The 124,369-nt window shown below is 42.9% G+C and overlaps 3 protein-coding genes and 1 non-coding gene across 10 annotated transcripts; 2 read left to right on the top strand and 2 right to left on the bottom strand.

The window, feature by feature from the left end:
• The first annotated feature begins 9,076 nt into the window (after window positions 1-9,076).
• On the top strand, window positions 9,077-71,855 carry PCM1 (pericentriolar material 1). 7 transcript variants are annotated; one of them, XM_066632961.1, is made up of 39 exons: window positions 9,077-9,227; window positions 14,239-14,363; window positions 14,777-15,022; window positions 16,339-16,611; window positions 18,122-18,292; window positions 18,453-18,572; window positions 23,284-23,461; window positions 23,908-24,017; window positions 25,778-25,991; window positions 27,257-27,458; window positions 28,566-28,739; window positions 29,610-29,764; window positions 30,472-30,689; window positions 31,464-31,612; window positions 32,211-32,340; window positions 32,796-32,912; window positions 33,930-34,120; window positions 35,184-35,378; window positions 40,134-40,356; window positions 41,868-42,013; window positions 42,501-42,691; window positions 44,208-44,385; window positions 45,525-45,886; window positions 48,482-48,649; window positions 51,660-51,832; window positions 51,912-52,040; window positions 52,857-52,977; window positions 53,718-53,852; window positions 54,159-54,292; window positions 55,194-55,328; window positions 58,010-58,207; window positions 60,237-60,296; window positions 61,391-61,526; window positions 65,923-66,080; window positions 67,342-67,417; window positions 69,373-69,635; window positions 70,642-70,734; window positions 70,862-70,985; window positions 71,559-71,855. In XM_066632961.1, exons 2-39 carry the CDS (start codon window positions 14,268-14,270, stop codon window positions 71,582-71,584), a joined length of 6,168 nt encoding a protein of 2,055 aa, XP_066489058.1. In that variant the 5' UTR covers window positions 9,077-9,227; window positions 14,239-14,267; the 3' UTR covers window positions 71,585-71,855. The 7 variants fall into 7 exon arrangements, with proteins under 7 accessions (XP_066489058.1, XP_066489054.1, XP_066489059.1 ...); XM_066632957.1 differs by having other exon boundaries at window positions 70,642-70,755; XM_066632962.1 differs by lacking the exon at window positions 32,211-32,340 and adding an exon at window positions 32,064-32,151 and having other exon boundaries at window positions 70,642-70,755.
• A 3,563-nt stretch (window positions 71,856-75,418) lies between these two features.
• LOC136655910 (general transcription factor IIE subunit 1-like) lies at window positions 75,419-79,262 on the bottom strand. Its single transcript, XM_066632641.1, has 4 exons — window positions 78,815-79,262; window positions 78,165-78,366; window positions 76,218-76,444; window positions 75,419-75,768 (listed from the first exon to the last, which is right to left on the bottom strand). Exons 1-4 carry the CDS (start codon window positions 79,260-79,262, stop codon window positions 75,419-75,421), a joined length of 1,227 nt encoding a protein of 408 aa, XP_066488738.1.
• A 10,285-nt stretch (window positions 79,263-89,547) lies between these two features.
• Window positions 89,548-113,527, bottom strand: ASAH1 (N-acylsphingosine amidohydrolase 1). The gene is made up of 14 exons (XM_066631952.1): window positions 113,383-113,527; window positions 106,214-106,260; window positions 105,960-106,050; window positions 104,289-104,375; window positions 101,623-101,701; window positions 100,736-100,810; window positions 100,221-100,266; window positions 99,610-99,754; window positions 96,900-96,954; window positions 96,508-96,589; window positions 95,489-95,620; window positions 94,218-94,341; window positions 92,988-93,044; window positions 89,548-90,765 (listed from the first exon to the last, which is right to left on the bottom strand). Exons 1-14 carry the CDS (start codon window positions 113,455-113,457, stop codon window positions 90,676-90,678), a joined length of 1,185 nt encoding a protein of 394 aa, XP_066488049.1. The 5' UTR covers window positions 113,458-113,527; the 3' UTR covers window positions 89,548-90,675.
• Window positions 94,735-94,806, top strand: TRNAA-UGC (transfer RNA alanine (anticodon UGC)). Its single transcript has one exon. It is a non-coding gene; the product is annotated as a tRNA-Ala (tRNA).
• Window positions 113,528-124,369: the final 10,842 nt, after the last annotated feature.

Below are 124,369 nucleotides of genomic sequence, written 5' to 3'. Positions count from 1 at the left end.
AACCAACCCTAGAAGAACTTCACGTGGCCCTGGACTCCCTTGCCTTTGGCAAGGCACCTGGAAAAGACAGCATCCCTGCTGAAGTCCTAAAGTGCTGCAAAGAGATCATCGCTACTGAGCTGCATGAAATCCTCTGTTTCTGCTGGAGAGAAGGTGAAGTACCTCAAGACATGAGGGATGCAAACATCATCATGCTGTACAAGAACAAAGGTGACAGGGGTGACTGCAACAACTACCGCGGCATCTCTCTCCTTAGCGTTGTAGGAAAGTTGTTTGCCCGAGTTGCACTGAAGAGGCTCCAGGTACTTGCAGAGAGCGTTTATCCAGAATCACAGTGCGGATTCCGAGCCAGCAGGTCCACCATTGATATGGTATTCTCCCTTAGACAACTGCAGGAGAAATGCAGGGAACAACGACAGCCACTCTTTATAGCCTTCATAGATCTCACGAAGGCTTTCGACCTGGTCAGCAGGGACGGCCTCTTCAAGATTCTCCCCAAGATCGGATGTCCACCCAGGCTCCTCAGCATCATCAGATCTTTCCACAAGGACATGAAGGGCACTGTTGTCTTCGATGGCTCCACATCAGACCCTTTTGACATCCGAAGCGGCGTGAAGCAGGGCTGTGTTCTTGCACCAACCTTGTTTGGGATTTTCTTTGCTGTCCTGCTGAAGCAGGCCTTTGGAATTGCAACAGAAGGCATCTATCTCCGGACCAGATCAGATGGAAAGCTCTTCAACCTCTCCAGACTGAGAGCAAGTCCAATGCCTACCATCCACTTCCAAAGAGTTGACTGAGTTAGGCTGCAATCCTACGCATGTCTACTCAGAAGTAAGTTCCACTGTGTTCAGTGGGGCTTACTTCCAGGAGGAAAGTGTAATTGGAGCCCAAATCAGCTGCAGCAAAAACCACCAAGGCAGCAATCCTAACCAACTTTCCAACACAGAGGTAAGGGCAATGCAACTCTGAGGTAAGGGAACAAACATTGCTTTACCTTGAGGGGACCTCTGTGACTGCCCCCAACTGCAGGATGCAGCACAGCTCTGCCAATGCTGGAAAGTTGGTTAAGATTGCACCCCAAGGGTCAAAGTGGCGTCTTAACAGCTAACATTCATTTCAGCTTAAGCTTTTGTGGTGCATAGTCCACTTCACCAGATATATAAAACAGCATCTAAGTGGATTGCTTGCATCTCAAAGTCAATGGCACTGCCATGGTCACCTGCACGGCATTACTCTATGCCAAGTTATTCATAGCTGACTTAGAAAAATGCTTCTTCAACTCATAGATGCCTCTTCTCTACTTCTTCTCTACTGAAGATATAAGTGATGACTCCCCCAGGAAGGAAACTCTTCAGAAATTTCACCAGGATTTCATTAACTCACTACATCATCACCCTGAGCCTGGATCATAACAGGTTCACTTTGTGGACACTACTGTGCAGCAACATGCTGGAGCCACTGGCTACTACATGTGCATGTGTCTAACTTCCATTTACAAGCCCTATAATACAATTACATTTTTTCCAGCTCAGTAGACAGGAACTCAGGCCTTAAGGATGTACATCAAACATTTCTAAAACTACTGTGACTATCCAATTAAGTGAAAATGCTGGTTGCGAAGACCAGAGTGATGGCCACAAATAATCACCTACAGCAGAGATTCTCAAACTTTGAGGGAGTTTTACTCCTTCAGTAAGTTCTTGCGGGGAAGGGGCTAAGGGGGGCGAAAGGGGTGCTTTGCACTCATGTCATGTAGGCTGGGCTGCAGCAGGCTGCAGGAGGTGCGGGGAGCCCTGCGCAGCACTCCCCAAGGCTTGGAACGTTTGCTAAAAGCGGGCACAAAGCACCTCCTGCAAAATGGAAGTGCTTTGTGCCCGCTTTTCGAAGGCTTTTCCAAGCCTCAGGGAGTGCTGTGCAGGGCTCCCCTCACCTCCTGCAGCCTGCTGCAGCCCTGCCTTCTTGAAGTAAGTGCAAAGCACTCCCCCTCACCCCCTTAGTGACGCAATCCTGGGGATTGCATCACTGCCTTCCCCTGCCCCTTAAAGGGATGGAGAAGCGTTACACGGACTGGTGGGTCGGGACCAACCAGTTTGAGAACCACTGACCTACAGGACAGACCAGAAGAAAAAGTGTCAGAACGGTAACTACAGCTGCCAGCTAAAATAGTTCCAATGAATCATCAATGATGACTTATGGATCTTGCATTGTAGGACTGCTCTTGCTTACAGACAGTCCCTATCAGAAATAGCTAGTCACCAGCCACATAAGACATATTAACATATAGGCAGATCCTGCTACAAATCCCAATGCCATTTCTATCCCCTTAGTCACTCAAGCAGCACTATTACAGTTGCCAATAGCATCAGGCAGACCATCATTCATTAACCTATGTATCTCCTAACATCATAAAATCACCTGTCCAACAATGCCCTTCCACTGTCTACATATTTTTGCCAACATTAAGGATACCAGTCACAGTTAGAGTACTGTATTGAAGTGGCATTAAGATCCTTAATTGGCATTGTATTGAAGTGGTATTAAGATCCAAACCAGTATCTTCCACACTGTTCTTGTACTACATACAACCTTGCAGTGCAGCCAATGACTTCTGTGGCCACTGCAAGAAATCTTGGTAGACAAAAAGGGAAGGGGATAGTGGAGATCTGAAACAAAAGTGTTAGCAGCTTAAAATAAGACTTTGTCGTGATTTGGGTTATTTATTTTGAGTTCCAATTTTGTTTTAAAAGCTCAGGGAATCAATGTCCCTCAAAGCATTTGCAGTTGAAAAAAAAAGACCACATAAATAGATAAAAGAAATTAATAGATCACTCTCCCCTCCAACCCTTCTTTGCTGGAAAAATGATCTGTTTCTCTGAACAAGGTGCAGGAGAGATGAGTCTGTCTCTCCTTCATAGGAGTTTAATTTCCTGTACCCATTAGCTCAATACAACAACAAGTGGAAGATAACTGTAGTTACATGTTTCAGAGAAACTTTTATGATGCATAAAGGAGTCAAACTGTAGACCTTAATAACCCTATTTTCCTGACACTGCTGTTTCAAAACTAATGATTTCTCTCAAAAGAATAAATTGTTGAATAAAGAATAAGTTGATTTCAAGAAGTAAAGAAGACTCCATTTCCAATAAAGGATAAGTACAAAAATAAGCAAAAACAAGTAAGATTCTAAAATAGAATTTTGAAAATGAATAGGAACTGGAGCTGGCTAGGAGATTAGGATATTGTATAGAAAAGAGAATTTTGGCAGGTGCAGCTCAAAATGGGAGGGTTTAAAAAGCTGTAGCTGCCAAAATTTCCTCTTCTATACAATGGTTAAAGGTAAAGGCACCCTGGCCCACTTTGTATCTGGTACACCTACTGTCTGCCATAGTTTACTAGGGTCCTAGTCAATTTACAGTACAATCTTATGCATGTTTATTCAGAAGTAAGCCCCAGTGCATTCAATGGAACTTACTCCCTAGTAAGTGTGACTAATAAGTGTGGCTCTCTGCAGGAGCTCGTAGCCTCTGGGACCCCAAGTGCCTCTGGGAGCTAAGTGCCAGGTAAGGTACCGTGAGTTTAGCATCTGGGAGAGTTCAGCAGCAGGGCAAGGAAGCCAGGGCCCCTGATACTGCCCTTCCCCTTCCTTGAGAAGAGGGCAGCAAACCAGTGTAGGGTTTTTAAAAGTACCCCTAAATAAAAACAAAAAAAGAGCTATGCAGTCAGACAGCCAGCAGCAGGGCGGGGGCTATCCAGTGTTCTGCATCGAGTGCCACATGTATGACTATATGCCTCTGGGGCATAAGTCATGGGTGTGTCCTCAGTGCAAGGAGCTCCAAGGTCTCAGGGAATGCGTCTGCTCCCTTGAAGCCTTGGTGGCCGACCTGGAGAAGCAGAGGCAGGCAGAGAAGGACTGTGGGGAGACTTCCGGGGACGATCGGGCTTCGTTCCAGCCTCAGGCGTGCAGCTCCTCAGCTGCCTGGGTGCGAAGTCTCGGGGCTGGAGGACGTCATCCTGGAGAGGAGGGAAACAATCCCCTATGGGGGACCCCTTCTCCAGGGGACGGGCCCGTAACCGAACGCACTCAGGATACTCCTCGGCGGGAGGGGGGTCGGGGGCTTCTTGTAGTGGGGGATTCGATTTTTAGAAACATAGAGAGGGGGGTTTGCGACGGATGTGAGGACCGCATGGCGACTTGCCTTCCTGGTGCGAAGGTTGCAGACATCACTTCTTGTCTAGACAGGTTGGTAGACAGTGCTGGGGAGGAGGTAGCGGTTGTGGTGCATGTCAGCACCAACAACGTGGGCAAGTGTAGCCGGGAGGTCCTGGAGGCCAAATTTAGACTTTTAGGTAGGAAGCTGAAAGCCAGGACCTCAAAGGTAGCGTTCTCTGAAGTGCTATCTGTTCCACGCGCAGGGCCAGCTAGGCAGGTGGCGATCAGGGGTCTCAATGCGTGGATGAGACGGTGGTGTAGGGAGGAGGGGTTTAGATTCGTTAGGCACTGGGGAACGTTTTGGGACAAGCGGGGCCTGTACAAGAGGGACGGGCTTCACTTGAACCAGAATGGAACCAGACGGCTGGCACATAACATTAAAAAGGTGGCAGAGCAGCTTTTAAACTGATCCCTGGGGGAAGGCCAACAGGAGCTGAGGGGCATCTGGTTCGGGAGTCCTCATCCCTATGGGACGAGGATGGGGAGATTAGAGAACAACAAGACAAAGGCAGAGTAGGAGAAGAAATTGGGAATGGTAGCGTGATGGGATGTGATAGATGGTCTGGCACAGTGAGAGGATGCGGGGACAAAGGAGCGAATAAGCAGCTCGTCCTGGGGCATTCCATGTACAAATGCTTTTATGCAAATGCCCGAAGTCTCTGAGCAAAGATGGGAGAACTGGAATGTCTGGTGTCTAGGGAAAACATTGATATAGTGGGCATAACAGAAACCTGGAGGAATGCAGAGAATCACTGGGATACTGCAATCCCGGGCTATAAACTCTACAGGAGGGACAGGCAGGAGCGTGTTGGAGGTGGGGTGGCCATTTATGTTAAGGAAGGGATAGAATCCAGCAAAGTAGAGATTGAAGGCGGGTCCGACTCCACCATAGAATCTCTGTGGGTTAAATTACCAGGCCCGTGGAGCGATGTAATACTGGGGGCGTACTATCGTCCTCCAGACCAGAAACCGGAAGGGGACCTTGAAATGAGGAAACAGATCAGGGAGGTGACAAGGAGGGACAGGGTTGTAATAATGGGGGACTTCAATTATCCTCATATTGACTGAGTCAATTTGTGTTCTGGTCATGAAAAGGAGACCAGATTTCTTGACGTGCTAAATGACTGTGCCTTAGAGCAGCTAGCCATGGAGCCCACCAGAGGACAGGTGACTCTGGATTTAATATTGTGCGGTACACAGGACCTGGTTAGAGATGTCAATGTTACGGAGCCGTTGGGGAACAGTGATCATGCTGCGATCCGTTTCGACATGCACGTCGGGGGAAGAATACTGGGCAAATCTCTCACAAAAACCCTTGACTTCCGACGAGCAGACTTCCCTCAAATGAGGAGGCTGGTTAGAAGGAGGTTGAAAGGGAAGGTAAAAAGAGTTCAATCTCTCCAGAGTGCATGGAGTCTGCTTAAAACAACAGTAATAGAGGCCCAGCAGAGGTGTATACCGCAAAGAAAGAAGGGTTCCACTAAATCCAGGAGGGTGCCCGCATGGCTAACCAGCCAAGTTAGAGAGGCTGTGAAGGGCAAGGAAGCTTCCTTCTGTAAATGGAAGTCTTGCCCTAATGAGGAGAATAAAAAGGAACATAAACTGAGGCAAAAGAAATGTAAGAAGGTGATACGGGAGGCCAAGCGAGACTATGAGGAATGCATGGCCAGCAACATTAAGGGGAATAATAAAAGCGTCTTCAAATATGTTAGAAGCAGGAAACCTGCCAGAGAAGCGGTTGGCCCTCTGGATGGTGAGGGGGGAAAGGGGAGATAAAAGGAGACTTAGAAATGGCAGAGAAATTAAATGAGTTCTTTGCATCTGTCTTCACGGCAGAAGACCTTGGGCAGATACCGCTGCCCGAATGGCCCCTCCTGACCAAGGAATTAAGTCAGATAGAGGTTAAAAGAGAAGATGTTTCAGACCTCATTGATAAATTAAAGATCAATAAGTCACCGGGCCCTGATGGCATCCACCCAAGAGTTATTAAGGAATTGAAGAATGAAGTTGCAGATCTCTTGACTAAGGTATGCAACTTGTCTCTCAAAACGGCCACGGTGCCAGAAGATTGGAGGATAGCAAATGTCACGCCTATTTTTAAAAAGGGAAAGAGGGGGGACCTGGGAAACTATAGGCCGGTCAGCCTAACATCCATACCGGGTAAGATGGTGGAATGCCTCATCAAAGATAGGATCTCAAAACACATAGACAAACAGGCCTTGCTGAGGGAGAGTCAGCATGGCTTCTGTAAGGGTAAGTCTTGCCTCACGAATCTTATAGAATTCTTTGAAAAGGCCAACAGGCATGTGGATGTGGGAGATCCCGTAGACATTATATATCTGGACTTTCAGAAGGCGTTCGACACAGTCCCTCACCAAAGGCTACTGAAAAAACTCCACAGTCAGGGAATTAGAGGACAGGTCCTCTCCTGGATTGAGAACTGGTTGAAGGCCAGGAAACAGAGAGTGGGTGTCAATGGGCAATTTTCACAATGGAGAGAAGTGAAAAGCAGTGTGCCCAAGGATCTGTCCTGGGACCGGTGCTTTTCAACCTCTTCATAAATGACCTGGAGACAAGGTTGAGCAGTGAGGTGGCTAAGTTTGCAGACGACACCAAACTTTTCCGAGTGGTAAAGACCAGAAGTGATTGTGAGGAGCTCCAGAAGGATCTCTCCAGACTGGCAGAATGGGCAGCAAAATGGCAGGTGCATTTCAATGCCAGTAAGTGTAAGATCATACACATTGGGGCAAAAAATCAAAACTTCACATATAGGCTGTTGGGTTCTGACCTGTCTGTGACAGATCAGGAGAGAGCTCTTGGGGTGGTGGTGGACAGGTCGATGAAAGTGTCGACTCAATGTGCGGAGGCAGTAAAGAAAGCCAATTCTATGCTTGGGATCATTAGAAAAGGTATTGAGAACAAAACGGCTAATATTATAATGCCGTTGTACAAATCTATGGTAAGGCCACACCTGGAGTATTGTGTTCAGTTCTGTGTCGCCGCATCTCAAAAAAGACATAGTGGAAATGGAAAAGGTGCAAAAGAGAGCGACTAAGATGATTACTGGGCTGGGGCACCTTCCTTATGAGGAAAGGCTACGGCATTTGGGCCTCTTCAGCCTAGAAAAGAGGTGCTTGAGGGGGACATGATTGAGACATACAAAATTATGCAGGGGATGGACAGAGTGGATAGAGAGATGCTCTTTACACTCTCACATAACAGCAGAACCAGGGGACATCCACTAAAATTGAGTGTTGGGAGAGTTAGGACAGACAAAAGAAAATATTTCTTTACTCAGTGTGTGGTTGGTCTGTGGAACTCCTTGCCACAGGATGTGGTGATGGCGTCTGGCCTGGACACCTTTAAAAGGGGATTGGACAAGTTTCTGGAGGAAAAATCAATTACAGGTTACAAGCCGTGATATGCATGTACAACCTCCTGATTTTAGAAATGGGCTATGTCAGAATGCCAGATGCAAGGGAGGGCACCAGAATGAGGTCTCTTGTTATCTGGTGTGCTCCCTGGGGCATTTGGTGGGCCGCTGTGAGATACAGGAAGCTGGACTAGATGGGCCTATGGCCTGATCCAGTGGGGCTGTTCTTATGTTCTAACTATTCCTCACATTCTCCCTTATGGTTGAGAATAGTCCTATAGCCCACATGGTTATTGGGGATACAAACTTCAATGATGGCACAATGATGGCACACAGACTGTAAATAAATTACACAGGCCAACACACATTTTGCTTCCCTAAACACCAATTCCTGGGTATATTTGGAGTGCTGATTCCAAAAATGGCATGCGTTTCACCCTAACACGTCTAGTTTTGGAGACACGGCATAGCCTCATGAGGAAGCTGCTTGAACCATTCACTAAATAGGCTATGCCGTGTCTCCAAAACTAGACGTGAGGGCAAAATGGATGCCATTTTTGGAATCAGCACCCCAAATTCATATCAAACCACCATAAATTTTGGGAGAAACTTTTCTGACCCTCAATTTTGTAGGCCTGTGTTATTAGAAATATAATAGTGAACACAAAATAAAAATCACATTTTGAGGAAGAACATGAGTTAATATTAGGGTTACCAGATGTGGGACAGAGTGCCTATCCCTTCAACCACTGTATAGAATAGAGAATTTTGGCAGGTGCAGCTTCCATGTTGAACTGCACCTGCCAAAATTCCTTCTTCGCACGATGGTTAAGTGATAGGCCAAGGGTGTCAAAAATAAGACCCATGAGCCAAATGCGGCCCTTGGAAGCAATTTATCCAGCCCCCCCCCCCCCCGATTATAATTGGGCTCTCACAGCATGTTAATTGGGCTCCATTGTATTTTGGAAAGATGAACAAGATTTGCAGATTTTCTCTTTAGACATTTGGAGCTAGTAGTTTCTACACCAGAACAAAGTGCTCATTTCTGGCCATTGTCTCTTGAATGATGTCACATTCTGCTTGATGATGTCACTTCCTTCTTAATGATGCAGCATTCTGCTTGATGATGTCATATTCTGCTTGATGATGTCACCCGGCTCTGAGTCGGATGCTAACTTTGGCACTCTGTATGAAATGAGTTTGAAATCCCTCCTTTAACTTCATCCAAGGGAAAATGACAGCCCAATGCTATGCATGTTTACTCAGAAGTCAGTCCCATTTGAGTCAAGGGGCTTACTCCCAGGAAAGTGTGGATAGGATTAGGCTGTAAATCTCCCAGAATGCATCGTTGCTGTGAAGGGAAACACAGTCACACTACAAATCCCAGAACCCTCTCAGAGAAAAGCGTCGCTGTTTCGCAACACAACACGCGCGCTTTGCATTCTGGGAAATGTAGTTTTCCTTTCATATGCCAAGGGCGACCCCTCAGAAGCTTCCCGGGTGTCTCTCCGCCTGTAGAAAACAGAGTAGCGCGGGGAGGGGAGCGGGAAGCGAAGCCTAGCAGGTCACGTGACTAACGGGGGGAGCCGGAACGCTGGACGCGGAGGAGCACCGTCGTTGGACGAAGACGGTTCCTAGGCAACGGTGTGTATCCCTCCGCCTCCCCTTCCCCTTCTTTCCACAGAAAGAAGACCAAGATGGCGGTGGAAGCGGCCGTTGGAAGGGGTATGTGAGGGGACTCCATCAAGTGGCTCCCTCCCTCCCGGCGCGAGCCCGCGACGCTCAGGGAAACAGTTGAAGGACCGAGACTCCCTTCGCTCCGTGGCCGAAGGAGGGGCGGGACGGATTCCTGAGGGGGAGGCGGCGGGGGGCGAGCAGTGACCGGAGTGGGGGTGTTTGCGGCCCTGCCTCTATGAGGTAGCGCGCCCCTCCCTGCCTCCCTCCCTGAGGGAGCGTGGCCATTGGCCTCGCGACCTCTTCTGCCTCTCGCTCCGAGAAGCCCCTAGCGCGCGCGCGCGCGCCTTCCCTGAGGGGGCGTGGCCGTTGGCCGCCGCGCGACCTCTTGACAGAGTCCGCCCCTCCCCTTCCCTTGCAGGGTGACCGGAAGGAGGGCCAGTGATACCTTGTTGCTAGGGAGACTACGCGGTCTCTCCCCGCCCCCTCCTCGGCCTCGAGCCAGGCGGCCTCCTCCCCCAGGTCTGCCTTTTGGCGCCCATCAGGAGGAAGGCGCGGGCTCTTCACCTGCGACTCTAGCCGCTTACCTTCCCCCTCCCCGCAGAGGCAAGTGAGACGGCGGCGGCGGCGGCGGCTCGGGTGCTGCTGGAGAGCAGTTCCGCTGACCTCTGCTCTCCGGCCTGGGTGGCGATCGTCTCCCCGGTAGGGCTGCAGTGTTCTCCACACTTTCCTCAGAGTAAGCTCCGTTCATTATAATGGGGCTTACTTTTGAGTAGCCATGCATAGGATTAGCCTCTAGGTAAGTGCTTCTCAAACTGTGGGTCGTGAGCCAATTTCAGGTGGGTCCCTATTCATTTCAGTATTTTATTTTTAATGTATTAGACTTGATGCTGCCATGGTATGTTGACTGCATTAAGTGTTACAGACCTGTACTTTTAATAAGCAACTATGTATATTCTTTTAACAATGATACTAAATGGGACTTACTCCTGGGTAAGTGTGGGTAGGATTGCAGCCTAGGATTGTGAAAAATTTTCCTACTTGATGGTGTCACACTTCCGGTGGGTCCTGACAGATTCTCATTCTAAAAAGTGGGTCTGGGTGCTAAATGTGTGAGAACCAGTGCTCTAAGTCATTTGGTCTTAAGATGCTCCTTAAGAGGTTCTTTGTTTTTGCCTCAACAGAGTTAATGCCTCTGAAAAATTTTCTGCTCTTGGTAATTGGGGGTGGGGGTTAATCAGTGGTAGTCCTTGCAGAAATGGTTGTTTGTTTTCTGAGTGGGTTAACAGGGTGGCTGATGGTCTGATTAAGGCCACAATCCTATCCACACTTACTTGGGAGTAAGCCTTGTTGACTATAATGGGGCTTACTTCTGAGTAGACATGCATAGATTGGGCTCCAAGTCTATTTGCTCTTTGTAAATTCCTCAACCTGTGCTATGCTAATCCTGTATGGCAGTGGTTCCCAATCAGGGTGACCAGATGTCCTCTTCTTCCAGGATACATTCCCTTTAGCCTTGTGTCCTGGAAAATAACTTAAATGTCCTCCTTTTCCCTGTGAGCAGGCAGCACATATTATTTTTGTAATGAATAAATTATATGTAATGAATTATACGTAATATAGTTTTCAATTTAATAAGCAGTAATATAGTGTTTAAATTAACCACATGAAATCCATATAGGAGTGTTTCCAGCCTTTATTTTGCCATGTCCTACTTTTTTCTTGGATGTCCTACATTTTTGGGTGCTTTGTCCTCTTTTGCGATTATGACTTCTAGTCACCCGATGTTCCCAATGTTTTTTACTTGTGTAACAGTCCACTTCCATAAATTGTATCCCCAATATTAGCAAAATGTTTGTAATTACTATAGTTAATGGTGTTTCAAATTTATATGTTTTCAAGTACCAATCCATATCTGATAATCCATGAATTGATGACCAGAAACTTGCAGTTGGTAGGGCTTTCACAGCCAAGTAACTGCCTTCCTTCCTCCCTTGCCAGCCCCACAAGGCATTCTAATACAGACCTTCCTTTTCCTGCCATTATTCAGTTCTTTTTCAAGTACCCGTAAAGGTCCTGGCATGTTCCCCTGGGGATACACATACCCCAGGTTGGGAATCACTGCTGTATGGTCAGGAGTCAGCATGTGACAGGCCAAGGAAATCATAAAGTCAATGCAGGTATCCCACAACCCATAATGGAAGGCCTCTTCTTGGGTATTCACTCCTTCCCAAAAATAACAGTCCGTTCTGTTTTCTTCCATGTTTCCTTTTGTTAGAAGTATCAGATGTGGACCATAGGAAGCTTCCCACGCAATGTACCCTGATGTTAGATACAATTAAAAATCACACAAAGAGCTTTCTTTATATGAATATAGGAGCTGTCATGTAGGTACATCAGTTTGTTTCCCAGCAGCAGCATTATATTTCTAAGATCTAGTCCACAAGTTGTGGATATTTCTATATTTCTGAGATCTAGTCCACTAGTAAGCTGTTAGCTTTTGTCTGTTTTCAGTGAGAAATGTAAGGGGATGTCTTAAGACTGCATATCTTTTGTTATTTTCATTGCTCTTTCACAGAGGATAAGCTCACTGAAGAATTGGAGCTTAGTTGCAGACTTTTTGTTCTGAGGTGTTTACAGAATGCTTGGCAACTCTCTGTATATAACTAACCTCAATTGATCTTGTTGCTTGGATCTAAAGCGCCATTGCAGTACTAAACTGTAACAGTAAAAGTTGTAAAGATGGGCATTGAGTTCTGAATAAAACCAAGACTGGGCGACAGTGATAATCTTTGTACATACTTCCTGAAACATAAGCCCAGTTAATTGGGCTTCCTAGTAAATACACATAGAAACGCTACTAGTAGAAAAAAATAATTTTTCCTGCTAACATTGCTTTGTCTATTGGCATGCCAGTAATGTGCCAGGACTGGAATGGATAAAATAGTTCTTGACTTGACCTTAGTATTGCCAGCAGTCTGCTGAAATTTATTGCACAATTTGATTTCATTTCTGTGCATATTTGTTGGTGATACTAATTTGGGGTATTGAATTATGCTATATCTGTTTTATAACTTTCTATGTAAATCAGTGGAGTTTATAAGGACATGGTGACCCCCTTTTTTGGTACTTTCAAAACAAACACTTTCTAATGGAATAGCTTGCAGAACCTTTCTGGGTCTTGGCACTGAGAACAGTTATGTGCATGCATTTGATCCGCCAACATTAGGATCTAAAGTGTTTCAGGATCTGGACTCTGAGATGTTTGAACGAGCTTTCTTACAGCACTTCAATTCTGGGAACTTCAGGAAATAGGCTTTTTTATGGCTTTATGTACATTTCTATCTATATAGATTTTGTTTAAAACAGTGGTGAGGGGCAACACATTTGTGCATAGCCCTAGATGGCAATCTATGTTCATCTCTTAGATTCTTGGAAATTAAAAGAGCGTGGCAGGGCAGCAAAGCTTTTATAAGAGGATTCTTCTGGAAATAGCCACTAGGAAAATGAGAAAGAAAGGACTAGTTGCAAAATTAAACAGAAGACATATGTACACATGGATGTCTTGTTAATTCAAAGTATAGTCTATGCTAGTAATTTCAGTAGGGATTTAGATCTGTTAGACTTTTAAGGAAAGAAGTGAATGTATAGTAAAACCGTCGGTATCTGTGCTGCTCTTCAGTAAGGCAGTGTTGACAAGATTTTAGTATGTTTAGCCGTGGAGCAAAGCCATAAAACTCAAATATCACTTCAGTCCCAATCCTAGCTAACTTCCCAGTGCTCATGCAACTATACCAATGGGGAATGTGCTGCATCTTGCAGTGGAGGGTTTGTCACAGAGGCCTCCGCAAGGTAAGGAAATGTTTGTTCCTTTGCCTCTGGGCTGCATTGTGGCTGCATAGGCACTGGAAAGTTGGATAGGATTAGGCCCTTCCACTATACTGAGGCTGGAATTCTATACATATATAACAGGAGGAGCAGCCCAATCCTATCCTTCCTGGCGACCAGAGGAACAGTGGTGCCAAAATGGTGATAGCTGTATTCCATGGGTGCTGGAAGCTGTCAGAGATCTCCTCAGGAGAAGCGGACTTTTGTTCCCTTCCCCTGAGGAAAACCCCAGGCCCCGCTATTTTGTTGGTGCAGACTTGAGAACCTCTATGTTTGGCTTTTCAACCCAACACAGAGGATAGGATCTGGCAGAGAAGACCTCCAGTGGTACCACCTTCCTCCGGGTTGGTTACTCCCTCTGCCTCACAAGCCTGCACTGCCGCCCGGCACTCTTACCTTGCTCTGGTGGTCACACAGTCGCGTCCATCCAGCGCTGGGCCCAGTGCTGATGGGTGGTGGCCTAGCGCCAACACTCCTTTCTCCCAAGGTGTCATAAACTTGCTTTTTGGCATGTTTAAAATGCCTAGTGCTAGTGCTGAAGCTCAGCGCCAGTGCTAAGGGAGGATAGGATTTGGCCCTAAATCCCATTAAACTTGCTGGGACTTACTTCTGAGTAGTCATGCATAGCTTTGGTTTGACCTCTGAAAGACACTCAGGAGAGTTAAATATTACTAGAAAATATAGGAGTTTTAGGAGTATGATTAAAAAATAAGGAAAGCATACCATTCAAATTTTATCTGGTTCGCTATCTCACCCTATGCATTTTTATTCAGAAGTTAACTTCCCTGAATTCAGTGAGGCTCACTCACAATTAAGTGTGCTCTTGGCTTCAGTATTCATCTCATAAGTATTCATCCTCAGTGATATTACAAGCACATAATTTAAATCAGAGTCCATGTTAGCTTTTTTTGCTTTTGTTTTTGCTAAGGCAGCATTTCTGAATCTTTTTGAAAGTGTTTGAGTACTGTGTTTTCTTGATCTTCTCTTTAATATGTTAAGGGGATCAAAATTTGCATTGAAGTCTCTTCTCACTATAAGTACAAGTCAGAGGTGTTCTGTGCTAAAGTGTTCTGTGCTAAATGTTTTCTTGCAGGTGTTTCTTATAGTCGTTGATTAAATAACATGGCAGCAGGAGGCAGTCCTTTTGAAGAAGGAATGGATGATCATGACTTACCCAACTGGGGCAATGAGAGCCTTGATGATCGATTGAACAATACGGTACAGCCAGCATTTCTGATATTCATATTTTAGCATATGGTATTATATTAAAATGTTTTAGATGTCAATGAGAAATGGGTTGTATGTGAATTTGGATTAGTTATGAATTCTCTATAAAAATAAGGAATGCTTTAACCCATTTTTGCACCAAAGCAGATATAAAAACCAATATGCATTTTAAAGTACAACTATGAAATAAAATTAGATAGCATTCTTGCAAGTGGTAACAGAAACTTGTCACAATAATATCTTGAAGTATAATGTGCTTGTACTTGCCTTAAAGTAAAATTTAAATTGTTAATGTCAAAGTAATTTTAATTTCAGTATTTGCTTGCCTAGACGTTTTTATCTGAAGTCATCCCGTTTTTCAGTAATGATAATCTTTTGTTCCTGTTTTATTTGTGTTTCTAAAGGGCTGGGGTGGTCAGCCAAAGAGACCAAACAGATCTTCAGAGAAAAACAGGAAAAAAGGTGTTGGTGGAAGTGAAACAAGACTTACTAATGACATTTCTCCAGAATCCACACCAGGAATTGGACGACGGAAGTCAAAAACTCCACATAGCTTTCCTCATACAAGATACATGTCCCAGATGTCTGTCCCAGAGCAGGCAGAACTTGAAAAACTTAAGCAAAGAATAAATTTCAGTGACTTGGATCAGGTTTGTATTTACCAAACTGAGTGAAACAGGAATTTTTAAAACCCTTTTGGACAGGAGACAGATGTGGTGAATAAGGCAGCTCTGGAGTGCAGAATCAGGAACTTGGATAGTTGCTATTCTCCCAGCAATGGTGGCTGTATTGCCTGATTCTCCCCTTGCATTTAAGTTGAATATAAAGTACAGTTTCCCTGCCTTGGAACTATTTACCCACAAGTATGGAAAGAGTCAGGCAGAACCACCATTGAGAGGCTAGCAGTTGCTCAAGTACCTTGATGTGTGTGCATTCCATCTTTTCCCCTCTGCAGACAGGGAAAAGTGAGGTGCAGAGCTGAAGGTAAGGTGCTGAGGTCACTGTTACCCTGGGGAGGCCTGGCCTTTTGTAGGATTTTTAAGGCCTTTAAACATCACTTCCACTTTTCAGGAAAAACCAGATGTGACCTTCCAAGGCCTTCTGAAGGCCTCGGAACACCCTCCAGAGGTGACAGGATCACAGCTCTGGACACCTCTGGAGTGCAGTAAATATAGAATGCACAAGCGCTAGGTTTTGAATGCCTTGGCAAATGTGGCAATAGCAGAACACATTCTGCACCTGCGCAGCAAGAGCAAACTCTTGGCCTTGGTGATGACTCTGAACCCAGTGCTGTGAACAACAGAATCATATCTCAGGAATGTGTATTGTGGTCAAGCCAGAACTAGCTAGTAGGCAGCCAGTATAATCTTATTAACCTTTAATAACCCTTAATGTTGTAATAGTATTGTGTCATGTTTTTAAGATTCAATAAAGGCTGAGCGGGCTAGCCGGGAGGAGCGCATTCTCTCTCAATCTCCCAGCGTTCTGCTTCCAGCTCTTCTGCCACCATTATACCCTTTGAATCTATGACTGCCATCTCATCCTTGCTCTGATTCCTTGCTATTTCAGTTCCTACTAACCCTTCAGTGCATCTACTTTCTGTACTCCCAGCAAGCCACCAGGCCCTAGGCCTTGTGGGCTTCCCAAGCAGCATCCAAACTGCGACATCTTTCAGTGCTCTACACTCCCAACAAGCAACAAGGCCATAACAAGCCTTAGGTGCTTCCCAAAGCAGCATCTTGCGCTGCTACACTGGAGGGTTTGTGTGGGACCGACCCCATAGGTTTGGGAGCTGTATGTAGTGAAATTTGCCTGTCTCAAATTCGCAAATACAGTGGGCCCACTCTACTCATTTGCTTCTTCAAATTATTATCTAATAGTTCATGACAAAGTTGCTAAACAGTAAAACTAGAACAGTATTTGAAATGAGCGTGTTAGTAATTCTGTGGTATTTTGCTTTTTGTAGAGAAGTATTGGAAGTGATTCTCAAGGCAGAGCAACAGCTGCTAACAACAAACGCCAGCTTAATGAAAACAGAAAGCCATTCAATTTCCTGTCACTGCAGATTAATACTAACAAAGGCAAAGATGCTGCGGCAAGTTCTCAAGCACAAGATACTGGGGGAACATCACAATATAAAGACTTAGTTACAACTGCCTTGAGTAAAGATTTGTTGCAGAATTGTCCTGTTTCAATTGAAGAAGATGGAAGAGGTGAACCTGCAGTGGACAGTAGCCAGGTGCTGCTTGTGGTTAATTTTTAATCAGATTTAATTTGAAATAGATCTTAAATGTAGTACCTAATTGTTATGGTCCCCCCGCCCAACATTCATTTTATGAGCATAGAGCAACTATTATTGTGTTAGAAGTATTACAAGGGCTTTTTTAAAAACAGCTTTTTTTGACTGGATCATTTTTTTTTCCTGATGTCTTAGACATAGTCAGCTAAGCAAATCCTGGTAATAGAAATGTGAATTACAGCTGGACAAGCTGAATTTCTTCCTGTGACATGTTGGAGGTTTTTATAGCACAATCCTATGCATACCTGCTCAGAAGTTCCACTGTATTTAGTGGGCTTTATTCTGAGAAAAGTGTGTATAGGTTTACAGATTTACAACCCAATCCTATCTTTGTGGAATGCAGCCACAGCAGCCTCTCCCAGAAGGCCTCGCATAACCAGCAACACAGGGCAGGCTGGCCACCAATGCAGTTTTGCTGCTGGTGGGGGTAGATTGGGACGAGGGTGGATCTCAGCTGTACTGGTGGCTTTCAAATCATGTACCCCTGTCCCAGGCCTGACGTGTTTCCTGCGACATCTACACAAATCTACACAAGCAAAAGCGTTGGCATAGATATGAGGAATCCCATAGAGGACCAGGTAGCAGCTGGAGAGATAAGTAAAAATTTTCTTTACTTACCTTTCTCAACCAGCCTGGTCTGCCGGCGTGCAGGATGCAGTGGCTCCGTGCGTCAGTGGAAGATAGGATTGAGCCATTAGACTAGTTGTGCTAGTGCACCTTATTGGGATGAATATTTTATGTTTTTATTCGCGTATATGAACAGCTGTTGCTTTATATCTTGGGTTCTAAATTTGCAATGGTTTCCGTTTGGGTATACAAGTCATGGCTCATTATCCACTTATCTGATTCGCGACTGATACCGGAGTCCACCTTTAAATGTTGTGTAACAAGGAAAAAACGTGTCAAAATACCACTTCCTACCTTCGTACTGTTAAGCCACATTGGTTGCAAGCTTCTCAGGGTTAAAGATAGCTATAAAGACCTACTTCTGGGAATTTTGCTCCTTCATTGTCACCCCAGAATGCATTAGTATAAATGCTATCCTGTATTCAGCCATAATTTCATTCCATTAGATTCCATTATTCATCTAGTGGCTGAATGTGGAATAGTGTCTATACCAATGCATTCTGGAGCAACAGTGGAGGAGCAAAAAACCTGGAAGTGGGTCTTTAAAATTATTTTCCCATTGACTTAGTATCCACTGATTTTTGTATCCACTGACAGTTGCAGAACGGAACCTTAGTGGATAACTAGAAATGACCTGTATCTATTCTTATGATTGGTATAACTTTTTTTTTGCTATAGTCTGAAATCTTGCTATAGTCTGAATCTATAATCTGTAAATCTGAAATCACCTATTTTGTTTTATTAAAATCGTTTATATTCAGTGATAACTGGTATTTGTATATCAGATATAGTTGACTTATTATTGTTCTTTGTGACTTTTCAGATTGTGAGCAGATTAGTTCAAATTCGTGACTATATTGCAAAAGCTAGTTCCATGCGAGATGATCTTGTTGAGAAAAATGAGAGGTCTGCTAATGTTGAACGCTTATCACATCTCATAGATCACCTGAAAGAACAGGAGAAATCTTACCTGAAATTTTTGCAGAAGATGCTTGTAAGTTGGAGAGCATAAGCATGTTTTTCAAAAATTGTGAGAGTATCCTTGACTTTGGATGTTGCTATGGGGGATGAGTTTAAAGTGTAGCTCTTTCCCTTAAAGTTCCCCTTACTACTCCATTTATATAGTTTTTGTTTATGCTACTAAAATATTCCAGGCTAGAGAAAATGAGGAGGAGGAGGATGTTCGGACTATAGATTCAGCTGTGGGATCTGGTTCTGTAGCTGAGAGCACATCGCTAAACATAGATGTGCAGTCTGAAGTTTCAGATACAACGGTAAGCTGTTTTTTAGTAATTAAGGTGTTGGAGCTTATCTGTTTTCTCTGCAGCTGATTGATAATGTGAATCTGAATTTTGTTTCAACTGAACTGAACTACAAACTCCCAAAACACAATGTTTAAAAAGTAATAATTTTGAATTGCAATGGCTCAAATCCAAACTGCTGTGACCAGAGCTGCTCACAGAATATGACTCCTTCACTTCTCTAGTCATACTTCAGCATGAAGTGCTGCCTCTTCCCCCAAATATTTTGGTAACCTCTGCTTTGAACCCTAGGAGGTAATGGGTATGAGGGGTCAGAGACCAACAATTGTAGTTTGAAGAGTTATCTGTTAACATTTCTCTAAACCAGGTGGACAGAATTTAAGAACCAGATTGTAACTTTCCACTGTACAGTGATCAGATTTATTTAGGAGGAATAGGACAGGTAGTCATTCTTTATCTTTTTGTCCTCTTCTTTGTCCACTTTTCTTCTGCCTACTCTGTTTCATCTCTTAGTTATATAAGAATGGCCACTTCCTAGGTTTTAAGCATCCTTTCTCCCCACCCATACAAGATTTCTTCCCTTTTTTGGATGGATAAGGTGAGTAGTAGTCCATCCCTAACTTTTCCCTCCCTTTTCCCTAACTTTTCTCTTCTGCCGTTCTGGTTTTAACCTGCTCGTGTTTGTCCTGCTGTCACACAAACTTATTGTTCAGAGAGTGGCTTAGGGACAGGGGGCCATGAGGATGTGCTTGACAGTTGGTTGTGAAGAAGGGTAGGCAAAAGCAAGTCCTGGTACTGAAAGGTGTTCAGCTGAGCAGGAATGTATAAAATTTAACCTGAAACATTCAGTGGGAGTAGATTGGATGTGAGAGATTTGCCACCCATTCAGAAGAAATTGTTACTCGTAAGTGAAAGGTGAGTAGTAATTGAATGTGTGAGATTCAAACTGCTAAACTGCTTTTAGAATGTTAGATGTCGCTTCTGTTTGCTTTGATTTGTGAAGTGGCAGAATAATTAACTATTCAATGTTCTATAAAGGAATGTGAAAAAGTGACCATTACTGAGTTTTGACACAATTTGGTCACAGTACCAAGACCTTTGTGTACTATGGTGTCCCATTCTTGCCTATGAAGAGTGGTCCTGTACACACATGGAGATTCTCTTGCATGTGAAGCAGTCCTCTCCTCTTAATAAAATAGAACAGGCATGTTTCTGTGTATGAGGTCCATGTGGACTTCACAGTCTTCCTATGTGCACTGTGGATGCCAGATCATAGGTATTAATTGGAGGTAATCTTATTGCTGTCCCCTTGGTCTATTCCATTTCTATCAAAGGTTACAGGGAACAAAGAGGGGAGGGGGAGAGCCACATCACAGGCACTCTCATGCCACAGATGGTAATGTATGAACTAGACCTTCATGTATTCTGTTTTGGAAGAAATGGCCCCCTTTTTAGCAGTCTTTATTCCAAACCCACTTCCTTTCTAAGTTTCTGGGAGTTTAAAAGGCAACTACAAGTCTCGGTGGAAGGAGCCACCTACAGCAAGAATCTTGCATGTGCCTCTGGATCACAGGATTAATATTTTTTATTTCTGCCATAATTGAAATATATTGGATTGAGGATATAATTTAAAAAGAATATGTATTGACAAATCAGAGTAGGACAGTAGTTATATGAACTGAAAAATTATTTTAGTAGGAGTGTGTGTTCAGAGTCTAACTTATTGAACTATTTGATAAAGGAGGTATCTTTTAGTCTGAAAACTCGACCCCGCATTGAGGACAAACTAGGGAATTCAGCTTCTCAAGGACAGGTTTCAGACATGGCCGTTACAGCAAGTTCAAAAGTGAACAGTGACAGAACTGCTTTGAATGGCAGGGAAATCTGGCCTAATAGGATTAATAGCCAAGAACCTGGATTACTTTCAAAGGTATTTGAATACTTTGATAAATATTGCCTTGGAAATCTTACAATATAGTGCCTCAATATGCAGATTTCCTTTTTCTCTTCCATGAATGATCTTTACAGCAGTTTAAAGTGTTTCTTAATTGCATTTGTTCTTTCAAAGGCTTTATTTTCTTAATATTGGCAAAATTCCACTTAGCTCTACATTATTCCATGCAAAATTACATTTTTGAAAAATGCCTGCTTAGGTGGAGTCATTAAAAATGAATGCCTTACATGCTGTTTCTTAATTGATTCTTGGTCCTAGTCACAAATATCTTCCTGTGGGAGGCAGTGTCAGGTTGTTGATCTAGCTATATGATCCCAAACAACTGATCCCAAGTTGTTTTTTTAAAATATATTTAGAACATAAGAATAGCCCCACTGGATCAGGCCATAGGCCCATCTAGTCCAGCTTCCTGTATCTCACAGCGGCCCACCAAATGCCCCAGGGAGCACACCTGATAACAAGAGACCTGCATCCTGGTGCCCTCCCTTGCAGTGGCATTCTGACCTAGCCAATTTCTAAAATCAGGAGGTCGCACATACACATCATGGCTTGTAACCCATAATGGATTTTTCCTCCATTGGACAGAAACTTGTCCAATCCCCTTTTAAAGGCATCCAGGCCAGATGCGGTCACCACATCCTGTGGCAAGGAGTTCCACAGACCGACCACACACTGAGTAAAGAAATATTTTCTTTTGTCTGTCCTATCCCTCCCAACACTCAATTTTAGTGAATGTCCCCTGGTTCTGGTGTTATGTGAGACTGTAAAGAGCATCTCTCTATCCATTTTATCTTTCCCATGCATAATTTTGTATGTGTCAATCATGTCCCCCCCTCAGACGTTTCTTTTCTAGGCTGAAGAGGCCCAAATGCTGTAGCCTTTCCTCATAAGGAAGGTGCCCCAGCCCAGCAATCATCTTAGTTGCCCTCTTTTGCACCTTTTCCATTTCCACTATATCCTTCTTGAGATGCGGCAACCAGAACTGGACACAATACTCCAGGTGTGGCCTTTTCATAGATTTGTACAGTGGCATTATAATATTAGCTGTTTTGTTCTGAATACCTTTTCTAATGATCCCAAGCATAGAATTGGCCTTCTTTACTGCCGCCGCACATTGGGTCGACACTTTCATCGACTTGTCCACCACAACCCCAAGCCTCCTGATCTGTCACAGACAGCTCAGAACCCATTAGCCTATATGTGAAGTTTTGATTTTTTGCTCCAAAGTGCATGACTTTACACTTACTTACATTGAAACGCATCTGCCGTTTTGCTGCCTTTTAGCAGTAATCAACACAGTCTTTGTGTACGTCCACAGTATCTTATCCAGTCATTGTGCTGGTGGAATAAAATACTTCATTGCCTTTTGGTAGAACTTGAGTTTAGAGGCTGAACATATGATGCTATCTTATATTGACCATTGATCCATCTAACTCAGTTTTGTCTACACTGCCAGGCGATGTAGGATTTTTGGACAGCTATCTTTCCTAGGCCAAGGATTGAAGTCCCTAGCCCTGGGACTTTCTGTAGGAAACATGTATGCATTACCATTGAATTACGACCCCAAGAGCTGGGGCCATTTTGGTGTTTCCAATTAAGCACTTATTTAATTAGTGTTTAATAAGCACAATTAAACTGCTTATTCCATCTTCTATATTTTGGTAGTGGTGTGTTTGCAGGTTAGTTTCAGTTTCTTAAGACTTCCTTTTCCATTCCCATATTCCCATCTGGTAGTTACTATAAGCATTCAGATTAGTCATTATAACGAACAGTTGTCTGTTGTGCTAGTCTTGAATGTTTTTGGGAAGATGTTTGTACTAGGTGATGGGAATGGTGATTTGATATTTACTTCTGTTAGTAACTCTTTCTCTCGCTCTTCGTTTTTACTGTAAAATGGAGAGTTATATAACATTGCAATAAATAGCTTCACTGTCCTCATTGGAATCAGTAGGCTTGATTGTCCTTTGGCTGGTGTGTCCTCTTTTTTGATGGTTGTGTGAAAGGTGTTACAAAAGGAAAAGTGGGTCTTACTGACTTAATTGTTCCTGATCCCTCAGAAAAGGCAGAATAATATCGCAATAGGTTAAATGCAGAGTAATTGAACTAACAGACCAACTCTCAGTGTTGCTTTAAAAAACCAAAAATAACTGATGTCCCTCTGATAAAATATTGTCAAAAAAATAAGCAGATACTTGGAATTCCAAGACATTATAAGATAAGCACCTTGTAGTGTGGTAATTCAGGTACAAGTGAGCGTCACTTAACAATGGGTATGTGTTCCCTGAACCCCGTCTTTAACCCCATTATTGTTAAATGATGTCACCTGTTTAAAGCCTCCATAACCTAGGGGAGCTATGCTCCCTTTGCCTTTGGAGGCTTTTCTGAGCCCTGCAGAGGCCATGCATGTTCACTTGTGACCCCTGCGGGGCTCAGAATGGCTGGTTTGGCCCCTCCAAAAAGCCACTTCCCTCTGTAACCATAGGGGAACTGTAGAGACGTCTGACAGACTGTCATATATGCCGCCCATCGCTGATCGGAATGTCGCTAAGTGACATTCACCTGCAGTAGTTTCCTTTTTTAAAAAGGGGTTCAGAGGTTCAAGTTTAATCGGTTTGCTACTGAAATAAGACTACAGATAGTAACCTTACCTTTTTTTTTTTGCAATATAATAAGCATAATTATTTTTTGTACTAAACTTCATGTTAATCACCAACTGTCATACTAATACCATACCTTTGTTGTTCATTACTATCTGTCTTTGTTTTCCAGGCTAGAGATCCCCAGCAGGAAGCTACAGAAGAGCTTGCAAATTTAAAGAAGCAGCACGATTTACTGAAGAGGATGTTACAACAGCAGGAACAACTGAAAGCTCTTCAAGGGAGACAAGCAGCTCTACTAGCTCTGCAGCATAAAGCAGAACAAGCTATTGCTGTCATGGATGATTCTGGTATGCTGAAGTTCTATGTACTTAACATAAGTTTTTTCTTCCTCACAATCAAATGGTGGGTTGATTGTATCAGATTTTGTTCTACTTTTGCCATAGTGGCCAGAGGTCTGAGTTGTCCAACAGTCAAACTGTTCACATTTCCTTGGGAGGAATGTTCTCATTTAAGACATCTACCCCAGTGCATGTTAAATGAAATATGGTGTACAGTTGAACAGAAAGCATAACAGCGCTATGTGTTATATGAACAACCTAGCTAAGTAACAGTGACGTGAGAAGCATTTGGATAGCCATAGATGATGAGTATGACGTAGCCTACATTTAAGCTTGTAGTAATCATCAGAAATTTTAAAGATATCTTTAACAAATGTGCAATTTTACTCCTATTGGAAAAGCTGATGTTCTCTAGATCTAGAATAAGAGTGTCTTTTTTTTCTCCCCGCCTTTAGTTGTAACAGAAACCACAGGCAGCATTTCTGGAGTGAGTCTAACATCTGAACTGAATGAAGAATTAAATGACTTAATTCAACGATTTCACAATCAACTTCATGATTCTCAGGTGATCTTTTATACTGTGTACATGATTTTATCAGCAGTTTGCCAATTAGTTTGTAGCAAATGGTTTGATATACTTAAGAAGTATTTTACTTCCTTTCTGAGCATGATAACATTGATCTTTTCCCGTTGCAACCATGTCAGTTTCTTCATTGACATGTGTCATGGAAAAGGGTATAGTTTTATAGTACTCAGTTCCAGCTTATAGGGAGCTCAAGAAGTTCAGTCCTTGTGTTTGAGCAACCTGATCTAAACCTCTCTCAGATGGTTCCTACCATTCAGCATGTCCTTACATTGTAGTCATATGAATGTGGAACCTTAGTTTGCTTCATGTATGTTAGTTTGTGGAAATATAGTATATTCAAAAAAATGGTAAGTGGCAAGGTTTTTTTTCAGGTCCTCTATTAGGTACCTGAAAAAATTCCTTTGAATTACTGTTGTAAACTTAGGGGGGGTTTGGGGTGCTCAGAGTTCTTGGTTCTTGAACCCTAAAGCCCTCAAGGCCCCCCTGTCCAGTAGTACTGCCACCACCCTGTATGTGCCAGTGCCTTAGTTCAGGGACACTGAGACCCTCTAGGCTTAACTCTATCCCTTGCAGGCACTGAGCTCTTTCTCCAGTTAAAACTTCAGTCCTCAAGTTACTAGACCTCAATGAGTGCTTGGTAGCTTGCTGAACGGCTAGGCAGGATTCTGAACCTTTGTCCCCAACAGACAATGAAACAACTTAGTAAAAGAGATTTTAGTTTATTAAGTTCATAAGGTTACATAAGGCAGCAAATGCTAGAGGCATAAACATCTAGGAAACATATCAGCAATAAAATAATAAAGCTAGCTGGCTATCTCTATTAATCCCTATCTCTCACCTGGGTCAGCTTCTCTTGTAGATCTTTTAGCTCCAGGCTACCTGTGAGGCCAGGTGCCCATGGTGGACAATTGGAGCTCACAAGTGTGCAGGATGTTGCACCCAAAAATGCTATTCAAGAAGGAACATGCACAGCCCTTGGGGCACTCATTATTATACTTCTTATGCTAATAGTGCTGAGGTGACTTCGTACCTATTTAGACTGTCGAATCAGAAACTTTTGAGGATAGAACCTTCTTAAAGTTGGCCTGGTTGTTAGCCCCTCATAGTTCTTTACCCCACCCAACTAGAGATCCATAGCTGCATTCCATCACGCTTGATCAGGAGCCTCTCAGTCTACTGAGGTGTTAAACATTCCAATGGGTTGTAATTCTTGTTCTCTGTCCTTTCTGGCCAGCAAAGGAGAGACAACAATCTTTTCGTTTGTTTACTTGATTTTTCTCTGTAAACCGTTGTGAACTTTCAGTTGAAAAGCAGTATATAAATACTGTTGTTAATAATAATAATAATAATAATACTCACATTCTTGCAGCTAGGAACTGCTCACCACTTCTCTGTTACTAACTTCGTTTGGTACAGGCTTCACATGCTAACCTAGGCCTAACATGTACATATTCATGACAATTACTAAGGTGGTTTTCTTAAAATTTAATGTTCAGATGGAAAATGTTGCAGATTAGAAATTGTGATTTCAGATTTTTGTTTGGTTTTCACCACTGCAACTTTAATTTTAAAAGTAAATATGGTTTATTTGCTTCTTTGGAGGAGAAATGAAGTATGGAATGATCCAAGCATATAAAAGCCTTAAGACTCAGCCTATAATTAGCCATTTTTAAACATGAACAAGATTACATTTATTTAACCATAAGTACGGGGAGTAAAACCTATGCGTTTCTTTTCAGGTTCAACCTGTCCCAGATAACAGAAGACAAGCAGAGAGTCTCTCTCTTACCAGAGAGGTTTCTCAAAGCAGAAATTCTTCCATGTCTGAACATTTGTCTGAAGAGAAGGCACAGCTCTTTAGTAAGATGATAGCATTACAGGGTAAAAAGCAAAAAATGGACAAATTGTTAGGGGAACTACATACGCTTCGTGACCAGCATCTTAACAACTCATGTAAGTAGCTTACTACAGATTGGGCATCCCTTATCCAAAGTACTTGGGACCAGAAGTGTTTTGGATTTCAGATCTTTCCATATTTCGGAATACCTGCATATGCATAATGAGAGATCTTGGGGATGGGGCTCAGATCTAAACCAAAATTCATTTGTTTCATATACCCCTTACACAAATAGCCTGAAGGTAATTTTATACAATATTTTAGGTTTTTGTATGAAACAAGGTTTTTGCATGAAACACAGTTTGTGATTTTATTTTTGTGGGCAAAAAGAAAAAAAAATCATGTTGGTGCTCAAAATTCTGTTTTGGAATTCCAGATAAGGGGTACTCAACCCGTATTGGGTGTTGTGAATTGAACTTTTGTCAAATTATTTTTGAGTTATTATGAGTAGCTGATAAAGAACCTCTGTTCTACTGTGCATTCTTGAGAGGAGCTTAGGTAACAAATTGAAGTGTATTAAATTGTATGTGAAAGATGTGTGTGTAAATCAGTTTCTCCTTGGCAGATAAAGGCAAATGAAGAGACTGGGAAGGAATTCAGTTCATTCTGTGTACTGTACTAGCATAAGAAACCCCTGTTCACAGCATCTAAAAATTTGACAAAAAGAGCTATATCAGAGAGGAAATGGTGCAGGGGAGTACAGTTCCAATGTTCGTTCCCCCCTGCCCAATAGTGCTTTCTGACCATACTTTGGAATAAATTTCCTCTGATATGGTTTGGCCTGACTCCTCCATGAGTACAGTGAGGCTTGCCAGGGAGATGAGGGACTAAGGGCAAAGAAAGACAGCAATCTCAGGTTCTTCTCCAGATAGGAGCGAGGAAAAACAAGGTGGACCTTGGACATGTGATACTCCTTGCTTTCTCTGAGGTAAAGAGAACCTTCTCTGAGGCTTGTGGCTTAAAGTTGTCTGGTAATATAACTCTGGGTGTCTTTGTAACTTGCAAATGCTTTTGTTCCTAGATGGATTATTTCATACCTGAGTTTCACAAGGTTTCTGTTAGAGAACTTTATAGTAAATTCACATTGTTCAGATACTTTTATCCAGTGTTTCCAGTCTTCTGTCTTATTTCAGTTTTCCAGTAACCCAAATGACTTAAGATGCTAAGAAGGTGGATGTGGCTAAATTTGTCTCTTGTTTTTCTTTTATACAGTGACATGTTTGGCTCAAAGTGATTATGTAATGATAAAAACAATCCTTCTGTAGTTTAACCTTTGCATCCTTTTTGTAAAACAATATAAAATCTGATCTTCTATTTGCAGTGTTGCCTGTTTCAGGGTCTCCTCAGAGAAGTGTTGGTCAAAGAAGCGCAGCTTCAGTAGCTTCTGCACCTGCAGGGGTAGTAGCAGCTGGCAATGAAGAATCTAACAGCTTAGCATCATCTGTTGTCCATCATCTAGATTCTGTAACCTCTCAGAATGAAAGTGAAGAGGATGACAATCTAAACCCAACAGAAAAGCTTCAGTAATATGTTTTTACATTTTAATTTTGTGTCATTAATTTGTTAAGTGACTTTTTTCAATGGTTGGCATTGGTACTTATCAGAAGCAGCTTTGCCAGTTTAAGACTTGAACACTTCTTATTTTAAAAGTATTCTGTCAAAACATATCACTTTGCATTGAATTATATTCAACTTAATTGCATATTCAAACTGTGATTGCATATAAAAGTAATACGTTATGGTTTATATAACTAGAAGTGAGGCTACCACTTGACAACACAGTGTAAGCCCTTTCAGAGCCCATTTTTAGTATATGATTGAACTCTTGAAGTCAGCTGACTACAAAGTTGAGAGGTGGTATGGTGGTTAAGAGACTGAATTACAAATTGGGAAGCGTCTGGTTCAAATCTTGCCTTTGCCATGAACTCACTTGGAGGCCTTAGGTAAACCACTGTAACTTTTAGTCTCTTTATCTGCAGCATACTGACCAACATTATAGTTATAAGAGTTGCAACAAGATAGGTATTTGAAGCACCATAAACATTCAGACCTGCTTATAAATGCTAAATATTAATGGATTGCTTTCAGAGGAACTATTCAAGTGTTGGGTACAGTATGGTTAGCCTCTATGATGCTATTAAAACCTCTGATTCTGTCTACTTCCCTAGTAATTTATTTAAAATATTTATATTCCACCTATCTCCTCGCTGTTAGAATGTGCCCGCAAACACAGGCACAGAATCCTGTTCCCAGAAGACTCAAAATTTCTTCTTTTTTTTAAAAGAATACTTCGTTATCAAGTCCAATTATATGGTGATAATAATTAGAAGTTCTGGTCTATGCTGGGATATTTTTTGGGGGAGGAAAGGGGTAGTGGTGCAGTTGCACAATGTTTTCTCATGTGGTCTTCAAAACTTCTCAAATTGAAAAATATATTTCATTGAGTTCTAACTAGATACTCAGTGTCTTTTTTCCTGTTCTCTCAGTATCCATTTGGGGAAATGTTGTAATTATCAGTACCTTGTCCCAAACTAATGTTTCCCCAAATAAACTGCCCATCCTGATCATCCCAAAGTTCTTTCCACTGTGTTGGAATCAAGCTGTCAAATCAGTTTTTTTATTTTTTGCAGGAAATTAAATGAAGTTCGGAAGAGACTGAACGAGTTGCGTGAATTAGTACACTACTATGAACAAACATCTGATATGATGACCGATGCTGTGAATGAAAACACTAAAGAAGAAGAAACGGAAGATTCAGAGTGTGATTCAGAGCATGAGAATCCACAGCCTCTTACCAGTATTAGGTTGGTTTGGGCTGCTGTGTGTTAAAAAGCTGCTGGTATAAGTTCTAGGTTATCTAAACACATGCTATTTTGTAGTAAAACTCCACTGTATAACTTTTGACCTTGTCTGGAATTCATAAAGCCTGGTTGGATAGGAGACATGGGGAATGAGTTAATGTGCCTGCTCTTTTCTGTTTTGCAGTTGTGAGTAGGTGGGGGTTACTATGCCTCATAATTCTTTCCTTGGGACCATTATGACTTTCTTTCCTGACTTCCTTAATCAAACTAAATTGAGTTGCCCAATCTCAATGACAAGTGGTTCATGGTTATCTTCCTCCAACTGGGAGAGAAACTCAAATCATTTCTCCTGCTGAATGCCATGTTGGATATGTCTTTTTCTTCTGCTAGTCTTTTTTTCCTTGCATTTCTCTACTATGTTTGGGAATTAGGGTAGGTTTGGGAATGGGGTTTGTAAATGCAGTGTGTTCATTTAAAAAATTCTTTAAAAACGAATCACATGTTTAAGTAATGGGGAAAGTCTGAGATGCTCCTTTTACTTCAATTGTTGTTTGGTACAAATTATATGTGATGATAGTGTAATATAAGCTCTTGTTTGAAGAATTGATTCATTTTGTGTGTTGTGATGTATTTCAAAAAGGAACTTTTGAGCATCATCTCTTGCTTGCTTTCATAAGATTGACTGCATGGGAGAAAGATTTCTTGGTTGTCAAAATAAAGGTGAAGGACAAATAAAGTCTCTTAAAGCATATTGTTTGCTACTCCAACTGTCATGGGTTTAAAAACGCATTTGTTTCGGGAGTTAGCAAAAAGTATAGCTTATAGAGAACTAATGAATTATCATTAAGTAACAATGCTTTGTTTTCCCCTTAGAAATCCACAGGGCATCAGTAGCTGGGTTGAAACAAACTGCAATAGCAACTTGCAATGTGGGACAAATAACAGAAATGGAAGGCACCTTAATACAGCTTGTGAAATAAACAACCGTTCTGCTAATGTAAGGATGCTAAACATGCCCTCAACTTTAGGTACGTCTTAAAATAATCTTAGTGATTTTGCAGAGGTAGAAAAAAAATACCCTGATACGTTAATTACATAGGCCTACAAAATTGAGGGTCAGAAAAGTTTTTCCCGAACTTTGTGGTGGTTTGATATGAATTTGGGGTGCTGATTCCAAAAATGGCATCCGTTTTTCCCTATAACATCTAGTTTAGGAGATACAGTATAGCCTCACTAGTGAATGGTTCAAGCAGCTTCCTCTTGAGGAAGGCATGGTGTAGGCTTCCTCATGAGGAAGCTGCTTGAACCATTCACTAAAGAGGCTATGCCGTGTCTCCAAAACTAGATGTGATAGGGCAAAATGGATGCCATTTTTGGAATCAGTACCCCAAATATACCCAGGAATTGGTGTAGCATTTAAGGAAGCAAAATGTGTGTTGGCCTGTGTTATTTAGGAGTATTTATATGCTGGAGCCTTCTCTGATGGTCTAATTTTCAAGCTTAGCTAAAATGTATGAGTTATGTGTTCAGGGAGAATCTTGGTACAGTCTCAATAACATGAGGTTGATATTTTCAGCATATTTTTTTTAAATTAAATCCCACCTTTACATGGGGTTCAAACTAATTTTATATTTTTCAAACGTGAAATGAATGTGATATAATTCTAAATAAAAGTATCTAGGCGTTTGGAATAGCTTCATGTTAACAGTCGTTTACGTCACTTGTTTTCTTTCAGAATGTCATTATAATAGAGAAGGTGATGGTGTAGACATACTGCATGGTGAAGATGATGATGTTGAAGCAGAAAGAGCTAGTGAGGCTTCCTTATCCAGTCACAGAAGCAGTGTAGCTGATGATGCTCCTGTAGATGTGGAATTTGAGCAGAAGGTTAACAGACTTATAGCAGCAAAGCAGAAACTTAGACAGCTACAAAATCTTGTTGCTATGGTACAGGTATGCTTTTGTTCCTGAAGAACTGTGTTCCATGCCAATGTATTCATGAAAATAGATTATTGAATAGTGTGGTTTGTGCAAATGTGGTTAATGAGTTTCTCATTCCTTGGTTGTTCTAAAAATACAGTTAGAAATTTGTCTCTTATTGCCTGCTGCTTTTACTCGTATTAGTCAAAAATACAATTCCTACAGTCATTTTTAACGTCCCCCCTTTCTATGTCGCACAAATATTTCCCTCTGTTCTGGGGCAGTTTGTGTGATATGACTTTTGGGATGCATTCTATTAGAAGTGTATTAAAAGTAACAAAAAAAATCCGACTAGGCAAGTGCAAGCTTTGGGGCTCTGCCTAAAGTGGTCTTGGTTCTCTGCCATAATCATTTCATTGAAGCTGTAGGAATTTAGTCAGAGTACAGTGGACCCTCCGTATCTGTGGGGAATTGGTTCCATGACTCCCCCCCCCCCAAGTATGCAGAAATCCATGGAGGGCCATGGTCTCAGTGCTGCAATAATTTATCTGGAGTTTGCACAGGCTTCTCAGCCTTCTCTGAAGTCCTCATGAATGCAACTAGAAGCCACTTTTCGTTTGTGTTAGTAGCCTCCTCTATACTTTTTTCATTAAATTTCTCATGTGTGCCTACTAAGCAATGTGTGATGAAGCCTGTTCTAAGTGTGTGACTCTCAGTGTAGCAAGGACAAGCTACTTTGTGGCATTATAATATTTTGTAGATGTTGGGGAGGGGGGACCATTGCTGAAGGAACTCTTGCTGTTTTAGGATGATGATGTAGAGCCAGAAACTGCAGGAAGGGATAATATGGATCAGTTCTTTCTGACTGAAGAAGACAAAGAGCAGCAGCAACCTAACAACATTCGAACCACTACAAATAAGTCACAGAAAGATGTGGGACTGAATGAAAAAGCAAGGTACCATCTTTGTTGGCTTAAAATTAGTGATATAGTAGATTTGTCGTTGGATTTAAGGTGGAATATCTTTTTTCCCCCTTTTGTTTCGCTCATCTTGGAGTCTGTGTGAAAGCTGGGGGCAGAAATAGTCTCCCTACACCCACTGCTCTTCTGGCATGGGTGGTGTTCTTGCTGTCCCTTGTCTTTCTCCATCCCCACGTTACAACTTTACTGTCCTTGCCATGGTGTTCTCCTACTAATGCATGGCACTGTCCGCAGTTTTCTTGCTTGTAAAATCTTCCCAGCATTGGTAGGACCTTCATGGTTGCATGGTCCTGCTTCTGATAAGTAAAATGTTCATGCCAGAAGGGCCACTGGGTGCTGACAGGCCTCTTAGTCATGTCACAAACCTGTTGACCTTAAGGTCTCTCCAGTTTCAAATGCATTTGTTCTAAAAATGAATATATTTCAGATACCCAGTGGACATCCATCCTTCAATGAACGTTCACTTTTATGCATCCATTCCAAATCAGATGGGGAGTCTGTCCAGTACTACTTTGGTATGCTTCCTTGTTAAAAAGTGTTGTTCAAGATGACTGTAATGTGGGATCTATTGTAGGGAGAAATTCTATGAAGCCAAACTTCAGCAGCAACAGAGAGAACTTAAACATCTCCAAGAAGAAAGAAAGAAACTCATAAAGATTCAAGAAAAAATTCAGGTGTTGCAGAAAGCTTGTCCAGACTTTCAAGTAGGTAGAATACGCTTGCAGGGCTCACATGGGAGAGGGAAAGATAAAGCCCATAAAACTGCTTTTGTGTGACCCCATACAGTTGGAAACCTGATAATTCCAGGATTCATTTATAAAGAAAAAGTGTTTAGTCCTTATGATTGCAAAATTAAGTTTTGAACATGCAGCACCCAATGTATTCAAGTCCAGAAATAAGAAAAAGTTGCATTTGACACAGACATTGATTGTTTAAATTTCAAAGAGCTATTCAGGTTTAGTTTTTTGTAAGACCTACAGTAACCACTGGAGAGATTATACGTTAGACTTGGCTTAAAAACCTTTTTTCCTGGCATGCACAGGCTTGCTGAATTGTAAAATTGTTTGTTTAATGCAAAACAAATGTTATTACTTATGCAACTTTGAGTTCTCATTACTTCTCCGTCTCATTGTGATGCCAACATTTAATTTACTCTTAGTTGTCATCGAGCATGGATAATTGTCCAGGAAATACTTCAACACCAGCTGTCAATGAAATCCATACATCAAGCAAGACTGTAGTTCCACCAGAAGAAACAACCACTGTGGATACTGAGGTACTGTGCTAAGAGACTTTCCTCTTAAATTTTAAATAGTCTTCAGTCAACAATGTCAGGAGCCCACATGATTAGACTGATCTCAGAATGAATGGCAGTAACTGTGTTCCGTGTGCCATCTGGTGGGCAGAGGGTGATGGGGGCTTAGTGCATGACTTTGTCTCAGAGCCACCAGCAGCCTCGTGCTGGCACTGCAGAAGTGGCTGTCAGCAAGTTAGTAGATACAGTAAGGAGGAATTCAGAGTTATGAGGAAGAAGGGCCTATTGAGTAAGATGATGTAGTGCAGGGCTTTTCAAACTGGGGTGTCGTAACGCCCCAGCCTTTGAGCCCTGACCTCTGCCCCGTTAAGGGGCGGGGCCAGTGGCGCGATCCCCAAGATCATGCTGCTCAGGGGGCTGCAGGGGCTTGGGTGCACTTACCAGAGCCTCCTACAGCCTCCCAGGGGTGTGGGGAGCCCTGCATGAGCATCTGCAGGCCTCCCCAATGCTTTAGAAGTGAAAGTGAAAGCTTGATCGCTCCACTTTCACTTTTGCAGCTTCGGGGAGCCCTGCCGACAGTCACGTAGGGTTCCCCACACCCCCGGGAGGCTTTAGGTGGCTCTGGTAAGTGCACCCAAGCCCCTGCAGCCCCCTGAGCAGCATGATCCTGGGGATTGCAACACTGTCTTCCCCCCGCCCCCGCTGCCTCCCCCCGCCCCCGCAAGGACTCCCTGAGAGTTTGAAAATCACTGATGTAGTCCCTAAAACGGGTCTACTTTGTAACAGAGTGTAGGAATATAAGCAAGTACAGATGTGTGGTTTTGCCTGTTTTCTAGTCCTGACTCTTTTTACCTCCCTTACTAACATGCTACCTTTCTAATGCCTTTAGTACAGGAAAGGTCTACCTATCTCCCCATGATATAGTTTGTCTCAAAACATTCATAACTTGGATAGTCCTCAGTATGCTTGAAAGGGCATTAATTTGCAGTAAGGTCGTTTGAAAAATACTTTATTTTCTCAATATTTTATTTCAAACAGCTTTGGTCTGAAATGCGTAGGCATGAGATTTTAAGAGAAGAATTACGGCAGAGAAGAAAGCAACTTGAAGCTCTAATGGCTGAGCATCAGAGGAGAAAAGATCTGGTAGACACCACATCTGCTGGGCCGGGATCTGTTAAAAGTGATAGATCAGAGACTGAATGTACTCCTCAACAAAGCAGAACAGAAAAGTAAGAGGATATGAATGGAGTGCCTTTTTCTTCTTGTGGGTCTGGGCAGGGCCTAGGAGGGGGGTAAAGGGGGTAATTTGTGCCCAGGCCCAGGGTCAAAAAGGGGCCCAGGAGCCAAAGGAAGGGGCCCAGAAATTTCCTGGGATCTTACATTTTCCTATCAGACTTGTTACCCACATGGGATGCTGGGGACACTACCACAAGCATGCTACTACAGCTACTGACAAGTCATATATGCTGGGCCAAGCAATGCATACATGACACTTCTTAACACAGTGTCAAATCTGGGAGGAAACTGGCCTGCTACAGTAGATCTTTGGCTTGTGGATCTGCTTAGCATGAAGGAGTGTATAGGAACTCAGGGACACAACTGCAAGACTACAGCTGCAGCAGAAGCAAGTTTTGGTACAAGACAGGACACTTTGCATTCTAGTGTGAGCCTAAATATGATAGATAGAAAATTAAATATGATTTTCTCTATTTAAAAGATTTTAGAGATTTACGAGTGTGTTTGCTTTTTACAGTGAGATATTACTGTATCTCACTGCTGATGCCACAAGGGTGGATAGATCCGGGCTCCAAAGGCTTTTCCAGCTGTCTCCACCCTCCCCCCCGTTCTGCCCTTCCCTGCCCCCATTCTGCTCGCTGTCACTACCCTCTCCCACTCTGTTTCATCCTTCCCCCTTTGCGAAAGGGCTCAAAAGAAACTTTGTACTCCCTGATAAAATTCCTTTCAGAGGCCCTGTGTCTGGGTTTAGTACAATAAATTTTTTACTGCAAATACAGATGTGTCTGCAAAATGGTAATTGATCATTTACAGATGCATCTATAATAAACGAGTTGTTAAAATTGTCTGTGTTATCTCTGGCCATTGCTTTCCTCCTAATAGAGGAAGAAAAGAAAAGGTGCTCACAGAAGCTACCTGCATGGTTTTCAGGAATTTCTCTTGCAATACATGTTTGTAATTGATTCACGTGTGGTACAAAGTTGTAAATTCTGTATGGTTTATTACTTCACTGTTTTGCTACCAGAATTAGTTACTGTTTTTAATATTTCATGCTAGAACAATGGCAACTTGGGGAGGTTCTACTCAGTGTGCACTTGATGAAGATGAGGGTGGTGAAGATGCGTATCTTTCTGATGATCTTGCTCAAGCAGAGGAGGAAGAGGAGGAACAAGAATCTAGTTCCAATGAGTTCTCTACATGTCCCAATAGTGTTGAGCAAAGTGCATATTGCATGAGAGAAGACAAGATGAGGTTAGTTGCATTCATATCCAACCATATTTAAGTTGGGATAAATAGTTCTCTTTTAAAAAAAACAACAATTTTCCATTTGCTGCTCATTTTAACTGTTCATAATGATGTAATCTTTGCATTGTAGTGTTTTCTCTGAGAGATGAATTAAGATTTCTTGGAACAATAAAGTTTATAAACTATAAAGTTATAAAGTTCTGCTGTCGTCTCTAGCAAAAGCCAAAGACAAATTCTATGATGACCTGGCCACCACTATCAAGAAGATCCCTGTAAAAGAGCCATTGTTCATCCTAGGCGATTTCATTGCTAGAGTTGGTGCTGATAATAGTTCATGGCCCACTTGCTTAGGTCAGGTTGGCACTGGGAGGATGAACGAAAATGGCCAACGCCTGCTAGAGTTTTGCTGTCATCACGGTCTCTGTGTCAGCAACACGTTCTTCAACACAAAGCCCCAACATAGTGTCTCTTGGAGACACCCAAGATCAAAGCACTGGCACCAGCTCGACCTGATCCTCATCAGATGCTCCAGCCTTCCCAGCATCAAGATCACATGCAGTTATCAGGGTGCTGCCTGCGACACTGACCACTCCCTGGTGTGCAGCAGAGTGAAACTGCAAACAAAGCGACTGTATCACAAGAAAAAGGAAGGAAGACCTCACATTGATACCAGCAAGACCCGGGATCAGAGAAAAGTGGAGGAATTTGCACGAGTGCTTGAGGAATCTCTTCCAGGCCCGGCCGACGCAAATGCATCCAACAGATGGGAACATTTCAAGAATGCCGTTTACAACACCGCCTTGTCCATATTTGGCAAGAAGACCAACAAGACGGCAGACTGGTTTGAAGCCCACTCTGAGGAGTTGACACCAGTCACTGAGGAAAAGAGGAGAGCTCAAGCAGCACACAAGGCCTGTCCCAGTGAGCGCAACCTGCAGGTCCTCCGAGCTGCTCGCAGCAAAGTCCAGCAGACTGCCAGGAGATGTGCTAACGACTACTGGCTCCAGCTCTGTTCCCAGATACAGATAGCAGCTGACATGGGCAACATCAAGGGGATGTATGACTGTATCAAGCAGGCCCTAGGTCCAACACAGAAGAAAATTGCCCCTCTGAAGTCTGCCACAGGCGAGGTCATCCAGGATCAGGCGCAGCAGGTGGAACGCTGGGTGCAGCACTACTCTGAGCTATATTCCAGAGAAAATGTAGTCACCGAAGAAGCACTGAACAACATTGAGTGTCTTCCTGTGCTGGAGGGGCTTGACAGTGAACCAACCCTAGAAGAACTTCACATGGCCCTGGACTCCCTTGCCTTTGGCAAGGCACCTGGAAAAGACAGCATCCCTGCTGAAGTCCTAAAATGCTGCGAAGAGATCATCGTCACTGAACTGCATGAAATCCTCTGTCTTTGCTGGAGAGAAGGTGAAGTACCTCAAGACATGAGGGATGCAAACATCATCATGCTGTACAAGAACAAAGGCGACAGGGGTGACTGCAACAACTACTGTGGCATCTCTCTCCTTAGCGTTGTAGGAAAGCTGTTTGCCCGAGTTGCACTAAAGAACATAAGAACATAAGAACAGCCCCACTGGATCAGGCCATAGGCCCATCTAGTCCAGCTTCCTGTATCTCACAGCGGCCCACCAAATGCCCCAGGGAGCACCAGATAACAAGAGACCTCATCCTGGTGCTCTCCCCTACATCTGGCATTCTGACTTAACCCATTCCTAAAATCAGGAGGTTGCGCATACACATCATGGCTTGTACCCCATAATGGATTTTTCCTCCAGAAACTCGTCCAATCCCCTTTTAAAGGCGTCTAGGCTAGACGCCAGCACCACATCCTGTGGCAAGGAGTTCCACAGACCGACCACGCGCTGAGTAAAGAAATATTTTCTTTTGTCGGTCCTAACCCGCCCAACACTCAATTTTAGTGGATGTCCCCTGGTTCTGGTATTATGTGAGAGTGTAAAGAGCATCTCCCTATCCACTCTGTCCACCCCCTGCATAATTTTGTATGTCTCAATCATGTCCCCCCTCAAGCGTCTCTTTTCTAGGCTGAAGAGGCCCAAACGCCGTAGCCTTTCCTCATAAGGAAGGTGCCCCAGCCCCGTAATCATCTTAGTCGCTCTCTTTTGCACCTTTTCCATTTCCACTATGTCTTTTTTGAGATGCGGCGACCAGAACTGGACACAATACTCCAGGTGTGGCCTTACCATCGATTTGTACAACGGCATTATAATACTAACCGTTTTGTTCTCAATACCCTTCCTAATGATCCCAAGCATAGAATTGGCCTTCTTCACTGCCGCCGCACATTGGGTCGACACTTTCATCGACCTGTCCACCACCACCCCAAGATCTCTCTCCTGATCTGTCACAGACAGCTCAGACCCCATCAGCCTATATCTAAAGTTTTGATTTTTTGCCCCAATGTGCATGACTTTACACTTACTGACATTGAAGCGCATCTGCCATTTTGCTGCCCATTCTGCCAGTCTGGAGAGATCCTTCTGGAGCTCCTCACAATCACTTCTGGTCTTTACCACTCGGAAAAGTTTGGTGTCGTCTGCAAACTTTGCCACTTCACTGCTCAACCCTGTCTCCAGGTCATTTATGAAGAGGTTGAAAAGCACCTCCAGGTGAAAAGGGGCTCCAGGTACTTGCTGAGAGCGTTTATCCAGAATCGCAGCGTGGATTCCAAGCCAACAAGTCCACCACTGATATAGTATTCTCCCTTAGACAACTGCAGGAGAAATGCAGGGAACAATGACAGCCACTCTTTATAGCCTTCATAGATCTCACGAAGGCTTTCGACCTGGTCAGCAGGGACGGCCTCTTCAAGATTCTCCCCAAGATCGGATGTCCACCCAGGCTCCTCAGCATCATCAGATCTTTCCACAAGGACATGAAGGGCACTGTTGTCTTCGATGGCTCCACATCAGACCCCTTTGACATCCGAAGCGGCGTGAAGCAGGGCTGTGTTCTTGCAACAACCTTGTTTGGGATTTTCTTCACTGTCCTGTTGAAGCAGGCCTTTGGAACTGCAACAGAAGGCATCTATCTCCGGACCAGATCAGATGGAAAGCTCTTCAACCTCTCCAGACTGAGAGCAAAGTCCAAAGTCCAGCTGAAATGTCTGCGTGACTTCCTCTTTGCTGATGATGCAGCTGTCACTACCCACTCTGCCAAAGATCTCCAGCAGCTCATGGATCGTTTTAGCAAGGCCTGCCTAGATTTTGGACTGACGATCAGCCTTAAGAAAACACAGGTCATGGTTCAGGATGTGGACTCACCTCCCTGCATTACAATCTCTGCGCACGAACTGGAGGTTGTCCATGACTTTGTGTACCTTGGCTCAACGATCTCCGACACTCTTTCTCTCGATACCGAGCTAAGCAAGCGCGTCGGTAAAGCAGCTACCATGTTTTCCAGACTCACAAAGAAAGTCTGGTCCAACAAGAAGCTGACATAACATACCAAGATCCAGGTCTACAGAGCTTGCGTCCTGTGTACACTTCTGTACTGCAGCGAGTCATGGACTCTTCACTCACAACAGGAGAGGAAACTGAATGCTTTCCACATGCGCTGCCTCCGACGCATCCTCGGCATCACCTGGCAGGACAAAGTTCCAAACAGCACAGTCCTGGAACGAGCTGGAATCCCTAGCATGTATGCACTGCTGAAACAGAGACGCCTGCGTTGGCTCGATCATGTTGTGAGAATGGACGATGGCCGGATCCCAAAGGATCTCCTCTATGGAGAACTCGTGCAAGGAAAGCGCCCTACAGGTAGACCACAGCTGCGATACAAGGACATCTGCAAGAGGGATCTGAAGGCCTTAGGAGTGGACCTCAACAAGTGGGAAACCCTGGCCTCTGAGCGGCCAGCTTGGAGGCAGGCTGTGCAGCATGGCCTTTCCCAGTTTGAAGAGACGCTTGGCCAACAGTCTGAGGCAAAGAGGCAAAGAAGGAAGGCCCATAGCCAGGGAGACAGACCAGGGACAGACTGCACTTACTCCCAGTGTGGAAGGGATTGTCACTCCCGAATTGGCCTTTTCAGTCACACTAGACACTGTTCCAGAACCATCATTCAGAGCGCGATACCATATTCTTTCGAGACTGAAGGTTGCCAACATCAACAAAGTTTATGTATGTGGTTCTAGCTTATTCTCCCCAGTCATCCATTGGTTTACAATTCTTCTATGCAGTTTTGCTGCAGCTTCATTTCTAAGCTCAGTTGAACAACATTTAATTGACTGTTCATCATGTAATAGAATGCTCTATGTGTGATAGTGGTACAGACATGCCTTCTTCCCTCCACAATGCAGATACGTGCTTGATACAGGTGCTCTACCACAATGCCTGTTGTTTATGTATTCAGTCATTCATTTTAACTTTTATGCTATCTTTAACCCCTGCAATGGGACGCCCAAGGTGGCTTACAAAATATTACACTATAAATAAAACAGTATTAGCAGCGTGATAAAAATTAAGATAATAAAAGAGCACAATAATATGCAATCCAGGATATAGATTAAGCCAGTTATGGAAACAGTTGTCAAAGGCAGTAGCGTAAGAACCTGCCAATAAAAATGGTAATCAAGAAACTGGTTCTGGCTAGTTTTGTATATCTCTGAACTATATTCTTCTAGACTAGTTTCCTTAGCATTATAATCAGATCGTTGCTTTGTGCAGTGCTTGATATTGTGAGCAAAGTTTTTGAAGTGTATAATCCTTTTTGTACAACATTCACTCTTCCCAGCCGGAAGAATCCTCGTCCTCTTTCAACAGATGGAAATTACCGTCCTCTGGCTAAATCAAGGCAACAACAGAATATCAGCATGCGTAGACAAGAGAACCATTGCTGGATGTCTGATCTTTCTTATGTAGAAGAGAAAGAACAATGGCAGGAGCAAATCAAGCAACTGAAGAAACAGCTTGAATTCAGTGTCAATATTTGTCAGACTCTAATGCAGGATCAACAGGTAATTTGTAAAAGATTTTTTAAAATTTATCTGTTCTGTATTTATTCCATTCTTAGTGCACAAATTTGGTTTGACTTGAATGCTGAGTGAAGGGCAGAGTGAAGATTAGAGCAGTGTTTCTCAAACTGTGGGTTGGGACCCACTAGGTGGGTCATGAACCAATTTCAGGTGACTCCCCATTCATTTCAATATTTTATTTTTAATATATTAGACTTGATGCTCCCATGGTATGTGACTGCATTTGGGGAAATATTACAGCTCTGTACTTTTAACAGGATATGCTTTTAACAATGATAGTAAATGGAACTTGCTCCTGGGTAAGTGTGGGTAGGATTGCAGCCTTGGGTTGCTTGATGATGTCACTTCTGGTGGTTCCTGACAGATTCTCATTCTTAAAAGTGGGTCTTGGTGCTGAAAGTTTGAAAATTAGAGGTTAGAGGTTTTGGATTAGAGGTTTTGGAGGCTGTCGTTATTTGAGCTTGCTTCTCTTGAGGATATCAACTGGCTATTTGGCCTTGTGAAGTTCACCACATGTAATTTTTCTGGCTTCTTTCTCTGCCAGGTGTCTATAACCTGGGATGATGGCAGCGGATACAATCTACCAAGGTGTTTACCCATTCAGCTGCTTGTCTAGTAAAGGGAAATTAGGAAGCAGGAAGAGTATGAGTATGTTCTCGAAAAAGAGAACCTCTGTGATTGAAAAAATCCCCTTTGAGAGATTTATATATATATATAATATAACAAGTATTTATATACCGCCTTTCTTGGTCTTTATTCAAGACTTTATTCAAGGCGGTTTACATAGGCAGGCTTAATTAAATCCCTTATTAAATAGGGATTTTTACAATTTCAAAGAAGGTTCTTTCTTTCAAGAACGACTACATTCAAGGTGTTTCATTCTGATCTGGCTTCACGTTCTGGCCTCCATCCTCCCACGCTCAGAGCAGATGGAATTGCTCGGCTTCAGCTTGTCAGCTGCTCCAAGGTCGCACGGTGCCGGTGGCCTCGAACTGGCGACCTTGTGGATGTTATCTTCCTTGAATACAGTCAGAGGAGTAATCCCATGACCAGAAAGGCGGTATATAAATACCAGTTGTTGTTGTTGATGTGCTCACCACTAGGTGCTACACCCCGTGTCAGCCTGCCTTCTCTTGGGATTTTCCTTCCCTGAAGCCTCCTTTCTTGGAAGTTTAACCTCCAGTGTAATTTTGAGCTAATATTGCTGTAGTAACTCTATTGAATGTTCTTTGACTGAAGGAACTCCTTAGATCTTTCAGATGTCTTTGACTCAGAGGATCATAGGATATTGTTGCAGTGTTGTAAATCTCAGTTGGAGGTACAACTGTCCTCATTCTTGGCCCCATGATCTTGCTAGGATTGTCCATATTGCTAAGATTGATTTAGAGTGCTCTTCTTAGGGCTTCTTTTGAAGATTGTTGGCAAGCTTTAGTTTAATTTTGCTTTATACTTTTCAAGCATATGGATAAGTAAATAACTTTTTCCTCCTGCAGACCCTCTCTTGTCTATTGCAAACTTTGCTAACAGGCCCTTACAGCATGATGCCCAGCAATGTTGCTTCGCCACAGGTGCATCTCATAATGCATCAGTTAAACCAGTGCTATACGCAGTTGACCTGGCAACAAAATAATGTTCAAAGGTATTTATTTTCGTTTTATTTCCTGCCTTTTATTTAAAAAAATACTGATCAGATTATGACAATAATAACATGGAAGTGTTCTTATATTAAAAGTATAGAAAAGAATCCTTGTCCCCATAGACTACTTTGTGTGCATCCTGAGGAAGTACCTTGGAAGCACAGTGCAAGCTAAGAAACACACCAGGTGTGTTTTCTAATACTAAAAAAGGCCAATGTTTGTATATCTGTTGTAGGAATATTAAAGGTCTGACTTGTTTTTTTCCTGCTTCTCTTTTGGAACTTAGACTTATTTAGAACTCCGTTTATAGTTTATCCCTTCCTAAGATAGACTTGAGAATTGAGATTTGAAAAAAAAAAAATTACAGCCTGTTAGCAAAACGTATTTTTAAAATTATGGCATACTTGTGACTTTCTTCATTAGTTAAAACATATTTGAAGGAATATTTGCTTGAAGCAACATTTATACTTCTCCATTGTACTTTCACAGGTTAAAGCAAATGTTAAATGATATGTTGCAACAGCAGGAACAGCAGAAGGCAAGAACACCCAAAAAGGAAAAGTGTAGCAGGGCACCACCACCTCCATCCCCAACTATGTTCTGTCCCTTCAGCTTTCCCTCTCAGACAATGAACCTGTTCAACATGCCTGGGTTCACAAATCTCCCTTCTTTCCCACCTGGTAGGAATTTTGAGACAAAATTACTAACTTCTGATCCTCATGGAATTTTGCTTCTCTGGCACCAATAACTTGTAGAAAGCAGCGTTTCTCATTATCATGCATGTTCCTTGGAAGAAAATCTACCACCAGTTCTTTTAATCTGTTCACTTGATTATAGCTCTTGGACCCTCCTTGACTTTGTGCTCTGCAGCAGACCATCCTCTATCATGTTTGTTTGGCTAAACTTTTACATCCTCATTGTCCTAATTTAACACTTTTTTACAAAGCTGTTAGGAGCAATATGGAAAATGGTGCTGATTTGAATAAGTTTCAGTGTATACAGTAGATTGGGTATAGTCTGTGTCTGTGGCTTATATCCAAAAAGTGCCAAATGGGAGACAGTTTTTGTAAGTGAATTTCCCTGCCACTTGCTCAACACAGCAGCTTTCTGTGTATCCCAAAAATCTCCAGAGATTTGAGGGCTTGAGGAACCCCTAGGAGGGCACAGAGCACTGCAGAATTAGGGGATATTATGTTTTCTGCTCATAGAAACTGCGTGTCACGACGCTGGGATGTTGTGAGGCACTCCCCAGGGTGCCAGCAGCGAGCTGGCAGCAAGGGCACTGAAAAGGTCTTTAAGAGGGCTCCAACCGGCCTTCTGAAGCAGGGGAATGTTGCACGTGATTTCCCCATGCTTCAGAAGGGTGGTCAGATCCTTCTCAATTACATTTTTAGCATTCCGCCAGTCCCTGGAAGTGATTGGTGATGTCATCACCAGTCACTTCTAGGAGTCATGCACATAGAGTTGCTGTCAGCTATGGCAGAGCTTCCGAAACTGGGATATCACAGTGCCCCAACCAGGGAAGCCCAGTTGCTGCCACCTTAAGGGGTGGGGTGATGTTGACAGTGGCTTCTGGGATTGTGCTGGCACTTGGGGGGAGTGGGAGAGAAGAGCTTTTCTTTTTGTTTTTGGCCAAAAACCAGAAGTGGGTTGAAATTGCAATCTGTAGTGCTTCTGAAGCGCAGGGAGGCATGCAGAGGGGTCTGTGGGCTCCCCAAATCCTCTAGTCTAGAGGGCAAGAGCACCCCTGGTAAATGTAAAAAAAGTCCTTTTTTCTCCAGCACCAGCACAGTTGCAGAAATGCTGGTGCCTTTCCCCTCCCCTGCAAATACATATGAGGTCCCAAACTCTTCCAGAGACTTTGGGAACTCTGTGAACCTCTGGGCTGTGGGATAGAAGAGATGCAGTCAGTAACCATCATTATGTTAAATACAGTTACAAGTACAGTGGATAGAGCCCTTTATCTTACTGTCCTGAGTTAATTAAATTCAGGAGCAGCTTTCCCTCTAAGGGGTTGTGCCGGTGCATGGACCCATTCAGCAAACTTCCAAGGACCCATCTGCAAACTTCCAGATTGCCAGGCTCCACACTGGGAGGTGCACGGGTACGTACCTTAGAGGGAACGCAGCTCAGGAGTAGTTTTCAGTTAAAAATTTAATGCGTCTGTCTCTGTTCTGACATTATTTCTTTTCTTAGGTTTCAATTTTGGTCCAATGTTTCCATCCAGTTTGAGGGATTTTCCACACGGTTATGCTGCTCAAAACAGTGAGCATCAGCAGCCACCCCTAGAGCATAACACTCCTGGAAAAAATGAGTATATGGCATTTCCAAAGCCTTTTGAAAGCAATTCCACTGCTGGAGCAGAGAAGTTAAGGTACTTAAACTTAAATTGAGTTTATGAACAGCATCACTTAAGAACCCAAATTAGGAATTATGAGAATTAAGAAGAATTTTGCATCTTATATAAAATGAAAAATCATACATATTTGTATTTTGGTTTACTGCTGTCTATGACATAGGCTGTAACTCATAATAAAAAGGCCCTCCCAAAGTAGTGTAGGATTTGAGAATTTTGTTCCTTGTATATGTAAGCAGTTGCCTTACTTGGAGACCTAGATTTGGTTTTGTTTGAGTCCAAATGTGACTACATTTCTGGTTCAGGTCTGATTCAAGCCAATAAAAGTTCAGGATGCCTCCAGAACTGATTAATTTCTGGATTGCATTGGGAAAGATAATGGTGTACAGTGTGGCACAGGGGGCTGTGGTTTAGGAACGAATTGGCATAAATCAGCAACTCTTCCCCACCCCCAAAAAGAATAGGAGCTGAAATGCCTTGTGCACAGGAAACTGGATCATTGGCAATGAGTTAAAAGTACTATGATGTTGTTCAGATGAAACAATTATGAAAGAATTTGATTATTTAATAGTGTTCTTAATTGATAGTTTGTAATTAGTTTTTTTAAACTCCCTTCTTGCGCTTGGAAAAATGCATTATGCATTTATGTTCATTTCTCATTTGCCTTTTTATCTCTTGACTAATCATGTTACTTCTGAAATATTAATATATATTTGATATTTATTTTGGCTGTTGGCTATCAGGAACGATAAAGAGTAATTTATAGCTGATACAGGCATAATGTAATGCTGTGCAAATGTATGCTGCCTTTCCCCAGTTCTCTCCTCATGCAAACAGATCTCTCCCCCATGCCTCAAATTTCACTATGTCTGTGTTGCATCTGATCAGTGTTAAGCATGGTTAGCACAAGTTCAAAGGCACTGTGATTCTAGCTTTTGGAATCCAAGGTTTCTGCTAGTTGTGATTAATACTGGATCAGACATAATGCCAAAATATAGTAAAGGGGGTGTGGCGTGAGGAGTTAAAACTTTGTAACTAAGGTTAATAGGACAGACATGCTAGGACTTGGCTGTCTTGCAATATACTCCTTTTCTTAGAAGGACTTCTAAGCCTGACTAATGGTTCTGTAACATTTTGAATCTTTCCTTTGTGTTAAGAGGTCAGAGGCAACCTGAAGAGGAAATGGAAAACAGTAGGTCATCTTGGTTAAAGGAACGTCAGGAGGAAGAAAGAGAGAGACCATTGTTCCTGAAGACTGGACTTCCAGTACAGATACAAAATGCAGCCTGTAGTAATCACAGAAATCAGCCTGACATTAGCAGGAGAAGAGAGTTCGATGAAGAATCTCTAGAGAGCTTTAGTAGTATGCCAGATCCAGTGGATCCAACAACTGTGACAAAAACATTTAAACCTAGAAAAGCATCAGCGCGGGCCAATCTGGCTTCCAAAGACAAAACACCAAAATCCAAGAATAAGAGGAGGAGTACTTCCCAATTTAAAAACTGGACCAAAACTAATGGTAGGCCCATATTGAACAACGTGATTTTGGATTGCTTTAGGATTGTGCCAATATCTGCTGTTGGAGTGGGAAGGAGGGATAGAAATGTGGTGAATGTCACACCAGTCCTCAGCTGGGGGGCTCTACACCACTTGGCAAGGCTGCCCAACCCAACAGAGATGGTTTTCTCTTTTTTGCCTGCCTTGTTCACAGATTTCTTGATACTTCCTTTTCTGCTCAATGCTGGTTCACATTGCATCTGTTAATCACATCTGAATTCTGTCATTTGGTATTCTTTTCCTCCCACTGTGCATATACACTTGGAATTCGCTACTTCACATTTCTTATCTGAAATGGAGTAACAGGGAATGATGTATCAAAATTTAATAGATGGCACAACAGGGGCTGTTGCAAAAGGACTCTTAGCAACCCAGTGTTCTGAATAACCACTTGGGGAAAACAAACTTTTCATATTATTTTCATCTTATAGTACAACATGTTGTGGAATGTCTTCCACTAATAGAACTGAAACAGAAGTCTCTTTATGCATACAGTAACTTTGTACAACATTCTTCTATTTGCACAAGAGTATTTCTGCTAGTGGAAGATATCTCTGGATGCTTCCCAATGTGTTGTGAAATTAACTCTTTTGTTACAAGATTTTGCAAGGAGCTGACTAGATATTTATGTAGATCAGTAAGATTAATTACCTTTTAACATACCTTGGTTCCTTTTTTGTAACACAAATAAGTTGATAAGAACATGAATTTCTGCACATTTCAAATGCACATTTATGAAATGAAAAGCTTAATTTTGCTATATACTATAATCACACTTAAAGTTGTGAACAAGGAATCACATATGTATATGTATACATATCACAAATGTATAAGGAATCACATATGTATATGTATCCCAGGTTCCCTTGTATATGCAGCCCAATTAAAATCTGAGCCAATTAAAATCTGAGCTAACTGGCTTTAGACCAGTGATTTTCAACATTTTTCATCTCATGGCACACTGGCAAGACACTAAAATGGTCAAGGCACACCATCTGTTTTTTGACCATTGACAAGGCACACTGTAACTGTCAGTGGAGGGCTCACATCCCCCAATGGCCCTATTAATAAATGACCCTCTCCCAAATTCCTGTGGCACACCTGAGGACCATTTGCGGCACACCAGTGTGCCACGGCACAGTGGTTGAAAATGGCTGCTTTAGACCCTTCTTTATAGTGCATAGCATAGGCATAGCCATGAAAAAATATACAGCAGTTCTAAATGCATACCAAAGTGCAATTGACATCAGTAGGACTTATTAGAGATGGAACTTATATGAATGAATGAAGGTCTTGCAGTAGCTCAAGGCTTATAAAAGACCTTGCACAAAGCAAGGCCAGCCTTTCCTTCACTGCCACAGCTGCATCTCAGACATGAAATAGCAAGTAGTGGAGGGAGCCCTCGTCCCACAGCTTAGGTGAGAGGTTGAACTGTTGTCCTCATGCTGAGAGCAGTTGTGTTGGGCCAGCACGGGCTCCAGCAAGTCTCCAGAGGGCCAGAAGCTCTTTGGAGACTGGGGGCTCCCCGAGGGCCACAAATGGCCCTCGGGTCAAGGTTTGGGCACCCCTGCTCTAATCTAATATTCTGTTAGGAGTTTTTGCTAAGCCATTTCTGCCCAACGTCGCATATATGTACTCACGGGCTGGGCAGAAATGGGTTAATTAGAAGTTGCTAGGAGTTTCACAAGTATGGAGAGCCAGGTTGGGGATTTGAACCTAAATCTTTCAGGTCAACACCACAATCACTACACCAATCAGCCACAAAGCTTCCTGGGTGAATTTGGTCCAGTCATCCTAACCTAGCTCACAGGGTTGTTGTGAAGACCAAAAGGAGGGAAGGAACCATGTACACCATCCCAAGCTCATTGGAGGAAGGGTGGTATAAAAAAATTTGGAAGGAAAAAATTAGCGCATGAAGTTTGTAGCCTTCTCCTATTTTGTCACCAGTATGTAATGAAGCAATATATGTCTGAATATAGAGAGGTATGCTTGTTAGCTGTTATGGTTAATAGTCATATTAACCTGTCTTGTCCTCCCATGAATTAAACATATTCCTGTATTAAAGCCATCTTAATTGGTGACTCTAAATTATATGTTGATCTTCCCAATATCTGTTAATATGTTTTAAAGGCCTCTAAGCTTTGGTTTGGCTATCTGATTGTTTAATTCAAACTTTTTGGCCAGAGGGCCGTATCAAATATCTGACATGGTGTTGAGGGCTGGAAAATATAAATTTAAATATAAAATGTATATAAATGAATCAGAGATGGAACTTAGATGAGTGAATAAATGAATGAATGGGCTCATTCATTCATCCTCTGTGACCTTTCACACCAGATGCAAGCCTCCAGACGCAACCAGAGCACAGTTCTAGTCATGTTCAGCCAAGCGGGCCAGAGACTTTCAGGGGATAAGAGGCTCGCCACGGGCTGGATAGAGGCTCGCCTTTGGCCGCATCTGGCCCCTGGGCTGGGGTTTGGAGACCCCTGGTTTAATTGAATGTTAAATTTTATTTTAAAATTTTGGCTCATGTAAAAATTGAATCTTTTCATTTAAGGTTATGAAAGTGCCAGTGTTTCTAGTACACGCGAACCTTACAAAAGCAATAGGATGAGGCAGTCAACCCGAAAAGAAGAAATTGTTCAAGCAAAAGTGTTCAGTAAAAAGAACCAGGAACAGCTAGAAAAAATCATTAAATACAGTCGATCATCAGAAATGTCCTCAGGTACTCCTTTTCTTTTTTGTGTAAAGTGTTTTCTTCTAAAGTGAATTTGATTGTGTCTTCGTGGACTGCTATTAAAAGGAGTTGAAAATCTTGCTAGGATCAGGTAACTTTCTGGCTATGGACTATGATGTTTGTATTGTTACTTGTTATTGTTGTATTAGGAAATCTCCACTAAAGTTGTAGAGATGGGGGGGGGATCCTAGTGTTTCTGAGAATACATTATGGAATATGCTATGGTCCCAATCCTAAACATATTTACATGCTTTTATGATTATTTAAGGATATAACAATTAGATACAGTTAACAGTGCAAAGAATTGAGACTTTAATATTGACTGTTTCTCCTGCTAGATTACATTTTAGTCAAGTTGTGTTAGAATTGAATGTTTCTTTAAAACATGGCTTTGTATCCAGTGAAAGTCATGACTAAGTTTTCATTAAAATCAATCATGTTAGTTGTGACTAACTTGAATCCCATTAACCCTAAGTGAAAACTAACTTTCCTTGGATACAACCCATTGATTTCTTTTTTAGTATAAGGTCTCTAAGTATAAAATGGATAGCAACAAATTTCTGACTTTATTACATCTGCACGTTATACATTACATCCTTCATTTTAAATGGGACACATTCAGATGTGCATTAAATAAATTTGCTTTTCTTGCAAGGAGTTTGCTGTTCTGAATGTCACCTTTCACTTTCAACTCTGTGCTTTGCCAGCAGTGTTTGTTCTGTTGGAAGGGCAGACCTCCTAACTGAGACAGCTTTTTTGTTTCGTTAAAATTTTAAGCATATCTGTTAAGCATGCTTAATAACCTGATGGTGTCCCTTTTTACCAATGTAGTGTTTGGTTTTTTTTTCTCTTTCCCTTTTGGGGTTATTTGAAATTCTGGGAGATATGTTTAGTCCTGATACTTTTCAGCTTTTTAAAAGTATTGTGTGTGTTTACAAAAATATATAAATGAAAAATTGTTTGCAAATGTGTTCTGCTCTCAGCAGAAACATGTATCTGATCTATGTACACAGGCTATTGGACTAGAAATCCCATGAAAAATCCTATCTAGGGTCTTTTAATTTATTTATGTATTTGTTTTTGGTAGGCAATAAACTTGTTGGAATTTTTTTTCTGGAAAGCTTGAGCTCTAGGGAGACGGTAAATAGTATTTTTAGCTTTATTCAGACTACTAAATAACCATTCTCCCATTATTTCATTAGGCCTTGCCTTTATTTCTGATACACATTTTTTGTGTTTATCACTGTCTGTCCTTCCCACCTCCCTTTCCTGCAGCACATGCTAGGAGAATACTGCAGCAGTCTAACAGAAATGCATGCATAGAAGCACCAGGTAATGCACTAGCTGCTTAGCTTCCAAACTTGTTTACCTTGATTTTCTGATCTTTTATCCTAAATAACTTGCTTCTCAGAGCTTGCTTTTTGAATTGTCAAAAAATACATTGATCAAAATGAATCTGCAAACTAATGCAAACAATTTTTTCTTGCTTGTTTTCCTGAAAAGTGGCTGTTGCTGAATAGGCACAGCCAGTCCCTGCACATCTCAAATTCAGGACTTCTATAATCACAGGATGTGACTTTCTGGGAGAGAAACTTTAATAAGCTAGAGTGTACAAGCTGCTGCTTGAGCTGCCATTGTACAGCCCACTGTGGTCTGTTCGTAGGAGTTGTTGGCAGGTAGAATCACATGGTTATTACCAGAAAAATGCAAGTTGTCTTTGAGCTGAGCTTAAGCTATGAAGCTCTTGGGTTGTTCTGAACTGGCAAACTGTTCAAAACCCAAGTGTTCTGTTGTGCAGAAGTTGTACAGGACAAAATGCATTGTTGTATATCAGCTGATACTTCAGGGGTGTACTGACAAATCAGAACTGACACCCAATATTCTCCAAAAGTATAGCCCACTTAAGTTTAACCACTGGGGAAATCCAGCTTGCTGGCTAGGTAAAGTAGAACAGTAGCATCGGATCTCCCTCTCTTAAAAAACAAAGGCAAAGGAGGGTTTATTGCCAAAGTATATAATGCATCCTGGGCTGCTAAAATATAAACTCGGATTTTAATGGAAGGAACCCATTAAACCCTTTTGGCAATAAACCCAAGGAACTGTACAGTTTATTGCCAAAGTATATAATGCATCCTGGGCTGCAACACATACTCAACTACAAGAGTAGTCTAGCACTTTAAATGCTAGCAAATGTATTCTAGCATGAACTTTTATAGACAAATTCATGAAAGAGACAGTGAAACCTGTTAAACTAGGGTCCAAGGAACTGTACAGTTAATTCCCTGCCCAAAGGTTCCTCTTCAGTTCATAGCCATAGTCTTCAGTGTTGTCACATGACTCTCTGTTGCAACTCATTAGCATGATTGTTAGTGTTCTGGAAATTGACACTTGCACCTGATAACTAACGATCCAATAGCAGGGTATGCTGCTTCCGCAAATAAGTATTTAGGATGTATCTGAAAATAAAACATATTTAGCATGCAGTGTGCTGACTTATGTGTATTATCACCAACTCATAATGTTATCCCAGCATGTCAAGCTGTACTGATTCTTGCAAGGAATATATTGTTCAGAATAGCATTGTTTAGTGTTATGTGTGAAACAGGGTCTTCCCTCCTCCCCAGTTTGTCTTGTCTTTTAGATATTCCTCTGTCACTGTACTGTAAGCTCCATAAAAGTAGTATCTTATGGCTGTTTTGCAGTTCGTCTTATGTGGTGCTTTCTTGGAACATAGGGATTTCTAATCTCCCCTTTTAGCAGCAAACTTTCCCAGTGTTGGGGAAGGGATTCTGAAGTAGTACCCGACTGAGCACAGGGGGCTACCACTGGAAGAAAATATTGCCCCTCCTCCCTGTGTCCACAAATGAAAATGCTTACCATTTACTCGAGTGGGATAGAGTGGTTTGGAGGTTAGATCTCTTTGTATGCATTTAGGATAAGGGAAAAATATCAGTGGGAAAGAATTATGATCCTTATTGGTTTATCTATCTCTCTACAGAAACAGGCAGTGATCTTTCTATGTTTGAAGCTTTGCGAGACACCATTTATTCTGAAGTAGCTACTTTGATATCACAAAATGAATCTCGCCCTCATTTTCTAATTGAGCTTTTTCATGAGCTCCAGATGCTAAATACAGACTATTTGAGACAAAGAGCATTGTATACTTTACAGGTACATTTAAAAACATGATTTTTTTTAACTAAGCAAAAGTTTTCGCAATTTATCTTAACAAAACTGTTGCATTGTATAGGATATAGTAACGAGACATACATCTGAAGATAATGCAAAAGGAGAATGTCCTAAACCGCTGAACTCAGCAGCATGGGCAGGATCAAATTCAGAACTTACTCCTAGTGAAAGCCTTGCTACTACCGATGATGTAAGATTTTTGATAACTTTATTTTGGGTATTCTAATCTGAAGTTCATCTTTTTAAAAAGCATTTTAGGCTTTATGCTGACTTCTTACGTTGATTTATTTGTTACCCATTTATATGGTGTATCCAGTCTAGTTTGTGACATTAGAATTGGATGTGAACTGGGTGATGGTATTAATTATGTACTTGATTCAGTAAGGCACTTATTTTTTATACTTTTCTGTGTAAAACCGTGATCATGCCCCTCATAAAACTGAATCACTGATGGTTTTAATGTTTTGTAGATGATTGGCCTGTGCTGGGGCAAAGTTACATTGGGGTAATTCAAGTTATCTGATTTCCACATAGCTCCTTTTCACCTATCCATGACCGTTTTGGTCTAACTCTTACTCTCAGCAATGTTTATTATTATTATAAAAAAATATCCTTGTCTAAGTGATCTGGGCTGGGCTTTGGCCATCACCTCAAAATCACTTTAGTGTAAGTGATAGTTTGTCCACCCCCTTGTGTCTCATTTTGTAAAAGAATTCGCAGAATGATGTAGCCCTTTCATGTGTGGAACCTATTACCAAGGGAAGTGGTGGGTTCTCCCTTGCTGGAGTTGTTCAAGAAGAGACTTAACAAGCACCTTTTGGAGGTGCTATAGAGAGGATTTGCCTACTTCAGGCAGAGGGTCGAACTAGATGTCCGAAAAGTCTTCTTCCAACTTGGTTCAATGATCTGTGATTCTGGGCAGTTTATTCTGAAAATATTGGGAAGTTTAAGGATGGCTTGTTTGTGGTAAAGTGTGTGCCAACTTATTTTATTGCACATTTTTAAGGAGACATTTGAGAAGAATTTTGACCAAGGAGTCTGTAGAGAGTGTGAACAAAATGATGCAGACAATGGCAGTACTATGTCTACATCTTCAAATTTTGAGCCTTTTGCTACTGATGATCTTGGTAAGCAATAGAACTGGCAGCTGACTGAAAGAACAGCAGCAGCTTGATTTGTGGGGGTGTGGGTGGATGGGTGGTGTCATATTTGTTATCAATCTATTTTGCAACGATCTATTCCAGTGGTTCCCAAACTCCTACCGAAACATTGGTGACAATGTAAGTTGTCGTTGGGGAGGGGCAAAGACAGTAACACAATCATCAGGATGGCAATGGTGCCCGGGATGGAAGGGGGTGTTTTCAACTGATCAGGGACAGTGCCGACCTCATTGGGAGGGGGGGGTGCGGGAAGGCCATGGACGCTTCTGCAGCTTGTAGAGCCCTGCAGAGTGCATTTAAAAGGCAATTTTGACCTGGTTTGCAGTTGTGAAACCTGGTCATGATAGTTTTTCTTTAAAGCATTCTATGGCTTGGGGAGCCTTGCAGAGACATCTGTGGCCTCTTTGGACTCTCCCCCCCCCCCCCCCCCGAGACTGACACTGCCCCTGGTAAGTTGAAAACACCCCCATTTGGTCCCTGGCAACTGCATGATCCTGGCAATAGTCTCGCTGCCCCTTATCGGGGGAAGACACAGAACTTTCTCTGGCTGTTGGGTCATAACCCATCAGTTTGGGAACCACTGATTATTCATTACTTAATAACCTTGCTTGTGCTTCTTGCAGTTGTTATATTTAATGTACACATTCTAATACTTGATTTGCAAACCTAAAGTATATATGGTAAAAGATTTTGTTGCCTACATGTAGGCAACACTGTGATTCATTTAGATCAGGCATTGGCACGGATGAGAGAATATGAGAGGATGAAAATGGCAGCTGAAAGTATCCTTGACTCAGAGGATGGCTGTTGTAGTAATCTCCAAAGTGCTCCTAAATTGGAAGGTATGCTTTTTTTATTTGCTTATCATAATTGTCAGGCAGCCTGCCTTCAAGATACTGTCCCTGGGACCTTCTTGGTTTCTGAAATAGAACTACTTCATTTTGTCTTAATTCTGTTCTCTGGGCATATGAATATTTTTTAGTGCTTATAAGCAAAAAAAAAAAAAGTAAAAGATATTTGATTGTCCTTGTGCTCAAATTTGCTAAAATATGTTAGATATGTAATTTTTATAAACAGGAATTGTATACTTTATTAAAATTGGAACATTGTAAAAAACATTGGTTTGAGTGTACTTTTCTTCCTTAAAGGTTCAACTGTAGTTGAAAGCCATCATGCATCACAGCCAGCTGAAGTGTCTGCTGTTCCTTGTCCTCGAATTGACACTCAGCAGCTCGATCGACAAATTAAAGCTATCATGAAGGAGGTGATACCTTTTCTGAAGGTAATCAAAATGGTGTTTTCAGTAAGTGCAACTGAAGAATCAATCAAGCAGTTGTTAAACAGCTTTTTTTTTAGGGAGCAGCTTGTTTTTATCTTACTCTGTTCTCTAACAACTGCTTTTTTCCAAGAAACACAAATGTTCATAAACTCACTTTTGCCAGATTTGTTCAAGGTTTTGTGGTAGAATAGTTAAAGTTCTTGACTTTATGCCTTATCCCTTACGCCTCTGATCTCAGTTGTGTGCGTCCTTGAAGTATTAACTTTCTGCTCCCTTAAATGTAAGCAAATATCTGCATTGCTTTTTTGAGGGAAATAAGCATTGAAATTGTCTCACTTTACTCTTTCATGAGGGTACACAAATTAATGTGTCATATCAGCTCATTGCATTGATGACTCACAGCAGAATTTTTCTTAATCTGTATAATTTATTACTGACAGCATTCTTAAATAGGAGAAACAAAAGGCAGCCCATTTTCTCATTGTAGTGTTAGTACTTCTAGTTGTGGAATATACTCAAATAACCTCTTGGTTATGCTTGTTACATGCATCTGACTTGGCTCAGAGTGTTGCAGGCATGCCTTGCAGCACGTTTGCAACACCCAGTACCACTGGTATGCTCGTACTGCCAATGCTGAAGAGCTCAGGATTGACCTCTGTGCTTGTGTAGGTTAGTGTTTGTCTAAATTGTAAACTATTTGCAGCCCACTGAAAAGCATAAAATCTTTCAGTAATTGTCTGGTGTGAGTGAAATAAGAATCTTTTGTATGTTTTTTTCACATTGCCTGTCTGTACTTTGAATATTTAGAACACATAGATTGTTGTAAATACGGAGGATAAAAACAGAATATGTCAAAGTAGATTTTTTTCCCCTTTTAATGGAGTAATCTTTTGACTCTCTCTAGGAACACATGGATGAAGTATGTTCAACTCAGCTCTTGACTTCAGTGAGGCGCATGGTCTTGACCCTTACCCAACAAAATGATGAAAGCAAAGAGTTTGTGAAGATATTTCATAAGCAGCTTGGTAGCATACTGCAGGTGAGTGTGTGATTTGTCCTCTGTTCCACCTAGAAGTCTAAGGGACAAATGACACACATTCTAAATTCCTGCTAAATTCCTGCTGTGCAACTGTGATGCTTGCTTTTTCTTTTGTTAAATAGCACGCAGGCCGGAGGATAAAGGAAGGAGGCTTTTATCCTCTTCCCGACCCTCAGCTCATATTTGACCAGCTGTTTTTCCATGAACTGAAGCTAAAGGGGGCCCAGTTGGGATCAGGGCCACAGCAAAGGAAAATGGTTAAAGCCTCTCACCATGGGCCTGATCTTGTCCTTTAACAAAGGAAAAAAAACACAGCTGTGTAGTATGTGCTTTTTTTACATTCACTTTGTTATGGAAAAATTATCAAGAGGTTATTGTACATTGGTTTTACACCCCTCCCCCGCCCCTGCCCCCAACAGCTTTCTTACAGCAATGTTTTTAGTTTGTCATTTTGAGCCATTTTGGGTTTTCTGAGGAGAAAAGTTACACTATATATTTTTATAAACAAATAAGGAAAATCACCAACTCTGACTTTCTGCCCAGAACATCAGCTGTTGAATCAAAACTGAGCTCTTTATAGCATTTCATCTGCTTTGCACATAAGTGAAAGTTCTACACCTTTAAAAGGTCAATTCTGAAGTCTTGAAAGTACTAACTGTAGTAGATGCGTTAATTAGAAATTACACAGATACAGGACTTAAATCTACTGCTCAGCTATAGAGTACAAATATAAATCATTTTTAATGTGTTTGCATTTTAATGAACCATTATTTACAGATATATAAAAATAAATCTTACTCATTTTTGTGAATTTACTTTAATGTCTTTGTTGCCCTTGAACACACAAAGGCAGTGTGAGGTTCATTACCCAGAGTGCTACACCTCAATTTAACACTCTGAGGGTAGGTATAGTGGAAAACAGCTTATTTATTGCTGGTACCAAAGCAAGGCAGCAAGGAGGCCAGTTGCCTCAGATCATGCGCAAGTGTAGCTAGATGCAGCTAGCTTTTTATACTCATTTCAAATCATACGCGTGGCTAGCAAAGTTAAGGGGACAAGGATCCAGTAACTTTCCACTTTCACTGCCCAGTCCGCCAACTGGCCTACCCCTCCACCCTTTGCCACTGACATAGGTTGCCTTTTCTCTGAGGTTCTGGTGTTGCAGACTCATGGTTGAGGCCCCACTATCCCTAGGACAAGCCACTGCATGAGGAGTGGCTTGCAGTTTTTTGCTAACAAGCATCTTAATAATAATAATAATAATAATAATAAACTTTATTTATATCCCGCCCTTCTCCCTAAAGGGACCCAGGGTGGCTAACAACATATAAAAAACACATTTAAAAACATAAATTAAGACAAATAGCAGATAAAAACATTAAAAACATCTTTAAGGCCAAAAGCAGAATCAGAGCTGATGTTAAAATGGCATTCCTTTGGCTAGAGTGTAGTGAGAGCTCTTGGCTCACGGCATCATCTTGATCTAAAGAGCAGTGATCGAGAGAGGTGACTTCAAGGCAGTTCTCATTAATTTCAGCAGGGTTGAAACATTCCTAGTAGGCCAGGGGTGTCAAACTCATTTCATATAGTGGGCCGGGTAGCATTCACGATGCCTGTTGAGGACTAGAGTAACATAATTAAGCAGATGATGGCCAGAAATAGGCTGTTTGTTCTCACATAGAAACTCATTAACTGCAAATGACATAAGATAAAGTGTGCAAATCTTGTTCATAATTTCAAGATATGAGAGTTCCCAATTATCACACAGAGAGCCCAATTATTTTGGGAGCTGGAGAAATTGCTTCTGGGGACCACGTCTGACCCATGGGCCTTATGTTTGAAACCCCTGTTGTAGGCTGTACAGGTATAACTCAATTATCCACAGATTTTTCACCTGAGGTTTTATCTCAACATGATGAGAAAGGCCCTTTAAATTAAAGGAAAAAGTCATTTAACAATAGCCTTGTTAATGGGAAAGTGGGCAGCCAGCTGATAATCCATCAATCATTCTCTCTCCAGGCACTTAGAACAGCTTCCCTCCAAGGCAAGTGACCCCCTCCCTTCTTCCTCAGCACATGAAAGAAAGAGAATTACTTTGCATTCTTTCCCAGTGCTGAGCTATGGGTGAAGGGAGGTGTGCTGGCTCATAGTGAAGCCTTTTTAAGTGCCTGGAGAGATGGATGGATTGTCTGCCTAATGACTCTGTCTTGCATCACAAAGTTAGCAAGGCTGTTTTTAAATTGCCTAGCAAAGGGTCATTGTTTTTAAATGGATTTGCTTTAATGTGATTTTTGCCATCCATGTGAGTTCTGGGAATGGAACCTTTGCGAGTAACAAGACTCAACTTTTATTTCTTGTATATTTCTTTGGATTTTCAGAAATTGACTTTTTTTATTGTATTGGTCCCTAGATTGTTAGTCAGAATATAAAGGCAATTGAATTATAAATTGTGCATGAAAATGAAGGAATATGACATGTAGTGGATCTGGACTGGGTTCAACCTTGTTCAGAACCCTATTTGAGCCAAACGTCACTGGAATGTGTTGAGCAAGACATTCAGCTTACATGGTAATTGTGAGGATAAAACAGGATAGTCTTGTATGCTAGCCTGAATTCTTTGGGGAATGGGTAATAGATAACTATAATAAATAAAATCAAAAGTATGTTTTCTTTGTTGATAGGATTCACTGGCAAAGTTTGCTGGTAAGAAATTAAAGGATTGTGGGGAGGACCTTCTTGTGGAGATTTCAGAAGTCCTATTCAATGAACTCGCCTTCTTTAAACTCATGCAAGATTTGGACAACAATAGCCTTACAGTAAAGCAAAGATGTAAAAGGAAAATTGAAGCAGATGGAATGATACAGTCCTATGCGAAAGAGGTTGATATATTTTCAATATGAATAGTTTTCTGTAGAATTGAAATAATATAGATTTTATATCTTTTGGAAATACTTTAAAAAAAATTCTTTTACGAGATTTGCAGTTTACTAAGAGCTTGAATTTGTACCTGTAGCATTCTGTGTTGAAACAGAAATTAAATTTTTCAGTTTGTTATCCATTGCCCCTTTCTGGCATTACTTTTTAAGAAATGGAACATAACATGAAAAGCCTCCTCATTGGTGTCAAAATTTAATATTTGCACAGATTTTCTGGAGAGGTAATTATTCACTCTTTCCTCACTTTACTTATTAAAAAGAAGCTGAGAACCTGCAACTTCTTTCTGTCATAAAGTGAATTAAATTTCATGTAAGAGTTTAAAGAATCTTCAGTGTATCTTACATACAGGCAGTCCAGTCCTATCCCCAGTGGCTCCAACAGATGCAGCAGTGTCAAAGTAATATCCAACAGTGCTGCCAGGGCCTCTGGAGATCTCCTGGGTGGGGAGGGGACTTTCATGCCCTCCCCCCCAGGGAAAACCCCAAACCCCACAGTGGGTCTTCTCAAGTCTCTGCTGGCTATTTTGCCGACGCAGACTTGAGAGCCTTGATGTTGGGCTTTTCAGCCCGACAAGGAGGATAGGATATAGTGGAGCAGGGTTCCTCTGGTTTCACTACCCCGCTGTGGTTCCTCTCCCCATCCTGTTCTGCCCACTCCCTGCCTCCCCCCTGGCACTACAGGAGCGCCAGCCAGCCCTCCACGAGGGCTGAGGCTCAGCTCTGACTGTTGCTGACCCAGCACCAGTGACCCCTCCTCTCTGGGTGCCACAGACTTGCCTTATGGCATGTTTGTGTCACCATGCCAGCATTGGAGCTCAGCACTATCGCTAAAGTCAAATAGGAGTGGGCCCTTAAGCATTAAGCCCTCCAGAATAATCTTTTTGAACTCTTGAACAACATTTGATGGTCTGATTTAATATGCTATTTTCAGCAACCAATTTTGTACAGAACAGAATTTTGAAAAATACATGGGTGTTTGCAAACAGTTTGAGTGACACAACATTACTAAAATGCAATCATGAACAGTTTAATACATTTAGGGCCAAATGATAATCACAGAACAGTGAGTTACTTCTCATGTTCTACTAAGCTCTTTTCCAAGCTTAATGTTAAACCACATTTAAAAAAAAAACAAAAAACCACTGTGTGGCGAGAGATGATAGAAAGATGTTTCCAGTACAGGGCATACTATTGCATACTGTTGCAATATTTTTGAAATGGTGATTCTCCCGATCGCCCAATTGAACATAAGAACATAGAGTCTCCTCCCAATGGGGAGTGGAAGGGGGCTGGGACTGGCAGCTACGGCGGGCCTTTTAAAAGGCGCAAGACCCAGCCCTCTTCCTCCTTTGCACGGGCTAGGAGGCGTGAATGGGACTTTGGGCATGCACCTTCAGGCGGCATAGGCAGGGTGGAACCCAGTTTCAGTCCTCGGGCTCGGCGGCACGAGGACGTAGACGAGGCCCTGTCCGGGACCGCGGGGCACACCTCAGAGGCTCAGTGGCTCGAGGTGGTGCAGCCCACGGTCCGGCTGCCTTCCCCTTAAGGGACAGACATGGATGACATGCGCCGCCCAACAGCAGGGCGCAACTTGGAGTCGGGTGCATGCCCGCCTGGGGGGCAGAGGTGCTCTGGTACCACCCAGAGGTCCCGCCTCTGCACCACAGGGGGCTTTCGCTGCCTTGGATGCTGCAGGTCTTAGCCTCCTCTTCTGCTGTAACTGCTAAATAAAGTGGCCCTTTCTCCCATATCTGTTGTCTCGAGTGTTCATTGGACAGTGCGGAAACGAAGGATAATCTTATTAAACTAATTAATTTGTTCCCAGTACAAAAACTGACATCACACCCAAGCTTACTGGGACAAAAAAGCAATGGCAACTTTATCATTCTTTATTAGTCTGTTTAATCTATTTTTTTCCTAGTTGGTTGGTTTGAAAGAAATGCTAGTAACATTTCAATTATACCCTCTCTAGGCAAAAAGAGCACTTGAAGGAGAAGCGTGTTCATCAACTGAAGACATTGATGAAGACAAAGTAAGATTTTCATAAAATGATAGGAGTGGGAAATGGGATCGCCTTTTGTCCTTATTAGATTGTGCAATTAAAGGTTATTTTTAACAGAATCTTATCAACTTTTTCACAAGTAATTTTTTAAACTTTATTCAAGTGCATGAAAATAAGATCATGTTAGAAATTTAGCAAAATGTCAAATATGTCTTGTCCCTCACTAGACGGAAACAGGCATATTTAGCTCTTGTTTTTCTTTTCAAAAGCTTGGAAAGAAATGATTAAATTTCAATGCAATTTCCAGGAGAGGACAATGTAATGCCTCAAAGAAAGCTCACAAGTAGGTCAAGAAGTTGCCGATTGGCAGCATTTTCTAAATGAGAACAGCTTAAAGTGTCCCATAGTGTACTCTTACACATGTCAACTCAGATATAATTCTTATTGAGTTCAGTGGGACTTACTCCCACTAAGTTTAATAGAATTGTTGGACTAAAATGGGAAGGAGGTGTGTGGTCTGTAGGTTGAGCAGTTGCCTTCCCTGAGAAAGCTAAGCAGGATCAGCTGCTTGGAAGAGAGACTGAGAAAGAGAGACCATAAGAAGCCACTGGCAGATGTAAGATGGCAAAAACCAGCTAAAATCTTGAGAACTTGTCTGAAGCTTGGTTTGTAGTTGCCTGTTGATGACTGCACTATGGTTGATGACTGCACTATGAAGGTAAAACATCTGGAAAAGTGTTCTGTAAGATTTTCTCATGGAAGAATACTTGTAAAAACCTCAGTGAAAAATGAATTTGTGATTAGACTGCCTGTGTAAATCACCTTGAATCCAAGAGAAAGTCATTATATAGATACTGAAATAAATAAATTGCAGTCTCACAACTTCATGTTTGTTCCTTTGAGGTTTTCCTCCTAGTCTAAGTGACATATTAAAGTCTTACCTGAAGACCCACTAGAATTTTGGCATAATTTTAAAGTGCGTGGATGATAAGGTTTGTAGAATAAATGATGAATTTCATAACTGTAATTTTTAGGTTGGTATGAAGCTTTTATACTTTCCTGTTGCAATATATCAAAAAATTGTAACATTGAAATGCTGTTAAGGATTAATTTTGTTTGTGTAGGATAAAGATGAAACTGAAACTATTAAGCAAGCTCATGAATCTGTAATATACAATAACAGAGAAGTTCCAGGAAGTACTAGATCAGATGCTTCTGACCAGGAAGAAGAAGAGAGTGAAAGTTGTCCAGTATCCATAAGTAAGTAGGCTGCATTACTTTGAGTGCAGCTTTATATAATGTGTATGTCATAGCTGTACATATTGCTACTATTAGAATGAGGTTCACAGCCTCCCTTTTGTAAGATCACTAGATCTGTGCCGTTTCCAATACCAGCTATCTGTTTTTGCCTATATACATTTTGACAGTGCTTAAAAAGAAAAAAGCAAACAAAAAAATTCACAAATTTTTGTCTATGAAATTCTTTAAGCACACTAACCAAAATATTGTATTATCCAAATACTTCCAGTTGGTCTATTCAGATGGATACAGGCAAAAATAGAAGTTGTCAGTTGCATGTAGAACTTGCTTCATTATTTTTCGCTGCTGCAGTTCCTACGGTAGTAAAAGCAAAGTGTTACTCAGTTTTAAAAGGAGCTTTCTGAGAAAACTTCAGAGAATTCCAAGCGCGCACACAGTTTTTATGTGCGCATAAAATGTGTGCTGCTTTAAGAACTTAAGAACAGCCCCACTGGATCAGGCCATAGGCCCATCTAGTTCAGCTTCCTGTATCTCACAGCGGCCCACCAAATGCCCAAGGGAGCACACCAGATAACAAGAGGCCTCATTCTGGTGCCCTCCCTTGCATCTGGCATTCTGACATAGCCCATTTCTAAAATCAGGAGGTTGCACATACACATCATGGCTTGTAACCCGTAATGGATTTTTCCTCCGGAAACTTGTCCAATCCCCTTTTAAAGGCGTCCAGGCCAGACGACACCACCACATCCTGTGGCAAGGAGTTCCACAGACCAACCACACGCTGAGTAAAGAAATATTTTCTTTTGTCTGTTCTAACTCTCCCAACACTCAATTTTAGTGGATGTCCCCTGGTTCTGGTATTATGTGAGAGTGTAAAGAGCATCTCCCTATCCACTCTGTCCATCCCCTGCATAATTTTGTATGTCTTGATCATGTCCCCCCTTAGGCGCCTCTTTTCTAGGCTGAAGAGGCCCAAACGCCATAGCCTTTCCTCATAAGAAGATGCCCCAGCCCCGTAATCATCTTAGTCGCTCTCTTTTGCACCTTTTCCATTTCCACTATGTCTTTTTTGAGATGCGGCGACCAGAACTGGATACAATACTCCAGGTGTGGCCTTACCATAGATTTGTACAACGACATTATAATATTAGCTGTTTTGTTCCCAATACCTTATATGGCACACTTAGACTGCAGGCCTACACATGCTTGCAAAACTAGCATCAGGTGTCTGTCACCTTGGGCAAAGCCCTGCACGACACCCCCACCAACCCACCCTGATGGTGCCTAGGTTGCTACTGCAGCTGGTGGTGTTGAGGGTTCTGTAGTCAGCTGGGCCAAATGGGTCCTCAGATAATTGTGGACTCTAGGACTGTGTCCAGTTGGGCCAACCCCTGATACACCTCTGCACATTCACCTATAGGTAAAGTTAAGAACATAAGAACATAAGAACAGCCCCACTGGATCAGGCCATAGGCCCATCTAGTCCAGCTTCCTGTATCTCACAGCGGCCCACCAAATGCCCCAGGGAGCACACCAGATAACAAGAGACCTCATCCTGGTGCTCTCCCCTACATCTGGCATTCTGACTTAACCCATTCCTAAAATCAGGAGGTTGCGCATACACATCATGGCTTGTACCCCATAACGGATTTTTCCTCCAGAAACTCGTCCAATCCCCTTTTAAAGGCGTCTAGGCTAGACGCCAGCACCACATCCTGTGGCAAGGAGTTCCACAGACCGACCACGCGCTGAGTAAAGAAATATTTTCTTTTGTCTGTCCTAACCCGCCCAACACTCAATTTTAGTGGATGTCCCCTGGTTCTGGTATTATGTGAGAGTGTAAAGAGCATCTCCCTATCCACTCTGTCCATCCCCTGCATAATTTTGTATGTCTCAATCATGTCCCCCCTCAAGCGTCTCTTTTCTAGGCTGAAGAGGCCCAAACGCCGTAGCCTTTCCTCATAAGGAAGGTGCCCCAGCCCCGTAATCATCTTAGTCGCTCTCTTTTGCACCTTTTCCATTTCCACTATGTCTTTTTTGAGATGTGGCGACCAGAACTGGGCACAATACTCCAGGTGTGGCCTTACCATAGATTTGTACAACGGCATTATAATACTAACCGTTTTGTTCTCAATACCCTTCCTAATGATCCCAAGCATAGAATTGGCCTTCTTCACTGCTGCCGCACATTGGGTCGACACTTTCATCGACCTGTCCACCACCACCCCAAGATCTCTCTCCTGATCTGTCACAGACAGCTCAGAACCCATCAGCCTATATCTAAAGTTTTGATTTTTTTGCCCCAATGTGCATGACTTTACACTTACCGACATTGAAGCGCATCTGCCATTTTGCTGCCCATTCTGCCAGTCTGGAGAGATCCTTCTGGAGCTCCTCACAATCACTTCTGGTCTTTACCACTCGGAAAAGTTTGGTGTCATCTGCAAACTTTGCCACTTCACTGCTCAACCCTGTCTCCAGGTCATTTATGAAGAGGTTGAAAAGCACCGGTCCCAGGACAGATCCTTGGGGCACACCGCTTTTCACCTCTCTCCATTGTGAAAATTGCCCATTGACACCCACTCTCTGCTTCCTGGCCTCCAACCAGTTCTCAATCCACGAGAGGACCTGTCCTCTAATTCCCTGACTGTGGAGTTTTTTCAGTAGCCTTTGGTGAGGGACCGTGTCAAACGCCTTCTGAAAGTCCAGATATATAATGTCCACGGGTTCTCCTGCATCCACATGCCTGTTGACCTTTTCAAAGAATTCTATAAGGTTTGTGAGGCAAGACTTACCCTTACAGAAGCCATGCTGACTCTCCCTCAGCAAGGCCTGTTCGTCTATGTGTTTTGAGATCCTATCTTTGATGAGGCATTCCACCATCTTACCCGGTATGGATGTTAGGCTGACCGGCCTATAGTTTCCCGGGTCCCCCCTCTTTCCCTTTTTAAAAATAGGCGTGACATTTGCTATCCTCCAATCTTCTGGTACCGTGGCCGTTTTGAGGGACAAGTTGCATACCTTAGTCAAGAGATCTGCAACTTCATTCTTCAATTCCTTAATAACCCTTGGGTGTATGCCATCAGGGCCCGGTGACTTATTGATCTTTAATTTATCAATGAGGTCTGAAACATCTTCTCTTTTAACCTCTATCTGACTTAACTCCTCGGTTAGGAGGGGCCGTTCGGGCAGCGGTATCTGCCCGAGGTCTTCTGCCGTGAAGACAGATGCAAAGAACTCATTTAATTTCTCTGCCATCTCTAAGTCTCCTTTTATCTCCCCTTTCCCTCCCTCACCATCCAGAGGGCCAACCGCTTCTCTGGCGGGTTTCCTGCTTCTAACATATTTGAAGAAGCTTTTATTATTCCCCTTAATGTTGCTGGCCATGCGTTCCTCATAGTCTCGCTTGGCCTCCCCTATCACCTTCTTACATTTCTTTTGCCACAGTTTATGTTCCTTTTTATTCTCTTCATTAGGGCAAGACTTCCATTTACGGAAGGAAGCTTCCTTGCCCTTCACAGCCTCTCTAACTTGGCTGGTTAGCCATGCGGGCACTCTCCTGAATTTAGTGGAACCCTTCTTTCTTTGCGGTATACACCTCTGCTGGGCCTCTATTACTGTTGTTTTAAGCAGCCAGTTGTTTTAAGTTCCCTTGGATGTACTTCTAAGTGAACATGTGTAGGACTGGGCTGTTTGGTATTCATCTCTGGCACATCACCATACTCATTGCTTTCATGTACAACAGTAGTTTTTTATTTCATTGCAGTCCTTAACAATGAAAAGTACAAACCAGTGGTTCCCAAACTCACCCATTCTGCGACGCCCTCATCAGGCTCCAGACCCAGAAGTAATTTCTTATGACAAATTGACAAGATGACATCAGCAACACTTATTTCCTGGTCGTGCCAGGAAAGACCTTTGGAATAGCAAAAACCAGTCCAGGGAGGGCAGGTGGGCCCTTTTGCAGCTCCACAGAGAGCCCAGCCTGCCACTCTGGACCTCCATGTCGCACTCCAGCATGTCACATTGCACTCGCACTGCCAAACAGCTTAGTCCGTGTGGTTCCCATGACATGCCCTCCCCTAGAATATGTCGCAATACCCAGTTTGGGAATCTCTGGTGTAGGCAAAATAGCTGGGATCCAAAAACAGCACAATTGGTTCCACAGAGGCTTTGAGCATGTGTTTCTTGAACATCAGCCCTGCTCAGTATTGTACAGCAAACTATTTTTGAAATTGAAAAAACTGTTTAATATATAATAAAACTATTTTATATAGCTATAAAGGCAATCTGATTAGATGTGCCTGAAGTAACTTTTCAAATCTGCACACATAGCTTTATTCCACATGTGTGTACACAGTCCTTAAGTGAAAACACATTTTAAAACCCATTTCAGGCTTGTCTAAAGCAGAAACCCAGGCTCTAACTAATTATGGTAGTGGGGAAGATGAAAATGAAGATGAAGAAATAGATGAATTTGAAGAAGGACCTGTGGATGTCCAGACTTCCCTTCAAGCTAACAATGAAACTACAGCTGAAAATGAACAAGAGCAGGTACTAACAGAATAGCAGCATTCTATAATAACAACGATGCATAATGAATTGCAGTATTGAGTGAATTTCCTTTTAAACAAGAGCTTCTGTATTGAAGTGTTTTGTTTCCCTGACTTATTGTATCATGACTGCTACATCCTCAGTGATAATTTCCAAGTAGATAGAGGAACTTGCTGACGTTGAACTAAATGACGTTTAGAAAATGTGGCTCATGATATAGTTGCTAAAATTTATTTAAACCGTTTACCATGTTTTTGAAAGAAAGCAACATGCTTAATCTAGAGTGTGCACGCCTTCCATTCTATGCATAGGTAGGAGAAACTGAAAGCTGACTTGGCTAAATAAGCTTTATGAGTAGCTTTTCAAACTGTGTGTCTGTTTTGGGAGTTGGGATTGGGAAGCTTTGTTACTTTAATAGAAAAAAACAAAGTAGGACAAGAATGCAAGAGCATAAAAACTGGATGCTAGAGCTAATGGAAATGTATGATGATAGTTATTGTTGGCATCCTTCAGTCTCGGAAGACTATGGTATTGTGCTCTGAATGGTGGAACAGAGTGTCCTCTCCAGTGCGTGAAGCCTGGGTAAAGTAGATATGGAGGATAGACTGTTTCCCATGCAGCAAATCCCCCCTCTCCACGTTGCTGAAATGGTCCAGTAAAAGGCAGAGGCCAATACGGTTGGTTCCAGCCGCGTCGCAGGAGTTGCCAGAACGTGGCTGTGTTCAACCATGAACTGCCTCAGGAACTCCGGCTCTGGATTTTGCCTCAAGGTTGACTCCTAAAGCCTTTTCCATAACTGGATGTAGCCACAAGGTAATGGAGCTTTGGGAATCAGAGTTTTTCTTCTCAGATGAGCTGCCTTCCCAGGCTAACGAGTCCCATCTATCCGGTGGCTGTTTAGTCGCCTCTTATGACAAGTACAGCCAAACTGAGGGCCAATTCTTATCCGCAGCCCCCAGGGGTATGAGCAACTATTACCCTGCACATGCCTGATCTCATCTGATCTCGGAAACTAAACAGGGTCAGTGCTGGTTAGTACTTGGATGGGAGACCGCCTGGGAATACTTGGTGCTGTAGGCTTATACCATAGTCTTTCGAGACTGAAGGTTGCCAACCATGATGATAGTAGGCTTTTTAAAACTGACTGGTTATTTTAATGAGTAGGCATAGCAGAAAAAATTGGAATGTAGTTTTAGCTAATCATGTTCTGAACCCTCAGGACTCTGTCATCTTGATTAAGCGTAAACTTCTTTCCACTTAGGTTTTGCAACAAAAATCTGAGAACCCAAATGACTGTAAGGCTTTATCTTCTGAGCTGGAATCTATTAATGTTAAAGGTAAACTGAATGTGACCTTTTTCAGAGAATTTGGCATGCAATATTTGTAAGAAATAGAAGGTGAAAGAATCTTTCAAACTTATGTAGCTATGTTTATTGGACTGTGTTCTCATGGTACTTATTCTACCACTGCAATGATGAAGACTCATCTTGCATAGTAAGTGCACAGCTGTACTAGGAAAGGAAAAATATCTGAGAAATATGCTCAAATATTTGATGGAATTAAAAAAAACCCTGTACTTATCTGTATATGAGAAATATATCATCTGTGTAAATCAGCATACAGTTGTGTTTAGGGCCAGTCCATCCATCAAATGGATGATGCAGCTTGTGTTAAATGTAGTGGTGGGGGATTTGTAGTGCACTGCCCTTCCCTTTAGTCCACCCTCGATAGAGCCACATCATTCTGCTTTCTGCTTGCTAAAAACAATCATCTTCCTTACCTTGCTCTTTGAGTTGAGTTTAAAGAGATGCAGTCCCTTTGACCTTTTAAACTCTGCATGAGAAAGGAGCACTTTCCTATCCCCTTACCTCATTCTTGTGCTGTCCCTTTTGATGAAACAGGAAGTCCTACACATGGTGTTTTTGGAAAACATATGCACAAGCACAGTGAGGCATTATGGGGCTTTTGGGGGGGGGTATTGTAGTGATCCAGGGTTAATGACAGGTGGTGGATCCAGTTGGGTTGTAGCCTTAACTTTGTTAGATGTGCCTGCTGAGGAAACATTCTACCTAACTTACTGGCAGATGGCTTTATAGTGTCCTTTTTGGTATATAATCTGAAACCAGTACTTTTATAATTTGGAATATACATCTGTCTGTGTAGGTCTACAAGTTGTACAGACTTGCAGCACAGTCTTTGGCTAGATTTATCAAACCTTAAATCTGCTTCTTAGTGCAGTTAGCCTTTTCGCACATTCTGGAACCTAATTAAAAGCTTTTGCTTTCTCTTAATTATGACTAGCTGCTGCTCTTTAGAAGTTAAGTATACATCATTTTGTGCTGAGGTGGGTAAAGTACATAGCCAAGACAGATCTCTATAGTCTGAAGACCTTCAGAACTTGACCTTGACCTTCAGAAGTTTTGAAAACATGAGCTATCTTGACCTTGTCTAAAACCATATTATGAATTTAGAAATTATGACAGATGAGTGTGAAAGTGATAGGAGGATTCAAATTACTGTTCCAGACATTTGGATTTGTGGGCTGTTTAGTCTAGAGGGCACCTGAGCAGGGACATGATTAAGAGCCCAGTCTTCTGCTGGCTACACCGAAAAGGGGCATGCTGCATCCAGCAGTAGGGGAGGAGCAACCCAAGGACAAACAGGTGGCATGTATAAATGTTTTATACTTAACTTTTAGTTAGCCCTGGGGCCATCTGGGGGTCTCTTCACACATATGCTGCCACTTTTAGGAGTAGAAAGAATCAGGGAGCATTGAATTGGGGTAATGGGATCTGGTGTACCCCCTCCAGGTGGTCTGCTTTGAGTGGAGGTGATGCATCAGTGGCAGATTGTTGGGGGGGGGGGGTAAAAGGTAGGTTGATTTAATATGCCCTTTATCCCATGTCTGCCACCGCTGCTGCCTCCCTTCATGCTATCTCCCTCCACTAATGCAAGCTGCATTTCTGCCCATTAAAGCAAGCAGAAAGTGGATCATCTGTCTTCTTAATGTGCTCCTCATGCGGTTTCTTCACATGTAGAAGTGGGGGACCTCCAATTTTATTTACAGGGACTATGTGAATAAAGTAACACTTGTGTGGTCCCTGTAAGTAAAACCAGAAGTCCCACACTTCTACATTTGAAAGAACTGTACAAGCAGCACGTTAACAGGTTTTAATATTTTTGTAGTGCAGAGGCAACAGCAGCAGACTCGAGGCAGCCTCAGTATTGTTCTGGGTTCCACAGCCCCTGACAAGTTATGATAGAAATCTAAATAAATGTTTGGATTTTTCAGGTGGTGGTGATCAGGATTTACCTGCTGTTGTGCCTCAGTATCTTAATGTATCAGAAGATAAACAGCCCTTAGTGATTAATGTTGCTGAGAATCTTAATGCTGGGACTGTAGTAACAGCAGAAGAACAAGACTCTTCATTGGCAGAGAATGGAAGTCACACATCAGAAACAGTGCATGGAGAAACCAAATCTTCATCAGGGACTCCTGAAAGCTCAGTGGTTGGCAGTCCTGATACAGAGTCTCCAGTAATGGTGAATGAATATGTATGTATAACTTGACAAGCTATTTTTCTCTCTCCCCTTTAAATATCAAAATGTTGAAGTAAAATGAGATTGCTTAGGCCAGGGCAATTTTTGAACCTATCTTGTTAGCTTGCCTCTTCTGAGATTTTGGGCCTGTTAGAAGCTTTTCCTGGAGAAAATGTACAAGCACACACAGGTAGAAATGGGGTAGGGCCAGTCCATCCATGATGCAAATGGGGACAGATAGGAGATCAAGTGGATGGCAAGTGAACAGATGCCCACCATCTCCTCTCCCCTCCACCAGTTCTGCCACCATGAATGGAGCCAAGCTCCTTACTGGCGCCTCCCTCCATGTGGCTCTTTAATCAAAACAGGGAATGAACACACCCTGCATTTTCGCACTTTGTGTAAAGAGCCCATGTGGAAGAAGGAGTGGTGATGTTGCATTCTGGCTACCTCACCTTCCTCCACCAGTTGCTTTGAAAGAGTTTGATGAGAGAAGGAGCAAGATTGCTCTTTCATGGAGCACTATAAAGGAGGAAATGTAGAGCACTCTGGGAGCAATCCCAGCATACTTCCTGCTTTGATTCAAGGGTCCATGTGGAAGAAGAAGCTAAGTTGGGGGTAGGGGCAGTGGAGCTGTGTGTTGCTTGAGGCAGCCCAATAGCTTCAGCAGGTCATGAGAGGGGGATTGTTCCAATCTTTTCCATTTCTTCAAAAGTTTCAGGGGGGAAAGGGGGCCAAGTCTTAGCTTTTAACTCTGCTCTGACAGGCTTTTCCCTGTCATTACTCTGCAAAATAGGGTAACTTTTTCCTAATGTGAACCCTATTTTGCAGAGTAATCACTTAGAAACTAGGTCATGATCCAAACAACACTGAACACTCCTTAGTTCCATTGATTTCAATGGGAGATATTTATATGGTGGTTCTTTTATTAAAATCAGTAGAACTTTCAAGTGCTTGGCTAGATAAATTAGTATGTTCTTAAACTGAGCAAGGTTAAAATAAAACTATATTCTATCAACAGGAAACTGGTTCTGGAAACATCAGTCAGAAATCAGATGAAGATGATTTTGTAAAAGTTGAAGACTTGCCCCTTAAACTTGCAGTCTACTCCGAGGTATGTTGCTTGAAAATTAAGGTATTCAGAAATGTAGAAAGCAGGTTTTGTTTTTAAAGTTGCTGCTACTCATGTTGAATAAGGAAGAGTCAGCTGTGAGGACAATTCTGATTTTTTCTGTTTCTAGGAAGATCTAATGAAAAAAATGGTGGCAGAGGCTCAGGCCAATAATATTGTTGAAGAAATACTAGCTGATGTAGAAAGTCAAGGTGAACAGTTAGCTGGAGATCCTCAAATGCTGAAGGAACCTGGTAAGATAATTTGTATTTCTTACTCAGGTTTGTTTGATTTAAGTTTTAAAATGTCTTATGCAACCCAGGTTGTTGATTCCAGCAGCCCTAAAAATTTGTAGTTCCATATATGCAAAGTTGTGATATTTGATAGGGAAAATATTCAGATTGGTTGTGCTAATTTAACTTGCTTGGTTGTGATACTTTGGACTGATATGCCCATACAGCTGCTAACACTTTACAATGCTGATTTTCCTTGGGCAGTTGTGCACCACTTGTGCTTCTTCCCTCATGTTTTATAGCCTAGTCTAGCAGTGTTTTGTCAGTATGGGGTCTCAAATTCAGTTCATTGAGTATGTTGATCATCTGCCATTTTTAAATTAATAGTGAAGGGTGGTTCTGAATTTTGATCATATGTAAGTATTGGGCTATGAGATCAGCAAGGTACAGAGGAAAGCCTTGACCAAAGTACAGGTATTTGAAAAAGAATCCTATCTGAAGAATGGGTAGCAATTCCTTGAAATCAGTTTTTGAAATTATTTCATATTGTGTTACTAAATATTAACAAATGTTTTTTTCCCTTTCTCCTTACAGATACAATTGGAGCCCAAAGTGCATAAAAAACAAAAGACTCACACATAGCCATTGCTCCCCCTTGGCCTACTTCATTGACAGGCATATAGAAAATTGCTACTATGTGCATTCTAATCTGTATAAAAATGTAAATTAGTTTTTCACACACTGCCTTTTAGAATAGGCACGCTAACGTTTTCCCATGTCTGAATGGCTAAAATTGAGTTTTCAGCCTGGCTGCACAGTTCCTTTTTCATTTTATTTTTATTGTGATTTTAGCAATTTTGAAGTGTAGTTTTAAATAAAGTTTGACTTGTAGGTGTGTGTGTGTGTGTGTTCTTGAACAATGTTATGTGAAGTAGTTTGCAGCCAAGGGAAGTGTTTGTATTGATTATTGTTAGCTTGTTTTGTGGAAGCTAACATTTTTGTATTGGGGGCACTGTTCTTTAGGGAACATAATGGATTCGATTCAGAGGTGCAATTCTACATTCAAAAGTTGTCTTCCATTCATGGAAGGACCTTTTTTGGTTTTTACATCTTGTGCTAGAGCATGGTATGTGAAAAGTGGAATTAAATGCCAAAGTGGTGTTCCACTTGCACAAGAGTTTGAGAACTGTTATGGAATCTCCCTATTATGGCACTGTGCAAACTCTTGCACAAATACAATAAGTGATTATTATCCTTCTGCTCACAGTTCTGTGGATTCAACCCAGAATGGTTTGAATTTTTATACAGCATTGCATTCTTATAAAAGGAGGAAAATCTCATCTGTGCAAGACCAAGCAGATAAAACAAATCTATCAAAACATCAAGAGGAAAAATCTCAGTAAGTTGATTCTTCAAGGGACCTTCATAGAGGGTCTAAAGCAGAATATAACTTTCAGATTGCCAAAATGTCTTGCTGAATAAGTTATAGTGGGTGTTTCTCATCAAGCATCCTAGAATACATTTTTTTAAGTCATGACCTTCCCTTGTGTCTGATGTTACTCAGTGTGATTGTTACACCCTTCTTTCTCCTCCCCCCCCCCAATGAAAATATGACAGGAAAGTATACATGTGCTCTTTTTAAAGGACCATTACATGTTTGGAACAGTGAGAATTTTGAGAGAAGATATGTGCAATCTTCCCAGTTTGGTTTCTGAGACTGAATACACAAAGAGGTGGTGGTGATTTGAACAGGAAAAGGGAAACGTCAATAAAATTTATTAATTAAAAAGCAAAACATGTTTAGAATAAAACGTGATCATACTGTTATGCCCACTGTGTTTGGATCATATTATGTAAGTGAACTTGTTTAGCTGATGCTAATGGGCTAACTAATGCACATCAGGGCTCTTTTGCCTTGAGGACGATAATGGTCAAAATACATTGAGCACATCATAGGTTATAGTGCGTTTTTGGTCTCCTTTTGGTGATAGGCTTACAGTATTAAAATTATGTTGGTCTAACTCTTATTTAGACTCCCTTCTGCTCCACCTGTTCCTTAGCAAGAGTTCTGAAGGAGTGACTATGGACACCAGAAAGCAGCATAGTCCCCTTGATCAATGATGTCTCCATTTGACAAGCATCTGTGTTCCATCATCTGAAGGAGATCATCATTTTTCCCTAAAGTCAGAAACAAATATCTGCGATACACTTGTGCATCTCTAGAGCAGGAGCCTGAGCATTTGAGCAAGGTGAAAGGATAAAGATCACCTCCAAGGTTATAAAAGCAGTGCCTGGATATTCTACTGGTGCTATCTCCATGATTCTGACTTGTACTTACTGCTTTTGATATGCTAGCTTAAGTGACTGGGAAAGCTGCTGCCCTTCAGTTTAAAGCCTGAAGTGATTCATTGTGGCATTGTGTATCAAAACAAAGCATTGCATATTATATAGATACTTTAGATGTTATATTGTATAGGTCAGTATAAGGGCTGTGCTGGATTTTGTGTATTTTTAGTTCCCAACTTTTGGTATATGATGTGTTGGCTGGGGTCTAACAATACTTCATAGCATGTAGTATTAATCCTACCGTCTTGAAAGGAAAGCAACCTTCTATCCATCTGGTACCATTTAATTTTCCCTTCTACTGCTGAGGGAGATCGCTGAAGAATAATACAAAGGCGCTACAACTGCATAGGTACTCAGTTGTGGTGCAACAGTAAGGAGAAAAGGGAGCATGAACAAGAAGTTTGACAAAAAGCTTTGGCTAAAAGTAAAAGAACCAGCTTTACTGCTCTCTGACATATAAATGTGACTTTAAGACAAACAAAGCTAGTAGAAAGGAGTTCCACACCTATTACTCCTTGAGTAGACAAAGTCAGTAGGTGAGAGCCTTTTGGTGCTATCTTTCCTTCTGAAGAATTCTTTCTAGTACTTATGTTCCAGCTGAGAACGTCACTGTTTAGAGTTACTTGAAACTATACATCTTCATTATAGTCACTTAATAGTGGATAAGTGCACTCTGCCTTTAAATCATTAGATGCAAAGATGTGTCAACTTCTTAAGCTTTTCCTGTTATGCTGTAGGTGTGGGAGAAGTTATAACTGAATGCACAAACTTTTAATATGGAAATCTTGGTTGCATGAACACTACTGCAATTTTACTGTCCTTTATAGCAGTATTTCTCAAACTGTGGGTCAGGACCCACCAGGTGGATCACAAGCCAATTTTAGGTGGGTCCCCACTCATGTCAATATTTTATTTATAATAGACTTAATGCTACCATGGTATGTGACTGCATTTGGAGAAGTGTTACACACCTGTACTTTTAACAAGTTACTATGTATATTCTTTTAACGATAGTAAATGGGATTTACTCCTGGGTAAGTGTGGGCAGGATTGCAGCCTAGGATTGTTTAAAATTCTTGATGTCACTGCCAGTCATGACATCACTTCTGGTGAGTCCTGACAGATTCTCATTCTAAGAAGTGGATCCTAGTGCTAAATGTGTGAGAAGCACTGATCTATAGCATTATTAGTAACTTTATACTGCTGTGAAACCATGAGTTCTGTTGTGATCTTACAGCCTCTCCATCAAAGGAGTTAATATGTAAGCAAAGTACTGCTTGTTCTGTAAGGAGTAGACTTGCACCTTAGGTTGAAAGAATGCTAAAGAGCAGAGTCTCAAAAGGAGTTTTTGGCACTGTGGTTGTCTGTACAAGGAACCACTCCCTGAAGTAACTGAAGTGGTCATTACCCACCACTTAAAATAGGATCATGATAGCCCTTACAATAGTTGTGGGTGCCTTCTACCTTACAGGCATTTACCTGCCTTTTTTTGTTAATGGTATTTTACGGAAAAAAATTTTTATACCGCTACTAAAGGCTTCTCAAATTTTCTCAAAGCAGTAGCCCTGAAGGAATGTTGCATTGTTTATCAAAATAGACAGCAAGCTACCCTTTTTGTTTTTATGATGCTTTATGCATAGTACCCAATGACTATAAGCCCCCGACTTAAATCAAGATATACAATGTTTAAATGCTCCACAACAACCATATTTATACTACTGTCACACTCCAGTACCAGACAGTTACGTTTCTACGTAACACATTCTCTAAAGCCACACACTGGACTAACTTTACTCAAATGAACTTTTAACAATATTTACAGGCCTTTACAATTCAGACATTGTTTATTCCAGATTTACAATGATTTACCTTTTTTAAAAAAAACAAAAATTAGCACTGTATACTTCAAAATAGACTTACTATCTGAATTTGATCTTGCCTGGCTTTTGGCATCTTCTGGAGGCAGTATCAACTTTGTCATTGCCCTCCATTAAAAAAAAAATCAAGAACTATTAACAAAGAATTACAGCAACATTTATCCTTTCTTAATTGACCATTGCTGTATGATTAACCAATTTAAATATGAGCAATGGAGCATAAATGTATATCTACTCAAAGACAGCTTGGAACATTTCTTGCCCCACCTTAATATAAACTTCCCGCTCCTCATCTGTCATAAGTGAAACTAGCTCTGGATTTTCACCTACTTCACTGTACAAGTGTGGTTGACCAGCCACCATTATAGGGGGATTTAGAGTTACTGGTTCTTTGGCCACTGCTACTTTGACCTCTTCCTCAGACTCGCTGGTGTCACTTTCTGAGTCATGCAGCCTACTTTTGGCAGAAGGGGGAGCATGCCCTGTCACAGAGGAAGACTTGTATTCATGGATAAGGAGTGTTCTGGTTACTTCACTCTCAGTGGCAGGTTCCTTGATGCATTCATCCACATTCTTAGCATCTAGTGTGTTAAAAATACAAGAACAGGGCTATTGAAATTATTCATAACCTGAATGAACTACTTTGTTCTGTTAAACTACTTTAAACTGCAAGAGCCATCAAGACTTGATAACTTCTCTTTCTTGCTACATTTTCCAAATTGGCCTAAACTAGTCACAGGTAGCTGCAGTATCATAACCCCCCCCCTCCAGCTCTAGTGGGGGGGGGAAGGGGAGAGAGCATGCAAGAGTGTACATTTAAAAATACTGAATTGGTTTCCAAACATCAACCTGAGCCCAGTATAGTTGGCTGAGAATCCTGCCTGGAAATGCTGGCCCCCTGTCTGCAGATGTGCATTCCCTAATGCTATATTCCCCTTGGCAACACACACGTGGGAGTCAAGTGTGATACAGTACAGGTGAAGAAAAGCGTGAAAGCACTTTTGGGTCTTTTTGTGCAAAATGGTCTTACCGCCAGGAGCGTTAACCACATCCAAAGAGGCTCCTTGCACAGTACTTTGGATCATCCACACAGGTTGTTGTTTAGTTTTCTGAACCTTTGCATTTGTCACATTGACAGACTCTTGGACATCAATAACCAAGCTCTGGATGTACATGTTGCCATCAGAGGAATTCCTGGTTGCCCATTTTTCAGGGCGGCTGAGCAGCTCGGTTTTTGAACTCAGATGCTGATCCAAGCTAAAAGAAAACATTGCTCTCATTGGCATGGTTTCATTTTTTGTCACCTACCTAAGGTAACTATTTTTAAGAAGTATGGTCTCTGTCCAGAAAGAATGCTTAAGTCCCACTGGTTTCAATGACCCTCAAATAGAACTTTTTTCAGATCAAGGCCTAATTGCCTTTTCTGAAACATGGTTCTGATCACATGCTGGAGCAGTAGGAAGCATCTGTTCTGCACTGAATGTCAAAAGGGGCAACACTGCTGAGAGCATCCCCTTTTCATGCAGAAGATCTTATTCCAATCCTGACATCTTCAGGTAGGGCAGAGAAAAATTCCTGCCTGAAACCTTGGGAGAACCGCTGCTGGTCAGCATTAACAATACTGACCTAGATGGATCAATGGTCTGATTCAGTATAAGGCAGCAGCTTTAGACAGTATGATCCCAGCAGCCTGGGTTATTGTGAAACAGAAACAACCCAGCTTAGTGTAGGTGTTGTAAAGATAGGCCAGGTACAGGCTGAAAAGCTGTCTTCCCCTCCCCCCATAAGTGCTATAAACACACCCAATATTGTACATCATAATAAAGCCTTAGCATTTGTATAGTGCATGCTGAGTGCTGAACACTGAGTATCAGGATGGAATCCTTACACCAAGATAGCTGTTAGCCAATAAGCATCATTATCCCCGTATTAGCTGTGGCTAAGAAAGAGGCAGAAGAAAGATTCAAATTGGGGAAATCCAATTATCAGCTCTGTCTAGGGTTGGGAGGGTTCTTTCATATTTTGAGAGTTTTTAAGCTTATACTTATTGTGAACTTTTAATTTACTTAAGTGATTTGATTTTGTTATATGGGAGGTGTCAAATTTTCTTGCTTGATGATATCACTTCCAGTCATGACATCACTTCCAGGTCAATGACATAACTTCTGGTATCATTCCAAAAAGCAGGTCCTGGTGCTAAAACATTTGAGAACTACTGCCTTAAGGACATGCTAATTCCTCCTAGGGATGGGGTGAAGTTTCACCCCAAAAGACAATTGAACTGAAACTATTCCCATGAAGTGTTTCAAGAGTGGGTTCTGGACCTGTTTTCCAGCAGGTTTTGGGTCCATTCTGGAAATAAAACCAAAGATCGCTGTTGAAGGGAGAAGGAGGAATTTTTGTGCCTCACTGCCGTCTGTCTCAAAGGCCTTGGAGCACAAGAGGCTAGGGTCTAGCATGGCCTGGGGTGCATCATAGCCTAATGGTAGTATGATACAATATGTTTTTATGGCTTTGCATCACAAACCTTCTGACCTTGAATGCAGAAGGTACTTCACAAGAACAAACTGCTGCAGAGTAGGGGGAAATCCAAATTTATTTTTCCTCCTGCTAGATTGCACACCTACTGAGCACTTGCAGAGAAGCTCAACCATGTTAGACTTCTTTAATATGCTGCAGGAGTTTTTTTAGAGGAAAATTATTTCATGCCACTCTGCCAAACCGCGGAGTGGAACAAGGTGGTTCTTCCTATCCCTAATTCACTCATATGTACTGTCACTGCTTTGAACTTCAGGTTTCTGGAGAAGAGGCGGCTGGATAATGTGAAGAGCCACATTACCAGGCAGAACTTTAGAGCTGTTGCCTCTTCCAACACCAGAGCAATTAACTTGACCCAGGAAGATCTCCACTATTTAAACTCATTAACTTCAACTATATAAGCATATGGACTATACACAGACCCACAGAGACATCTTACCTTGTTGCTAGTTCAGGGATTTCTGAGGGCTGAGGCTCTAGAAGGTCAAATGGCAAAACAATGTCTTCAGTTTCATGAAGCAACATAAATATGGGCTCAATTTGTTCATTAAATTTGGCCAGCAGGGTTTGGGCATCTCGTTTAGGTAGTGCAGAAGCATCTTCCTCAACTTCAGTATTGCAGTAGGTGCAACGGAATGTCTCTGAAGCATAAATAAAGATTGCAAAACTGAAGTGGTAGCATCTGCCAAATGATCAATACCGTCTCAGTCCTCAGCTTAGTTCCTTTGAGCTCAGCCACACAAGCTTCCTTCTAAGAACTGTAAGAATAGCTAGAGAATAGCTTGTTGTTCCTACTGGATTAAAGTGCTGCTTTTGTTGTGATGGAGGAAGAAAAAGATGGCAGTCACACATGGGTTGTGTGTGCTTGCACACCTCACATACAGTAGCGCTATTCAAAGGACTCTGGTGGGAAGGCTCTGCCTCACCTGCCTCCCCACCCACCGCATGCCCCTGCTCTGAATTTGAATACACATCCAACAATCACCTTGAACTGATCAACAAATATTATGCTCCAAATACAACTGATGCTCTTAAGGGTTTCAAAAGGATAAGGTCAAATGAACAGCACAACTAGTTACAGCAGCGTACCTGTGAAAATATCAAACAACTGATTCACTTCCAGGTCCGTGTAGGTGCTTAGGCATGAAGGACATTTGAAGGAAGACCGTGTGGTTGAATCTCGCTCGCCTGCCTCAATCTTCCGGCGCATGTGATCCAATTTGTACTTCACCACATCCACCAGCACCTTGTAGTTGATGTAGTAGTAATTGTGCCTTGTGCTCTTCCCATTTGGCCCTGTCTCCACACGCATCCGCAGCTTCACAAATTTATCTGCCTTGAGAGTGTTGAGGATGGTACGCAGCTGTTTGCGCTCATACTTGAGAAGCAGCAACAAGTCATCCTCCTTGACACATGGATAGCGGATCAGTACATCGAGGGCCAGTGCATATTCTACTCCATAGAAGCCACGAACCAGGTACTTGGCCAAGCGCTTAAGTGCTGCAGGGACTTCAGTAATAATGTCTTGGTCTCCCATTATAACTCCTAAACCAATTACTGAATGGCCGAAGTTGCCAAGGAAAAAGAAGATAAAATAGACTGAAAGACATAGTCTTCCAAAGGTATGCAAATAAAGATGCATGGAATATGAGTTTAGACCAGTAAACCTCACATATATTGATCACAGAGCAGGGGTGAGCCACCACCTCCAGCCCCCTTAACTTTCTCCTTGTTTGCATGGGTACTTTAAACAAGACAGGAGATGCAGAATGCACTGGCACCCAGCCAGTGACAGCATCACATCACTGCTGGGTTATCCCCAGAGGAGGAGCCACCACAGGAGGAAGGGTGCAATGCCACCAGCTCCTCCTCAAATAGAGTGGAGCTTGAGGGGCAGTCATGCACCCCCCCAGCATAGCACAGGAGAGGTGCTCCTCAGGCTCCGCCCTTGGTTAAAGAGTGTGTTATGTGCAAAACCAGAGTCCCCAGCACCTTTGCCACCCCTCCCTGGGTAACCTGCACTTAGGACCTCTCTTCCCACAAGAAAGTATTCCATCAGTGGCTGGGTAGATACCACCACCTCCTTTCTGCCTTGAACACCTCCCAGCCAAAGAAGGGAAAGGGGGGAGGTCCTTAGGTGCTGCAATTATGTCAGGGGGAAACCAGTGCTCAAAATACTTCTATTCCCCCACTCCCTCTCTTGCACTGACAGTATACCTGCCTTGGTCAGGCCCACGATTTAAGAATGGCACTGCGGCTTATTTGGAATGGAGGAGCACATATCACATGACAAAACTTAAGAATGTTTATTAAGAAAGTAAATGAGAGAGTTCAAGACTCATTGATTCAGTGCATAGATGCATATAATTTGAGATTATAACACACACAAGAAAAAAAAAACTACCTAAAACTATTTTACTCACATACTTGGCTTCCCTAAACGCTCGAAGGCTCAGCAGAGTATCAGATAAACTCTCATGGAAGGGAAGGGAAGAGATGAGAAACTGCCCAGCAGCATCTTCTCTTGCCCTCTGGTGACAAGCACATTCCCTAGCTCCAAGCCATACTTTTTATACCTCAGCCCAGGGCCTAGGAGAGGGGGGTAAAAGGTGTAATTTGTACTCAGGGGGTCAGAAAGGGGGCCCAGGAGCCAAAGGAGGGGGCCCAGAAAGTTCCTGGGACCTGACATTTTCCTATCTCACCTGAACTCACTGCCAGCACATAATGCTAAGACACAACCATGTGCATGCAGTGTTAACTGCTGCTGCAAGCAATACGCACCAGGCCCAGGAAAGCACCCATGACCCTCCTTAACACAGTGTCAAATCTGGGAGGAAACTGGCCTGCTACAGTGTGTCTTGTGGATTCCATAACCATGAAGGAGTGTATAGAAGCTCAGAGACCCTGCTGTGGGGCTACAGCTGCTGCAGAAGTTCATTTTGATCCATTCTAGTGTAAGCCTAAATACAATGATGCTAATTTTCTGCAATCAGTTTTCTGTATTTCAAACATTTTAGAGAGACTTAAGAGTGTGTTTGGTTTTCTGTATTACTTTATCTAGCTGCCAATGCTGCATGTTTGGGTAGACCAGCGCTCTGCATCAAGAAGCCTAGTAGACCTGAGCTCCAAAGACTAATGTGGCTATAAATACCCTCCCCCTGCCCTATTTTGCCCCCCCCCGATCTGCCTGCCCCCATTGCCCCCCTTCCCCTCTAGGAAGGGGCCCCAAAGAAACTTTTTTTCTTAGCCCCTGCTAAAATTCCTCTCATAGGCCCTGCCTCAGCCAGCCATCTATTGAAAAAGATAATGAAATCTGCCTGGTCAGATTCCTGGCTTAATGTGATCCAGCTGTCCTGTCTTGTAATCTCTTAATTAGGACCTAGAACCCTTCACACATCACTCTCCCATTGTGATAAGGCTGCAGCTGCAAGATTATCATATTCACCATCTGCCATCACTGGAAACTGAGGAAGAAGACAGCCTGGACTATCAAGGTGTAGCTAATAATCATGTAGCCCAGTGCCCAGCTCAAAATGATGCCCTGGAAATGATGTCACACCTGGGCTTTTTAAAAAGTGAAAATGGGGGAAACCCCCCCCCCAACAGCTTGCCATTCACTTGCTCTGCCACCTCTCCCCAGGCCCCGGATATTAACACCTATTGGTTCCCTGCTGTGTCATAACTCATCATTGGCTCTCAGAACAATGCCCAAGGTGCTTCTTTTGACAACCCTCATGCTTTTTACACAGATGTCTCCCAAAGCTGTGATAATGGGACTACACTTTCCAAGAGTCCCTGCTGTGACTTGCAACTCTGACCTGGGAAGGCCCTACTCTGGAGTAAGAAAGGTTGGGAAAAGAAGGGAACCTGAAAGGGAGAGGCACTAGGATCAAGTCTGCTGAGGGCTGGAGAAGGCCCAGTGAGAAACAGGAGTGAAAGCTTCTTGATGCAAGAGAAGAGCAAAGGTTGGGCTGGGGAAGCCCTGGCATGCTGCTGCACTGTTGAGGCCTCCTGCTTAACTGGCAGCCAAAGAGACCTGTCATTGCCCTGGAAAGAGATATTGGGAATCATGATGGAAGGATAAAGTGGATAGAGAGATGCTCTTTACACTCTCACATAACCAGGGGACATCCATTAAAATTGAGTGTTGGGAGGGTTAGGACAGACCAAGAAAATATTTCTTTACTCAGCATGTGGTTGGTCTGTGGAACTCCTTGCCGCAGGATGTGGTGACTGCATCTGGCCTGGATGCCTTTAAAAGGGGATTGGACAAGTTTCTGTCCAATGGAGGAAAAATCCATTATGGGTTACAAGCCATGATGTGTATATGCAACCTCCTGATTTTAGAAATGGGCTATGTCAGAATGCCAGATGCAAGGGAGGGCACCAGGTTGCAGGTCTCTTGTTATCTGGTGTGCTCCCTGGGGCATTTGGTGGGCCGCTGTGAGATACAGGAAGCTGGACTAGATTGTCCTATGGCCTGATTCAGTGGGGCTCTTCTTATGTTCTTAAGGTCACTGAACAAGCAGCAGAGAAGCATAAGTGGCTGGGGAGCATGACACAACAGGTGCTCCCCCTGGATAAGTAGTTCACTATCCTGCTGCTTCCCTCCACTGCTAGACCCTTGAGATAATGAAGGCAGGGTACTTTTTACATACCCAGAATACTTTTCTTTATTATCAGAAAATCAGTACATATGAAGAGCAGCTTCCCATAGGCTCACCTCTAGGACATTCAAGATGAGGGCATTAATGTGAAACACACAGCTATTTCTCTTTCAGAAATCTGTAGGAGAATGTTTTCCCCCAACTCACTTTGCCTCTTGTATTTTTTTCTGGTACTTTCCAATGGTGCTTTAAATTTTAAAGCAGGGACTCATCATAACACCCCTCCCCATAGCCATGTCCCATTATGACTGTAACAAACAAACAAAAATAAACTTGACATTTCTTCTGCCACATATTTCTACCTTGAAACTTATTGTACTTCATTTAAAGATCAAATTCATTTCACCTTGAACTCTTGGAGTAGGTTGCTATAGTTTTAAAACAAATTCTGTAGAAACTGAAAAATAGAATTAAAAAACTAAATTTCTGGATAAATATAAAAGATATATTAGAGTGCTAGCCTATATACATTTACTTAAAAGTCCTACCATCTTCAACAGGATTTATTGGCACACCACCAGGTTTTTGACAATTGACAAGGCACACCACACTGACAGCAGGGGCTCACATCTTCCATTGGCCCTATTAATAAATGACCTTCCCCCAAATTCCTGTGGCACACCTGAGGACCACTCACAGTTTGGCAGTGACAAGGAGAGTATCCCAACAAAGGTTGGGAACAAGTGTTCTAGAGCAGGTGTGCTCAAACCCTGGCCTGGAGGCCATTTGTGGCCTTCAGGGATCCCCAATTCAGCCCATGGGGAGCCTCCAGTCTCCAGTGAGCCTCTGGAGATATGCTAGTGCCCGCATGGCCCAACACAGCTGCTCTCAGTGTGAGGGTGATTGTTCAACCTCTTGCGTGAGCTGCGAACCAAGTGCTCCCTCCACTGCTTGCTGTTTCACCTCTGTGAAGAAAAGGCTGGCCTAAAGGCTTTGAGCTATTGCGGGACTTTCATTCATTCATATAAGTTCCATCTCTAATATATTAATTTATGTAAATGTATTCAAATTTTAAATGTAAATTAATTCTTTTTTCCCCAGCCCCCAACAGTGTTAGAGAGATAATGTGGCCCACCTGCCAGAAAGTTTGGACACCCCTGTTCTAGAGGCATCTGGCCAGCACCTGTAAACAAGGAATGCTGGACTAGATGCATGTGTGTCTTATCCAGAAGCAGGGCTCTCTTTGTGCTCTTTCACAAGCAAACTACTGTAAACACATGGAGAACAAGTAGCATGTTATCTGGCAACTACATTAAATCCTAGCCTCACTTAGGGTCAGATTATACATCATATGAAGCACATGGTGAATTTACACATGCTTTTCCTACTTAAGAAAATAAGGGGAGGGGGACTTTTAAGTCTTTGCTCATTGCGATTCCCTTCCAGCCCCCAATAACTGCCATTTCCCTATAGGTACCAATGTATTGCTTCTAGAGGGGCTACAACAGAATGTGGAGGATTGATCAGATAGTAGCCACAGCCTCCCATCCACCAAATGGCCTAACTGGCTGTGCCAGTTGCTGAACTCTCATTGCTGGCAGTAGTAATGATGCCAAATGCACGGGGGGGGGGGGGGAAGAGGTGAGAAGGAGTATAAAGCTCTCCCCCAAGCCCCACAGCTACCTGGTGAACTACAAGTTGTGATTTAGCCATTCTCCAATACAGAAAGCCAGCCCAGAAAAGTCACACCCTTCTGCCCTGACTTACTCATCCCAAAGTACTAACTTTTTGCATATAAACCTGATGCAGTAATGGCAGGTTTGCAGGCAATTTGTGTAGGAGTCTGAAGAAGAAAAACATCTGACATCAACCTAGTGCCAAAGCTATTATAGAAAATAATACTTTCATCAGTGTTACCTTGGAGCAAACATCAACAGGTTCTACAACACAGATGTATCAAAGAGACAAAGATTTACTACATCAAGCACTTCTTGATTTCCCAGTGGGCTAGTTACCTCACTCTTTGTACTTGTAGGCAAAACTGCAGGAACCAAAACGTCCCCAAGTAGCTGTGAACTTTTACATATAACGTTGCAAAGCACTGCTTTGTATGCTTTCCCAAAGAACTTCTCTAGCAAGCTCCACCCCTCCTTCCATCCTCCCCTTCTTGAGAACAGCAGTGAGCCTAGGCACCGGAGAGGAGCCAGTCAGATTAGCTCTGGCACCTGCTGAAAAATTAGTCTATTACTTACACCCATGCTTCCTGCAGGGGTACAGACTTGATTGCTAAATAACACACCCAATGGGAGACCATAGACTGGTTGGCCTTGAGTTCCCTTTGCAGCAGGTGTGTGCTGGCAACAAGATGAAAGCAATCAGAAGAGCTTGCTCAACAATGTAGAACAGAAATTATTATTATTTGGGATGCATGACTTAATGTATCCATGTTGTCAGTTTCCCTCAGGTCAGTTGCAGTTACTTTCTTGAGAGGAAAACATTTATAGATATTCTTTCACATGCTTACCAGTTATATTTTCCTTCTAGCACAGGGATGGTCAACTTCTGCACTCTTTTTTGTACTCTCAAATATATGAATAACTGACTAATACCAATGTTGGTCCATCAACCTCAGTACTATCTACTACCCTAATTGACAGTGAGTGGTCCTGCAGGATTTCAGAAGGGTCCTTCTGCCTGAAGATGCCAGAGATTGAAGATATCTGCAAAATCTCTACCATGGAGCTATGGCATTCCTTTGCCACCTTATTCTCCAAACAGTGGTCAGGGAGGAAGTATATTTTACTGCACAGACAGACCTTGCGCATTCCATCAGTTCCCAAAATAAAATAGGGGCCAGTGAGCAGACAGAGCCCCTCACTTACTGAGCATGTGCAATTCAACATATAAAACTGCATTACATACAACATACAAATATATGTTAGCAAATTACATAAACCCTACAAAACCTGAGAGAGAAGCTACTTATAATGGCACGTGTAGCTGGATCTGGCCAGTAAATCACAATTTGGGTTATAATTAGACCTATTATCTCACCTACATGTTGTGAGCTGCTGTTGAAGGCATAAGAGCAGCACCAGAGAAAGTTTGGCAACCTGCTTTACACAGTACAAGTTGCAAAACATTATGAAAATTCCAAGTGTTGTGGCTGAGTGGGGAACAGTGCAAGCAGTAGTCCAGCAGACATGGTTTTTCATGTCCAAGGTGTCTGGGCATGACAGGTAGGAACCAACACACAAAATACGTATCACCATTTTTTATTCATGTCAGGGAAAGTTGTATCTGCCAATTTGTTTGTGTGTCCATGGAGGGCCAGCCCATCTGCAATGAAGACCGAGGGCCCAATCCTGAACCGTGCGCGCCAGCTTACTGCCGGCATGCACTGTTGCAAATGTGCCATAAGGCACATTTGTGGGCCCTACTACTGGGCGAGCACTGGTGGTAGCCCAGTGCTGGCTGGTGCTGGGCTACCACCAGGTGGTCACCAGAGCTCCATCACTTGGCGGTCACAAAGATTGTTGAGCAGTGGAGAAGTGAGCAAAGGCATGGGGGAAGGCGGGGAGGAGGCATTCTGGGGGGGAGGGAGTGGGGAGGCTTGCCACCCTACATGGAGGCTCTTGATTCACCACAGACCTTTTGGTTGGTGGTGAATCGAGTAGCCCCATTGCAGGGTTACTCTCTTTACCTGGGGAAGGGGACAAAAGTTTCCTTCAAGGAGGAGGCAGTGGCTGCCTGGAGTGCGCAGGATGCAGTGGTAGCCATTTTTGGTGCTGCTGCAGCCCTGTGCCACAGGCAGCTCAGGATTGAACTGTGAGTCAGTTGCCTCAGCAGCAGGTTGACAGGTGATGTCCACCTTGCTCTACCTATTCACCTGCATTGCTGCTACCTGCATTGGAAGAGAAGGATAAAGCAGAAGAGTGATGGGCTAGAGCTCCTTTTTGACCTCTGCTTTTCAAAGTGGTGGTTTGCAGACAGGCAGCAGCTGGTCCAAAGCAAATTCCCAGGGAAGAAAAAATAGTAATAATATGCGATATAGTACTTGTCCCTAGCACATCAGAAGACTAATTGCCAGTCCACCACAAGCTAACTGGGCAAGAGACACTTTTTAAGTGGGTGCTCTTCTTTTATTTAGCAGGGAGAGAGTAACTGGCCCTTCTCACCCCAGCACTGCCTTTTCTAGTGGCTGTCTACTGGCGTTCTTTTGCATCCTTTTAGATTGTGAGCCCTTTTGGGACAGGGAGCCATTAGTTGACTGTTTGATTTTCTCTGTAAATAATAATAATTTCTCTGTTAATAATAATAACAATAATAATAGTTTGAGAAGCACTGCTTTCTAGACCACCATTATCCTCCATTCTTCTCTTCCTTTTTTAATCCAGAGAGCAGGAAGAACAGAAGCTGGTACATCACAAGGTAAGAGGAAGGGAGGTCGAGGACAGCATTTGCCACTTCAGGCACCAGGTCTTAGGCTAGCCCTGCAGTCATATCATGCTTCCTTCCCTACGCACCATCTGTTGTGGCACTTGTGATTTGTATGTTGACACGGGCCATCATTCTCTCCAGAAGGAATTAGAGCACGTACATACTTGTGAGCAGCACCTCTCTCTGTAGTTAGTTGAACACCCACCCACCCATGTGACCAGGACCACAGAGTTCTTTTGTCAGGATATGCCTGCACTAGAAAGCTTGCTATTAGTTCTATGGTTTATATCAGTATAATTATAATGATTTCCCCCCAAGGACTTCAGAAATTGCAATTTGGTGAGAGAGTGTATCCATTTCTGCTTGAGATCCTGAAGGACATCTAGGGCTTACTGAGTTGAGGGAATGCATACTTGGCTAGCTTTAAGCTGTAGCTATTTCTCAATAGTTGCATAGATGCGGCACAACCCAGAAAAAGGACGCCTAGTTCTCTGTTGGAATCTGGCCAAGACAAACATACAGTACATGCTAGAAATTCTCCCACTTATCCTGGCTTGCATTTTATTTATTTATTGTTATAATACATTTATAACAGCTACTGATCGATCAATAACACTTATTTATACAGAACTACTTCCTAAATTAATTGCCACAAACTTACTAGGTGTGCGGTGCAAGTCTAAACATGCTTGTTGAGAAGTCTGTTTCTTTGCAATCAGGTTTACTCCCTAGCAACCATATATAGGAGGGCAGCCTACATCTAATATTAATATTTGCTGGTTATGACAAAGGGCCCAATCCTATCCAACTTTCCAACCCTGGCGTAGTCGTGCCAGTGGGGTGTACGCTGCATCCTGTAGTAGGAGGGTAGTTATGGAGGCCTCCACAAGGTAAGGAAACATTCAGTCCTTTGCCTTGGAGTTGTATTGCAGCTGCACCGGTCTGGAAATTTGGACAGGATTGGGCCCCTAACTTTCGATTTTATGTATGGTTACTTGGAATGAAGCCCCAGTGAATACAGTGCAAATTTTTCTCACACACAAAAGATCAGGCTGTATGCCCTATTTCAACTAGATATAACTATATACATTTCAGACTGTGATCACATCTAACACTTTCTTATTAAAACTGGATTCATGAAGCAGGTCTTGCATAGAACCTAAAGGATTTATTCATTTATTTAAAATTTAAAAGCTAATTTAACCCATTTTTGCCAGGCCCACAGGTGTACACATTTGGTCCCTGTTGCATATATGCAATGTTGGGCAGTAATGGCTTTTAATGAAATGAAGCAAATTCATGGAAAACTACGTAATAAGTACATTTCTTAGGTTTATACTCATAATACAGTGGTGTTTGCTCATTACAGCATGTGGGACAAGTAGATTGTGATACAAAATCACAATGGCTGACTGGAGTAACTTTATTTGGTCAGAGTCAAGTTATGGATGTGGAAAAAAATTAGTAAGTTGTAGATGCTACGTATATACGGTAGACTCGGTTTATGCACCTGCTAGCTAGTTTTCATATGCTTTTCTGGTGGTAAAAATCATAGGATGCTGAACTAATCCTAAGTCTTAATTATCTTGCTCAAATAATCTCTCCCCCACCCCTTTTGAGGAGTAAGGATGATTGCACAAACCAGGCAAAGCCTACAGAACTTGTAATATTCTTTAGGATTACTTCACAATCGAGTACCGACAGTTTTGCTCCATGATAGAAGAGACTCATCACAAGCTCATGCTCAAGGCTTGGCTGCTTTTCACAACTTGCATAAAATGTTTTTAAATGGAATGTTTGTGTTGCCACAGAATCTGAAGCTAGGGAGGGTTCCCAACATAGGGTGCAATCCAAACCTGCCCTGGAGCAGGCAGGCTGGCAGGCCTGCACTGCAGCCGTGGCAGGATTGGGGCTGCAAGCGGCTCAGCCTGGGGCAAGGGAATTGCTTCCCCTTACCCCTGGTAAAGCTGCAACAGCCCCAATGGGACTACTTGGATCTGCACCACCTCAAGCGGTAGTGCAAATCCAGCAGTCTGGGCTGCCCCGGAATGGGGTTAGGATCTGGCATAACTGCCAGATCCTGACCCTGCTGCCCGCCCCCGGGAACACCCCCCTCCTCACTGCCCTCCCAACGTCCCCCCAGACCCCTGTGTCAACCGGGCTTGGCTGACGCAACCTATCTGCTTCCCAGGGCCCGCATCGGCATGGGCAGGCTGGCACATGTCCGACTGCCAGCCTAACCCCACTTAGGTCATCACGAAAATGCTTTGTGACACTTTCACGAAGGCCTTGGGCCGGCGCAAGGGGCATGAGCCCCTTTGGATCGGGCCCTAAGCGGCACATGCTTTCCATGCAATAGGTCTCAGGTACCAAGGTCTGACATGTCCACCAGCCACTACCATATTCAATTTTGTTTTCAATTAAAAAAAGGCTAATGACTTCAGAAGAAGCAAAAGCCTCTGGTTCCAGTTAGAACAAAACATTCTGAAATCTTCGGACACTATATTTCTGGTTTGATAGTCATACTATCTTCCCCAGTTGTATTCTTGCACTGCAACCTATAATTGACATTTTTTACTTCAATACGCTCCTTGCTTTTGCTTAAAAAGAGGTATCTGAAGGCTTTGGCTCAGTTGAGGCAGACTGATGGGATCTCTGATGGGAATTTTTAGCAATGCCTTGAAAGAAAGAACAGTTACACAAAAGACGCAATGACATTTTTCCACTTTCTCCTGGAAGCTGAAGACTGCAGCCAGGCAGGACGAGACGAGACACTTCTTCCCAATTTTCTTTTAATAGTAAAATTATCAAGAACATGTTAAAAAGGTACATTCTCAATACTGACTAGCAGTATAGAAACATTCAGAACGTTAATTAGCAGCTAAGAAAGAGAGAAGCTTTTATTCCACAGCAGTGGTATGCAACCTTTCCGGAAAGTGTGTTCAACTGTATTCCAAATTCACGTCCAAAGCGTGAGAGAGCAACACTAACATTTACTGCAGCCCATACGCAGCCACTCCCTGCTTACTGTTTTTCTTCCCTGTAATCTGCTAAACTGGAGGAGGCTTAATCACTGCACTGCTCCTTGTGCCAGCTAAAAGTGAGCAGCTGAAGCTGAACCTTGCACAGGAAGGAAGGCGAGGGAAAGAATGCAACAGATTCTAGGCTCGCCTTTTTTCCCCTCCACTGCCTACCTCGCTGCCACCAACACACCAGCTTTTTTAAAATAGTTGTACTCTTTCCCTCACCTTCCTTCCAGTGCAAACAGATCAGTTTCAGTTGCTAACTTTTGGGAGATGCAGTGCATGTGCTATCATAGCTCCCCTTCTTAGCCGTTTTACAATCTTCAGCAGCAACTAGTACGGATCTGTGGTGCTCTGTCTAGCCTGAAAGCACTGCTGCTCTTTTGCTAGATTTGACTGATCAGTACAATGAGAACCATACACATGATGGAACTGGTACAATGCCCCTTCTGAACTATCCTCTTCAGATGCCCAGGCTGTAATCACATGCACACTTACCCGGAAGCAAGTCCCACTGAACAAAGTGGGGCTTTACTTCTGAGCAACATGCATAGGATCAAGCAGGAGATAATTTTTCTACAATTATTTAACTGTGGTACCATGAAAAGCAGCAGAATCCCAGAGACAAGTGTTTAGTTTCATGCCTAGAAAGCAGAATTGGGGAGTGGTGGGATGTTCAACGCTGATTTGCTGTCTGAACTGCAAACAGTTAAAGGAAGCAAGAGAATTCACTCTCAGAAGCACCTTCAGGCCTAGAACCCCACCTCACGAAGCACAGTGCAGGTGAAGGAAGTTCTTGGCAGAAACATAGCTGCTGTGTGGTTTTCCTTCGGACAGCATCTGCCTTGCACATATCTGTTTCCACAAGTAAGCGCAGCTCTCACCAGGGACTACAAGGATCTGGACAGTCCCTCAGGTAAGACTCTAAAGTGCCTTTAGAAACATCCATCAGTGTTGTAGACACAGTCAGCTATGATGAAAACAAACACAGTTTCAGTGAACTAAAGAGAAATGCTTAAGACATTTATATCCATGTTTATATAACACAAGTGTTGCAGTGGGGTGTGTGTGTGTGTGTCACCTTAGCCCTTGGATACGATACAGCAATACCTTGACTTTCATTGCTTTGCTCTTTCAGTCATTTTCACATTTCAATTTTCATCCATATGTTTTCCTCTTTCATCCACCCTTCCATGACACTGGTCAACGTTCTTATGTTTTAAAAAAAAAATTCTGTGATATCCTAAGGTGTCATGATGCATACTCTGGGAACCCCTGCTTTATTTCTGTTTATTTCCTTACAACTCAAGGTACACAGGAGAGATACAGTAGCATGTATACTTGGTGCCTGCTTTGATAGCAGGGGCCAGACAAGTCACAGTTATTTCTGAAACCCCTTCCCATTCCAGTCTCTTGTCTCTCTAAAAGTCTCCCTTCCATGTTACTAACTTGTTTAATAGTAGGGTTTGCTTCACAGTCCACTTTCTGTCTTTTTCCATTAGAGATTCTAGTAATATCTCCCTCTGGAGACTTGGGCTATCAGTCAAGAGAATTTGTTCAGCAAGAGAACTACCTCTCCCATCACAAGTGGGTGGTCCCCAAATCTCTGGTTCTCCACACTTTCTCCATCCCCTGTACCTTGAAGCTACCACTTCCTGCCTTCAGGTTCCTCTAGAACAGGGGTCTCCAAACCCCAGCCCGGGGGCCAGATGTTGCCTGCAGCCAGCCTCTTTCTGGCCCGCGGCCAACCTCTTGTCTCCTGAAAGCCTCTGGTCCACTCAGCTGAACATGACCAGAACTGTGCTCTGATTGTGTCTGGAGGGTGTTCTGAGGGCCAGAGAGGTTGAATGAATGAGCCCATTCATTCATTTATTCACTCATCTAAGTTCCATCTCTTATTTATTTAAATTTTATATTTAAATTTTTTCCCGGCCCTCCACACCATGCCAGATATTTGATGAGGCCCTCTGGCCAAAAAGTTTGGAGACCCCTGCTCTAGAAGGTCAATCTAATCTCCCCACATCCCCTCCCTTTCCCTGTTTTTACCTTCTTTGCTCTGCCCCTTTTCCTAACTGCCTTCCCCAGGGCTCAGTCGTGCGTGGCCATTAGCCACTGGATTCCCCCTATCTAGAGTAATTGTAACTGTGCTATTTCAGTTAGATCCAGTTTGAACCCTCTTTTTGGTTTTTGAGAATGAAAAGTAAAATTTCATTTGTCGCACCTTTACCCTTCTCTCAATTTTCCTTTCCTACCAAATTACATAGCTGTGCCATTGGCCAATAACACAGGATGCCCACACGCAATTGCTCACCTCCCCACAGCACTGTGGGGAACAAGCTCTACCAGTCAAGGTTAAAAGTAAGAGCTTGTGCCTCTGCCCTCCATAGCAATACAAGAATCTCTCTCTTTCTCTCTCTCTCTCTCACACACACACACACAGTTGCCCAATACTTTTTTTTGGAGAGAGGTCAATGTGGAAAGACATCAACTTCCGCATACTGTGGGGTTCCACTGGATATGCGAAAGTGTCCCTTTTGCCCATGACCCCATTTTGCCCGGGGCCACCAACCTTGCTACTAGGAAAATGAAGTTTATTTTTAAAAACCAACCAAGCCATAACAACATTTAAACTATAACCTCTATGCTTCAGCTAAATCATACATACAAGTCATGCAAAATGTTCCAATTCCTTAATTCATGCAGCCTGTTGTATGCAGCCCTCTGTAAGTGGGTGCTATGCTGGCAGTTTATAGCTACAGGCCAACCACCAAATCTAAGTAGTAGTTTCCCTAGCATAGTTGCTGGTGCTCTCCATGCTAGGTTGTTTTGGGTCTAGCATTCTTCCTAATGCCACACTTTTAATCACTGCCCAGGGGTATCCAGGGTACTAGGAAGATTCCTTAAAGCTCTGGTGGCACAGCATCCCTGTGTGTCAACACCCGTCATCCTTTGAAATAAGCAATAGAGATTTTTCTTTCCCACTCAGTGTGGGCTTAGAGCAACACACCTTAGCCAAGAAGAGAGCAGCTATCCTGACTGTCTCCTGGGACCACTTTAGACATTCAGCAGGACCTAGTGGCATGGTTTTTCCTTTGATTGTACTGTTAGAGGCTGTGTATCTGCAAATGGTTTATTTAGGATACTTTTCACAAAGGAGGTGGTATGGAAGAGAAAGGGAGTGGGAAAGTTTACCTTATTGAGAACAGGTTTTGTAGACAGAACGTCAAAGAGTCTAGGCAAGGAGATGTTCTGGAGCAGAGGGAAAGAAGAACACATAGGTTGATATTTGATGAACTGAAAAAGCATATGGATCTTAATAGCAGCAGCTGCTATAGCAGTTCTAACAATTTGGAGAATAGCAACATCTAAACCACTGTTTCTCAAACTGTGGGTCGGGACCCACTAGGTGGGATGCGAACCAATTCAGGTGGGTCCCCATTCATTTCAATGTGTATTTTATTTTTAATATATTAGACTTGATGTTGCCATGGTATGTGACTGCATTTGGGGAAATTTTACAGACCTGTACTTTTAACAAGCTACTATGTATAGTCTTTTAACAATAATAGTAAATGGAACTTACTCCTGGATAAGTGTGGGTAGGATTGCAGCCTAGGATTGTTAAAAAATTTTCCTGTTTGATGATGTCACTTCTGGTCATGACATCACTTCTGGTGGGTCCTGACAGATTCTCATTCTAAAAAGTGGGTCCAGTGCTAAATATGTGAGAACCACTGATCTAAACTATACTAAGCAGCAATGAGAATGAATGACTCCCCACTCCATGAAATGCAAGACAAACAGTACATCTTGAAGAACGACAGCAGCAGGCTTGGCCGACTAGCAAATGGAACTATTTGCTTCAATTTCCTGTTACATGGGACAGCTGGAAATGCCTAGGGCTGAACTAAAAACCCAGTTCAAATCATACCTCTACCATAAGCTCCCAAAGCAAACTTGGACAAGCTCTATTTCAGTCTCAGCTGCCCCATTTGAAATATGGGAGCAATATTACTATGACAGTATACAGGAGGCCGTTAGAGTAGTGAAGGAGTGTGAAGTAAATGCTGTGTGACTGCTTCCCACCCCCCCATGAAGTTGTCTCTTAGGATAGGATTATCTTATTTTAAGAGATATTATCCCAAATATATTGACAAAACCCTGAGTCAAAATTATGAGTTTGAAGGCTCAAATAGGATATAATGGAAAGATTGTTCCCCACAACTAGAACAAGCATTTGTAGACTCAGATGGAAAAACAAAGCTGCAACGGTAACCACAGTGCTTCAGCTGTCACAAGGCCTTAATTATTCCCGTTATATTGGATCTAGACTGCAATTCTGAGCCCAGACTACGTTAAAACTCCTGGGCACTCAGCCCTACTCACATCACCAGCATGCAGTTACATGTTTCGCAAAGTTACCTCTTGCGTTGTTTTGTTCAAGCACTTTGCTGCAGGGGTTCTCCTGTCATCCAAGACAAATGGATCCTTCCACCGATCATAATTTGTCTCCAGCACAAACCAGGTGCCTTTTTGTATGTCCAAGCTTGAAATAAGGAGAAGTATTAAAATTTTTCACTTAAAAAATGGACTGTCAAAATTAAATGTGTTACTAACAGAACTGAAGCGGCATTCCTAAAACAGGCCTAACATAACAAACGTGAGAGCCTGTATGGTACAGCGTTCAGAGACTTGAACTAAGATCAAGGAGACAACTGAAATCACTGCTTGGCTATGAAGCTGACTTGGTCACCTTGGGCCAGCCACTCTCTCCGATGGCCTCACCCACCTTACAAAGTTGTTGCAGGGATAAAACTGGGGGAAGAAGAGGACCATGTGTACCACCATGAGCTCCCTGGAGAAGGTGGGTTGTAAATGTGATAAAAATGAAAGTACTAGTATTTGCATAATAAAGTCAGGAGAAGGTTTAAGAGGCAAAGTGGATGTAGCTCAATGGAAGAGCATCTGCCTTGCATGCAGAAGGCCCCAGGTTCAACCCCTGCTATCTCCAGGTATGGTAGAGAAAAATTCCTTTCTGAAACCTTGGAGAGCCACTGCCAATCAGTGCCAACAATACTGAATTAGATCAGGGGTGGGTAAACTTCCAACTTTAGGGCTCCTGGACCTTTAACTTGTGCATAGAAGAGGAAATTTCAGCAAGTGCAGCTTGTCGTCTCACAGACGGATGAGCTGTACCTGCTGAAATTCTCTCTCCAACACAACTGTTAAAGGTTGAAAGTTTGCCCACCCCTGAACTAGATGGACCGAGTTAGATTCAGTATAAGACAGATACGTTTTCTGAAGTATTATTTTCTATGAAGAGAGATACAATTATAAAAGCAAGAAAATGCACCCCAAAAGCCAATGCAAAGAGATTAATGATTTAGGGAGCAATCCTAACCAATTTTCCAGCACTGACATAGCTGTGCCAATGTGGCACGCACTGCATCCTGCAGTGGAGAGGCAGTCAAGGGGACCTCCTCAAGGTAAGGGCATGTTCGTTACCTTACCTTGGGGCTGCATTGCAGCTAGGTCAGTGCTGGAAGGTTGGATAGGATTGCACCCTTAGTCACATATTAGCAAGCAACAGCTTTAGCATCTGCTTCTGCAAATCTTATTACAGGCAAAAGACAAATCTGCTGGGGGGGGGGAAGGGAGTACAGCATCTCTTTATCATAATCAAGTGGTCTTACTTCCAAATGTCTAAGACTTTAGATCGGGAACGTGTAATAACACAGCCTTCTTCAGATTTGTTTCCTGACAATATGAAATAAGCTGGAGCCAGTAGTCTTGTATTAACCAGTTTGTCCTTTGCATCTTCATAGCTGTATGCAACAAGAAAAACATGATACAATATACAGAATGAAAAACTGATGATCCAGAGTCTTTCCAAACACTCCTCCTATAGCAACCTCTGGACTGTTGGTGAATGTCCTTATTCACAGATTTCAGTATCTGTGAATGCTAAACCTACACCTGAAGGGCCTTGGAGAACCTCTTGGATACAACCAGAAGTCACTTCTGGTTCGTGCTGGTGACTTCCAGCCACTTCCAGGTGTTCTGAGGCCCTTCAGCTGTGGATTTCATCATCCGTGGAATTCAGTATCTGCAGGGGGTCCTGGAATGGATTTCTCATGGATACCAAGGGCCCAATGTACTACAGAAACCAGTACACAAGAACAACCCAAGGATAAAAGACAAGGCAGAAGAGGAATCTCATCCCATTGCTCCCACCAACAGTCCAGCCAAGCAAGGGCCACAAGTGGTATTTCAAGGAGAAAGGATAACCACAGGAACAGGCTAGGGAAGAGAAATAAAGGGAATGTCAAATTTAGTTTCATACAAGCACTTCTTCTGCTGCTTTCTCCTCTGTGCTCAAGGCTAAAGGCTACCACTGCAGCCAATTAAGGGTCCAATCCTATCCAATTTTCCAAAACCGGTGTAGCCGCAATGCAGCCCCAAGGTAAGGGAACAAATATTCCCATACCTGTGACTGCTGTCCCACCACGCAGTGCATGCCCCATTGGCACAACTGCACCGGGACTGGAAAATTGGATAGAATTGGGCTCTAAGAATCTCATGGCTCTCTGTCTATGATCCACAAATTACTGAGTCTAGGGCAGAAGACAGGAGGATTAAAGGATCAAAGTTTGTAACGATGTTGCATATGAGTCAAATGTATAGATTATGTACTTTAAAATGTGACTATTACCTTGTACCATTTTCCAAGACAGCTCTAGTAAGAAAGCTCATCCACCAACCTTCTCTCTCACCAATGAGCCATTCAAAGATTCCTACAAGAAAAATATATTAGGGAAGCTTTAATGCTACGTACTGTAATTGTATCTATATTGAAGCATCTTACACCCCAGTTCAGGCCTAATTTGGTTTACTCCAAAAGTTAATTTCTAAAGCAATTACAATGGGATTTGCTTCTAGGCAAATGGGCTTTGATGTGCAGCCTTCCTGCACCACACTCTGGGTCTGCTTTTTCTTAACTTCATGTTTATTTCTTAGAACACTAATACCTTGGGACTATAATGCCAGTAATATGAAACTGATCAAGATATGCTTGTCTCCTTGTATGACTGAGAATATACTTACCAATGTAACCTCCATCAAGACTGAACCTTTCATTCATGGTTAGAGTAAAAAGGCCCTAAAGTATAAAGACAACACAGTTTTCACTGGAATCAAGAATACCAATATACAACAGAACAGAAGCCAAGTTTTGTGATGTCTTTGCAAGGAATCCTTGCATAAACAACAGAACTAATATCACTACCAACATCCTCCCCTATTTATACTGCATAGCCTGGGGTCCACCATTTACAAGCTTTTTTTATGCACATGTGTTGCATTTAACTCATTTCCGCCTGGCCCACAGGCGTACACATTTGGTTCCTTGTCATGTATATGAAACATTGGGTAGAAATAGCTTAAGTTATAAAGATGGGCTTAGGCCTCACTGACCAACTTTCTCACAGGGATAGCAAATTGTTAGGTACTCCCCAGTGAGGGGCCAATCCTATCCAACTTTCCAGCACTGGTGCTGCCATAATGCAGCCCCAAGCTAAAGGAACAAATGTTCCCTTACCTTGAGGAGGTCTCTATGTCTGTCCCTCCACCACAGAATGCAGTGCGTGCCCCATTGGCACGGCTGCACCGGCGCTGGAAAAGTGGATAGGATTGGGTCCTGAGCCAGAGCTCTAAAATCTGGTACATTATGGTGCGTAGACCAGTGGTTCCCAATCTTCTTGGTATCACAACCCATCTTGTCCTCTTATGGTGGATTATGACATGGGAATGACTTACCCCTCAGAAAGTCACTTTGGTTTTTGGAAGCAGCTTTCTGAAGTGGGAAATGGTTTTCTGAAACTTCAGCAGGCCATTCTGAGGCCAGCAAAAGCCAGAATAGTGGGTTGTCGGCCCAGTGCAACCCCAAAGAGGCTCCCCATCCTCCCAGTAAGTCATTTGGATTCTGGAATGGTTCTGATTTTGAGCCATGCTGGAGCATGGGTGGCTGGGAGGGACCAGGTTGCAACCCACTGCATGTGGGCTTGTGAGCCATAGTTTGGGAAACCACGGGCAGGAGGTCTGGTCTAGAGGGTAGAGCCTCCGTTAGCCTGAAGATAACATCAGAAGGTTGCCAGTTTGAGGACACCAGCAGCTCCCTGAACAGCTGAGAATGGCAAGACCTTGAAGCAGCTGACAAGCCAAGCTGAGTGATTCCACCTGCTCTTGGTGTGAGCAAGAAGCGTCTTGGCTGCCCTCCATGTGGGAGATGAAGCTGCTTGTCAGCCTGCGTGGGAGAACTGGAGGCCAGAAGTGAGACCAAACCAGGAAGATCCATTCTGAAATGTTGTTGGTTCTTGAAAGAGAGAACCTCTATGATTGTAAAAATCCCCTTGAGGGATTTAGAAACGCCTGCCTATGTAAACCGCCTTGAATAAAGTAACAGGAGTAATCCGATGACCAGAAAGGTGGTATATAAATACCTAGTTGTTGATGATGATAATAATATTATATTATAATTATAATTATTATGGTGTGGACCAAGATACCATAAGTTACTAGAAAAACATTGCCCGAGACGTTTGAGTACTGGTCCTGCAAAACGTGAGACAAAGTGCACCCAAGAACACTCAAGGTACTTTCAATCCAATGAGAAATCTGGGGCACACACAGGCAACAACTCAGGGCTTCCCTAGCCCTTGTAATGCCTTTTTAAATGTCACTTTTCATTTTGCCAAAAAAAAACACAACTAGAAGTGGCATTTTTCTGAACTGGGCAGAAGTCGCGGGTGGACTCTGAAGGGGGGACACACCCCATATCCACGAATTCACATATCTGCAGGGGGACCTGGAACAGAACTCCTGCAGACATGGGGGCATGCTGGTACTAAGAAATTTAGTCATAACAAGAATTACATGAACAGTTTGAAAACAGGACAGCGTCCCACCCAACTGTTAAAAGTTTGAGGTGTGAAGTTTACCTCACAAGCAAGACTAGCATTTCAGCACATAGTTAGGCAAGTCACACACAGACTGTTGTGCCAGTGGTGTATGGTGGGTCTTTAGGCCTGTTTTTCTGGGCAATGTCCAAAACATGTTTGGGGCAGTAAGGGATACACCTCTATGTTTGCCGAAAAGCCTCCCACATTAGTAGGATATCTACCTTTCTCTCCTCCCTGAAGAGACACTTCACACATCTGGCAAAGTGGGCTCTAATCCACGAAACGCATGCCACAAGAAGTTTGTCAGCCTCTATGGTGCCACAGGACAATATTTTTGCTACAACACATCGCCTCCTCACACTTCCTGACCCACCCAGCTTCTCTGGAGTTCATGCAAGCAAGCAAGCACATTTTCATGTACATCATGATGACACCATACAGCAGACCACAGGCTCTGTAGCTTACAATAAAATATTAGTAAATGCTGCCATAATTCAAGGGTACATGACAGCCCTTTCACATGAATCTCATTTTCTTTAAAGCCCTCTGAAAAATCCACTTTCTGGTCAGCCTTTCTTCAATTACCATCGATTTACCATTCCATGCTATTGGTCATCCATTTACTCTCCTCTTTGAACCCCAACCTTGAACCCCTACTCTCATCGATGCCTCCCTTCCCTTCCCTTCCCTGTTGACCTCTTCATATTATCCACATTGTAAACCCACTGGACAGGACCCTTATACACATCATAATACATGGGGATAGAAAGCAGGCAACAGTCTTTGGAAAAAGGCACTAGATTTGCTTTCTAATTTAGAAATCATTCTCTGTATCACACAAAACAAAGAATCCTTACTGGTTTGACTCCAGATATCATTCCCACGTAACCTGCCAAACTTGCTGACTTGAACACGGTTTTGTTGTTTCTCTGAAAATTCAGATTCACCATTAAGGGCTTCAGATGCTGCGTTGTAGTCCAAGAACTATTCTTTATATCCCACCTAAAGAAAACACAGTACGTGGTATCACTGCATTTAATGCAAACTGCAAGATTTTGCTTCTCTAGAGCAGGGGTCTCCAAACCCCGGCCCGGGGGCCAGATGCGGCCCGCAGCAAGCCTCTTTCCAGCCCACGGCCAACCTCTTGTCCCCTGAAAGCCTCTGGCCCACTCAACTGAACATGACCAGAACTGTGCACTGCTCTAGAGCAGTAAAAACCATGAACTCTCTGTTGGATGCTGGAGCCTTTTAGCATTAAGCACGAATGCCAACATTTGGGTTATATGTCCCAGTTCAGATGCATTTTGCTTCCATACGCAAGATGCCTCAGGGACACATAGAAGGGTAAGGTCTCCATTGCAATGAAGTGCTGCAATTGCAATAAAGTGCTAGAATACCCAGTTCATTGCTTAACCAGGTATATTTCAGAGAGAGAAGCTGTGGGAGCCTCATTATTAATAATACATACCCAAGAAACAGTCCAAAATCAAGGTTTCTCACATGGTACAACTTTCCTGGTTTCCAAGGTGGGTGTGGCAAGAGAGAGAAAACAGAGAAGCAAATATTTATCATCAAGAGAGAAATATACCAGAAGCATCATTAGCAGTACTTTGATCTTTCAACGGGTTAGGTACCAGAGCATGGATGAAAGTCAAAAATGGAAGAATGTCAAAGCATAGCCATGTTTAGCCTGCAACTTTATTTTGGCCAGTGATACACGTAAATAACTATATAACAAATTCAAATGTGTGAGTAACCTAAACAAACAGAACTAAAAGAAAAATAAACATAACAATGATGGTCATCGTGGAAGGTTGGATAAAATCAGACCAAAGAGGAAAGCATATGGACGAAATGTGAAATGTGATTATAATTAAAAACAGTTGAAAGGGCAAAGCGATGAAAGTCAAGTGGAGGAAAGTCAAGGTTAATTAAAAATTAATTAATAATTAAAATAAGCCGCAGTGGCCAAGGAATATTTACCTGCTTTGTCTTCTGCAATTATTGAAATGCAGACAGTGAAGATTTCATAGAAAACATTGAACAAAACAACATCACCTAAAGAAAGAAAGGATGAAGGGGGAGAGAGAAAAACACTTTTAACCAAAAATGACCAGTCTTTTTTTTGATGATTTAATTCAGCAAAAGTTCCCCTCATTTCAAGCTTTTGAATTTATATGGAAGGGATGTCGATGTTTGTCCCAAATTATCCAATCCAGGAAGCAGATCGGTAGTTTGAGAAGTTTTAATCTGGGGTAACACAAGAGAGATCCTATATCCAGACTCTTCATTCCATTTAGACTTTCCCCAGCACAATGTCAAGTTTGCTAGCTCTGGAGAGCATGAATATAACTTCTGTGTCTGTTCTCTGTTCAATCATTATATTTTACTGGTTTTAAAACAAATTCTAATTGTTTTATTGTAGGCCAACTTGGTGGCCCCTCTGACAGGGCAGAAAGATGGCCTGGAAAGTTCTGAAGTAAGTAAAATACATGTAGTTTGAAAGTGCCTTGAATTTGTCTGGATGAAACAGGGGGCAGAGGGAGGAAGATGCAAGCCATATACCTGCTCCCACCCTACTTGGCTTTCACTCTATGGAAAAAAACACCTGAACAGACTATACATTTGAATCCAAATCTGCAATTTCTACTGTGTGCATGGAACACTCCTGGGTACTATACATATTGGAACTTCAGCGCTGATTGCTAGAGTGGCCAAGGCTGCAGTCCTATACACTTAACTGGGAGTGAGTCCCACTTAACCCATGCATAGGATTGGGCTGGAAGATACTCAGCTGCAGAAAATGATGCCAAAACATATATTCTGTAATTTCAAAACCAGGAGCCATAGTAACTAAAAACAAGAATTACCTAATGGAACTTCAGCAGCAGAAGCAATGCTTTTGATCTCTTCATTGAAAGGAGATGGAAGGGTATTCCCCAACCAACGCTAGAAGGAGAACACACATGTTTAGATTTAAACTAGTAGTTCCATAATTTTCCATTGTGATGTTCTGGGTCTCTTATAAGCACTTAGAGACTTAACACCATTTCATACAGCGCTGTTGCTTAAAAGTGCAACCTATCCATGGGAGTAAAACCTACTGAACACTTCTGAGTAGAAATGCATAGGATGCTTTTCTATGGTTTAGGCTCCAATCTTATGCACACTTTCCTGGGAGTAACCCTTAATGAACACAAAGAAACTTACTTCTGAGTATAGACATGCATATGATTGTCCCATTAGTCTACTTGCCACATCAACAGACAAGGTAGCTCCCCAATGTGTGTGCATTTTTCAGTACATCTTGCAGCATTCAAACTGTATTTTTAAACACTGTATATTTAAAACATGTAATGTGTGAAATGGTCTTTGAATGCCTCTGTAGACATTAGAGTTCACGGATAAGTTAAGAGTGATCTTAAAACATTTTAAGAAAGATGCTAATCAAGAACTTAACTTGCATCTTTAAGCATACTTCTATCAATAACAGAATGACAAAAAACAAAGCTTCACATTATTTCAAAATAGCTAAAAAGCTATTCAGCACTCGTGCAACTTCTTTAGTGTTCCCATCCCCCCTGCCCTTAACACACACACTCCCCATATCGGGAATCACACCGAATAAATTATATTTTGCCTAAGACAAAATAAAGAGAAAGGATATATAGGAACTTCAAGACCCTGGGGAGGAAAATCTGTGAGTTTCAAAGGTTTCTTTGCAATATAAACTAGAAATGCTATCCCAGGCTGTAAAAAGTCACTCACAACAGCCCAATCCTCTACTAAATCCCTGTGCAGTGATTCAGTGGCACTGAAGCAGGCTATGTGGAATTTTTGGCTGCTGGAGGTCTCCTCAGAGTAAGAGGACATTGCCCTGGGGTAAGCCCCAGCAGCTGCTATGGGTCAACTTGGACCTACCCCAGCAATAGCACTGTTGCAAGTACAAGTTGATCCATGCAGGCGGATTGGGGCCAGGAAAGGGGTTAGGTTCCGGTGTGTGCCACCACCAATTCGCCCCCTCCCCCCAACTTGGAGGGACCCATCTTCTCTTTCTATGCAATCGCCACATCCACTGATGGTGCAACCATGTAATAATAATCTATAAGTAACAAGAGTCTGAACAATCCATTTTTCAGGCTAATTCAGTATCTTCATGTTATTGAGCTCTGATTGGAATAACTGAGAAACAGCAGCTGTTTGAATGCGTCTTCTACGGGTTTCAGAATTCTTATAGCACAACATTTCATTTGTCTCCTTTCAAAGGGTCTCTTTGGTCCAAATTTTTCAGGCAAAGCAATCGCACCCTTACATGACTTCTTTTTGTCTAATCTAGATCAATACCAATAAAACAAAACACCTGGTACCTTTAGTTTACTTTCTACTCAAAACTCACTCTCCTAGGTACCATATACACAAAGTTAACAAACTCTGACTTCAGTGTACACAACCATAGTAAGGCTAGCTGCAGAGTAACAATGCCTTCTCAAAGAAATTCACATATGAGTCACTTTCATGAGTAGATCCATGTTCAAAGAGAGACAGCCTAAGAATGTTCCTTTTTCTCTTCCTTGAGGTTAGATGACCCAAATGAATATTTAAGAATATCCATCACCCCCCCAGCCTCATAGTAACTTCCACTAAAAGAAATGAACACTCAAGACATTCAAACATTTGAGAGAAAGCAATGAAAGGGCATAGTTTCATATTTTAAAGACAGATTTGAACATCAGCATTTAATCCCCTGACAGCAGATCTGAAAAGCAACAATCTGGATCAGGGGTGTCAAACATAAGGCCCAGGGGCCGGATGTGGCCAGCAGGAGCTTTTTATCGGGCTCTCAGCTGCTGAGCGGTGCTGAGGTGTTACTGCTGAAAGGGCAGCATGCATGATAACTGGGCTTTTCCATACCTTGAAATAAGAACAAAAGTTGCTTTCTCTTCTGTCATTTGCAGCTCATGTGTTCCAAGTGAGGAAAAAAGTGCTTATTTCTGGTTATGACTTGTTTAATGACATTGCTTCCTGTCTAATGACATCATTTCCAGCCCCTAGCAGGCATCATATATGCTATTCAGTTCACTGCATGAAGTGAGTTTGACACCCCTGATCTAGATCACCTGGACTCTCTATTCCAGACCAAGAGCTTGTGTTCTGTAGCCACTCAAGAGAGCATCCGCTTGTGATATGATGTGCACACAGACAATCCTGCTACATCTGCCTGAACCCCAGGACAGTTCCAAACTGACTTACCAAATTGACTTCAAGGAGCAGCAATGCACTCCACAATAGGTTTTCCACTTTGTTCAACTGTTTGCAGCTCATAAGAACTTGATTGGTGTGCAACAGTATTTGGAAAAGAGAGGCTTTTGCTGGGCACCTACAATGGACTTCAAAGACTCTTGCCTCACTTCATATTAGTAAGCAGCAAGGAAGAAGGGGGGATTAGGACACTTATTTGCCTCTCCTTTGTTTGTTCCACTAGTATATCAGGCTCAGCGAAAAGAATTAAAACTTTAGACAGAAGAAAGATACTCACCAGTTTAGCTTCTACAACCGATTCAAATTTGCGACTAGGGAAAAACGCTGTTATTATTTCTTTACAAGCCTGAATGGTAAGCTTCAGCTGGAAAATTTCAAGAAGTTCAGATTAATACACTTTAGAACAGTGGAATGCAAGAATCCCTTAAAAAAACATAAATCCTTCACTTGTTCCTTTAAAGGGATGTTAAAATTGTTTTTTACACTGATCCTTAGTTAAGGGCGGTTCAGTTCCAATAACGTCTATTCCCTCGTTTTGTGCATGGAAAGTTGTAAGCATTGACTTACTATCCTGTTGTAAGGGACCCCCTCCCCATTTTGAATACTGTGGCCTTTAGTGGCCTGTCTGGCGGAAATACATACCCCAAAGAACAAGACACACCCCAGTGTTGGACTGTCTTGTTCTGCCTGCTTATCAACACCTCTCCTATCTAGGACTCTGACAGGGCCTGAAACATAATTGCCTCACCAATGATCTGGGTAGCAAATTGCGGTTAAAAGGCAGATTAGTAACTTTTACAATTCCACAAGATAAGTATGCAACTATGGGTGCAATCCTGAGGTGCCCATGGGCTGGTGCAAGTCCCTTGCACCAGCCTGCGGAGGGTCACAAACGTGCCGTAAAGCACATTTGCGCCTCCTCGGGATGAAGCTGGACTGGCACTCAGAGGTATGCCGGCCTACGGAGTATGACACAAGCCTCAGCACTGGCTTCCTCTGCTTGGCTTTTGTTGGCCTGGCTAGGCCGATGCAAGGCTCTGGGGTGGGTGGGAGGGAGGCGTTCCTGGGCAGGGGGGAGGGCGGGCAGTGGGCGACTCCAGGGGCAGGCGGGTGGGGAGTGGGAAGTGGGGCTGGGATCTGGCAGTTATGCCAGATCCCAACCCCTGTTCCTGGGAGATCAGAGCAGCTTCAAGCCGCTCCCCTCTCCTAGTGCCACCTCAGGAGGAGACAGAGGAGAGCCATACAGGCCAGCATGCTTTATCCAGAGGTGAGGGGAAACATTTCCTTTTGCATCTGGTTGAGTTGCCTTGGGCCCCTATCCTGTGTTGGATACAGAGCAAGCCTCTTGGCTTGCCTGTTCCAGCACAGGGTAGGATTGTGCCCTATATCAGAGACAAACCTGACAGGAAATTCATTTGCACCCTGACAAGTGCAATTAATTACACTTATTTGAACAGGTTTGATTTTTATGGAGGAGGAAGAGACCCCTTCTAGCCATCATGCATTAGTTAAGCAAGTACTTTGGACTTAACAGGAAAAGCAACATGTAAGTCAAATGTCCTTTTTCAATGACACACACTCTCCCTCTCCCCCTCCCCCTCTCCCCTGTGTCATGGGCTTAGCCCAGTGGTTCCCAAATTTTTTCAACTGGCAGCTTCCTTGAACTACTGGGCCACTGGCCACAGCTCCCCATTAGGGCTACGATCCTATACATTGTATAGGGTGATGGGTTTTTTGTGAGAATTCTGCAACTTCCCTGGCTGGTTTCCATGGCTCCCCAGGGAGGCATGGCTCACAGTTTGAGAACCACTGCCTTAGCCTGTAGAAACCTTAGCAATGGGATAGTTCATCTCTGCTAGTACCCAGTACTTTTGCATCTCTTAGATTATACCCCTCTGGCCACTCTCAAGATGTAGCTGAAAGAAAAAAGGTCTGCCATGTTCCATACCTCTCTCTTTTTATCAGTGGACACGTTGACCCATCTCTTGCTGGGTGGCAAGTCAAGATTTATGATGTACTCTGGAACCACCCCTTTGAACCTGAAAAAGGCCAAGTTCAATGGCTAAGTTCAATGACATGGTAAAATAACACCACAGGACTGAGCCAATGCAAAATCCATATTTCACTTAATTCGTAAGAAGTACCGAATCACAGAATCTGCAACTACCAGTCATTGTGTAGTCATTACCAGTCATTACTAACCTCACACCTGATGGAGGATACTGGTGAGTTCTGCAATCTTCAGCAAACTGCAAAAAAAGGGAGACACTTTGTGAACAAACATTTCTGTGTTGGTGACACAAGCTGTCCAACAACCTTTTAACTTGAAAGTAAAACAATGGGATTAGATCCTATAATGTGTTGTAATCCATGGGTTAAAGACTCAAGCAACATGTTTTAAACCAGTGTTTCTCAAACTGTGGGTCGGGACCCACTAAGTGGGTTGTGAACCAATTTCAGGTAATTCATGTCATTATTTTATTTTTAATATATTAGGCTGGATGCTACCATGGCATGTAACCGCATTGGGGGAAATGTTACAGATCTGTACTTTTAACAGGCTACTCTGTATATGTTTTTAATAATGATAATCAATGGGGCTTACTTCTGGGTATGTGTCAGCATGATTGTAGCCTAGGATTGTTAAAATGTTTCCTGCTTTATGATGTCACTTCTGGTCATGATGTCACTACCAGTGGATCTTGACAGATTTTCATTCCAAGAGTGGGTCCCAATGCACTGTTTTAAACTCATCCAGCCATGAAAGCCTTAGTACGTTTGTAACCTTTTTACTTCTTTTATTTAGACTAGGGGTGTCCAAACCCTGGCCCTGGGGCCACTTGTGGCCTTTGAGGCCTCTTAATGCGGCCCTCAGGGAACCCCCAGTCTCCAATGAGCCTCTGGCCCTCCGGAGATTTGTTGGAGCCCACACTGGCCCAACGCAACTGCTCTCAGCGTGAGGGCGACTGTTTGACATCTCGCGTGAGCTGTGGGATGAGGGCTCCCTCCACTGCTTGCTGTTTCACTTCTGTGATGCAGTAGCGACAGAAAGGAAAGGCTAGCCTTGCTTTGTGCAAGGCCTTTTATAGGCCTTGAGCTATTGCAAGACCGTCATTCATTCATATAAGTTCATCTTTAATATATTCATTTATGTAAACTTATGTAAATTTATTCAAATTTTAAATGTAAATTAATTCTTCCCCCCCCCGGCCCCCGACACAGTGCCAAATAGACGATGTGGCCTTCCTGCCAAAAACTTTGGACACCCCTGATTTAGACGTATGAAATGTGACATGTTTGAATAAGTGGCACTAAGTGAGTGCCAGGAGAGCATGACCCAGGCCCATACTGTACTTTAGAAGTGGACTGATGACAAGAGGCCGCAGATCCCACATTCTTGGGATCAACCAAACACGTGAAGATACATGAACAGTCAAATTCACAGATACAGCATTTGCTGTAAAGACTCTGCAATGGGTTTTTACTTATAACAGGTCTTTTTTTTTTTTTAATCAGGAGAGACAAGTCTTATTCCACCCTGCCTCATCTTTGAAATACATCATGAGCATCTTGGTTTTAACATGACAACTTGGTCAACAAGATTCTAACTACATCTTCATGTGAAGAAAATTCCACCACAGGTAGTGGGACTCTACATTCAAGGAGATTTTTCTGTTGATAAAGAAGCCTTGCCTACACCTTATGCAAGTGGAAATAGCTCAGCTAAGGCACTGTACCAAGCCATAGTTTGAGCTTCCATACAAGTCAGGCGTTTGAGCTACTCAACTAATTATCTGATCTCTCAATACTCAGGTCCAAACCTTTCTTCATGGTACAGAAGATTCTGGAGATCAATCAATAATAATAGTTTGTTGGTCCTAACAACAGTGTGTCAATTCTGACACCATGCAAAAGTCATAGTTTATAAGGTTCTTTGGACCAATACTTTGCACAGTGTTTTAAAGCCAATCTTTGCCAAGTTAGAGAGAAAAGATTTTCCTGTGTTCAGTATTCAAGGCAGTCATTTGTTTGTCTCTATACAGCTTTAGCAAATTTTTAACTAAGAGCTCTAGTCTTGCCTGACAAGCAAGATATTCTGCAGGTTGACGTCACACAAAGGAGAGATAGGAGTGGCTTTCCACCTGCACCTCTGTAGAATCAAAAAGGTATGGGCTGACTAATTTAGCTAAGAATCTTTATCTGTGTAAATAAAAGCATGAGTGGTACTAGGACCATTGAGTGAAATCCAATTGTCCTTCTCTTCTTTAAGTGTTAAAATAGAGAGTTTTCAAGTTCCTTCTTGAAAACTGCTGAAAGGTGCCTGAAAATACTTCTAAGTTTAGCAATAAAAATTTCTGTAATGCAGACAGGAGGGGGACGATCTAAAATACTGTGGTGATGACCTATCACCTGAGATTAATGGATCTAGATCAGTGGTTGTCACACATTTAGCCCTGTTACCCACTTTTTAGAATAAGAATCTGTCAGGATCCACCGGAAGTGATGTCATCATCAAGCAGGAAAATTTTTCGCAATCCTAGGCTGCAATCCTACCCACACTTACCCAGGAGTAAGTTCTATTTACTATCATTGTTAAAAGAATATACATAGTAGCTTGTTAAAAGTACAGGTCTGTAACATTTCTCTAATGCAGTCATATACCATGGTAGCATCAAGTCTATTAAAAAATAAAATACTGAAATGAATGGGAACCCACCTGAAATTGGCTTGCAACCCACCTAGTGGGTCCTGATATTTCTACCTCCTCTCTCTTTCCTGGGAAGAAAAGACAGTTCGGCTTCCTTAGCCTGCTCCCTTCAAGGCTACTGACTCCCTTGCAAGTTAAGAACTTGCTTCATAGCTCTCTGTCTCAGATACTCCTCTTTGTCCACAGCAACTTGAGCTGCTGGCTATTTGCTTGTACAATCTCAAGGCCTAAAATGCAGCACACTTGCTAAAGCTATGTGGTCAATGCTTAAATGGGAGACATGAGAAACTCATGTGCACTGCCTTGAGCTCCATCACAGATACAAGTATTACAATAAATATTATTCTTGTAGAGTCTAACTATAGCCATGGATCAATACTAGATGAATAAAACAGTTTTGTGCTTTTTAAAAAATGCATCCATACCCAAAACCGACACCCCACTAATGTTTTTATAAATCACTCAGTACTTATAGAACCAGTTTGCTGTCTGGACATAATAGATGCTCCTGAGAAAGAGAGATGTGGTCTGAAGTCAGTGGGAGGAAACTGCTTCCTCTTCTTCATAAGACCCACAGTAACCTGAGCAGGACTGATGCAAACCATGTGACAAGTTTTACTTCCCTATATATTAAACATATGAGAGCTGGAGGTTGATTACATGATATCAGAAACAATTCAACCGCTTACTGCACATGGGATTGACTCCCAATTGTGCCTGTGCAAAAGCCCCATATTTTGTTGGAAATCAGTTCTTCAGGCAACTTTCACATATCTCAAGATTGCTACAAACAGTTCTGTGATTAAGCAGAGGAGCAACTTATTGAGAAATATGTGGTATGCTTAAAAAGGAAAAAAAAAAAGTTAGAAAAATGCCAGTAAGATACATGGGGAAAAAACAGAAATAAGAGGGACATTTTTCTGGCAGGACTGCAGAAATCTAAGAGTAACATGGTGCATAATAATCAGCGAACTTTCTCACAAGGTGCTTGCCAAAGCAATGACGCTTATTTGGCCTTATCTTTAAGCACCCAAGTTGTCCTTGAGGCGCTATCTGAAGAAACAGATTTGGAGACAGATTATGAACACGTGAACTGCTGAGCACTCTTCAATGCACTCTTTGATCAAATCAGCAAATTAATGCTGAGTCATAAAACACAGTATAACCAGGTCTGAGCTCATCAGAGAGGTTAGGGGTATTTTTAAGGCTACTTCAAACAAGATAGAAAAGAAAAACAGGCTCCTATTTTCAAAGACAAGCAGAACATTAAATGAATGGTGGTGGAAGAAGTTGAGAAAACACAATGCTTTTGCTACTGTGGGTTTCTCTATTGCCTTTTCATATACAGAAGCAGCTTTCAAGTGTTGTCATAATGTAACCAAAAATGATTTGAGAGAGAGAAAATGAGTGTAAGGTGCTTAAACTCATTTGCAGCATAATCCTATACATGTCTATTCAGAAGTAAGCTCCACAGAGTTCAATGGGACTTACTCCCAAGTGTGCATAAGACTATAGCCTTAGCAATCTGACCAAAGTTATTAATTTCACCAGGTAGAGCACTGAAATAAATCAAAGATAGTTTCACATCTGATTCCAAAAATGCCTATTAGTTTCCTAGTGGGCCATTTTGGAATGTTGGCAATACAAAGAAGAATGTGGAAGGGAGTGATTTCAAGAACAAAGATTTATACTAGTCACCGTGGTTCTTTCATTCAGTTTACAACACTGAAAATGCCTAATTTTAAAATAACCAGTGGCGGTGGAAACGCCACAGAGAAAGTTGTCCTGGATAAGTGACCCATCAGATATTTAGGCTTGCAGGTGCAACTTAATTGGAGTAGGTAACCATAGGCCAATATACATGTAATTCTGTATGATTAACTTTATGACTTGAGTGCTTTCCTATTATGTCCACACAATTAAGTATGCAGATAACTATTTCAGTTCATGGCTCAACTGCAGTTTTCTGCACCTCTCCAAGCCTTTAGAAAGTGGGCAGAGTGGCAGGATTATTAAAAAATACAATTTCTTTTTTCCTGATTAGCATCATCATATTCAGGCTCACATTAGAACGGAAAGTCTCCTGTTTGCACCCACTTTTCTGCAGCAGCTGTAGCACCGCAGCTCTGTCCCTTCTTGGCAAGTAGATCCACAAGCCAAAGAGCTGTTGTTGCAGGTCAGCTTCCTCCCAGATTTGACACTTTACTAAAGAGTGTCATGTATGCATTCCTTGGCCCAGCACATATGGCTTTTGGTAGCAGCAACAGTCACGTACTAAACATCCCATGCAGCCAGAGTCCAGGTGAGATTGGAAAATGTAAGATCCCAGGAAATCTCTGGGCTCCCTCCTTTGGGTCCTAGGCCCCCTTTCAACCCTGGGCCTGGGTACAAATTATCCCCTTTGCCTCCATCTCTTGGGCCCGGGTTGACCTCAAGCATCTATCAATCTTCCTCAGCAAAAGGTGGCAAGAAATCCTACTGCATTGGCCAGTCCCTTTCTTTCCCTCTGAAACTACATAGGCCCACGAGACCAGGGCCCATGAGAGGAGGGGATAAAGGGGGTAATTTATACCCAGGTTGAGGGTCAAAAAGGGGGCCCAGGAGCCAAAGGAGGGGCCCAGAAATTTCCTGAGAACTTACATTTTCCAATCTCACCCAGACTCACTTCCCATGTGGGATGCTGGGGGCTGCCACCAACTATAAGCACTGAGTCGAGGAATGCATACATGACACTCCTTTATACAATGTCCGATCTGTGAGGAAACTGGCCTGCTACAGTAGCTCTTTGGTTTGTGGATCTGTTACCGTGAAGGAGCACACAGAACAGTGATTTTCAACCCGTTTCGTCTCACAGCACACGGACAAGGTACAAAAATTGTCAAGGCAAACCATCAGTCTTGACCAGGGATGCCCAAACCCCGGCCCTGGGGCCACATGCAGCCCTCAAGGCCTCTCAATTTGGCCCTCAGGGAGCCCCCAGTCTCCAATGAGCGTCTGGCCCTCCAGAGATTTGTTGGAGCCTGCACTGGCCCAACGCAACTGCTCTCACCGTGAAGGGCCACTGTTTGACCTCTTGTGTGAGCTGTGGGATGAGTGCTTCCTCCACTGCTTGCTGTTTCACGTCTGTGATGCAGTGGCGGCAGCAAAGGAAAGGCCAGCCTTGCTTTGTGCAAGACTTTTTATAGGCCTTGAGCTATTGCAAGACCTTCATTCATTCATATAACTTCATCTTTAATATATTCATTTATGTAAACGTATGTAAATTTATTCAAATTTTAAATGTAAATTAATTCTTTTTCCCCTGGCCCCCGACAGTGTCAGAGAGATGATGTGGCCCTCCTACCAAAAACTTTGGACACCCCTGGTCTTGGCAATTGACAAGGCACACCATATTCCCCAATGGCCCTACTAATAAGTGACCCTTCCTTGAACTCCCGTGGCACACCTGCTGACCATTGGTGGCACCCCAGTGTGTCACAGCACAATGGCTGAAAATGGCTGATAGGGGAGCTCAGGGACACAGCTGCAAAAGTACATTTTGGTGCACACTTTGCATTCTAGTGTGAGCCTGAATATGATGATGCTAATTTCCCACCTCAATTTTCTACATTTAAAAGATTTGAGAGACGCTTAAGAGTACGTTTGGTTTTCTATATCACTATGGGTGCAATTCTAACTTGCGCTGGATTGTGGCCAGAAGTGGCTCAGCCAGAGGAAAGGGAAAACGTTTCCCCTTACCCCTGGGTAAGGGCTGCTGGCCACAATGGGTCTCCTCGGACGTGGCACAAGCCCGAGAAGAGCGGAGTGACTTCAAGTCGGGAATGGTGGTTGGGATCTGGCATAACTGAGTAAGTGTTGGGAGAATTAGAACAGACAGAAGAAAATACTTCTTTACCCAGCATGTCATTAGTTTGTGGAACTCTTTGCCACAGGAAGTAGTGGTGGCATCTTGCCTGGATGCCTTTAAGAGGGGATTGGACACATTTCTGGAAGAAAAGTTCATTACGGGTTACAAGTCGTAGTAGGTATGTGCAAGCTCTTGGTTTTAGGGCCAGGCTGCCTCCGATTGCCAGGTGCAGGGGAGGGCACCAGGACACAGGTTGTGCCTGTTGTCTTGTGCACTCCCTAGGGCATTTGGTGGGCCAATGTGAGATATAGGAAGCTGGACTAGATGGGCCTTTGGTCTGATCCAGCGGGGCTCTTCTTATGTTCTTATATCTAGCTGCTGATGCCACATCAGTGGGTAGATCTGGGTGGTGCACCAGGAAGCCCTGTGGACCTGGGCTCCAGAGACTTTTCTGGCTGTCACCACCATCCTCTGCCTGTTCTGCCCTCTCCCTCCCCCTGTTCTGCCAATCCCTGTTGCCACCCTCCCCCTGCCCTGTTTCACCCTCCAATCCCCCCCCCTAAGGAACTCAAAAGAAACTTTGTACCCCCGATGCAACTTTGATGAAACTTTGTGTCCCCTGTTGCAACACTGATGAATCTTTGTAGCCCCTGAGTCTACACAAGCCCCTTGGCCCTGCACAAGACCTATCACTCCTTACACCTGTAACCTCGGCCCATTTCCCCCAGGGATTCAGGGGCAGCCAGAGCCAGGCAACCCCCCTGAGCCTTCCCTGCCTGGAGAGGACACTAGGAGAGCAGATCCCATGGAACTCACCGGGTCCTTGGCCAGCACCGCCAGGGCAGCCAGCATGGCAGTGGTCGCGGCAACCAGCACTGACTCGCGCACCATTCTTGCTGCTGCTGCCGCCCGGCCAGTCTTCTGTGCCTGCCTGCCCTGGGAGCGGCACGAGAACAGATCATATGATTCTCCCAGCCAGGCAGCAGCGACTCTCTGAAGTGACGCACGCCCTGGAATTTACCACTGAGCAGTTAGGTAGGGGGAAGTGAAAGCTGGTGCAAAGGGAGCCCGGGGGAGATACCATTCAGGACAGGACTGCGGGGTTGGCAGGACCAAGGATGCTACTGCTGCTTCCTCATTTGGGAGGCTCATGTTTCCTTTACCCTGTGCAACACGGTGGAGGGAGGAGATGATGGGCAAGACGCAGTGGAGAGCTGCAGCGAGGGGTCTTCTTGTTAAAAACCCATAAAAACACAACACACCACCTTTTCCATAGAATCCTGAAAGGGACCTAAAAGGTCATCCAGTCCAACCCTCTGCCTAGCGTTGAACCACTTCAACCACTCCTCCTAGAGCAGTGCTTCTCAACCAGTGGTACGGGTACCATCGGTGATACTTGAGGTGGTGCCTGGTGCTACTCCAGGACCCCCGGACACATGCCACCCGGCAGCGAGACCCACAACGCAACCCAACAATCACTGATGGAAGGCTCAGCTGCATGAGCAGAGCTCCAGCGTGTGCTTTTTGCATCTTCGAAAAAGCTGCTCTGAGCCTCTTACCGGCGTTTATACTGTCACATCTGGCCTTCCAACCTGGAAGTAACTGGCGATGATGTGACTTCCAGTGGTGCTTCCAATAGGTGGTCCACGTGAAGTGGTACTGTGGGGAATAAAGGCTGAGAAACACTGCCCTAGAGCAGTGGTTCCCAATGTTTTCCGCTTGCATACCCCTTGGCAGCCCATTTCCATAAATTGTACCCCTCATATGAGCAAAATGTTTGTAATTATTCTAGTTAATGTTGTTTCAAATTTATATGTTTTCAACTACTGATCCATATCTGATAGACACAGATTGATGACCAGAAACTAGCAGTTAGTGGGGCTTTTGCAGCCAGCCAGCCAGCCAGCTGCCTTCCTCCCTGCCTTGCCAGCCCTGCAAGGCATTCTAATACAGACCTGTCTTTTCCCACCATTATTCAGTGCTTTTTCAAGTACCTGGCAAGTACCTCTGGGGGTACACGTACTCCAGGTTGGGAAACACTGTCCTAGAGCAGTGTTTTTTAACCAGTGGTACTCCAGGTGGTGTCTAGTGATACTCACAAAACTCCCAGGCCCTTGCTGCCTGGCAGTGAGAGCAGCAATATAACGCAACAAGCAGTGGTAAGTGGCTCAGCTCAGTAGGCAGAACTCCAGCATGCACTTTTTGCATGCTCAAAAACGCCCTCCAATCTGCCCTGAGCCTCTTGCTGGTGTTTGCTGCATCACATCTGGTCTCCCAAACAGGAAGTAACTGGTGATAACATCATAGCTAGTTACTTCTGGTAGAACATGAGCACCTTTTCCTTACCGCTGACATTTTAGTCGGTGGTAAAGTGAGTGGCCCCATTGTGGGGCTGCTTACCTTACTTAGGGGAAGGGGACGAATGTCCCCTTCTCCCAAGGTGCCTCCTGCAGTAGCATGGGAGGTGCTGGATTCGGTGGCAGCCCTTCTTTATGCCACCGAGCCTGGGCGCCCTGGGCAGCTCAGGATTGGACTGTAGATGGGCCCTGGGCCTGATCCAACAGGGCTCTTCGTATGTACAGTTTGCTATTTTAATCAATAAATTTTGGAAAAAAAATATCACCAAAACAAAACAAAAAACACCCCTAGCTGTAACTTTATTTATTCTGCTTATTTCTACCCAAATCTATCACCTCAACCCAAACTGCCCAGGAGGCAGTTTGCTGCAAGAGCTAAACCACGGTTTTAGAAAGTTGGAATGAAGTTAAAAGCAGTAGCATCAGTTAAAAAAATAAAAGCCTCCAACTTTGCAGATTTCTTTGCACTGTAGAAGAGACAGCAAGTGAAAGCACAGGGGATGGTCTGAAATGTTTTGATCTGCAAAGGGAGTTAGGACACAAATTACTGAAGGGTTTGCCTTTTAGGCGTTAGCTGGAGGGCATATCTGGGTTAACAGGAGATCAGTGGAGAGTGGAGACATATTGGCAGTTCTCAAAAAATGCTGATTGAAGAAAGAGTAATTGGTTACTGGAACACAGATCACAGAATGGTCAAGTCACTTAGGGAAAAAAACCTAAACACACTCTTCTGGAAGTAAGCTCCTTTGAACAGAACAGAACAGAACATAACTTACCTGTGCATAGTCATGCCTAGAATTGTGCTGTAATTCCAATACACACATCAGGGAGTGAGCTCTATTGAATACAGTGGCGCTTTTGTTGGCATCCTTCAGTCTTGGGAGACTATAGTATCGTGCTCTGAATGATGGTTCTGGAACAGAGTGTCCTCTCCAGTGCGCGAAGCCTGGGTAAAGTAGATATGGAGGATAGACTGTTTCCCATGCAGCAAATCCCCCCTCTCCATGTCACTGAAATGGTCCAATGGAAAGGCAGAAGCCAATATGGTTGGTTCCAGTGGCTTCGCAGGAGTTGCCAGAATGTGACTGTGTTCAGTCATGAACTGCCTCAGGGACTCCAGCTCTGGATTTTGCCTCGAGGTTCTCTCCTGAAGCCTCTTCCATAACTGGATGTAGCCACAAGGCAGTGGAGGTTTGGGATCAGAGTTTTCCTTCTCTCAGATGAGCTGCCTTCCCAGGCTGACGAGTCCCATTTACCTGGTGGCTGTTTAGTCACCTCTTATGACAAGTACAGCCAAACTGAGGGCCTATTCTTATCCCCAGCCCCCAGGGGAAGGTGCCCCAGTGGCACTTAGTTCTAAGTAAAGGTGCATAGGATTGCACTGTTGAGTACACCTTCTGGCCTATGTGGCGCAATTGCTATATTGAGGATTGCCCGCTGACTGTTCCATATTTTCAAATGTGCTTTTGCTGTCAACTGTGTGGCCCTAACCATCCATTCCTTTTGTAATAGCTAACAGCAGCAAGAGTCCACTACTCTTTTTTGGGAGCATGCCAGGTATTCCAACTACTGCTACTGGTGGCCAAACCCTCAGCTGGATCCCTTTTGTTTTTCAGAATTGCATCATTGCCACCGTGGGCAGAACAGTAAGTACTGACAGCTTGTACTGCAACCTCCCTGTGGGGGGAGTTAATGCTTTGAGACACGATGTCCCACCCTCCACAGGCACAGACATGTTCACACTGGTGGCACCACTTTTCACCCCAAACACAGAGTAGTTTGCATCTTGATCCAGACAACACTGCTACTAACACTGCTGCTGTCTATTCCTTGTTACTCTCTCTCTGTATTTTTCTTTGCCAGCAGGGTGTTTCCTGGGCTCTTGCTTTCCTTTCCCCCTTTGTGAACAGCTTTGGATATATGGCCAATATTATGGTGCCATCATTGCTGAGCCATCATGGACTTGGCTGCCTGAAAGGCAGTCCACTAGGTGACAAGCCCCATTTACAATTACTATACAGTGTACAATCAGCCCCTCATTTACAGTTGCTGTACAATCAGCTCCCTCTGGCTTGGTCCACTGGCTTTGATCATAGCTAGAGGAAGTGCAAAGTACTAGGTTTTGCAGGGAGCCTCACTGTGTGCAAGTGGTGCCTCTCCTTGGAGCCATTCTCCATTCTAGGGCAGGAGGTCTGGTCTAGAGGGTAGAGCCTCCATTTGCCTGAAGATGACATCCGAAGGTTGCCAGTTCGAGGCCACCGGCACTGTGAACGGCGAGACCTTGAAGCAGCTGACAAGCCTAGCCAAGTTATGCCGAGTTATTCCACCTGCTCTTTGGCTGCTGTCAGCCTGTGTGGGAGGAAAAAGGAGGCCAGAATGTGGTTCCAGATCATTAAAGATCCATCTGAAATGTTGTGGTTCTTGAAAGACAGAACCTTCTTCAATTGTAAAAATCCTTATTGGGATTTAATATTGCCTGCCTATGTCAACCGCCTTGGATTAAATCTGAGGAGAAATCTGATGACCAAGAAAGGCAGTAGATAAATACCTGTATTATTATTATTATTCTGGGCGGTGGAAGCAAAATGAAGGCATCCCTTGCTCCCATCACCCAGAATGGCTTCAAAGGGGAGGGGCCGCTTGCACGCTGTGGTGAGGCTCCTTGCAAAACTTAGAGCTTTGACCCCTCTCTAGCTATGCCACTGATAATTTGTTTTTCATTTTAATGCAGAGATAATTATTAATATTTGTATATTCAGGTATTTATATTCTGCCTTTCTACCTCTGAAGAGGCCCCCATGGTGGCTTGCAACATTTTAAAAAGTACAATACAATAATAAAGCTCTCAGGCCACTGCTGTTCTGTATACAAGAGCTCCTCTGGTTTGGGTCCATAACCTTTCATATCAAAAATTAAGAATAATAATTATATTAACAACAATTAATAATTATTTCATCACAATAATTAATAATTAAGTATGAGGTTGGTAAGGGCCGCTGGAGGTGTGAAACTTTTTTGGTGTGAAACTTTTCCTTTGTGTTACAAAGGTTGCTTTTCCCAAACTCAGGAGGCTGGGAAAGTGGTTGGGGTCATGAACCATCAGATATGCAATTCCAGCTGGAAAGCTTCCTCTGAATTCTGGGGGCCTGCAAAACTCCATTTAAGAGTAAACAGGTCTCCATCCACATTTGGAGTGCCAGGTTTCATATATTAATTTAGTGTGTGTGTGTGTGTGTGTGTGTGTGTGTGTGTGTGTGTGTGTGTGTGATTACCTGGTTCAATGAACAGTGTAACCTTGTGCACCTTTGGATCTGTGGCTTCTTGCTGCCAGTCCCTTTAATATTCACATTCCTGGTCTGGCTCTTGTTCTCTAGACAAGCATCTAACTTAGTTTACATGTTTAGGTGTGTGTCTCCTACATACCTGTATTAAAGCTGTGGTCTCCAAACCATGGCCTGCTGCCACATTCCAGGATTAGGTGGTGCAGCAGTGGCGAAGGCTTTCTGTTCTGCACCACGGTCTCCAGTTTTTGCAGGTTATCTTTGCAGAAATTCATGCCTGGCAACTGCTTCCACTGCCTGTTGCCCCAGAAAGCTCTGTGCCTTGACTTCCCAGGCGAAGAGGCTGCCCAGTGCAAGTTCCTACAAAGATCATCTGCAAAAACTGGAGGCTGTGGTACAGAATTAAAAGGCTTTGCCACTGCCATGCCTACCAGGTAATCCTTGGATGCCAGCGGTTTGGAGTCCCTACATTAAAGGAATAAACAGAAATAAAATATTGACCATGTAACAAATGACAAAACGATTGTGAAAAGGAAACTTGGGAGCTAAGTAGGGTGTTAAACAGCATAAAAAGTGCTTGAGAAGGGAATGCAATATGTACTTTAAAATGATAATTATAGCATCTTTTTGTTCATATAATGTCAGACAACAAAGGGAGGCATCAGAAGGATTAGGAGATAATCAGGAAAACTTCCTTTTGTTATCAGTGTTGACATCTTCCTGTTTTAGGATGGCAGATTAACCTGAATTATGAGTAGAAAGGCAGTGGTGAATACTGTGGAAAATTTGTGATTCTTGTGTATATTTGCAGGCCTTGTCATAAGTTTTCTTCTATAGAAATGCTTTCCTAGTTACAATTACTTACTGAGGTGTAGAAGCAGCGTAGCGTTGTTAAAAATGTCTTCTATAGATACAGTACCACACTTTGCAAAACAAATATTGAAATAGAAAAGGGTTTTGTTTTTTTTTGAGAATGGTATAAGTGGGGTAGAGTAGAGTAGAAGAGTAGAAAACTGGGGATGCAGAGGATCATGGCTATATCATGTGGCACTGGACTTAAACCTGAAAGATCCAGGTTCCAGTCCCTGCTCAACCATGAAGCTTCTTGGATGACCTTGGGCCAGTCACTCTGTACATCTCTCTCTCAACCTCACTTAACCCAGAGGGTGGTTGTGAAGATAAAAGGAGGGAAGGAACCATGTACACCACCCTGAATTCCTTGAAGGAAGGGTGGTATAAAAAGGTGAAAAATAAATAACATAAACATCAATGACATAATTCTGTTGCTCCTAAATACTGTTTTCTTCTCTCCAGAGAAAAGGGGGAAAAGGAGAGCATGTGAAGGAATGATTGCTCATATCTGCTCAAATTTGAGATACACAGACCAGGCGTGGGATTATGCCACCAAGCCTCTATCCTCTACTCTTTGTTCAGTTACATTGGGAGGTGTTTATATTCCTTGGGGCTAATGGTTAGCCCCCACCCCTACTTGTCCCTTCTGCCCTCTCACAGTTGCTCCTTCTTCAGTTGCAAGCAACTGCTTGGGCTGATTTCCTTTTCTTCCTGGTAAGCGTGTTTCCCGACACTTAGAAACAATAATTTGCATTGTTCAGTGCCCCTGAGTAGGTCTGTGCAGTCACCCAAAGGGAGGATGGACAGTGGCTGCTGACAAGAAAATCTTTGTTTTCTCTGGATGCCTGTCACAGCTCTCTGATCGCAGTGCAGAATGATGCCCTCAGACAGCAGCAGCAGAACCCATGCAGCTCAAAACAGGTGGGAGGAATAGTTATGTAATGCCGATGGAAGGGAAGGAAGGGTTGCAAGAGGCCCAGACTCAGAGGAAGTTGCCAAACAAGTTGGCAGAATTGTATGTGGGGAAATAATGCAGTAGGGAGGCTGTTTTATATATTGATCTGGAGAACGGAGGCTTATAAATGTCACATATACCACAATCCTATGCATGTGTCCTCAGAAGTCAGTTTCATTGCATTCAATTACCTTCCTTCCAAGAAAGTGTGTATAGGATTGCAGCCATAGATTCTTTCACGTCCTATTTAAACGGCTGGTTTCACCTCAGTTATGGAGCACATTCACGGCTATAACCAGTGTTCCTAGCTAGGCAGGACAATCACCTTTCTAAGCAGAGTTTCAAACACAAGAATGGAAAAAGCAGTTATTTTCTCAGAACTATCATATACTTACAGGGTATGCAAAAGTCTATCAGGCAAGTACTGGGTGCTGGAAGTCCTTGAGTCCCAGCTAATTGGAATGCACCCTATGTTTCTTGAGTAAGAACGATGCAGGTTGGGAGTGGCTGGAGCTTGGGGCACAACTGCATCCTATGCAAGGAGTTCCACATATTAATTATGCACTGGTTAAAGAAATACTTCCTTTAACTGTTGCAACACTCCTGCCAGTCAGTTTTAGCAATGTTCCCTGGTTCTGGTGTTGCTTAAGAGGGAAAAGAATCTCCTCCACCCACTCTGTTTATCCCATGGATAATTTTATATGTCACACACAGCCCAATCATTTCTCCCACCCCACCAATGCAGCTGCGCCACCAGAGCATGCCCTTCATCCAGCAGATGTGGGTGGACAACAGCAGGGGACTGCAGGAGGGGCAACATCTCTTTTGGGTAAGCAAACATTTGTTCCCTTGCCTGAAGTTAAGCCTCCGCTGCCATGATGGGTCTACTCAGACATGTGCCAGCTTTTATTTGCGCCAAACTTAGTAGACCTAGGAAGGTGGATCAAGGCTGGGAAGGGGTGTAGAATACTGGTGATGCTGCTGCTGGGATACCAACCCCTTTCAGCTTCAAGGAACTTCCTCCTTGCTCCAGGTTCCACCCTATTCATCCCCCCTCCCCTTCCACCCACTGCCTGCCCCCTGCACCAACTTAGCAGCACTGGAGCCTCTCCAGAGGCTGGTGGCATCTTGCAGTAGTGGCCTGGCTATGCTAAATAGGAGGTTGTGTTTTTCAACCACCATAATGTATGCTGACCATAGCATTTGGGCATCAATCATGTTCATCCTCAGGTGCCTTCTTTCTAGACTGAAGAGCCCCAAACACTGCAGACCTCTGTCCTAAGGGAAGTGCCCCAGCCCACAAATCATTTTGGTTGCTATCTTCTGCACCTTTTCCAGTTCCACTATATCCTTTTTGAGAGATGGCAACCAGAACTGTGCATGATATTCCAGATGTGGCCTTAACATTGATTTGTACGATGGCATGATAATATTGGCTGTTATATTCTCAACTCCTTTTTAATGATCCTGAACATGCAACTGGTCTTTGTCAGAGCACCGCACAATGGGTCAAAATTTCATGAAGCTGTCCACCACTGCCCCAAGGTCTGATCCATTGCAGGCAGCTGAGAACTCATCAGAATATATGTGAAATTTTGATTTCTTGTCCCAATGGGCACCAATTTAAATATACTTACATTGCAGCAAGTCTGCCATCTTGCTGCCCATGTCCCTAGTATGGAGAGATCCTTCTGGAGCTCTCCATAATCTATTCTGGACTCCACCACCTGGAAAAGTTTAATGTCATCTGGAAACTTGGCCATCTCATTGCTAATCTCCAGCTGCAATTTGCTGCTTATCTCTCACTCCAGCTAATTTTATACAAACAATAATTTAATATTGACAAATGAATATTAAAAAATATTATCTCTTCCTGCTTATCTGCAATCTAGTATTAGCAATCTGTGATCTTCATGCCTGCATATAAAATAGATGGCATATAAAATAGTATTGCAGCACGTTTCAACTATGCAAACATTGCAGTTTAATCTACAGAGAAGACCAGTAATTCAGAGCTGCCCATCAAAAATATATAGAAAGAAACTCAAGAAGTTTAGCTTGTTGCATATAGGTCCTTTATTTATATTTTCCAACCCTGTGCTCCAAGTGGTATTTACTAGGATGCCAACATCAAACATTGGAGGCAGAGTGACAAATTGGTGAGGGGTGTCCTGCACCCTGTGTCTGCTTGCAGGTCCTCTGGGCCACCCCTCAATGAGACCCTCAATGAGCTCAATGGGCTCTCTGCTTCTTGTCCCAGTTGCTGAAAGCCAAACCTCTTCCTTCAGGGATGCTGGAAGAAGAAAGAATAAAATACAGTAATAAAAAAGCTGACACGCCGATGTCTCTTCACACACTTGGCTGCATAGAAGCGAGCAAGTGGACAAGGCCAACTTTTGACGCTTCAGACAGCACGCTAAATGTTTGATCATCAACAAGACCAATAATTCAGAGCTGCTTGTCATAAATCAACACCTAGAGGATGGACTCAGAAAATCATCACTCACACAGCCAGCATGAGTGATCCCAACCTTGCTGGGACAGGTTTCAGCAGGAGCACAGAGGGCCCCATGACTTCTGTTCAACTGAGAAATTGGAACCGAGAAAGCTGGAGCCAGTGGAGAAGACACTGGAGGCTGAGTGGGAGGAAAGGTAGCTGCCTGCCAAAAGAGAGAAGAAACAACTGGTAGCAGAAAAGGAAGAGAGGGAATAGAATGGAGAAGCACTTCTCAACATTTGTCCCCTGTTGTACCACTTTGCATTGTCCATCTATTCAAAGTAACACCAGAAGTAACTGGCAATGATGTCAGCTGATTGGGAGGCAATGATTGTCAGCTGATTTGTCAGATGGAACGTGACAAACACTGGTAAGAGGCTCAGGGTGAATAGGAGGGCTTTTTCAAGTGTGCATAACATGCACATGGGAGCTCTGGCCACCGAGCCGAGCCTCTTACTGCTGCTCGTCGTGTTGCATTGCTGGTCTCTCTGGTAGGTGGCACTGCAGAAGTTTAAGAAACTGAGAATACTAGCACTGGCCAGTTTTTTTTTTTTGGGGGGGGGGGCTGGCAGTCAAATGAGGAAATGTAATGTTCCTTCCACTTGAAAGCAAGGGTGTCCCACCCATGCAGCCAACTGAAGCAATTGCCTCAGGTGGCAGATTGGTGGAGAGTGCCCCATCTTTGTCCACTTACTTGCCTTCACTGTCCCTCCTTCTCCTTCCGCTCCCTGGTTTGGAAAAGGTGAGGGGGACAGAGAGGAAAATATGGAGGAGAAGAAAGTCCTGAGCTGGAATATTGGAGAGTGGGAGGAACAGAGGCTGGCACATCATCGGGTAAGGAGGGGCCAATATTTGGTGTGCTACCTGAGGTGTCAGAAGGTCTTGGGCTATCCCTGCATGGAGGACACTGCAGACCTGTGTGGAAGTGCTATGAAAGACTGTTTAGGCTCCAGTTGGCAAGCTTAACTTGGCATGCCAAGTTTCAAAGAGGAATTCAAACTACAGTAGTGATTTCTTTGACCTGCCGTGCAAATAGGTCTGCAAATGCTATTAGCTATGAAAAGGTTTACTAGTCATATCTGGATTAATTAGTTGTGGCACTTTAATAGCTCTGAAGAAAAAAAGGAACCAGTTTACAAAATCTTCTGTCTGGTCATCTTGGGCAGTTGTTCTCACACATTTAGCACTGGGATCCACTTTTTAGAATGAGAATCTGTCAGGACCCACCGGAAGAGATATCATGAGTGGATGTGACATCATCAAGCGGGAAAATTTTTTAACTATCCTAGGCTGCAATCCTACCCACACTTACCCAGGAGTAAGTCCCATTTACTATCATTGTTAAAAGAATATACATAGTAGCTTGTTAAAAGTATAGGTCTGTAACATTTCCCCAAATGCAGTCACATGCCATGGTAGCGTCAAGCCTAATATATTAAAAATAAAATATTGAAATTGAATGGGGACCCACCTGAAATTGGCTCATGACCCACCTAGTGGGTGCCGACCCACAGTTTGAGAAACACTGATCTAGGGCAGTCCATACTGGCTACATAGAAACAAGGAAGTGACTATTTACAAGCCTGTCAGTGACAATTCCCTTGTATCAACCCTGCTTTTTTGACTGCATTAAAGATTTACTTTCCACACTGTAGTTTGCAGTTTGGTGATATTTTCTCAAGAAAAAAAATGAATTAAGTGGAGCATATTTTGTTTTCCATTTTATTGTAATTTTTTTTAATCAAATGTTTCCTAACTTTATAAGAAAGCTCAAGGCAGCTTAAGGCATTATAATAAATAGATTGATTCAAACGCATTACACATTCTAAAATTAAAACAATAAATCAATAATTCATATGAA

Source organism: Tiliqua scincoides, chromosome 6 (assembly GCF_035046505.1).
Source record: "Tiliqua scincoides isolate rTilSci1 chromosome 6, rTilSci1.hap2, whole genome shotgun sequence".
Taxonomy (NCBI): domain Eukaryota; kingdom Metazoa; phylum Chordata; class Lepidosauria; order Squamata; family Scincidae; genus Tiliqua; species Tiliqua scincoides.
This window is presented reverse-complemented; position numbering and strand designations above follow the sequence as displayed.

Bases quoted from the DNA above. Each gene is read 5' to 3' on its own strand.
- LOC136655910 (XM_066632641.1), bottom strand. From the start codon at position 79,262: ATGGGAGACCAAGACATTATTACTGAAGTCCCTGCAGCACTTAAGCGC. The intron at 78,367-78,814 runs GTACGCTGCTGT...TTTATGCTTCAG, and splicing joins GTTGTTTGATATTTTCACAG to AGACATTCCGTTGCACCTAC. The intron at 76,445-78,164 runs GTAAGATGTCTC...GTTTTCTTTTAG, and splicing joins ATCCCTGAACTAGCAACAAG to CTTGGATCAGCATCTGAGTT.
- PCM1 (XM_066632957.1), top strand. From the start codon at position 14,268: ATGGCAGCAGGAGGCAGTCCTTTTGAAGAAGGAATGGATGATCATGAC. The intron at 15,023-16,338 runs GTTTGTATTTAC...TGCTTTTTGTAG, and splicing joins ATTTCAGTGACTTGGATCAG to AGAAGTATTGGAAGTGATTC. The intron at 54,293-55,193 runs GTAATCAAAATG...GACTCTCTCTAG, and splicing joins AGGTGATACCTTTTCTGAAG to GAACACATGGATGAAGTATG.
- ASAH1 (XM_066631952.1), bottom strand. From the start codon at position 113,457: ATGGTGCGCGAGTCAGTGCTGGTTGCCGCGACCACTGCCATGCTGGCT. The intron at 100,811-101,622 runs GTAATTCTTGTT...TTCTTTCTTTAG, and splicing joins TGCTGCTGAAGTTCCATTAG to GTGATGTTGTTTTGTTCAAT. The intron at 96,590-96,899 runs GTAAGTATATTC...TTTTTCTTGTAG, and splicing joins TCTTGATGGAGGTTACATTG to GAATCTTTGAATGGCTCATT.